The sequence below is a fragment of the Spermophilus citellus genome (assembly GCF_964194105.1).
Source record: "Spermophilus citellus genome assembly, chromosome: 12".
Taxonomy (NCBI): Eukaryota; Metazoa; Chordata; class Mammalia; order Rodentia; family Sciuridae; genus Spermophilus; species Spermophilus citellus.
The window spans coordinates 66,153,637-66,297,815 of NC_138198.1; positions in this window are offsets into that span (position 1 = coordinate 66,153,637).

The window sequence follows — 144,179 nt, forward strand, 5'->3', positions numbered from 1 at the left end:
TATCCCACTGTGTCCCTGGTTGTAGACATTAGAAAAGAGAATGCATCAATGGATGTGTCCTGTCTAGTAGAAAGCTTCCCAGCATTCATCCTGCCCAATTTATGAATGGACTGCGGCTTGCCTTATGGATGGGCAACACCTACTATCTTCCTAAGTTCCTGTTTTCTTTCTGAATTCTGGCCACTCTCCAGAATAGGCTCATGGTTTTGTGTCCAAGATATGTACCACCTCCAAGCTCAGTGACATGGCCATGTACTGGATAGTTGAAAGGAATGGTGAGCATCTCAGAAAACTCAGATATCAGTGTGACCAGGAAAGTCTCCCTGGAGAAACCCTGCTTTGGGCCTTTGGCTTACCTATCCTTCTGTGGCCCTGAATGTCAGGAAGGCCTTTGCCTCAGGGCACCCCTTTGTGAAGCCTGAAGAAAACAGTTTTCAAATGGAAATGAATGGGCATCACCTGTGGCTCTTTGCTTAATTGCTTTGCAAAGGGATGTGTCTGAATCAGCCTCTTGGCCCTGTGTGAGGCTGTGGCTTAGATTGTCAGCACCTGGTGGATCCAAAGAAAGATCCCATGTGTGCATCCAAAGCCAAATTGGCACAAAAGCAGTCATCCTGGATGAGGTCTCTCGCCTTCCTCTGTAAGGTTCCTGACCTCCATCAAGTGAGAATAGGGATCCTTTGTGTCAAATGAGTCCTTCAAAGCCATGCAGAGGCTAGCCCATAGGTGCTTGGGTTTTCTCATGACTCCAGTTCACACAAAGAATCTATACCCGGCAGTCAGTAGGCCTCCAATTGGAGAAGTAGAGCAGTATTAAAGGCAGGCCTATTTGATCACTCCAGGTCCACAGGAAGGGTGTCCAGTCCACCCTACATTAGGCAAATGAGAGGCAAGGGAGCTTATTGTGGACACTGTCTTGGGCTGTGCCCCTCATGGAAACCTCCAGCCAGAGGTTATGATGAGTGTCTATATGGAAGAAGATGAGGGCCATGTGGCAGTGTTTTGGTTTGAATTGTGGTGTGGCAGTGGGAAGAGATGACTGGGTCCACCTGGGCTTGAACTCTGGTGTGATTCCCCTTGGAGACTGAGTTCTGGAACTGACCTCAGAGAAGTATTGCCGTGAATAGTGTCAGGATGTTAGGAGGCCACGCATGAGAGTCGCCCTTGGAAACTGAGATCTAGGCCCAGGCTGGCTTTCCACAGAGCACTGGGAATCTCAGCCCGGATATCACATGATTTTATTCTTAAAGACCTGGCAGCCATCGTGGAGAGTCCAAACACACGTGGACCTCACATTGTAGACCTCAATGGGCCTGGCTTCCTGTGACCTTTTGGCCACTCTTTGGGAAGCCTTGTTTGTGAGAGTTCCCCAGAGCTTTCGTTGAAATGAGCTTCCTCACCATTGAATGGTTCCTGAAGGAATGGAAACCCACAGTGCCTCCAACTTCATCCTTTAAAAATGGCTAGCTAGATAAATACCATGACATTTTTTAAATTCCCATGACCAGGTGGCACTGGAGAACCTTTGGATGTCCTGTTGCTGATCATGAGTGTACCAGACAGTGCCTTGATTGACTGGGTTTCATGAAAATGGTGTAAAACAGAGATGCCAGTAAGTTGGGGCCTGCTGAGTAGTGGGCCTAGAGCAGTGGTGTGCAGGTGTGTGATAAAACATCTGTGGTGGGGCCATGTGGATCTGCCATTGGCTTCCAAATGGCTTGTGACTGACATGGTGCAGTGAGCAGACCCTTCTATGTAAAGGCATCTTGTTATATGGAGAGGTTTCAGGGCAATGTTCAGAATCAGGTTGCTATGGTCAAGGGGGCAAGCTCTGTGGGATAGAAGCCTGGCTGGTGCATTCTCCTAGGACCTTGACCCACCACACGTGGCAGAACTCCCTCCAGCACTGTGTCCCAGTTGAACTCCTTGTATTTCCTGAAGCAAATTCCAAACTCCCAGTGCAGCAGCAAGAAACACCACGAAAAGTGGAGGATGACCAAATGGCTTCACAGTCCACACACGGAGACACTTAGACCCCAGTGGCCACAGTTTACCTGCAAAGAGAGAATTCAGCACTTCTGCCTCATGTTCATTGGAAAATCAGAAACCATGTCCTCCAGGTCACATAGATGCAGACCTGGTTTGATAGTCTCACTACAAAGGAAGCTAAAGCTCCTGACAACAACATATATTTCAAGTGCCCAACCTCAGAAGCAGTTTCTCACAAAGTCTTTAGGCCAGCAGAGCTCCACGTTTGTGGAGTGTTTACCCTGTCCCTTACTCATGGAAACTAGTCTACCACCTCCAAGGTTGTGAACTCCTGAGCATTTTCCATTCCACATATGTATTCACAGCATTTCTAACTCTTCTCCTCAAATTGTGTCTTACTTATTGTGAAGGTAATGTCAAGGCAATGTTCTGGATGAGAGTGGGAAGATTTTTTTGTAGCACATATTGGCCTACACATTGGATTCATTTTCCTATTTTCCGTTCGAAATACTGAATCCCTGACACTAACCCATACCCTACTAGATTGTGACTACGAATACTAATGTGATGGAGAAAAATAACTCAAACAGAATAGAAATACAGGCAGTTCAGAGCAGGCCTGGTGTATAGTTGGACTGGCCTTTGGCATTATAAAGTGTAGGTGTTATAAATCTAGTCCAATTTAATAGAAATAGTTCTCCATGTGTTTTGAATGTTAACAAATATGTGAATTCCTGTCTCCCTTTCTCTGTAGCCTATTCAGCAACATGCATTTTTACATGCACATATAGAATCCTACCTCCTATCCCACGTCCATTCTTGTGAGGTGGCTGACTTGGCAGATACAAACTGTGAGAAGAGATCACTCCTCCTAAATGCTGTTGGAACTGAGAATTCAACCTCCAGGTGAGCTTCCCACTTGAACAACATGATACATAAATACATGTTCAGTAAAATAAATATTTTTGGATCTGTGGATGATAAATATTTCATGATGAATTTCGATTGGCATATATATTTCTACTCTTTAATGTCTGTGTTTGTGTGTGTGTTTTTCTTTTGTGTATATATATATATATATATATATATATATATATATATATATATATACACACACACACACACACACACACATACACACACTCTCCAGATTTTTCAAAATATGAAATGTATGTGTCATATTATATACTCCCTAAATTCATTCATGTTCATATATGTGGATTTATAATCAACTTTTCACAAGATTATTCTCAGAAATAGTCATCCACCTGAAATACATATTTGTTTCCTAGTGCTGAAATCCTAATATTTCTACAGTAACTGACCCAGTTTAACATGAATGCAAGTAGATTCCTATGGGACATGATGTGTATTTTGACGTTCATTTTTATTCAACACTGGTACATTACTATTTCTTCAGTTGATGCACATCATAGGATATGTATTTCATCCTCAAGTTCACAAATTTCTAGGCATTTATTTCCCTTTCAATCACTTCCTCCTTCAGAACACATGTATTCCTCCACGTTTCTTGACTGGTCTTTTCATGAGACTTCATTCCAAACACACTCTTTTCCATTTCCATAATCCCTTGTGAAGCAAAACTCACACCCCCTTCATGGTAAACCATAACCCCAATATCACCATTAGATGTATAACTGGTTAGAATGAATGGTTGTGTATCAATATTAGATTTCCTATATATTTTCAGATATCAATGGAATCCATTATTTAAATTGGAACCTGTTATACTATTTATTCACAGTATGGTCTATTCATGCATTATCTCTATATTCATAGACCCAGGGTACACCTATTTGTACCCCCAAAGGCTAATTTATATATCTTCAACATATTACTCCCAGAAATGGTGGAAGAAACACTCATGTCACCTGATCTACATATACATTTTATCACAGTGATATTCTGGACACAAAATGCAAAGGTCACACTTATGATTGCACCAAAGCCTCATTGGAAAGTGAGCATGGATTACTAAAAACATCCTTGTCCAGGTTGCCTAATGCTCTCAAATGTCAATGTTATTGGTGACTACACATTTGTTTCTTCCTAAGATGATATATTCAACCTCAACCCTGTTGAAAATGTCTAATCCACTCACTCACTTTATACTTTTCCTGATTTCCTAATGTCTCTATTGATATCTGCTTTCCTACATATGTTCCCCAGTTCATCATTGTGACTGACTCTTCACATGTGCTGACGTTTACATTCACTCTCTAACCGACACCCTATTGCTAAAGAACTTTTGGTCCAAATTGTATACTCACTCTTCTTCCAAAACTTGCCAACTATCTTCCTAATCCTACCTACGATCCCTTTTTGACTGGATGTTCTCTTCTACATTCAATCATCCAAGGTACAAGGTCCTATGCCATTGTATATCGATTTATCTGAGACATCTGTGCAGAAAGTCATTCAAAGCTAAGTATCCCAATCAAGGGCCCAATGCCCTTCTGGCCTTCAAATCTTACTTGGATTTCTGTTTTCATACATATATTTCACCTATATATTATTATAAATATCGCAGGTTCCCAATACCATTCTTCATCCAGCAGAGTGATTCCTAAGCCACATCAAACAGGTTCTTAACCCTAACCATACACTCTTCCCTCAATCTAACTTTACAGAAGAGCAGGGACAGAGTGGGTCTTACAATACAGGAATGTGGGGGATCTTCCACCTGCTGAGAACCTCAAAGGTCCATGCAGAAATGATCCCTGGAGAAGATGTAGGCAGCTATGAAGGACCTGAGAGAGCAGAAGTCATCTTCCATGGCAAACAACCTGGTCAGGATGAAGGGATGTGTCTGAATGAGCCTCTCTCTTCTTAATGTAGACAAGATGGACCAAAGCAGGCCTGTGTGGAGAGCTGTTCCTTGGTGCCTATGGTTGATATTCCATTCTAACGTGTGAAAGTGTCACAGGAAGGAGGGGCAGCCTCCATCTCATGGGAGCCTTGGAAGCAACTGTTAGGACACAGTGGTTGCCAAGGCAGTGACCTCATTCAGTTCCTGAAGGAAGTGACCTCACCTCACTTCCTTGGTGATGGAACTCTCTGAACTTGGGATCCAGGAAGCCAGGCACCCAGAGCCAGTCCCAGTCCCAGTCCCAGTGGGCTCACTTGTTTGGATTTACCAAGGACAGAGTCAGTCTTTCTTGGTACCCACTGAGGTGAGGATTGCCAAATGCCAGGAAAGCTCTGCAGAGGGGCCTTTCCTGAGAAAGCAGGTAGTGGCTCACCGCTGGCTCCTGACAACTTCACAGAGTTGGCCAAGGAGGCCAGACGTGAGACAGGACAGGCCCTTTCGGGGGAACATCATATGGCCCAGCAGTCAGACGACACTCCGGGTAGTCACAGACCAACTTGGAAGGAGGTGCCTTTGTGGGTGTGGGTGTGAGTTTGTGGTTTTGTCTCATGTTCTGAGAATAGGTAGGAAAGGCGGTTTGTTTGGTTTGGAGTGGACTGTTTCTAGTAAGGCTTTTGACAAGGCGAGTGTTTCTATGTTTGTGTATCCCACTGTGTCCCTGGTTGTAGACATTAGAAAAGAGAATGCATCAATGGATGTGTCCTGTCTAGTAGAAAGCTTCCCAGCATTCATCCTGCCCAATTTATGAATGGACTGCGGCTTGCCTTATGGATGGGCAACACCTACTATCTTCCTAAGTTCCTGTTTTCTTTCTGAATTCTGGCCACTCTCCAGAATAGGCTCATGGTTTTGTGTCCAAGATATGTACCACCTCCAAGCTCGGTGACATGGCCATGTACTGGATAGTTGAAAGGAATGGTGAGCATCTCAGAAAACTCAGATATCAGTGTGACCAGGAAAGTCTCCCTGGAGAAACCCTGCTTTGGGCCTTTGGCTTACCTATCCTTCTGTGGCCCTGAATGTCAGGAAGGCCTTTGCCTCAGGGCACCCCTTTGTGAAGCCTGAAGAAAACAGTTTTCAAATGGAAATGAATGGGCATCACCTGTGGCTCTTTGCTTAATTGCTTTGCAAAGGGATGTGTCTGAATCAGCCTCTTGGCCCTGTGTGAGGCTGTGGCTTAGATTGTCAGCACCTGGTGGATCCAAAGAAAGATCCCATGTGTGCATCCAAAGCCAAATTGGCACAAAAGCAGTCATCCTGGATGAGGTCTCTCGCCTTCCTCTGTAAGGTTCCTGACCTCCATCAAGTGAGAATAGGGATCCTTTGTGTCAAATGAGTCCTTCAAAGCCATGCAGAGGCTAGCCCATAGGTGCTTGGGTTTTCTCATGACTCCAGGTCACACAAAGAATCTATACCCGGCAGTCAGTAGGCCTCCAATTGGAGAAGTAGAGCAGTATTAAAGGCAGGCCTATTTGATCACTCCAGGTCCACAGGAAGGGTGTCCAGTCCACCCTACATTAGGCAAATGAGAGGCAAGGGAGCTTATTGTGGACACTGTCTTGGGCTGTGCCCCTCATGGAAACCTCCAGCCAGAGGTTATGATGAGTGTCTATATGGAAGAAGATGAGGGCCATGTGGCAGTGTTTTTGTTTGAATTGTGGTGTGGCAGTGGGAAGAGATGACTGGGTCCACCTGGGCTTGAACTCTGGTGTGATTCCCCTTGGAGACTGAGTTCTGGAACTGACCTCAGAGAAGTATTGCCGTGAATAGTGTCGGGATGTTAGGAGGCCACGCATGAGAGTCGCCCTTGGAAACTGAGATCTAGGCCCAGGCTGGCTTTCCACAGAGCACTGGGAATCTCAGCCCGGATATCACATGATTTTATTCTTAAAGACCTGGCAGCCATCGTGGAGAGTCCAAACACACGTGGACCTCACATTGTAGACCTCAATGGGCCTGGCTTCCTGTGACCTTTTGGCCACTCTTTGGGAAGCCTTGTTTGTGAGAGTTCCCCAGAGCTTTCGTTGAAATGAGCTTCCTCACCATTGAATGGTTCCTGAAGGAATGGAAACCCACAGTGCCTCCAACTTCATCCTTTAAAAATGGCTAGCTAGATAAATACCATGACATTTTTTAAATTCCCATGACCAGGTGGCACTGGAGAACCTTTGGATGTCCTGTTGCTGATCATGAGTGTACCAGACAGTGCCTTGATTGACTGGGTTTCATGAAAATGGTGTAAAACAGAGATGCCAGTAAGTTGGGGCCTGCTGAGTAGTGGGCCTAGAGCAGTGGTGTGCAGGTGTGTGATAAAACATCTGTGGTGGGGCCATGTGGATCTGCCATTGGCTTCCAAATGGCTTGTGACTGACATGGTGCAGTGAGCAGACCCTTCTATGTAAAGGCATCTTGTTATATGGAGAGGTTTCAGGGCAATGTTCAGAATCAGGTTGCTATGGTCAAGGGGGCAAGCTCTGTGGGATAGAAGCCTGGCTGGTGCATTCTCCTAGGACCTTGACCCACCACACGTGGCAGAACTCCCTCCAGCACTGTGTCCCAGTTGAACTCCTTGTATTTCCTGAAGCAAATTCCAAACTCCCAGTGCAGCAGCAAGAAACACCACGAAAAGTGGAGGATGACCAAATGGCTTCACAGTCCACACACGGAGACACTTAGACCCCAGTGGCCACAGTTTACCTGCAAAGAGAGAATTCAGCACTTCTGCCTCATCTTCATTGGAAAATCAGAAACCATGTCCTCCAGGTCACATAGATGCAGACCTGGTTTGATGGTCTCACTACAAAGGAAGCTAAAGCTCCTGACAACAACATATATTTCAAGTGCCCAACCTCAGAAGCAGTTTCTCACAAAGTCTTTAGGCCAGCAGAGCTCCACGTTTGTGGAGTGTTTACCCTGTCCCTTACTCATGGAAACTAGTCTACCACCTCCAAGGTTGTGAACTCCTGAGCATTTTCCATTCCACATATGTATTCACAGCATTTCTAACTCTTCTCCTCAAATTGTGTCTTACTTATTGTGAAGGTAATGTCAAGGCAATGTTCTGGATGAGAGTGGGAAGATTTTTTTGTAGCACATATTGGCCTACACATTGGATTCATTTTCCTATTTTCCGTTCGAAATACTGAATCCCTGACACTAACCCATACCCTACTAGATTGTGACTACGAATACTAATGTGATGGAGAAAAATAACTCAAACAGAATAGAAATACAGGCAGTTCAGAGCAGGCCTGGTGTATAGTTGGACTGGCCTTTGGCATTATAAAGTGTAGGTGTTATAAATCTAGTCCAATTTAATAGAAATAGTTCTCCATGTGTTTTGAATGTTAACAAATATGTGAATTCCTGTCTCCCTTTCTCTGTAGCCTATTCAGCAACATGCATTTTTACATGCACATATAGAATCCTACCTCCTATCCCACGTCCATTCTTGTGAGGTGGCTGACTTGGCAGATACAAACTGTGAGAAGAGATCACTCCTCCTAAACGCTGTTGGAACTGAGAATTCAACCTCCAGGTGAGCTTCCCACTTGAACAACATGATACATAAATACATGTTCAGTAAAATAAATATTTTTGGATCTGTGGATGATAAATATTTCATGATGAATTTCGATTGGCATATATATTTCTACTCTTTAATGTCTGTGTTTGTGTGTGTGTTTTTCTTTTGTGTATATATATATATATATATATATATATATATATATATATATATATACACACACACACACACACACACACACACATACACACACTCTCCAGATTTTTCAAAATATGAAATGTATGTGTCATATTATATACTCCCTAAATTCATTCATGTTCATATATGTGGATTTATAATCAACTTTTCACAAGATTATTCTCAGAAATAGTCATCCACCTGAAATACATATTTGTTTCCTAGTGCTGAAATCCTAATATTTCTACAGTAACTGACCCAGTTTAACATGAATGCAAGTAGATTCCTATGGGACATGATGTGTATTTTGACGTTCATTTTTATTCAACACTGGTACATTACTATTTCTTCAGTTGATGCACATCATAGGATATGTATTTCATCCTCAAGTTCACAAATTTCTAGGCATTTATTTCCCTTTCAATCACTTCCTCCTTCAGAACACATGTATTCCTCCACGTTTCTTGACTGGTCTTTTCATGAGACTTCATTCCAAACACACTCTTTTCCATTTCCATAATCCCTTGTGAAGCAAAACTCACACCCCCTTCATGGTAAACCATAACCCCAATATCACCATTAGATGTATAACTGGTTAGAATGAATGGTTGTGTATCAATATTAGATTTCCTATATATTTTCAGATATCAATGGAATCCATTATTTAAATTGGAACCTGTTATAATATTTATTCACAGTATGGTCTATTCATGCATTATCTCTATATTCATAGACCCAGGGTACACCTATTTGTACCCCCAAAGGCTAATTTATATATCTTCAACATATTACTCCCAGAAATGGTGGAAGAAACACTCATGTCACCTGATCTACATATACATTTTATCACAGTGATATTCTGGACACAAAATGCAAAGGTCACACTTATGATTGCACCAAAGCCTCATTGGAAAGTGAGCATGGATTACTAAAAACATCCTTGTCCAGGTTGCCTAATGCTCTCAAATGTCAATGTTATTGGTGACTACACATTTGTTTCTTCCTAAGATGATATATTCAACCTCAACCCTGTTGAAAATGTCTAATCCACTCACTCACTTTATACTTTTCCTGATTTCCTAATGTCTCTATTGATATCTGCTTTCCTACATATGTTCCCCAGTTCATCATTGTGACTGACTCTTCACATGTGCTGACGTTTACATTCACTCTCTAACCGACACCCTATTGCTAAAGAACTTTTGGTCCAAATTGTATACTCACTCTTCTTCCAAAACTTGCCAACTATCTTCCTAATCCTACCTACGATCCCTTTTTGACTGGATGTTCTCTTCTACATTCAATCATCCAAGGTACAAGGTCCTATGCCATTGTATATCGATTTATCTGAGACATCTGTGCAGAAAGTCATTCAAAGCTAAGTATCCCAATCAAGGGCCCAATGCCCTTCTGGCCTTCAAATCTTACTTGGATTTCTGTTTTCATACATATATTTCACCTATATATTATTATAAATATCGCAGGTTCCCAATACCATTCTTCATCCAGCAGAGTGATTCCTAAGCCACATCAAACAGGTTCTTAACCCTAACCATACACTCTTCCCTCAATCTAACTTTACAGAAGAGCAGGGACAGAGTGGGTCTTACAATACAGGAATGTGGGGGATCTTCCACCTGCTGAGAACCTCAAAGGTCCATGCAGAAATGATCCCTGGAGAAGATGTAGGCAGCTATGAAGGACCTGAGAGAGCAGAAGTCATCTTCCATGGCAAACAACCTGGTCAGGATGAAGGGATGTGTCTGAATGAGCCTCTCTCTTCTTAATGTAGACAAGATGGACCAAAGCAGGCCTGTGTGGAGAGCTGTTCCTTGGTGCCTATGGTTGATATTCCATTCTAACTTGTGAAAGTGTCACAGGAAGGAGGGGCAGCCTCCATCTCATGGGAGCCTTGGAAGCAACTGTTAGGACACAGTGGTTGCCAAGGCAGTGACCTCATTCAGTTCCTGAAGGAAGTGACCTCACCTCACTTCCTTGGTGATGGAACTCTCTGAACTTGGGATCCAGGAAGCCAGGCACCCAGAGCCAGTCCCAGTCCCAGTCCCAGTGGGCTCACTTGTTTGGATTTACCAAGGACAGAGTCAGTCTTTCTTGGTACCCACTGAGGTGAGGATTGCCAAATGCCAGGAAAGCTCTGCAGAGGGGCCTTTCCTGAGAAAGCAGGTAGTGGCTCACCGCTGGCTCCTGACAACTTCACAGAGTTGGCCAAGGAGGCCAGACGTGAGACAGGACAGGCCCTTTCGGGGGAACATCATATGGCCCAGCAGTCAGACGACACTCCGGGTAGTCACAGACCAACTTGGAAGGAGGTGCCTTTGTGGGTGTGGGTGTGAGTTTGTGGTTTTGTCTCATGTTCTGAGAATAGGTAGGAAAGGCGGTTTGTTTGGTTTGGAGTGGACTGTTTCTAGTAAGGCTTTTGACAAGGCGAGTGTTTCTATGTTTGTGTATCCCACTGTGTCCCTGGTTGTAGACATTAGAAAAGAGAATGCATCAATGGATGTGTCCTGTCTAGTAGAAAGCTTCCCAGCATTCATCCTGCCCAATTTATGAATGGACTGCGGCTTGCCTTATGGATGGGCAACACCTACTATCTTCCTAAGTTCCTGTTTTCTTTCTGAATTCTGGCCACTCTCCAGAATAGGCTCATGGTTTTGTGTCCAAGATATGTACCACCTCCAAGCTCGGTGACATGGCCATGTACTGGATAGTTGAAAGGAATGGTGAGCATCTCAGAAAACTCAGATATCAGTGTGACCAGGAAAGTCTCCCTGGAGAAACCCTGCTTTGGGCCTTTGGCTTACCTATCCTTCTGTGGCCCTGAATGTCAGGAAGGCCTTTGCCTCAGGGCACCCCTTTGTGAAGCCTGAAGAAAACAGTTTTCAAATGGAAATGAATGGGCATCACCTGTGGCTCTTTGCTTAATTGCTTTGCAAAGGGATGTGTCTGAATCAGCCTCTTGGCCCTGTGTGAGGCTGTGGCTTAGATTGTCAGCACCTGGTGGATCCAAAGAAAGATCCCATGTGTGCATCCAAAGCCAAATTGGCACAAAAGCAGTCATCCTGGATGAGGTCTCTCGCCTTCCTCTGTAAGGTTCCTGACCTCCATCAAGTGAGAATAGGGATCCTTTGTGTCAAATGAGTCCTTCAAAGCCATGCAGAGGCTAGCCCATAGGTGCTTGGGTTTTCTCATGACTCCAGGTCACACAAAGAATCTATACCCGGCAGTCAGTAGGCCTCCAATTGGAGAAGTAGAGCAGTATTAAAGGCAGGCCTATTTGATCACTCCAGGTCCACAGGAAGGGTGTCCAGTCCACCCTACATTAGGCAAATGAGAGGCAAGGGAGCTTATTGTGGACACTGTCTTGGGCTGTGCCCCTCATGGAAACCTCCAGCCAGAGGTTATGATGAGTGTCTATATGGAAGAAGATGAGGGCCATGTGGCAGTGTTTTTGTTTGAATTGTGGTGTGGCAGTGGGAAGAGATGACTGGGTCCACCTGGGCTTGAACTCTGGTGTGATTCCCCTTGGAGACTGAGTTCTGGAACTGACCTCAGAGAAGTATTGCCGTGAATAGTGTCGGGATGTTAGGAGGCCACGCATGAGAGTCGCCCTTGGAAACTGAGATCTAGGCCCAGGCTGGCTTTCCACAGAGCACTGGGAATCTCAGCCCGGATATCACATGATTTTATTCTTAAAGACCTGGCAGCCATCGTGGAGAGTCCAAACACACGTGGACCTCACATTGTAGACCTCAATGGGCCTGGCTTCCTGTGACCTTTTGGCCACTCTTTGGGAAGCCTTGTTTGTGAGAGTTCCCCAGAGCTTTCGTTGAAATGAGCTTCCTCACCATTGAATGGTTCCTGAAGGAATGGAAACCCACAGTGCCTCCAACTTCATCCTTTAAAAATGGCTAGCTAGATAAATACCATGACATTTTTTAAATTCCCATGACCAGGTGGCACTGGAGAACCTTTGGATGTCCTGTTGCTGATCATGAGTGTACCAGACAGTGCCTTGATTGACTGGGTTTCATGAAAATGGTGTAAAACAGAGATGCCAGTAAGTTGGGGCCTGCTGAGTAGTGGGCCTAGAGCAGTGGTGTGCAGGTGTGTGATAAAACATCTGTGGTGGGGCCATGTGGATCTGCCATTGGCTTCCAAATGGCTTGTGACTGACATGGTGCAGTGAGCAGACCCTTCTATGTAAAGGCATCTTGTTATATGGAGAGGTTTCAGGGCAATGTTCAGAATCAGGTTGCTATGGTCAAGGGGGCAAGCTCTGTGGGATAGAAGCCTGGCTGGTGCATTCTCCTAGGACCTTGACCCACCACACGTGGCAGAACTCCCTCCAGCACTGTGTCCCAGTTGAACTCCTTGTATTTCCTGAAGCAAATTCCAAACTCCCAGTGCAGCAGCAAGAAACACCACGAAAAGTGGAGGATGACCAAATGGCTTCACAGTCCACACACGGAGACACTTAGACCCCAGTGGCCACAGTTTACCTGCAAAGAGAGAATTCAGCACTTCTGCCTCATCTTCATTGGAAAATCAGAAACCATGTCCTCCAGGTCACATAGATGCAGACCTGGTTTGATGGTCTCACTACAAAGGAAGCTAAAGCTCCTGACAACAACATATATTTCAAGTGCCCAACCTCAGAAGCAGTTTCTCACAAAGTCTTTAGGCCAGCAGAGCTCCACGTTTGTGGAGTGTTTACCCTGTCCCTTACTCATGGAAACTAGTCTACCACCTCCAAGGTTGTGAACTCCTGAGCATTTTCCATTCCACATATGTATTCACAGCATTTCTAACTCTTCTCCTCAAATTGTGTCTTACTTATTGTGAAGGTAATGTCAAGGCAATGTTCTGGATGAGAGTGGGAAGATTTTTTTGTAGCACATATTGGCCTACACATTGGATTCATTTTCCTATTTTCCGTTCGAAATACTGAATCCCTGACACTAACCCATACCCTACTAGATTGTGACTACGAATACTAATGTGATGGAGAAAAATAACTCAAACAGAATAGAAATACAGGCAGTTCAGAGCAGGCCTGGTGTATAGTTGGACTGGCCTTTGGCATTATAAAGTGTAGGTGTTATAAATCTAGTCCAATTTAATAGAAATAGTTCTCCATGTGTTTTGAATGTTAACAAATATGTGAATTCCTGTCTCCCTTTCTCTGTAGCCTATTCAGCAACATGCATTTTTACATGCACATATAGAATCCTACCTCCTATCCCACGTCCATTCTTGTGAGGTGGCTGACTTGGCAGATACAAACTGTGAGAAGAGATCACTCCTCCTAAACGCTGTTGGAACTGAGAATTCAACCTCCAGGTGAGCTTCCCACTTGAACAACATGATACATAAATACATGTTCAGTAAAATAAATATTTTTGGATCTGTGGATGATAAATATTTCATGATGAATTTCGATTGGCATATATATTTCTACTCTTTAATGTCTGTGTTTGTGTGTGTGTTTTTCTTTTGTGTATATATATATATATATATATATATATATATATATATATATACACACACACACACACACACACACACACATACACACACTCTCCAGATTTTTCAAAATATGAAATGTATGTGTCATATTATATACTCCCTAAATTCATTCATGTTCATATATGTGGATTTATAATCAACTTTTCACAAGATTATTCTCAGAAATAGTCATCCACCTGAAATACATATTTGTTTCCTAGTGCTGAAATCCTAATATTTCTACAGTAACTGACCCAGTTTAACATGAATGCAAGTAGATTCCTATGGGACATGATGTGTATTTTGACGTTCATTTTTATTCAACACTGGTACATTACTATTTCTTCAGTTGATGCACATCATGGGATATGTATTTCATCCTCAAGTTCACAAATTTCTAGGCATTTATTTCCCTTTCAATCACTTCCTCCTTCAGAACACATGTATTCCTCCACGTTTCTTGACTGGTCTTTTCATGAGACTTCATTCCAAACACACTCTTTTCCATTTCCATAATCCCTTGTGAAGCAAAACTCACACCCCCTTCATGGTAAACCATAACCCCAATATCACCATTAGATGTATAACTGGTTAGAATGAATGGTTGTGTATCAATATTAGATTTCCTATATATTTTCAGATATCAATGGAATCCATTATTTAAATTGGAACCTGTTATAATATTTATTCACAGTATGGTCTATTCATGCATTATCTCTATATTCATAGACCCAGGGTACACCTATTTGTACCCCCAAAGGCTAATTTATATATCTTCAACATATTACTCCCAGAAATGGTGGAAGAAACACTCATGTCACCTGATCTACATATACATTTTATCACAGTGATATTCTGGACACAAAATGCAAAGGTCACACTTATGATTGCACCAAAGCCTCATTGGAAAGTGAGCATGGATTACTAAAAACATCCTTGTCCAGGTTGCCTAATGCTCTCAAATGTCAATGTTATTGGTGACTACACATTTGTTTCTTCCTAAGATGATATATTCAACCTCAACCCTGTTGAAAATGTCTAATCCACTCACTCACTTTATACTTTTCCTGATTTCCTAATGTCTCTATTGATATCTGCTTTCCTACATATGTTCCCCAGTTCATCATTGTGACTGACTCTTCACATGTGCTGACGTTTACATTCACTCTCTAACCGACACCCTATTGCTAAAGAACTTTTGGTCCAAATTGTATACTCACTCTTCTTCCAAAACTTGCCAACTATCTTCCTAATCCTACCTACGATCCCTTTTTGACTGGATGTTCTCTTCTACATTCAATCATCCAAGGTACAAGGTCCTATGCCATTGTATATCGATTTATCTGAGACATCTGTGCAGAAAGTCATTCAAAGCTAAGTATCCCAATCAAGGGCCCAATGCCCTTCTGGCCTTCAAATCTTACTTGGATTTCTGTTTTCATACATATATTTCACCTATATATTATTATAAATATCGCAGGTTCCCAATACCATTCTTCATCCAGCAGAGTGATTCCTAAGCCACATCAAACAGGTTCTTAACCCTAACCATACACTCTTCCCTCAATCTAACTTTACAGAAGAGCAGGGACAGAGTGGGTCTTACAATACAGGAATGTGGGGGATCTTCCACCTGCTGAGAACCTCAAAGGTCCATGCAGAAATGATCCCTGGAGAAGATGTAGGCAGCTATGAAGGACCTGAGAGAGCAGAAGTCATCTTCCATGGCAAACAACCTGGTCAGGATGAAGGGATGTGTCTGAATGAGCCTCTCTCTTCTTAATGTAGACAAGATGGACCAAAGCAGGCCTGTGTGGAGAGCTGTTCCTTGGTGCCTATGGTTGATATTCCATTCTAACTTGTGAAAGTGTCACAGGAAGGAGGGGCAGCCTCCATCTCATGGGAGCCTTGGAAGCAACTGTTAGGACACAGTGGTTGCCAAGGCAGTGACCTCATTCAGTTCCTGAAGGAAGTGACCTCACCTCACTTCCTTGGTGATGGAACTCTCTGAACTTGGGATCCAGGAAGCCAGGCACCCAGAGCCAGTCCCAGTCCCAGTCCCAGTGGGCTCACTTGTTTGGATTTACCAAGGACAGAGTCAGTCTTTCTTGGTACCCACTGAGGTGAGGATTGCCAAATGCCAGGAAAGCTCTGCAGAGGGGCCTTTCCTGAGAAAGCAGGTAGTGGCTCACCGCTGGCTCCTGACAACTTCACAGAGTTGGCCAAGGAGGCCAGACGTGAGACAGGACAGGCCCTTTCGGGGGAACATCATATGGCCCAGCAGTCAGACGACACTCCGGGTAGTCACAGACCAACTTGGAAGGAGGTGCCTTTGTGGGTGTGGGTGTGAGTTTGTGGTTTTGTCTCATGTTCTGAGAATAGGTAGGAAAGGCGGTTTGTTTGGTTTGGAGTGGACTGTTTCTAGTAAGGCTTTTGACAAGGCGAGTGTTTCTATGTTTGTGTATCCCACTGTGTCCCTGGTTGTAGACATTAGAAAAGAGAATGCATCAATGGATGTGTCCTGTCTAGTAGAAAGCTTCCCAGCATTCATCCTGCCCAATTTATGAATGGACTGCGGCTTGCCTTATGGATGGGCAACACCTACTATCTTCCTAAGTTCCTGTTTTCTTTCTGAATTCTGGCCACTCTCCAGAATAGGCTCATGGTTTTGTGTCCAAGATATGTACCACCTCCAAGCTCGGTGACATGGCCATGTACTGGATAGTTGAAAGGAATGGTGAGCATCTCAGAAAACTCAGATATCAGTGTGACCAGGAAAGTCTCCCTGGAGAAACCCTGCTTTGGGCCTTTGGCTTACCTATCCTTCTGTGGCCCTGAATGTCAGGAAGGCCTTTGCCTCAGGGCACCCCTTTGTGAAGCCTGAAGAAAACAGTTTTCAAATGGAAATGAATGGGCATCACCTGTGGCTCTTTGCTTAATTGCTTTGCAAAGGGATGTGTCTGAATCAGCCTCTTGGCCCTGTGTGAGGCTGTGGCTTAGATTGTCAGCACCTGGTGGATCCAAAGAAAGATCCCATGTGTGCATCCAAAGCCAAATTGGCACAAAAGCAGTCATCCTGGATGAGGTCTCTCGCCTTCCTCTGTAAGGTTCCTGACCTCCATCAAGTGAGAATAGGGATCCTTTGTGTCAAATGAGTCCTTCAAAGCCATGCAGAGGCTAGCCCATAGGTGCTTGGGTTTTCTCATGACTCCAGTTCACACAAAGAATCTATACCCGGCAGTCAGTAGGCCTCCAATTGGAGAAGTAGAGCAGTATTAAAGGCAGGCCTATTTGATCACTCCAGGTCCACAGGAAGGGTGTCCAGTCCACCCTACATTAGGCAAATGAGAGGCAAGGGAGCTTATTGTGGACACTGTCTTGGGCTGTGCCCCTCATGGAAACCTCCAGCCAGAGGTTATGATGAGTGTCTATATGGAAGAAGATGAGGGCCATGTGGCAGTGTTTTGGTTTGAATTGTGGTGTGGCAGTGGGAAGAGATGACTGGGTCCACCTGGGCTTGAACTCTGGTGTGATTCCCCTTGGAGACTGAGTTCTGGAACTGACCTCAGAGAAGTATTGCCGTGAATAGTGTCGGGATGTTAGGAGGCCACGCATGAGAGTCGCCCTTGGAAACTGAGATCTAGGCCCAGGCTGGCTTTCCACAGAGCACTGGGAATCTCAGCCCGGATATCACATGATTTTATTCTTAAAGACCTGGCAGCCATCGTGGAGAGTCCAAACACACGTGGACCTCACATTGTAGACCTCAATGGGCCTGGCTTCCTGTGACCTTTTGGCCACTCTTTGGGAAGCCTTGTTTGTGAGAGTTCCCCAGAGCTTTCGTTGAAATGAGCTTCCTCACCATTGAATGGTTCCTGAAGGAATGGAAACCCACAGTGCCTCCAACTTCATCCTTTAAAAATGGCTAGCTAGATAAATACCATGACATTTTTTAAATTCCCATGACCAGGTGGCACTGGAGAACCTTTGGATGTCCTGTTGCTGATCATGAGTGTACCAGACAGTGCCTTGATTGACTGGGTTTCATGAAAATGGTGTAAAACAGAGATGCCAGTAAGTTGGGGCCTGCTGAGTAGTGGGCCTAGAGCAGTGGTGTGCAGGTGTGTGATAAAACATCTGTGGTGGGGCCATGTGGATCTGCCATTGGCTTCCAAATGGCTTGTGACTGACATGGTGCAGTGAGCAGACCCTTCTATGTAAAGGCATCTTGTTATATGGAGAGGTTTCAGGGCAATGTTCAGAATCAGGTTGCTATGGTCAAGGGGGCAAGCTCTGTGGGATAGAAGCCTGGCTGGTGCATTCTCCTAGGACCTTGACCCACCACACGTGGCAGAACTCCCTCCAGCACTGTGTCCCAGTTGAACTCCTTGTATTTCCTGAAGCAAATTCCAAACTCCCAGTGCAGCAGCAAGAAACACCACGAAAAGTGGAGGATGACCAAATGGCTTCACAGTCCACACACGGAGACACTTAGACCCCAGTGGCCACAGTTTACCTGCAAAGAGAGAATTCAGCACTTCTGCCTCATCTTCATTGGAAAATCAGAAACCATGTCCTCCAGGTCACATAGATGCAGACCTGGTTTGATGGTCTCACTACAAAGGAAGCTAAAGCTCCTGACAACAACATATATTTCAAGTGCCCAACCTCAGAAGCAGTTTCTCACAAAGTCTTTAGGCCAGCAGAGCTCCACGTTTGTGGAGTGTTTACCCTGTCCCTTACTCATGGAAACTAGTCTACCACCTCCAAGGTTGTGAACTCCTGAGCATTTTCCATTCCACATATGTATTCACAGCATTTCTAACTCTTCTCCTCAAATTGTGTCTTACTTATTGTGAAGGTAATGTCAAGGCAATGTTCTGGATGAGAGTGGGAAGATTTTTTTGTAGCACATATTGGCCTACACATTGGATTCATTTTCCTATTTTCCGTTCGAAATACTGAATCCCTGACACTAACCCATACCCTACTAGATTGTGACTACGAATACTAATGTGATGGAGAAAAATAACTCAAACAGAATAGAAATACAGGCAGTTCAGAGCAGGCCTGGTGTATAGTTGGACTGGCCTTTGGCATTATAAAGTGTAGGTGTTATAAATCTAGTCCAATTTAATAGAAATAGTTCTCCATGTGTTTTGAATGTTAACAAATATGTGAATTCCTGTCTCCCTTTCTCTGTAGCCTATTCAGCAACATGCATTTTTACATGCACATATAGAATCCTACCTCCTATCCCACGTCCATTCTTGTGAGGTGGCTGACTTGGCAGATACAAACTGTGAGAAGAGATCACTCCTCCTAAACGCTGTTGGAACTGAGAATTCAACCTCCAGGTGAGCTTCCCACTTGAACAACATGATACATAAATACATGTTCAGTAAAATAAATATTTTTGGATCTGTGGATGATAAATATTTCATGATGAATTTCGATTGGCATATATATTTCTACTCTTTAATGTCTGTGTTTGTGTGTGTGTTTTTCTTTTGTGTATATATATATATATATATATATATATATATATATATATATATATACACACACACACACACACACACACACACATACACACACTCTCCAGATTTTTCAAAATATGAAATGTATGTGTCATATTATATACTCCCTAAATTCATTCATGTTCATATATGTGGATTTATAATCAACTTTTCACAAGATTATTCTCAGAAATAGTCATCCACCTGAAATACATATTTGTTTCCTAGTGCTGAAATCCTAATATTTCTACAGTAACTGACCCAGTTTAACATGAATGCAAGTAGATTCCTATGGGACATGATGTGTATTTTGACGTTCATTTTTATTCAACACTGGTACATTACTATTTCTTCAGTTGATGCACATCATGGGATATGTATTTCATCCTCAAGTTCACAAATTTCTAGGCATTTATTTCCCTTTCAATCACTTCCTGCTTCAGAACACATGTATTCCTCCACGTTTCTTGACTGGTCTTTTCATGAGACTTCTTTCCAAACACATTCTTTTCCATTTCCATAATCCCTTGTGAAGCAAAACTCACACCCCCTTCATGGTAAACCATAACCCCAATATCACCATTAGATGTATAACTGGTTAGAATGAATGGTTGTGTATCAATATTAGATTTCCTATATATTTTCAGATATCAATGGAATCCATTATTTAAATTGGAACCTGTTATAATATTTATTCACAGTATGGTCTATTCATGCATTATCTCTATATTCATAGACCCAGGGTACACCTATTTGTACCCCCAAAGGCTAATTTATATGTCTTCAACATATTACTCCCAGAAATGGTGGAAGAAACACTCATGTCACCTGATCTACATATACATTTTATCACAGTGATATTCTGGACACAAAATGCAAAGGTCACACTTATGATTGCACCAAAGCCTCATTGGAAAGTGAGCATGGATTACTAAAAACATCCTTGTCCAGGTTGCCTAATGCTCTCAAATGTCAATGTTATTGGTGACTACACATTTGTTTCTTCCTAAGATGATATATTCAACCTCAACCCTGTTGAAAATGTCTAATCCACTCACTCACTTTATACTTTTCCTGATTTCCTAATGTCTCTATTGATATCTGCTTTCCTACATATGTTCCCCAGTTCATCATTGTGACTGACTCTTCACATGTGCTGACGTTTACATTCACTCTCTAACCTACACCCTATTGCTAAAGAACTTTTGGTCCAAATTGCATACTCACTCTTCTTCCAAAACTTGCCAACTATCTTCCTAATCTTACCTACTATCCCTTTTTGACTGGATGTTCTCTTCTACATTCAATCATCCAAGGTACAAGGTCCTATGCCATTGTATATCGATTTATCTGAGACATCTGTGCAGAAAGTCATTCAAAGCTAAGTATCCCAATCAAGGGCCCAATGCCCTTCTGGCCTTCAAATCTTACTTGGATTTCTGTTTTCATACATATATTTCACCTATATATTATTATAAATATCGCAGGTTCCCAATACCATTCTTCATCCAGCAGAGTGATTCCTAAGCCACATCAAACAGGTTCTTAACCCTAACCATACACTCTTCCCTCAATCTAACTTTACAGAAGAGCAGGGACAGAGTGGGTCTTACAATACAGGAATGTGGGGGATCTTCCACCTGCTGAGAACCTCAAAGGTCCATGCAGAAATGATCCCTGGAGAAGATGTAGGCAGCTATGAAGGACCTGAGAGAGCAGAAGTCATCTTCCATGGCAAACAACCTGGTCAGGATGAAGGGATGTGTCTGAATGAGCCTCTCTCTTCTTAATGTAGACAAGATGGACCAAAGCAGGCCTGTGTGGAGAGCTGTTCCTTGGTGCCTATGGTTGATATTCCATTCTAACTTGTGAAGGTGTCACAGGAAGGAGGGGCAGCCTCCATCTCATGGGAGCCTTGGAAGCAACTGTTAGGACACAGTGGTTGCCAAGGCAGTGACCTCATTCAGTTCCTGAAGGAAGTGACCTCATCTCACTTCCTTGGTGATGGAACTCTCTGAACTTGGGATCCAGGAAGCCAGGCACCCAGAGCCAGTCCCAGTCCCAGTCCCAGTGGGCTCACTTGTTTGGATTTACCAAGGACAGAGTCAGTCTTTCTTGGTACCCACTGAGGTGAGGATTGCCAAATGCCAGGAAAGCTCTGCAGAGGGGCCTTTCCTGAGAAAGCAGGTAGTGGCTCACCGCTGGCTCCTGACAACTTCACAGAGTTGGCCAAGGAGGCCAGACGTGAGACAGGACAGGCCCTTTCGGGGGAACATCATATGGCCCAGCAGTCAGACGACACTCCGGGTAGTCACAGACCAACTTGGAAGGAGGTGCCTTTGTGGGTGTGGGTGTGAGTTTGTGGTTTTGTCTCATGTTCTGAGAATAGGTAGGAAAGGCGGTTTGTTTGGTTTGGAGTGGACTGTTTCTAGTAAGGCTTTTGACAAGGCGAGTGTTTCTATGTTTGTGTATCCCACTGTGTCCCTGGTTGTAGACATTAGAAAAGAGAATGCATCAATGGATGTGTCCTGTCTAGTAGAAAGCTTCCCAGCATTCATCCTGCCCAATTTATGAATGGACTGCGGCTTGCCTTATGGATGGGCAACACCTACTATCTTCCTAAGTTCCTGTTTTCTTTCTGAATTCTGGCCACTCTCCAGAATAGGCTCATGGTTTTGTGTCCAAGATATGTACCACCTCCAAGCTCGGTGACATGGCCATGTACTGGATAGTTGAAAGGAATGGTGAGCATCTCAGAAAACTCAGATATCAGTGTGACCAGGAAAGTCTCCCTGGAGAAACCCTGCTTTGGGCCTTTGGCTTACCTATCCTTCTGTGGCCCTGAATGTCAGGAAGGCCTTTGCCTCAGGGCACCCCTTTGTGAAGCCTGAAGAAAACAGTTTTCAAATGGAAATGAATGGGCATCACCTGTGGCTCTTTGCTTAATTGCTTTGCAAAGGGATGTGTCTGAATCAGCCTCTTGGCCCTGTGTGAGGCTGTGGCTTAGATTGTCAGCACCTGGTGGATCCAAAGAAAGATCCCATGTGTGCATCCAAAGCCAAATTGGCACAAAAGCAGTCATCCTGGATGAGGTCTCTCGCCTTCCTCTGTAAGGTTCCTGACCTCCATCAAGTGAGAATAGGGATCCTTTGTGTCAAATGAGTCCTTCAAAGCCATGCAGAGGCTAGCCCATAGGTGCTTGGGTTTTCTCATGACTCCAGGTCACACAAAGAATCTATACCCGGCAGTCAGTAGGCCTCCAATTGGAGAAGTAGAGCAGTATTAAAGGCAGGCCTATTTGATCACTCCAGGTCCACAGGAAGGGTGTCCAGTCCACCCTACATTAGGCAAATGAGAGGCAAGGGAGCTTATTGTGGACACTGTCTTGGGCTGTGCCCCTCATGGAAACCTCCAGCCAGAGGTTATGATGAGTGTCTATATGGAAGAAGATGAGGGCCATGTGGCAGTGTTTTGGTTTGAATTGTGGTGTGGCAGTGGGAAGAGATGACTGGGTCCACCTGGGCTTGAACTCTGGTGTGATTCCCCTTGGAGACTGAGTTCTGGAACTGACCTCAGAGAAGTATTGCCGTGAATAGTGTCGGGATGTTAGGAGGCCACGCATGAGAGTCGCCCTTGGAAACTGAGATCTAGGCCCAGGCTGGCTTTCCACAGAGCACTGGGAATCTCAGCCCGGATATCACATGATTTTATTCTTAAAGACCTGGCAGCCATCGTGGAGAGTCCAAACACACGTGGACCTCACATTGTAGACCTCAATGGGCCTGGCTTCCTGTGACCTTTTGGCCACTCTTTGGGAAGCCTTGTTTGTGAGAGTTCCCCAGAGCTTTCGTTGAAATGAGCTTCCTCACCATTGAATGGTTCCTGAAGGAATGGAAACCCACAGTGCCTCCAACTTCATCCTTTAAAAATGGCTAGCTAGATAAATACCATGACATTTTTTAAATTCCCATGACCAGGTGGCACTGGAGAACCTTTGGATGTCCTGTTGCTGATCATGAGTGTACCAGACAGTGCCTTGATTGACTGGGTTTCATGAAAATGGTGTAAAACAGAGATGCCAGTAAGTTGGGGCCTGCTGAGTAGTGGGCCTAGAGCAGTGGTGTGCAGGTGTGTGATAAAACATCTGTGGTGGGGCCATGTGGATCTGCCATTGGCTTCCAAATGGCTTGTGACTGACATGGTGCAGTGAGCAGACCCTTCTATGTAAAGGCATCTTGTTATATGGAGAGGTTTCAGGGCAATGTTCAGAATCAGGTTGCTATGGTCAAGGGGGCAAGCTCTGTGGGATAGAAGCCTGGCTGGTGCATTCTCCTAGGACCTTGACCCACCACACGTGGCAGAACTCCCTCCAGCACTGTGTCCCAGTTGAACTCCTTGTATTTCCTGAAGCAAATTCCAAACTCCCAGTGCAGCAGCAAGAAACACCACGAAAAGTGGAGGATGACCAAATGGCTTCACAGTCCACACACGGAGACACTTAGACCCCAGTGGCCACAGTTTACCTGCAAAGAGAGAATTCAGCACTTCTGCCTCATCTTCATTGGAAAATCAGAAACCATGTCCTCCAGGTCACATAGATGCAGACCTGGTTTGATGGTCTCACTACAAAGGAAGCTAAAGCTCCTGACAACAACATATATTTCAAGTGCCCAACCTCAGAAGCAGTTTCTCACGAAGTCTTTAGGCCAGCAGAGCTCCACGTTTGTGGAGTGTTTACCCTGTCCCTTACTCATGGAAACTAGTCTACCACCTCCAAGGTTGTGAACTCCTGAGCATTTTCCATTCCACATATGTATTCACAGCATTTCTAACTCTTCTCCTCAAATTGTGTCTTACTTATTGTGAAGGTAATGTCAAGGCAATGTTCTGGATGAGAGTGGGAAGATTTTTTTGTAGCACATATTGGCCTACACTTTGGATTCATTTTCCTATTTTCCGTTCGAAATACTGAATCCCTGACACTAACCCATACCCTACTAGATTGTGACTACGAATACTAATGTGATGGAGAAAAATAACTCAAACAGAATAGAAATACAGGCAGTTCAGAGCAGGCCTGGTGTATAGTTGGACTGGCCTTTGGCATTATAAAGTGTAGGTGTTATAAATCTAGTCCAATTTAATAGAAATAGTTCTCCATGTGTTTTGAATGTTAACAAATATGTGAATTCCTGTCTCCCTTTCTCTGTAGCCTATTCAGCAACATGCATTTTTACATGCACATATAGAATCCTACCTCCTATCCCACGTCCATTCTTGTGAGGTGGCTGACTTGGCAGATACAAACTGTGAGAAGAGATCACTCCTCCTAAACGCTGTTGGAACTGAGAATTCAACCTCCAGGTGAGCTTCCCACTTGAACAACATGATACATAAATACATGTTCAGTAAAATAAATATTTTTGGATCTGTGGATGATAAATATTTCATGATGAATTTCGATTGGCATATATATTTCTACTCTTTAATGTCTGTGTTTGTGTGTGTGTTTTTCTTTTGTGTATATATATATATATATATATATATATATATACACACACACACACACACACACATACACACACTCTCCAGATTTTTCAAAATATGAAATGTATGTGTCATATTATATACTCCCTAAATTCATTCATGTTCATATATGTGGATTTATAATCAACTTTTCACAAGATTATTCTCAGAAATAGTCATCCACCTGAAATACATATTTGTTTCCTAGTGCTGAAATCCTAATATTTCTACAGTAACTGACCCAGTTTAACATGAATGCAAGTAGATTCCTATGGGACATGATGTGTATTTTGACGTTCATTTTTATTCAACACTGGTACATTACTATTTCTTCAGTTGATGCACATCATGGGATATGTATTTCATCCTCAAGTTCACAAATTTCTAGGCATTTATTTCCCTTTCAATCACTTCCTGCTTCAGAACACATGTATTCCTCCACGTTTCTTGACTGGTCTTTTCATGAGACTTCTTTCCAAACACACTCTTTTCCATTTCCATAATCCCTTGTGAAGCAAAACTCACACCCCCTTCATGGTAAACCATAACCCCAATATCACCATTAGATGTATAACTGGTTAGAATGAATGGTTGTGTATCAATATTAGATTTCCTATATATTTTCAGATATCAATGGAATCCATTATTTAAATTGGAACCTGTTATAATATTTATTCACAGTATGGTCTATTCATGCATTATCTCTATATTCATAGACCCAGGGTACACCTATTTGTACCCCCAAAGGCTAATTTATATGTCTTCAACATATTACTCCCAGAAATGGTGGAAGAAACACTCATGTCACCTGATCTACATATACATTTTATCACAGTGATATTCTGGACACAAAATGCAAAGGTCACACTTATGATTGCACCAAAGCCTCATTGGAAAGTGAGCATGGATTACTAAAAACATCCTTGTCCAGGTTGCCTAATGCTCTCAAATGTCAATGTTATTGGTGACTACACATTTGTTTCTTCCTAAGATGATATATTCAACCTCAACCCTGTTGAAAATGTCTAATCCACTCACTCACTTTATACTTTTCCTGATTTCCTAATGTCTCTATTGATATCTGCTTTCCTACATATGTTCCCCAGTTCATCATTGTGACTGACTCTTCACATGTGCTGACGTTTACATTCACTCTCTAACCTACACCCTATTGCTAAAGAACTTTTGGTCCAAATTGCATACTCACTCTTCTTCCAAAACTTGCCAACTATCTTCCTAATCTTACCTACTATCCCTTTTTGACTGGATGTTCTCTTCTACATTCAATCATCCAAGGTACAAGGTCCTATGCCATTGTATATCGATTTATCTGAGACATCTGTGCAGAAAGTCATTCAAAGCTAAGTATCCCAATCAAGGGCCCAATGCCCTTCTGGCCTTCAAATCTTACTTGGATTTCTGTTTTCATACATATATTTCACCTATATATTATTATAAATATCGCAGGTTCCCAATACCATTCTTCATCCAGCAGAGTGATTCCTAAGCCACATCAAACAGGTTCTTAACCCTAACCATACACTCTTCCCTCAATCTAACTTTACAGAAGAGCAGGGACAGAGTGGGTCTTACAATACAGGAATGTGGGGGATCTTCCACCTGCTGAGAACCTCAAAGGTCCATGCAGAAATGATCCCTGGAGAAGATGTAGGCAGCTATGAAGGACCTGAGAGAGCAGAAGTCATCTTCCATGGCAAACAACCTGGTCAGGATGAAGGGATGTGTCTGAATGAGCCTCTCTCTTCTTAATGTAGACAAGATGGACCAAAGCAGGCCTGTGTGGAGAGCTGTTCCTTGGTGCCTATGGTTGATATTCCATTCTAACTTGTGAAGGTGTCACAGGAAGGAGGGGCAGCCTCCATCTCATGGGAGCCTTGGAAGCAACTGTTAGGACACAGTGGTTGCCAAGGCAGTGACCTCATTCAGTTCCTGAAGGAAGTGACCTCACCTCACTTCCTTGGTGATGGAACTCTCTGAACTTGGGATCCAGGAAGCCAGGCACCCAGAGCCAGTCCCAGTCCCAGTCCCAGTGGGCTCACTTGTTTGGATTTACCAAGGACAGAGTCAGTCTTTCTTGGTACCCACTGAGGTGAGGATTGCCAAATGCCAGGAAAGCTCTGCAGAGGGGCCTTTCCTGAGAAAGCAGGTAGTGGCTCACCGCTGGCTCCTGACAACTTCACAGAGTTGGCCAAGGAGGCCAGACGTGAGACAGGACAGGCCCTTTCGGGGGAACATCATATGGCCCAGCAGTCAGACGACACTCCGGGTAGTCACAGACCAACTTGGAAGGAGGTGCCTTTGTGGGTGTGGGTGTGAGTTTGTGGTTTTGTCTCATGTTCTGAGAATAGGTAGGAAAGGCGGTTTGTTTGGTTTGGAGTGGACTGTTTCTAGTAAGGCTTTTGACAAGGCGAGTGTTTCTATGTTTGTGTATCCCACTGTGTCCCTGGTTGTAGACATTAGAAAAGAGAATGCATCAATGGATGTGTCCTGTCTAGTAGAAAGCTTCCCAGCATTCATCCTGCCCAATTTATGAATGGACTGCGGCTTGCCTTATGGATGGGCAACACCTACTATCTTCCTAAGTTCCTGTTTTCTTTCTGAATTCTGGCCACTCTCCAGAATAGGCTCATGGTTTTGTGTCCAAGATATGTACCACCTCCAAGCTCGGTGACATGGCCATGTACTGGATAGTTGAAAGGAATGGTGAGCATCTCAGAAAACTCAGATATCAGTGTGACCAGGAAAGTCTCCCTGGAGAAACCCTGCTTTGGGCCTTTGGCTTACCTATCCTTCTGTGGCCCTGAATGTCAGGAAGGCCTTTGCCTCAGGGCACCCCTTTGTGAAGCCTGAAGAAAACAGTTTTCAAATGGAAATGAATGGGCATCACCTGTGGCTCTTTGCTTAATTGCTTTGCAAAGGGATGTGTCTGAATCAGCCTCTTGGCCCTGTGTGAGGCTGTGGCTTAGATTGTCAGCACCTGGTGGATCCAAAGAAAGATCCCATGTGTGCATCCAAAGCCAAATTGGCACAAAAGCAGTCATCCTGGATGAGGTCTCTCGCCTTCCTCTGTAAGGTTCCTGACCTCCATCAAGTGAGAATAGGGATCCTTTGTGTCAAATGAGTCCTTCAAAGCCATGCAGAGGCTAGCCCATAGGTGCTTGGGTTTTCTCATGACTCCAGTTCACACAAAGAATCTATACCCGGCAGTCAGTAGGCCTCCAATTGGAGAAGTAGAGCAGTATTAAAGGCAGGCCTATTTGATCACTCCAGGTCCACAGGAAGGGTGTCCAGTCCACCCTACATTAGGCAAATGAGAGGCAAGGGAGCTTATTGTGGACACTGTCTTGGGCTGTGCCCCTCATGGAAACCTCCAGCCAGAGGTTATGATGAGTGTCTATATGGAAGAAGATGAGGGCCATGTGGCAGTGTTTTGGTTTGAATTGTGGTGTGGCAGTGGGAAGAGATGACTGGGTCCACCTGGGCTTGAACTCTGGTGTGATTCCCCTTGGAGACTGAGTTCTGGAACTGACCTCAGAGAAGTATTGCCGTGAATAGTGTCGGGATGTTAGGAGGCCACGCATGAGAGTCGCCCTTGGAAACTGAGATCTAGGCCCAGGCTGGCTTTCCACAGAGCACTGGGAATCTCAGCCCGGATATCACATGATTTTATTCTTAAAGACCTGGCAGCCATCGTGGAGAGTCCAAACACACGTGGACCTCACATTGTAGACCTCAATGGGCCTGGCTTCCTGTGACCTTTTGGCCACTCTTTGGGAAGCCTTGTTTGTGAGAGTTCCCCAGAGCTTTCGTTGAAATGAGCTTCCTCACCATTGAATGGTTCCTGAAGGAATGGAAACCCACAGTGCCTCCAACTTCATCCTTTAAAAATGGCTAGCTAGATAAATACCATGGCATTTTTTAAATTCCCATGACCAGGTGGCACTGGAGAACCTTTGGATGTCCTGTTGCTGATCATGAGTGTACCAGACAGTGCCTTGATTGACTGGGTTTCATGAAAATGGTGTAAAACAGAGATGCCAGTAAGTTGGGGCCTGCTGAGTAGTGGGCCTAGAGCAGTGGTGTGCAGGTGTGTGATAAAACATCTGTGGTGGGGCCATGTGGATCTGCCATTGGCTTCCAAATGGCTTGTGACTGACATGGTGCAGTGAGCAGACCCTTCTATGTAAAGGCATCTTGTTATATGGAGAGGTTTCAGGGCAATGTTCAGAATCAGGTTGCTATGGTCAAGGGGGCAAGCTCTGTGGGATAGAAGCCTGGCTGGTGCATTCTCCTAGGACCTTGACCCACCACACGTGGCAGAACTCCCTCCAGCACTGTGTCCCAGTTGAACTCCTTGTATTTCCTGAAGCAAATTCCAAACTCCCAGTGCAGCAGCAAGAAACACCACGAAAAGTGGAGGATGACCAAATGGCTTCACAGTCCACACACGGAGACACTTAGACCCCAGTGGCCACAGTTTACCTGCAAAGAGAGAATTCAGCACTTCTGCCTCATGTTCATTGGAAAATCAGAAACCATGTCCTCCAGGTCACATAGATGCAGACCTGGTTTGATGGTCTCACTACAAAGGAAGCTAAAGCTCCTGACAACAACATATATTTCAAGTGCCCAACCTCAGAAGCAGTTTCTCACAAAGTCTTTAGGCCAGCAGAGCTCCACGTTTGTGGAGTGTTTACCCTGTCCCTTACTCATGGAAACTAGTCTACCACCTCCAAGGTTGTGAACTCCTGAGCATTTTCCATTCCACATATGTATTCACAGCATTTCTAACTCTTCTCCTCAAATTGTGTCTTACTTATTGTGAAGGTAATGTCAAGGCAATGTTCTGGATGAGAGTGGGAAGATTTTTTTGTAGCACATATTGGCCTACACTTTGGATTCATTTTCCTATTTTCCGTTCGAAATACTGAATCCCTGACACTAACCCATACCCTACTAGATTGTGACTACGAATACTAATGTGATGGAGAAAAATAACTCAAACAGAATAGAAATACAGGCAGTTCAGAGCAGGCCTGGTGTATAGTTGGACTGGCCTTTGGCATTATAAAGTGTAGGTGTTATAAATCTAGTCCAATTTAATAGAAATAGTTCTCCATGTGTTTTGAATGTTAACAAATATGTGAATTCCTGTCTCCCTTTCTCTGTAGCCTATTCAGCAACATGCATTTTTACATGCACATATAGAATCCTACCTCCTATCCCACGTCCATTCTTGTGAGGTGGCTGACTTGGCAGATACAAACTGTGAGAAGAGATCACTCCTCCTAAACGCTGTTGGAACTGAGAATTCAACCTCCAGGTGAGCTTCCCACTTGAACAACATGATACATAAATACATGTTCAGTAAAATAAATATTTTTGGATCTGTGGATGATAAATATTTCATGATGAATTTCGATTGGCATATATATTTCTACTCTTTAATGTCTGTGTTTGTGTGTGTGTTTTTCTTTTGTGTATATATATATATATATATATATATATATATACACACACACACACACACACACATACACACACTCTCCAGATTTTTCAAAATATGAAATGTATGTGTCATATTATATACTCCCTAAATTCATTCATGTTCATATATGTGGATTTATAATCAACTTTTCACAAGATTATTCTCAGAAATAGTCATCCACCTGAAATACATATTTGTTTCCTAGTGCTGAAATCCTAATATTTCTACAGTAACTGACCCAGTTTAACATGAATGCAAGTAGATTCCTATGGGACATGATGTGTATTTTGACGTTCATTTTTATTCAACACTGGTACATTACTATTTCTTCAGTTGATGCACATCATAGGATATGTATTTCATCCTCAAGTTCACAAATTTCTAGGAATTTATTTCCCTTTCAATCACTTCCTGCTTCAGAACACATGTATTCCTCCACGTTTCTTGACTGGTCTTTTCATGAGACTTCTTTCCAAACACATTCTTTTCCATTTCCATAATCCCTTGTGAAGCAAAACTCACACCCCCTTCATGGTAAACCATAACCCCAATATCACCATTAGATGTATAACTGGTTAGAATGAATGGTTGTGTATCAATATTAGATTTCCTATATATTTTCAGATATCAATGGAATCCATTATTTAAATTGGAACCTGTTATAATATTTATTCACAGTATGGTCTATTCATGCATTATCTCTATATTCATAGACCCAGGGTACACCTATTTGTACCCCCAAAGGCTAATTTATATGTCTTCAACATATTACTCCCAGAAATGGTGGAAGAAACACTCATGTCACCTGATCTACATATACATTTTATCAAAGTGATATTCTGGACACAAAATGCAAAGGTCACACTTATGATTGCACCAAAGCCTCATTGGAAAGTGAGCATGGATTACTAAAAACATCCTTGTCCAGGTTGCCTAATGCTCTCAAATGTCAATGTTATTGGTGACTACACATTTGTTTCTTCCTAAGATGATATATTCAACCTCAACCCTGTTGAAAATGTCTAATCCACTCACTCTCTTTATACTTTTCCTGATTTCCTAATGTCTCTATTGATATCTGCTTTCCTACATATGTTCCCCAGTTCATCATTGTGACTGACTCTTCACATGTGCTGACGTTTACATTCACTCTCTAACCTACACCCTATTGCTAAAGAACTTTTGGTCCAAATTGTATACTCACTCTTCTTCCAAAACTTGCCAACTATCTTCCTAATCCTACCTACTATCCCTTTTTGACTGGATGTTCTCTTCTACATTCAATCATCCAAGGTACAAGGTCCTATGCCATTGTATATCGATTTATCTGAGACATCTGTGCAGAAAGTCATTCAAAGCTAAGTATCCCAATCAAGGGCCCAATGCCCTTCTGGCCTTCAAATCTTACTTGGATTTCTGTTTTCATACATATATTTCACCTATATATTATTATAAATATCGCAGGTTCCCAATAGCATTCTTCATCCAGCAGAGTGATTCCTAAGCCACATCAAACAGGTTCTTAACCCTAACCATACACTCTTCCCTCAATCTAACTTTACAGAAGAGCAGGGACAGAGTGGGTCTTACAATACAGGAATGTGGGGGATCTTCCACCTGCTGAGAACCTCAAAGGTCCATGCAGAAATGATCCCTGGAGAAGATGTAGGCAGCTATGAAGGACCTGAGAGAGCAGAAGTCATCTTCCATGGCAAACAACCTGGTCAGGATGAAGGGATGTGTCTGAATGAGCCTCTCTCTTCTTAATGTAGACAAGATGGACCAAAGCAGGCCTGTGTGGAGAGCTGTTCCTTGGTGCCTATGGTTGATATTCCATTCTAACTTGTGAAGGTGTCACAGGAAGGAGGGGCAGCCTCCATCTCATGGGAGCCTTGGAAGCAACTGTTAGGACACAGTGGTTGCCAAGGCAGTGACCTCATTCAGTTCCTGAAGGAAGTGACCTCACCTCACTTCCTTGGTGATGGAACTCTCTGAACTTGGGATCCAGGAAGCCAGGCACCCAGAGCCAGTCCCAGTTCCAGTCCCAGTGGGCTCACTTGTTTGGATTTACCAAGGACAGAGTCAGTCTTTCTTGGTACCCACTGAGGTGAGGATTGCCAAATGCCAGGAAAGCTCTGCAGAGGGGCCTTTCCTGAGAAAGCAGGTAGTGGCTCACCGCTGGCTCCTGACAACTTCACAGAGTTGGCCAAGGAGGCCAGACGTGAGACAGGACAGGCCCTTTCGGGGGAACATCATATGGCCCAGCAGTCAGACGACACTCCGGGTAGTCACAGACCAACTTGGAAGGAGGTGCCTTTGTGGGTGTGGGTGTGAGTTTGTGGTTTTGTCTCATGTTCTGAGAATAGGTAGGAAAGGCGGTTTGTTTGGTTTGGAGTGGACTGTTTCTAGTAAGGCTTTTGACAAGGCGAGTGTTTCTATGTTTGTGTATCCCACTGTGTCCCTGGTTGTAGACATTAGAAAAGAGAATGCATCAATGGATGTGTCCTGTCTAGTAGAAAGCTTCCCAGCATTCATCCTGCCCAATTTATGAATGGACTGCGGCTTGCCTTATGGATGGGCAACACCTACTATCTTCCTAAGTTCCTGTTTTCTTTCTGAATTCTGGCCACTCTCCAGAATAGGCTCATGGTTTTGTGTCCAAGATATGTACCACCTCCAAGCTCGGTGACATGGCCATGTACTGGATAGTTGAAAGGAATGGTGAGCATCTCAGAAAACTCAGATATCAGTGTGACCAGGAAAGTCTCCCTGGAGAAACCCTGCTTTGGGCCTTTGGCTTACCTATCCTTCTGTGGCCCTGAATGTCAGGAAGGCCTTTGCCTCAGGGCACCCCTTTGTGAAGCCTGAAGAAAACAGTTTTCAAATGGAAATGAATGGGCATCACCTGTGGCTCTTTGCTTAATTGCTTTGCAAAGGGATGTGTCTGAATCAGCCTCTTGGCCCTGTGTGAGGCTGTGGCTTAGATTGTCAGCACCTGGTGGATCCAAAGAAAGATCCCATGTGTGCATCCAAAGCCAAATTGGCACAAAAGCAGTCATCCTGGATGAGGTCTCTCGCCTTCCTCTGTAAGGTTCCTGACCTCCATCAAGTGAGAATAGGGATCCTTTGTGTCAAATGAGTCCTTCAAAGCCATGCAGAGGCTAGCCCATAGGTGCTTGGGTTTTCTCATGACTCCAGGTCACACAAAGAATCTATACCCGGCAGTCAGTAGGCCTCCAATTGGAGAAGTAGAGCAGTATTAAAGGCAGGCCTATTTGATCCCTCCAGGTCCACAGGAAGGGTGTCCAGTCCACCCTACATTAGGCAAATGAGAGGCAAGGGAGCTTATTGTGGACACTGTCTTGGGCTGTGCCCCTCATGGAAACCTCCAGCCAGAGGTTATGATGAGTGTCTATATGGAAGAAGATGAGGGCCATGTGGCAGTGTTTTGGTTTGAATTGTGGTGTGGCAGTGGGAAGAGATGACTGGGTCCACCTGGGCTTGAACTCTGGTGTGAGTCCCCTTGGAGACTGAGTTCTGGAACTGACCTCAGAGAAGTATTGCCGTGAATAGTGTCGGGATGTTAGGAGGCCACGCATGAGAGTCGCCCTTGGAAACTGAGATCTAGGCCCAGGCTGGCTTTCCACAGAGCACTGGGAATCTCAGCCCGGATATCACATGATTTTATTCTTAAAGACCTGGCAGCCATCGTGGAGAGTCCAAACACACGTGGACCTCACATTGTAGACCTCAATGGGCCTGGCTTCCTGTGACCTTTTGGCCACTCTTTGGGAAGCCTTGTTTGTGAGAGTTCCCCAGAGCTTTCGTTGAAATGAGCTTCCTCACCATTGAATGGTTCCTGAAGGAATGGAAACCCACAGTGCCTCCAACTTCATCCTTTAAAAATGGCTAGCTAGATAAATACCATGACATTTTTTAAATTCCCATGACCAGGTGGCACTGGAGAACCTTTGGATGTCCTGTTGCTGATCATGAGTGTACCAGACCGTGCCTTGATTGACTGGGTTTCATGAAAATGGTGTAAAACAGAGATGCCAGTAAGTTGGGGCCTGCTGAGTAGTGGGCCTAGAGCAGTGGTGTGCAGGTGTGTGATAAAACATCTGTGGTGGGGCCATGTGGATCTGCCATTGGCTTCCAAATGGCTTGTGACTGACATGGTGCAGTGAGCAGACCCTTCTATGTAAAGGCATCTTGTTATATGGAGAGGTTTCAGGGCAATGTTCAGAATCAGGTTGCTATGGTCAAGGGGGCAAGCTCTGTGGGATAGAAGCCTGGCTGGTGCATTCTCCTAGGACCTTGACCCACCACACGTGGCAGAACTCCCTCCAGCACTGTGTCCCAGTTGAACTCCTTGTATTTCCTGAAGCAAATTCCAAACTCCCAGTGCAGCAGCAAGAAACACCACGAAAAGTGGAGGATGACCAAATGGCTTCACAGTCCACACACGGAGACACTTAGACCCCAGTGGCCACAGTTTACCTGCAAAGAGAGAATTCAGCACTTCTGCCTCATGTTCATTGGAAAATCAGAAACCATGTCCTCCAGGTCACATAGATGCAGACCTGGTTTGATGGTCTCACTACAAAGGAAGCTAAAGCTCCTGACAACAACATATATTTCAAGTGCCCAACCTCAGAAGCAGTTTCTCACAAAGTCTTTAGGCCAGCAGAGCTCCACGTTTGTGGAGTGTTTACCCTGTCCCTTACTCATGGAAACTAGTCTACCACCTCCAAGGTTGTGAACTCCTGAGCATTTTCCATTCCACATATGTATTCACAGCATTTCTAACTCTTCTCCTCAAATTGTGTCTTACTTATTGTGAAGGTAATGTCAAGGCAATGTTCTGGATGAGAGTGGGAAGATTTTTTTGTAGCACATATTGGCCTACACATTGGATTCATTTTCCTATTTTCCGTTCGAAATACTGAATCCCTGACACTAACCCATACCCTACTAGATTGTGACTACGAATACTAATGTGATGGAGAAAAATAACTCAAACAGAATAGAAATACAGGCAGTTCAGAGCAGGCCTGGTGTATAGTTGGACTGGCCTTTGGCATTATAAAGTGTAGGTGTTATAAATCTAGTCCAATTTAATAGAAATAGTTCTCCATGTGTTTTGAATGTTAACAAATATGTGAATTCCTGTCTCCCTTTCTCTGTAGCCTATTCAGCAACATGCATTTTTACATGCACATATAGAATCCTACCTCCTATCCCACGTCCATTCTTGTGAGGTGGCTGACTTGGCAGATACAAACTGTGAGAAGAGATCACTCCTCCTAAACGCTGTTGGAACTGAGAATTCAACCTCCAGGTGAGCTTCCCACTTGAACAACATGATACATAAATACATGTTCAGTAAAATAAATATTTTTGGATCTGTGGATGATAAATATTTCATGATGAATTTCGATTGGCATATATATTTCTACTCTTTAATGTCTGTGTTTGTGTGTGTGTTTTTCTTTTGTGTATATATATATATATATATATATATATATACACACACACACACACACACACACACATACACACACTCTCCAGATTTTTCAAAATATGAAATGTATGTGTCATATTATATACTCCCTAAATTCATTCATGTTCATATATGTGGATTTATAATCAACTTTTCACAAGATTATTCTCAGAAATAGTCATCCACCTGAAATACATATTTGTTTCCTAGTGCTGAAATCCTAATATTTCTACAGTAACTGACCCAGTTTAACATGAATGCAAGTAGATTCCTATGGGACATGATGTGTATTTTGACGTTCATTTTTATTCAACACTGGTACATTACTATTTCTTCAGTTGATGCACATCATAGGATATGTATTTCATCCTCAAGTTCACAAATTTCTAGGCATTTATTTCCCTTTCAATCACTTCCTCCTTCAGAACACATGTATTCCTCCACGTTTCTTGACTGGTCTTTTCATGAGACTTCATTCCAAACACACTCTTTTCCATTTCCATAATCCCTTGTGAAGCAAAACTCACACCCCCTTCATGGTAAACCATAACCCCAATATCACCATTAGATGTATAACTGGTTAGAATGAATGGTTGTGTATCAATATTAGATTTCCTATATATTTTCAGATATCAATGGAATCCATTATTTAAATTGGAACCTGTTATAATATTTATTCACAGTATGGTCTATTCATGCATTATCTCTATATTCATAGACCCAGGGTACACCTATTTGTACCCCCAAAGGCTAATTTATATATCTTCAACATATTACTCCCAGAAATGGTGGAAGAAACACTCATGTCACCTGATCTACATATACATTTTATCACAGTGATATTCTGGACACAAAATGCAAAGGTCACACTTATGATTGCACCAAAGCCTCATTGGAAAGTGAGCATGGATTACTAAAAACATCCTTGTCCAGGTTGCCTAATGCTCTCAAATGTCAATGTTATTGGTGACTACACATTTGTTTCTTCCTAAGATGATATATTCAACCTCAACCCTGTTGAAAATGTCTAATCCACTCACTCACTTTATACTTTTCCTGATTTCCTAATGTCTCTATTGATATCTGCTTTCCTACATATGTTCCCCAGTTCATCATTGTGACTGACTCTTCACATGTGCTGACGTTTACATTCACTCTCTAACCGACACCCTATTGCTAAAGAACTTTTGGTCCAAATTGTATACTCACTCTTCTTCCAAAACTTGCCAACTATCTTCCTAATCCTACCTACGATCCCTTTTTGACTGGATGTTCTCTTCTACATTCAATCATCCAAGGTACAAGGTCCTATGCCATTGTATATCGATTTATCTGAGACATCTGTGCAGAAAGTCATTCAAAGCTAAGTATCCCAATCAAGGGCCCAATGCCCTTCTGGCCTTCAAATCTTACTTGGATTTCTGTTTTCATACATATATTTCACCTATATATTATTATAAATATCGCAGGTTCCCAATACCATTCTTCATCCAGCAGAGTGATTCCTAAGCCACATCAAACAGGTTCTTAACCCTAACCATACACTCTTCCCTCAATCTAACTTTACAGAAGAGCAGGGACAGAGTGGGTCTTACAATACAGGAATGTGGGGGATCTTCCACCTGCTGAGAACCTCAAAGGTCCATGCAGAAATGATCCCTGGAGAAGATGTAGGCAGCTATGAAGGACCTGAGAGAGCAGAAGTCATCTTCCATGGCAAACAACCTGGTCAGGATGAAGGGATGTGTCTGAATGAGCCTCTCTCTTCTTAATGTAGACAAGATGGACCAAAGCAGGCTTGTGTGGAGAGCTGTTCCTTGGTGCCTATGGTTGATATTCCATTCTAACTTGTGAAGGTGTCACAGGAAGGAGGGGCAGCCTCCATCTCATGGGAGCCTTGGAAGCAACTGTTAGGACACAGTGGTTGCCAAGGCAGTGACCTCATTCAGTTCCTGAAGGAAGTGACCTCACCTCACTTCCTTGGTGATGGAACTCTCTGAACTTGGGATCCAGGAAGCCAGGCACCCAGAGCCAGTCCCAGTCCCAGTCCCAGTGGGCTCACTTGTTTGGATTTACCAAGGACAGAGTCAGTCTTTCTTGGTACCCACTGAGGTGAGGATTGCCAAATGCCAGGAAAGCTCTGCAGAGGGGCCTTTCCTGAGAAAGCAGGTAGTGGCTCACCGCTGGCTCCTGACAACTTCACAGAGTTGGCCAAGGAGGCCAGACGTGAGACAGGACAGGCCCTTTCGGGGGAACATCATATGGCCCAGCAGTCAGACGACACTCCGGGTAGTCACAGACCAACTTGGAAGGAGGTGCCTTTGTGGGTGTGGGTGTGAGTTTGTGGTTTTGTCTCATGTTCTGAGAATAGGTAGGAAAGGCGGTTTGTTTGGTTTGGAGTGGACTGTTTCTAGTAAGGCTTTTGACAAGGCGAGTGTTTCTATGTTTGTGTATCCCACTGTGTCCCTGGTTGTAGACATTAGAAAAGAGAATGCATCAATGGATGTGTCCTGTCTAGTAGAAAGCTTCCCAGCATTCATCCTGCCCAATTTATGAATGGACTGCGGCTTGCCTTATGGATGGGCAACACCTACTATCTTCCTAAGTTCCTGTTTTCTTTCTGAATTCTGGCCACTCTCCAGAATAGGCTCATGGTTTTGTGTCCAAGATATGTACCACCTCCAAGCTCGGTGACATGGCCATGTACTGGATAGTTGAAAGGAATGGTGAGCATCTCAGAAAACTCAGATATCAGTGTGACCAGGAAAGTCTCCCTGGAGAAACCCTGCTTTGGGCCTTTGGCTTACCTATCCTTCTGTGGCCCTGAATGTCAGGAAGGCCTTTGCCTCAGGGCACCCCTTTGTGAAGCCTGAAGAAAACAGTTTTCAAATGGAAATGAATGGGCATCACCTGTGGCTCTTTGCTTAATTGCTTTGCAAAGGGATGTGTCTGAATCAGCCTCTTGGCCCTGTGTGAGGCTGTGGCTTAGATTGTCAGCACCTGGTGGATCCAAAGAAAGATCCCATGTGTGCATCCAAAGCCAAATTGGCACAAAAGCAGTCATCCTGGATGAGGTCTCTCGCCTTCCTCTGTAAGGTTCCTGACCTCCATCAAGTGAGAATAGGGATCCTTTGTGTCAAATGAGTCCTTCAAAGCCATGCAGAGGCTAGCCCATAGGTGCTTGGGTTTTCTCATGACTCCAGGTCACACAAAGAATCTATACCCGGCAGTCAGTAGGCCTCCAATTGGAGAAGTAGAGCAGTATTAAAGGCAGGCCTATTTGATCACTCCAGGTCCACAGGAAGGGTGTCCAGTCCACCCTACATTAGGCAAATGAGAGGCAAGGGAGCTTATTGTGGACACTGTCTTGGGCTGTGCCCCTCATGGAAACCTCCAGCCAGAGGTTATGATGAGTGTCTATATGGAAGAAGATGAGGGCCATGTGGCAGTGTTTTGGTTTGAATTGTGGTGTGGCAGTGGGAAGAGATGACTGGGTCCACCTGGGCTTGAACTCTGGTGTGATTCCCCTTGGAGACTGAGTTCTGGAACTGACCTCAGAGAAGTATTGCCGTGAATAGTGTCGGGATGTTAGGAGGCCACGCATGAGAGTCGCCCTTGGAAACTGAGATCTAGGCCCAGGCTGGCTTTCCACAGAGCACTGGGAATCTCAGCCCGGATATCACATGATTTTATTCTTAAAGACCTGGCAGCCATCGTGGAGAGTCCAAACACACGTGGACCTCACATTGTAGACCTCAATGGGCCTGGCTTCCTGTGACCTTTTGGCCACTCTTTGGGAAGCCTTGTTTGTGAGAGTTCCCCAGAGCTTTCGTTGAAATGAGCTTCCTCACCATTGAATGGTTCCTGAAGGAATGGAAACCCACAGTGCCTCCAACTTCATCCTTTAAAAATGGCTAGCTAGATAAATACCATGGCATTTTTTAAATTCCCATGACCAGGTGGCACTGGAGAACCTTTGGATGTCCTGTTGCTGATCATGAGTGTACCAGACAGTGCCTTGATTGACTGGGTTTCATGAAAATGGTGTAAAACAGAGATGCCAGTAAGTTGGGGCCTGCTGAGTAGTGGGCCTAGAGCAGTGGTGTGCAGGTGTGTGATAAAACATCTGTGGTGGGGCCATGTGGATCTGCCATTGGCTTCCAAATGGCTTGTGACTGACATGGTGCAGTGAGCAGACCCTTCTATGTAAAGGCATCTTGTTATATGGAGAGGTTTCAGGGCAATGTTCAGAATCAGGTTGCTATGGTCAAGGGGGCAAGCTCTGTGGGATAGAAGCCTGGCTGGTGCATTCTCCTAGGACCTTGACCCACCACACGTGGCAGAACTCCCTCCAGCACTGTGTCCCAGTTGAACTCCTTGTATTTCCTGAAGCAAATTCCAAACTCCCAGTGCAGCAGCAAGAAACACCACGAAAAGTGGAGGATGACCAAATGGCTTCACAGTCCACACACGGAGACACTTAGACCCCAGTGGCCACAGTTTACCTGCAAAGAGAGAATTCAGCACTTCTGCCTCATGTTCATTGGAAAATCAGAAACCATGTCCTCCAGGTCACATAGATGCAGACCTGGTTTGATGGTCTCACTACAAAGGAAGCTAAAGCTCCTGACAACAACATATATTTCAAGTGCCCAACCTCAGAAGCAGTTTCTCACAAAGTCTTTAGGCCAGCAGAGCTCCACATTTGTGGAGTGTTTACCCTGTCCCTTACTCATGGAAACTAGTCTACCACCTCCAAGGTTGTGAACTCCTGAGCATTTTCCATTCCACATATGTATTCACAGCATTTCTAACTCTTCTCCTCAAATTGTGTCTTACTTATTGTGAAGGTAATGTCAAGGCAATGTTCTGGATGAGAGTGGGAAGATTTTTTTGTAGCACATATTGGCCTACACATTGGATTCATTTTCCTATTTTCCGTTCGAAATACTGAATCCCTGACACTAACCCATACCCTACTAGATTGTGACTACGAATACTAATGTGATGGAGAAAAATAACTCAAACAGAATAGAAATACAGGCAGTTCAGAGCAGGCCTGGTGTATAGTTGGACTGGCCTTTGGCATTATAAAGTGTAGGTGTTATAAATCTAGTCCAATTTAATAGAAATAGTTCTCCATGTGTTTTGAATGTTAACAAATATGTGAATTCCTGTCTCCCTTTCTCTGTAGCCTATTCAGCAACATGCATTTTTACATGCACATATAGAATCCTACCTCCTATCCCACGTCCATTCTTGTGAGGTGGCTGACTTGGCAGATACAAACTGTGAGAGAGATCACTCCTCCTAAACGCTGTTGGAACTGAGAATTCAACCTCCAGGTGAGCTTCCCACTTGAACAACATGATACATAAATACATGTTCAGTAAAATAAATATTTTTGGATCTGTGGATGATAAATATTTCATGATGAATTTCGATTGGCATATATATTTCTACTCTTTAATGTCTGTGTTTGTGTGTGTGTGTTGTTTTTTTTCTGTATATATATATACACACACACACACACATACACACACTCTCCAGATTTTTCAAAATATGAAATGTATGTGTCATATTATATACTCCCTAAATTCATTCATGTTCATATATGTGGATTTATAATCAACTTTTCACAAGATTATTCTCAGAAATAGTCATCCACCTGAAATACATATTTGTTTCCTAGTGCTGAAATCCTAATATTTCTACAGTAACTGACCCAGTTTAACATGAATGCAAGTAGATTCCTATGGGACATGATGTGTATTTTGACGTTCATTTTTATTCAACACTGGTACATTACTATTTCTTCAGTTGATGCACATCATAGGATATGTATTTCATCCTCAAGTTCACAAATTTCTAGGCATTTATTTCCCTTTCAATCACTTCCTGCTTCAGAACACATGTATTCCTCCACGTTTCTTGACTGGTCTTTTCATGAGACTTCTTTCCAAACACACTCTTTTCCATTTCCATAATCCCTTGTGAAGCAAAACTCACACCCCCTTCATGGTAAACCATAACCCCAATATCACCATTAGATGTATAACTGGTTAGAATGAATGGTTGTGTATCAATATTAGATTTCCTATATATTTTCAGATATCAATGGAATCCATTATTTAAATTGGAACCTGTTATAATATTTATTCACAGTATGGTCTATTCATGCATTATCTCTATATTCATAGACCCAGGGTACACCTATTTGTACCCCCAAAGGCTAATTTATATGTCTTCAACATATTACTCCCAGAAATGGTGGAAGAAACACTCATGTCACCTGATCTACATATACATTTTATCACAGTGATATTCTGGACACAAAATGCAAAGGTCACACTTATGATTGCACCAAAGCCTCATTGGAAAGTGAGCATGGATTACTAAAAACATCCTTGTCCAGGTTGCCTAATGCTCTCAAATGTCAATGTTATTGGTGACTACACATTTGTTTCTTCCTAAGATGATATATTCAACCTCAACCCTGTTGAAAATGTCTAATCCACTCACTCACTTTATACTTTTCCTGATTTCCTAATGTCTCTATTGATATCTGCTTTCCTACATATGTTCCCCAGTTCATCATTGTGACTGACTCTTCACATGTGCTGACGTTTACATTCACTCTCTAACCTACACCCTATTGCTAAAGAACTTTTGGTCCAAATTGTATACTCACTCTTCTTCCAAAACTTGCCAACTATCTTCCTAATCTTACCTACTATCCCTTTTTGACTGGATGTTCTCTTCTACATTCAATCATCCAAGGTACAAGGTCCTATGCCATTGTATATCGATTTATCTGAGACATCTGTGCAGAAAGTCATTCAAAGCTAAGTATCCCAATCAAGGGCCCAATGCCCTTCTGGCCTTCAAATCTTACTTGGATTTCTGTTTTCATACATATATTTCACCTATATATTATTATAAATATCGCAGGTTCCCAATACCATTCTTCATCCAGCAGAGTGATTCCTAAGCCACATCAAACAGGTTCTTAACCCTAACCATACACTCTTCCCTCAATCTAACTTTACAGAAGAGCAGGGACAGAGTGGGTCTTACAATACAGGAATGTGGGGGATCTTCCACCTGCTGAGAACCTCAAAGGTCCATGCAGAAATGATCCCTGGAGAAGATGTAGGCAGCTATGAAGGACCTGAGAGAGCAGAAGTCATCTTCCATGGCAAACAACCTGGTCAGGATGAAGGGATGTGTCTGAATGAGCCTCTCTCTTCTTAATGTAGACAAGATGGACCAAAGCAGGCCTGTGTGGAGAGCTGTTCCTTGGTGCCTATGGTTGATATTCCATTCTAACTTGTGAAAGTGTCACAGGAAGGAGGGGCAGCCTCCATCTCATGGGAGCCTTGGAAGCAACTGTTAGGACACAGTGGTTGCCAAGGCAGTGACCTCATTCAGTTCCTGAAGGAAGTGACCTCACCTCACTTCCTTGGTGATGGAACTCTCTGAACTTGGGATCCAGGAAGCCAGGCACCCAGAGCCAGTCCCAGTTCCAGTCCCAGTGGGCTCACTTGTTTGGATTTACCAAGGGCAGAGTCAGTCTTTCTTGGTACCCACTGAGGTGAGGATTGCCAAATGCCAGGAAAGCTCTGCAGAGGGGCCTTTCCTGAGAAAGCAGGTAGTGGCTCACCGCTGGCTCCTGACAACTTCACAGAGTTGGCCAAGGAGGCCAGACGTGAGACAGGACAGGCCCTTTCGGGGGAACATCATATGGCCCAGCAGTCAGACGACACTCCAGGTAGTCACAGACCAACTTGGAAGGAGGTGCCTTTGTGGGTGTGGGTGTGAGTTTGTGGTTTTGTCTCATGTTCTGAGAATAGGTAGGAAAGGCGGTTTGTTTGGTTTGGAGTGGACTGTTTCTAGTAAGGCTTTTGACAAGGCGAGTGTTTCTATGTTTGTGTATCCCACTGTGTCCCTGGTTGTAGACATTAGAAAAGAGAATGCATCAATGGATGTGTCCTGTCTAGTAGAAAGCTTCCCAGCATTCATCCTGCCCAATTTATGAATGGACTGCAGCTTGCCTTATGGATGGGCAACACCTACTATCTTCCTAAGTTCCTGTTTTCTTTCTGAATTCTGGCCACTCTCCAGAATAGGCTCATGGTTTTGTGTCCAAGATATGTACCACCTCCAAGCTCGGTGACATGGCCATGTACTGGATAGTTGAAAGGAATGGTGAGCATCTCAGAAAACTCAGATATCAGTGTGACCAGGAAAGTCTCCCTGGAGAAAGCCTGCTTTGGGCCTTTGGCTTACCTATCCTTCTGTGGCCCTGAATGTCAGGAAGGCCTTTGCCTCAGGGCACCCCTTTGTGAAGCCTGAAGAAAACAGTTTTCAAATGGAAATGAATGGGCATCACCTGTGGCTCTTTGCTTAATTGCTTTGCAAAGGGATGTGTCTGAATCAGCCTCTTGGCCCTGTGTGAGGCTGTGGCTTAGATTGTCAGCACCTGGTGGATCCAAAGAAAGATCCCATGTGTGCATCCAAAGCCAAATTGGCACAAAAGCAGTCATCCTGGATGAGGTCTCTCGCCTTCCTCTGTAAGGTTCCTGACCTCCATCAAGTGAGAATAGGGATCCTTTGTGTCAAATGAGTCCTTCAAAGCCATGCAGAGGCTAGCCCATAGGTGCTTGGGTTTTCTCATGACTCCAGGTCACACAAAGAATCTATACCCGGCAGTCAGTAGGCCTCCAATTGGAGAAGTAGAGCAGTATTAAAGGCAGGCCTATTTGATCACTCCAGGTCCACAGGAAGGGTGTCCAGTCCACCCTACATTAGGCAAATGAGAGGCAAGGGAGCTTATTGTGGACACTGTCTTGGGCTGTGCCCCTCATGGAAACCTCCAGCCAGAGGTTATGATGAGTGTCTATATGGAAGAAGATGAGGGCCATGTGGCAGTGTTTTGGTTTGAATTGTGGTGTGGCAGTGGGAAGAGATGACTGGGTCCACCTGGGCTTGAACTCTGGTGTGAGTCCCCTTGGAGACTGAGTTCTGGAACTGACCTCAGAGAAGTATTGCCGTGAATAGTGTCGGGATGTTAGGAGGCCACGCATGAGAGTCGCCCTTGGAAACTGAGATCTAGGCCCAGGCTGGCTTTCCACAGAGCACTGGGAATCTCAGCCCGGATATCACATGATTTTATTCTTAAAGACCTGGCAGCCATCGTGGAGAGTCCAAACACACGTGGACCTCACATTGTAGACCTCAATGGGCCTGGCTTCCTGTGACCTTTTGGCCACTCTTTGGGAAGCCTTGTTTGTGAGAGTTCCCCAGAGCTTTCGTTGAAATGAGCTTCCTCACCATTGAATGGTTCCTGAAGGAATGGAAACCCACAGTGCCTCCAACTTCATCCTTTAAAAATGGCTAGCTAGATAAATACCATGACATTTTTTAAATTCCCATGACCAGGTGGCACTGGAGAACCTTTGGATGTCCTGTTGCTGATCATGAGTGTACCAGACAGTGCCTTGATTGACTGGGTTTCATGAAAATGGTGTAAAACAGAGATGCCAGTAAGTTGGGGCCTGCTGAGTAGTGGGCCTAGAGCAGTGGTGTGCAGGTGTGTGATAAAACATCTGTGGTGGGGCCATGTGGATCTGCCATTGGCTTCCAAATGGCTTGTGACTGACATGGTGCAGTGAGCAGACCCTTCTATGTAAAGGCATCTTGTTATATGGAGAGGTTTCAGGGCAATGTTCAGAATCAGGTTGCTATGGTCAAGGGGGCAAGCTCTGTGGGATAGAAGCCTGGCTGGTGCATTCTCCTAGGACCTTGACCCACCACACGTGGCAGAACTCCCTCCAGCACTGTGTCCCAGTTGAACTCCTTGTATTTCCTGAAGCAAATTCCAAACTCCCAGTGCAGCAGCAAGAAACACCACGAAAAGTGGAGGATGACCAAATGGCTTCACAGTCCACACACGGAGACACTTAGACCCCAGTGGCCACAGTTTACCTGCAAAGAGAGAATTCAGCACTTCTGCCTCATGTTCATTGGAAAATCAGAAACCATGTCCTCCAGGTCACATAGATGCAGACCTGGTTTGATAGTCTCACTACAAAGGAAGCTAAAGCTCCTGACAACAACATATATTTCAAGTGCCCAACCTCAGAAGCAGTTTCTCACAAAGTCTTTAGGCCAGCAGAGCTCCACGTTTGTGGAGTGTTTACCCTGTCCCTTACTCATGGAAACTAGTCTACCACTTCCAAGGTTGTGAACTCCTGAGCATTTTCCATTCCACATATGTATTCACAGCATTTCTAACTCTTCTCCTCAAATTGTGTCTTACTTATTGTGAAGGTAATGTCAAGGCAATGTTCTGGATGAGAGTGGGAAGATTTTTTTGTAGCACATATTGGCCTACACATTGGATTCATTTTCCTATTTTCCGTTCGAAATACTGAATCCCTGACACTAACCCATACCCTACTAGATTGTGACTACGAATACTAATGTGATGGAGAAAAATAACTCAAACAGAATAGAAATACAGGCAGTTCAGAGTAGGCCTGGTGTATAGTTGGACTGGCCTTTGGCATTATAAAGTGTAGGTGTTATAAATCTAGTCCGATTTAATAGAAATAGTTCTCCATGTGTTTTGAATGTTAACAAATATGTGAATTCCTGTCTCCCTTTCTCTGTAGCCTATTCAGCAACATGCATTTTTACATGCACATATAGAATCCTACCTCCTATCCCACGTCCATTCTTGTGAGGTGGCTGACTTGGCAGATACAAACTGTGAGAAGAGATCACTCCTCCTAAACGCTGTTGGAACTGAGAATTCAACCTCCAGGTGAGCTTCCCACTTGAACAACATGATACATAAATACATGTTCAGTAAAATAAATATTTTTGGATCTGTGGATGATAAATATTTCATGATGAATTTCGATTGGCATATATATTTCTACTCTTTAATGTCTGTGTTTGTGTGTGTGTTTTTCTTTTGTGTGTATATATATATATATATATATATATATATATATATATATATATACACACACACACACACACACACACACATACACACACTCTCCAGATTTTTCAAAATATGAAATGTATGTGTCATATTATATACTCCCTAAATTCATTCATGTTCATATATGTGGATTTATAATCAACTTTTCACAAGATTATTCTCAGAAATAGTCATCCACCTGAAATACATATTTGTTTCCTAGTGCTGAAATCCTAATATTTCTACAGTAACTGACCCAGTTTAACATGAATGCAAGTAGATTCCTATGGGACATGATGTGTATTTTGACGTTCATTTTTATTCAACACTGGTACATTACTATTTCTTCAGTTGATGCACATCATAGGATATGTATTTCATCCTCAAGTTCACAAATTTCTAGGCATTTATTTCCCTTTCAATCACTTCCTGCTTCAGAACACATGTATTCCTCCACGTTTCTTGACTGGTCTTTTCATGAGACTTCTTTCCAAACACACTCTTTTCCATTTCCATAATCCCTTGTGAAGCAAAACTCACACCCCCTTCATGGTAAACCATAACCCCAATATCACCATTAGATGTATAACTGGTTAGAATGAATGGTTGTGTATCAATATTAGATTTCCTATATATTTTCAGATATCAATGGAATCCATTATTTAAATTGGAACCTGTTATAATATTTATTCACAGTATGGTCTATTCATGCATTATCTCTATATTCATAGACCCAGGGTACACCTATTTGTACCCCCAAAGGCTAATTTATATGTCTTCAACATATTACTCCCAGAAATGGTGGAAGAAACACTCATGTCACCTGATCTACATATACATTTTATCACAGTGATATTCTGGACACAAAATGCAAAGGTCACACTTATGATTGCACCAAAGCCTCATTGGAAAGTGAGCATGGATTACTAAAAACATCCTTGTCCAGGTTGCCTAATGCTCTCAAATGTCAATGTTATTGGTGACTACACATTTGTTTCTTCCTAAGATGATATATTCAACCTCAACCCTGTTGAAAATGTCTAATCCACTCACTCACTTTATACTTTTCCTGATTTCCTAATGTCTCTATTGATATCTGCTTTCCTACATATGTTCCCCAGTTCATCATTGTGACTGACTCTTCACATGTGCTGACGTTTACATTCACTCTCTAACCTACACCCTATTGCTAAAGAACTTTTGGTCCAAATTGTATACTCACTCTTCTTCCAAAACTTGCCAACTATCTTCCTAATCTTACCTACTATCCCTTTTTGACTGGATGTTCTCTTCTACATTCAATCATCCAAGGTACAAGGTCCTATGCCATTGTATATCGATTTATCTGAGACATCTGTGCAGAAAGTCATTCAAAGCTAAGTATCCCAATCAAGGGCCCAATGCCCTTCTGGCCTTCAAATCTTACTTGGATTTCTGTTTTCATACATATATTTCACCTATATATTATTATAAATATCGCAGGTTCCCAATACCATTCTTCATCCAGCAGAGTGATTCCTAAGCCACATCAAACAGGTTCTTAACCCTAACCATACACTCTTCCCTCAATCTAACTTTACAGAAGAGCAGGGACAGAGTGGGTCTTACAATACAGGAATGTGGGGGATCTTCCACCTGCTGAGAACCTCAAAGGTCCATGCAGAAATGATCCCTGGAGAAGATGTAGGCAGCTATGAAGGACCTGAGAGAGCAGAAGTCATCTTCCATGGCAAACAACCTGGTCAGGATGAAGGGATGTGTCTGAATGAGCCTCTCTCTTCTTAATGTAGACAAGATGGACCAAAGCAGGCCTGTGTGGAGAGCTGTTCCTTGGTGCCTATGGTTGATATTCCATTCTAACTTGTGAAAGTGTCACAGGAAGGAGGGGCAGCCTCCATCTCATGGGAGCCTTGGAAGCAACTGTTAGGACACAGTGGTTGCCAAGGCAGTGACCTCATTCAGTTCCTGAAGGAAGTGACCTCACCTCACTTCCTTGGTGATGGAACTCTCTGAACTTGGGATCCAGGAAGCCAGGCACCCAGAGCCAGTCCCAGTTCCAGTCCCAGTGGGCTCACTTGTTTGGATTTACCAAGGACAGAGTCAGTCTTTCTTGGTACCCACTGAGGTGAGGATTGCCAAATGCCAGGAAAGCTCTGCAGAGGGGCCTTTCCTGAGAAAGCAGGTAGTGGCTCACCGCTGGCTCCTGACAACTTCACTGAGTTGGCCAAGGAGGCCAGACGTGAGACAGGACAGGCCCTTTCGGGGGAACATCATATGGCCCAGCAGTCAGACGACACTCCGGGTAGTCACAGACCAACTTGGAAGGAGGTGCCTTTGTGGGTGTGGGTGTGAGTTTGTGGTTTTGTCTCATGTTCTGAGAATAGGTAGGAAAGGCGGTTTGTTTGGTTTGGAGTGGACTGTTTCTAGTAAGGCTTTTGACAAGGCGAGTGTTTCTATGTTTGTGTATCCCACTGTGTCCCTGGTTGTAGACATTAGAAAAGAGAATGCATCAATGGATGTGTCCTGTCTAGTAGAAAGCTTCCCAGCATTCATCCTGCCCAATTTATGAATGGACTGCAGCTTGCCTTATGGATGGGCAACACCTACTATCTTCCTAAGTTCCTCTTTTCTTTCTGAATTCTGGCCACTCTCCAGAATAGGCTCATGGTTTTGTGTCCAATATATGTACCACCTCCAAGCTCGGTGACATGGCCATGTACTGGATAGTTGAAAGGAATGGTGAGCATCTCAGAAAACTCAGATATCAGTGTGACCAGGAAAGTCTCCCTGGAGAAACCCTGCTTTGGGCCTTTGGCTTACCTATCCTTCTGTGGCCCTGAATGTCAGGAAGGCCTTTGCCTCAGGGCACCCCTTTGTGAAGCCTGAAGAAAACAGTTTTCAAATGGAAATGAATGGGCATCACCTGTGGCTCTTTGCTTAATTGCTTTGCAAAGGGATGTGTCTGAATCAGCCTCTTGGCCCTGTGTGAGGCTGTGGCTTAGATTGTCAGCACCTGGTGGATCCAAAGAAAGATCCCATGTGTGCATCCAAAGCCAAATTGGCACAAAAGCAGTCATCCTGGATGAGGTCTCTCGCCTTCCTCTGTAAGGTTCCTGACCTCCATCAAGTGAGAATAGGGATCCTTTGTGTCAAATGAGTCCTTCAAAGCCATGCAGAGGCTAGCCCATAGGTGCTTGGGTTTTCTCATGACTCCAGTTCACACAAAGAATCTATACCCGGCAGTCAGTAGGCCTCCAATTGGAGAAGTAGAGCAGTATTAAAGGCAGGCCTATTTGATCACTCCAGGTCCACAGGAAGGGTGTCCAGTCCACCCTACATTAGGCAAATGAGAGGCAAGGGAGCTTATTGTGGACACTGTCTTGGGCTGTGCCCCTCATGGAAACCTCCAGCCAGAGGTTATGATGAGTGTCTATATGGAAGAAGATGAGGGCCATGTGGCAGTGTTTTGGTTTGAATTGTGGTGTGGCAGTGGGAAGAGATGACTGGGTCCACCTGGGCTTGAACTCTGGTGTGAGTCCCCTTGGAGACTGAGTTCTGGAACTGACCTCAGAGAAGTATTGCCGTGAATAGTGTCGGGATGTTAGGAGGCCACGCATGAGAGTCGCCCTTGGAAACTGAGATCTAGGCCCAGGCTGGCTTTCCACAGAGCACTGGGAATCTCAGCCCGGATATCACATGATTTTATTCTTAAAGACCTGGCAGCCATCGTGGAGAGTCCAAACACACGTGGACCTCACATTGTAGACCTCAATGGGCCTGGCTTCCTGTGACCTTTTGGCCACTCTTTGGGAAGCCTTGTTTGTGAGAGTTCCCCAGAGCTTTCGTTGAAATGAGCTTCCTCACCATTGAATGGTTCCTGAAGGAATGGAAACCCACAGTGCCTCCAACTTCATCCTTTAAAAATGGCTAGCTAGATAAATACCATGACATTTTTGAAATTCCCATGACCAGGTGGCACTGGAGAACCTTTGGATGTCCTGTTGCTGATCATGAGTGTACCAGACAGTGCCTTGATTGACTGGGTTTCATGAAAATGGTGTAAAACAGAGATGCCAGTAAGTTGGGGCCTGCTGAGTAGTGGGCCTAGAGCAGTGGTGTGCAGGTGTGTGATAAAACATCTGTGGTGGGGCCATGTGGATCTGCCATTGGCTTCCAAATGGCTTGTGACTGACATGGTGCAGTGAGCAGACCCTTCTATGTAAAGGCATCTTGTTATATGGAGAGGTTTCAGGGCAATGTTCAGAATCAGGTTGCTATGGTCAAGGGGGCAAGCTCTGTGGGATAGAAGCCTGGCTGGTGCATTCTCCTAGGACCTTGACCCACCACACGTGGCAGAACTCCCTCCAGCACTGTGTCCCAGTTGAACTCCTTGTATTTCCTGAAGCAAATTCCAAACTCCCAGTGCAGCAGCAAGAAACACCACGAAAAGTGGAGGATGACCAAATGGCTTCACAGTCCACACACGGAGACACTTAGACCCCAGTGGCCACAGTTTACCTGCAAAGAGAGAATTCAGCACTTCTGCCTCATGTTCATTGGAAAATCAGAAACCATGTCCTCCAGGTCACATAGATGCAGACCTGGTTTGATGGTCTCACTACAAAGGAAGCTAAAGCTCCTGACAACAACATATATTTCAAGTGCCCAACCTCAGAAGCAGTTTCTCACAAAGTCTTTAGGCCAGCAGAGCTCCACGTTTGTGGAGTGTTTACCCTGTCCCTTACTCATGGAAACTAGTCTACCACCTCCAAGGTTGTGAACTCCTGAGCATTTTCCATTCCACATATGTATTCACAGCATTTCTAACTCTTCTCCTCAAATTGTGTCTTACTTATTGTGAAGGTAATGTCAAGGCAATGTTCTGGATGAGAGTGGGAAGATTTTTTTGTAGCACATATTGGCCTACACATTGGATTCATTTTCCTATTTTCCGTTCGAAATACTGAATCCCTGACACTAACCCATACCCTACTAGATTGTGACTACGAATACTAATGTGATGGAGAAAAATAACTCAAACAGAATAGAAATACAGGCAGTTCAGAGCAGGCCTGGTGTATAGTTGGACTGGCCTTTGGCATTATAAAGTGTAGGTGTTATAAATCTAGTCCAATTTAATAGAAATAGTTCTCCATGTGTTTTGAATGTTAACAAATATGTGAATTCCTGTCTCCCTTTCTCTGTAGCCTATTCAGCAACATGCATTTTTACATGCACATATAGAATCCTACCTCCTATCCCACGTCCATTCTTGTGAGGTGGCTGACTTGGCAGATACAAACTGTGAGAAGAGATCACTCCTCCTAAACGCTGTTGGAACTGAGAATTCAACCTCCAGGTGAGCTTCCCACTTGAACAACATGATACATAAATACATGTTCAGTAAAATAAATATTTTTGGATCTGTGGATGATAAATATTTCATGATGAATTTCGATTGGCATATATATTTCTACTCTTTAATGTCTGTGTTTGTGTGTGTGGTTTTCTTTTGTGTATATATATATATATATATATATATATATATATATATATACACACACACACACACACACACACACACACATACACACACTCTCCAGATTTTTCAAAATATGAAATGTATGTGTCATATTATATACTCCCTAAATTCATTCATGTTCATATATGTGGATTTATAATCAACTTTTCACAAGATTATTCTCAGAAATAGTCATCCACCTGAAATACATATTTGTTTCCTAGTGCTGAAATCCTAATATTTCTACAGTAACTGACCCAGTTTAACATGAATGCAAGTAGATTCCTATGGGACATGATGTGTATTTTGACGTTCATTTTTATTCAACACTGGTACATTACTATTTCTTCAGTTGATGCACATCATAGGATATGTATTTCATCCTCAAGTTCACAAATTTCTAGGCATTTATTTCCCTTTCAATCACTTCCTGCTTCAGAACACATGTATTCCTCCACGTTTCTTGACTGGTCTTTTCATGAGACTTCTTTCCAAACACACTCTTTTCCATTTCCATAATCCCTTGTGAAGCAAAACTCACACCCCCTTCATGGTAAACCATAACCCCAATATCACCATTAGATGTATAACTGGTTAGAATGAATGGTTGTGTATCAATATTAGATTTCCTATATATTTTCAGATATCAATGGAATCCATTATTTAAATTGGAACCTGTTATAATATTTATTCACAGTATGGTCTATTCATGCATTATCTCTATATTCATAGACCCAGGGTACACCTATTTGTACCCCCAAAGGCTAATTTATATGTCTTCAACATATTACTCCCAGAAATGGTGGAAGAAACACTCATGTCACCTGATCTACATATACATTTTATCAAAGTGATATTCTGGACACAAAATGCAAAGGTCACACTTATGATTGCACCAAAGCCTCATTGGAAAGTGAGCATGGATTACTAAAAACATCCTTGTCCAGGTTGCCTAATGCTCTCAAATGTCAATGTTATTGGTGACTACACATTTGTTTCTTCCTAAGATGATATATTCAACCTCAACCCTGTTGAAAATGTCTAATCCACTCACTCTCTTTATACTTTTCCTGATTTCCTAATGTCTCTATTGATATCTGCTTTCCTACATATGTTCCCCAGTTCATCATTGTGACTGACTCTTCACATGTGCTGACGTTTACATTCACTCTCTAACCTACACCCTATTGCTAAAGAACTTTTGGTCCAAATTGTATACTCACTCTTCTTCCAAAACTTGCCAACTATCTTCCTAATCCTACCTACTATCCCTTTTTGACTGGATGTTCTCTTCTACATTCAATCATCCAAGGTACAAGGTCCTATGCCATTGTATATCGATTTATCTGAGACATCTGTGCAGAAAGTCATTCAAAGCTAAGTATCCCAATCAAGGGCCCAATGCCCTTCTGGCCTTCAAATCTTACTTGGATTTCTGTTTTCATACATATATTTCACCTATATATTATTATAAATATCGCAGGTTCCCAATACCATTCTTCATCCAGCAGAGTGATTCCTAAGCCACATCAAACAGGTTCTTAACCCTAACCATACACTCTTCCCTCAATCTAACTTTACAGAAGAGCAGGGACAGAGTGGGTCTTACAATACAGGAATGTGGGGGATCTTCCACCTGCTGAGAACCTCAAAGGTCCATGCAGAAATGATCCCTGGAGAAGATGTAGGCAGCTATGAAGGACCTGAGAGAGCAGAAGTCATCTTCCATGGCAAACAACCTGGTCAGGATGAAGGGATGTGTCTGAATGAGCCTCTCTCTTCTTAATGTAGACAAGATGGACCAAAGCAGGCCTGTGTGGAGAGCTGTTCCTTGGTGCCTATGGTTGATATTCCATTCTAACTTGTGAAAGTGTCACAGGAAGGAGGGGCAGCCTCCATCTCATGGGAGCCTTGGAAGCAACTGTTAGGACACAGTGGTTGCCAAGGCAGTGACCTCATTCAGTTCCTGAAGGAAGTGACCTCACCTCACTTCCTTGGTGATGGAACTCTCTGAACTTGGGATCCAGGAAGCCAGGCACCCAGAGCCAGTCCCAGTCCCAGTCCCAGTGGGCTCACTTGTTTGGATTTACCAAGGGCAGAGTCAGTCTTTCTTGGTACCCACTGAGGTGAGGATTGCCAAATGCCAGGAAAGCTCTGCAGAGGGGCCTTTCCTGAGAAAGCAGGTAGTGGCTCACCGCTGGCTCCTGACAACTTCACAGAGTTGGCCAAGGAGGCCAGACGTGAGACAGGACAGGCCCTTTCGGGGGAACATCATATGGCCCAGCAGTCAGACGACACTCCGGGTAGTCACAGACCAACTTGGAAGGAGGTGCCTTTGTGGGTGTGGGTGTGAGTTTGTGGTTTTGTCTCATGTTCTGAGAATAGGTAGGAAAGGCGGTTTGTTTGGTTTGGAGTGGACTGTTTCTAGTAAGGCTTTTGACAAGGCGAGTGTTTCTATGTTTGTGTATCCCACTGTGTCCCTGGTTGTAGACATTAGAAAAGAGAATGCATCAATGGATGTGTCCTGTCTAGTAGAAAGCTTCCCAGCATTCATCCTGCCCAATTTATGAATGGACTGCGGCTTGCCTTATGGATGGGCAACACCTACTATCTTCCTAAGTTCCTGTTTTCTTTCTGAATTCTGGCCACTCTCCAGAATAGGCTCATGGTTTTGTGTCCAAGATATGTACCACCTCCAAGCTCGGTGACATGGCCATGTACTGGATAGTTGAAAGGAATGGTGAGCATCTCAGAAAACTCAGATATCAGTGTGACCAGGAAAGTCTCCCTGGAGAAACCCTGCTTTGGGCCTTTGGCTTACCTATCCTTCTGTGGCCCTGAATGTCAGGAAGGCCTTTGCCTCAGGGCACCCCTTTGTGAAGCCTGAAGAAAACAGTTTTCAAATGGAAATGAATGGGCATCACCTGTGGCTCTTTGCTTAATTGCTTTGCAAAGGGATGTGTCTGAATCAGCCTCTTGGCCCTGTGTGAGGCTGTGGCTTAGATTGTCAGCACCTGGTGGATCCAAAGAAAGATCCCATGTGTGCATCCAAAGCCAAATTGGCACAAAAGCAGTCATCCTGGATGAGGTCTCTCGCCTTCCTCTGTAAGGTTCCTGACCTCCATCAAGTGAGAATAGGGATCCTTTGTGTCAAATGAGTCCTTCAAAGCCATGCAGAGGCTAGCCCATAGGTGCTTGGGTTTTCTCATGACTCCAGTTCACACAAAGAATCTATACCCGGCAGTCAGTAGGCCTCCAATTGGAGAAGTAGAGCAGTATTAAAGGCAGGCCTATTTGATCACTCCAGGTCCACAGGAAGGGTGTCCAGTCCACCCTACATTAGGCAAATGAGAGGCAAGGGAGCTTATTGTGGACACTGTCTTGGGCTGTGCCCCTCATGGAAACCTCCAGCCAGAGGTTATGATGAGTGTCTATATGGAAGAAGATGAGGGCCATGTGGCAGTGTTTTGGTTTGAATTGTGGTGTGGCAGTGGGAAGAGATGACTGGGTCCACCTGGGCTTGAACTCTGGTGTGATTCCCCTTGGAGACTGAGTTCTGGAACTGACCTCAGAGAAGTATTGCCGTGAATAGTGTCGGGATGTTAGGAGGCCACGCATGAGAGTCGCCCTTGGAAACTGAGATCTAGGCCCAGGCTGGCTTTCCACAGAGCACTGGGAATCTCAGCCCGGATATCACATGATTTTATTCTTAAAGACCTGGCAGCCATCGTGGAGAGTCCAAACACACGTGGACCTCACATTGTAGACCTCAATGGGCCTGGCTTCCTGTGACCTTTTGGCCACTCTTTGGGAAGCCTTGTTTGTGAGAGTTCCCCAGAGCTTTCGTTGAAATGAGCTTCCTCACCATTGAATGGTTCCTGAAGGAATGGAAACCCACAGTGCCTCCAACTTCATCCTTTAAAAATGGCTAGCTAGATAAATACCATGACATTTTTGAAATTCCCATGACCAGGTGGCACTGGAGAACCTTTGGATGTCCTGTTGCTGATCATGAGTGTACCAGACAGTGCCTTGATTGACTGGGTTTCATGAAAATGGTGTAAAACAGAGATGCCAGTAAGTTGGGGCCTGCTGAGTAGTGGGCCTAGAGCAGTGGTGTGCAGGTGTGTGATAAAACATCTGTGGTGGGGCCATGTGGATCTGCCATTGGCTTCCAAATGGCTTGTGACTGACATGGTGCAGTGAGCAGACCCTTCTATGTAAAGGCATCTTGTTATATGGAGAGGTTTCAGGGCAATGTTCAGAATCAGGTTGCTATGGTCAAGGGGGCAAGCTCTGTGGGATAGAAGCCTGGCTGGTGCATTCTCCTAGGACCTTGACCCACCACACGTGGCAGAACTCCCTCCAGCACTGTGTCCCAGTTGAACTCCTTGTATTTCCTGAAGCAAATTCCAAACTCCCAGTGCAGCAGCAAGAAACACCACGAAAAGTGGAGGATGACCAAATGGCTTCACAGTCCACACACGGAGACACTTAGACCCCAGTGGCCACAGTTTACCTGCAAAGAGAGAATTCAGCACTTCTGCCTCATGTTCATTGGAAAATCAGAAACCATGTCCTCCAGGTCACATAGATGCAGACCTGGTTTGATAGTCTCACTACAAAGGAAGCTAAAGCTCCTGACAACAACATATATTTCAAGTGCCCAACCTCAGAAGCAGTTTCTCACAAAGTCTTTAGGCCAGCAGAGCTCCACATTTGTGGAGTGTTTACCCTGTCCCTTACTCATGGAAACTAGTCTACCACCTCCAAGGTTGTGAACTCCTGAGCATTTTCCATTCCACATATGTATTCACAGCATTTCTAACTCTTCTCCTCAAATTGTGTCTTACTTATTGTGAAGGTAATGTCAAGGCAATGTTCTGGATGAGAGTGGGAAGATTTTTTTGTAGCACATATTGGCCTACACATTGGATTCATTTTCCTATTTTCCGTTCGAAATACTGAATCCCTGACACTAACCCATACCCTACTAGATTGTGACTACGAATACTAATGTGATGGAGAAAAATAACTCAAACAGAATAGAAATACAGGCAGTTCAGAGCAGGCCTGGTGTATAGTTGGACTGGCCTTTGGCATTATAAAGTGTAGGTGTTATAAATCTAGTCCAATTTAATAGAAATAGTTCTCCATGTGTTTTGAATGTTAACAAATATGTGAATTCCTGTCTCCCTTTCTCTGTAGCCTATTCAGCAACATGCATTTTTACATGCACATATAGAATCCTACCTCCTATCCCACGTCCATTCTTGTGAGGTGGCTGACTTGGCAGATACAAACTGTGAGAAGAGATCACTCCTCCTAAACGCTGTTGGAACTGAGAATTCAACCTCCAGGTGAGCTTCCCACTTGAACAACATGATACATAAATACATGTTCAGTAAAATAAATATTTTTGGATCTGTGGATGATAAATATTTCATGATGAATTTCGATTGGCATATATATTTCTACTCTTTAATGTCTGTGTTTGTGTGTGTGTTTTTCTTTTGTGTGTATATATATATATATATATATATATATATATATATATATACACACACACACACACACACACACATACACACACTCTCCAGATTTTTCAAAATATGAAATGTATGTGTCATATTATATACTCCCTAAATTCATTCATGTTCATATATGTGGATTTATAATCAACTTTTCACAAGATTATTCTCAGAAATAGTCATCCACCTGAAATACATATTTGTTTCCTAGTGCTGAAATCCTAATATTTCTACAGTAACTGACCCAGTTTAACATGAATGCAAGTAGATTCCTATGGGACATGATGTGTATTTTGACGTTCATTTTTATTCAACACTGGTACATTACTATTTCTTCAGTTGATGCACATCATAGGATATGTATTTCATCCTCAAGTTCACAAATTTCTAGGCATTTATTTCCCTTTCAATCACTTCCTGCTTCAGAACACATGTATTCCTCCACGTTTCTTGACTGGTCTTTTCATGAGACTTCTTTCCAAACACATTCTTTTCCATTTCCATAATCCCTTGTGAAGCAAAACTCACACCCCCTTCATGGTAAACCATAACCCCAATATCACCATTAGATGTATAACTGGTTAGAATGAATGGTTGTGTATCAATATTAGATTTCCTATATATTTTCAGATATCAATGGAATCCATTATTTAAATTGGAACCTGTTATAATATTTATTCACAGTATGGTCTATTCATGCATTATCTCTATATTCATAGACCCAGGGTACACCTATTTGTACCCCCAAAGGCTAATTTATATGTCTTCAACATATTACTCCCAGAAATGGTGGAAGAAACACTCATGTCACCTGATCTACATATACATTTTATCAAAGTGATATTCTGGACACAAAATGCAAAGGTCACACTTATGATTGCACCAAAGCCTCATTGGAAAGTGAGCATGGATTACTAAAAACATCCTTGTCCAGGTTGCCTAATGCTCTCAAATGTCAATGTTATTGGTGACTACACATTTGTTTCTTCCTAAGATGATATATTCAACCTCAACCCTGTTGAAAATGTCTAATCCACTCACTCACTTTATACTTTTCCTGATTTCCTAATGTCTCTATTGATATCTGCTTTCCTACATATGTTCCCCAGTTCATCATTGTGACTGACTCTTCACATGTGCTGACGTTTACATTCACTCTCTAACCTACACCCTATTGCTAAAGAACTTTTGGTCCAAATTGTATACTCACTCTTCTTCCAAAACTTGCCAACTATCTTCCTAATCCTACCTACTATCCCTTTTTGACTGGATGTTCTCTTCTACATTCAATCATCCAAGGTACAAGGTCCTATGCCATTGTATATCGATTTATCTGAGACATCTGTGCAGAAAGTCATTCAAAGCTAAGTATCCCAATCAAGGGCCCAATGCCCTTCTGGCCTTCAAATCTTACTTGGATTTCTGTTTTCATACATATATTTCACCTATATATTATTATAAATATCGCAGGTTCCCAATACCATTCTTCATCCAGCAGAGTGATTCCTAAGCCACATCAAACAGGTTCTTAACCCTAACCATACACTCTTCCCTCAATCTAACTTTACAGAAGAGCAGGGACAGAGTGGGTCTTACAATACAGGAATGTGGGGGATCTTCCACCTGCTGAGAACCTCAAAGGTCCATGCAGAAATGATCCCTGGAGAAGATGTAGGCAGCTATGAAGGACCTGAGAGAGCAGAAGTCATCTTCCATGGCAAACAACCTGGTCAGGATGAAGGGATGTGTCTGAATGAGCCTCTCTCTTCTTAATGTAGACAAGATGGACCAAAGCAGGCCTGTGTGGAGAGCTGTTCCTTGGTGCCTATGGTTGATATTCCATTCTAACTTGTGAAAGTGTCACAGGAAGGAGGGGCAGCCTCCATCTCATGGGAGCCTTGGAAGCAACTGTTAGGACACAGTGGTTGCCAAGGCAGTGACCTCATTCAGTTCCTGAAGGAAGTGACCTCACCTCACTTCCTTGGTGATGGAACTCTCTGAACTTGGGATCCAGGAAGCCAGGCACCCAGAGCCAGTCCCAGTTCCAGTCCCAGTGGGCTCACTTGTTTGGATTTACCAAGGACAGAGTCAGTCTTTCTTGGTACCCACTGAGGTGAGGATTGCCAAATGCCAGGAAAGCTCTGCAGAGGGGCCTTTCCTGAGAAAGCAGGTAGTGGCTCACCGCTGGCTCCTGACAACTTCACAGAGTTGGCCAAGGAGGCCAGACGTGAGACAGGACAGGCCCTTTCGGGGGAACATCATATGGCCCAGCAGTCAGACGACACTCCGGGTAGTCACAGACCAACTTGGAAGGAGGTGCCTTTGTGGGTGTGGGTGTGAGTTTGTGGTTTTGTCTCATGTTCTGAGAATAGGTAGGAAAGGCGGTTTGTTTGGTTTGGAGTGGACTGTTTCTAGTAAGGCTTTTGACAAGGCGAGTGTTTCTATGTTTGTGTATCCCACTGTGTCCCTGGTTGTAGACATTAGAAAAGAGAATGCATCAATGGATGTGTCCTGTCTAGTAGAAAGCTTCCCAGCATTCATCCTGCCCAATTTATGAATGGACTGCGGCTTGCCTTATGGATGGGCAACACCTACTATCTTCCTAAGTTCCTGTTTTCTTTCTGAATTCTGGCCACTCTCCAGAATAGGCTCATGGTTTTGTGTCCAAGATATGTACCACCTCCAAGCTCGGTGACATGGCCATGTACTGGATAGTTGAAAGGAATGGTGAGCATCTCAGAAAACTCAGATATCAGTGTGACCAGGAAAGTCTCCCTGGAGAAACCCTGCTTTGGGCCTTTGGCTTACCTATCCTTCTGTGGCCCTGAATGTCAGGAAGGCCTTTGCCTCAGGGCACCCCTTTGTGAAGCCTGAAGAAAACAGTTTTCAAATGGAAATGAATGGGCATCACCTGTGGCTCTTTGCTTAATTGCTTTGCAAAGGGATGTGTCTGAATCAGCCTCTTGGCCCTGTGTGAGGCTGTGGCTTAGATTGTCAGCACCTGGTGGATCCAAAGAAAGATCCCATGTGTGCATCCAAAGCCAAATTGGCACAAAAGCAGTCATCCTGGATGAGGTCTCTCGCCTTCCTCTGTAAGGTTCCTGACCTCCATCAAGTGAGAATAGGGATCCTTTGTGTCAAATGAGTCCTTCAAAGCCATGCAGAGGCTAGCCCATAGGTGCTTGGGTTTTCTCATGACTCCAGGTCACACAAAGAATCTATACCCGGCAGTCAGTAGGCCTCCAATTGGAGAAGTAGAGCAGTATTAAAGGCAGGCCTATTTGATCACTCCAGGTCCACAGGAAGGGTGTCCAGTCCACCCTACATTAGGCAAATGAGAGGCAAGGGAGCTTATTGTGGACACTGTCTTGGGCTGTGCCCCTCATGGAAACCTCCAGCCAGAGGTTATGATGAGTGTCTATATGGAAGAAGATGAGGGCCATGTGGCAGTGTTTTGGTTTGAATTGTGGTGTGGCAGTGGGAAGAGATGACTGGGTCCACCTGGGCTTGAACTCTGGTGTGATTCCCCTTGGAGACTGAGTTCTGGAACTGACCTCAGAGAAGTATTGCCGTGAATAGTGTCGGGATGTTAGGAGGCCACGCATGAGAGTCGCCCTTGGAAACTGAGATCTAGGCCCAGGCTGGCTTTCCACAGAGCACTGGGAATCTCAGCCCGGATATCACATGATTTTATTCTTAAAGACCTGGCAGCCATCGTGGAGAGTCCAAACACACGTGGACCTCACATTGTAGACCTCAATGGGCCTGGCTTCCTGTGACCTTTTGGCCACTCTTTGGGAAGCCTTGTTTGTGAGAGTTCCCCAGAGCTTTCGTTGAAATGAGCTTCCTCACCATTGAATGGTTCCTGAAGGAATGGAAACCCACAGTGCCTCCAACTTCATCCTTTAAAAATGGCTAGCTAGATAAATACCATGGCATTTTTTAAATTCCCATGACCAGGTGGCACTGGAGAACCTTTGGATGTCCTGTTGCTGATCATGAGTGTACCAGACAGTGCCTTGATTGACTGGGTTTCATGAAAATGGTGTAAAACAGAGATGCCAGTAAGTTGGGGCCTGCTGAGTAGTGGGCCTAGAGCAGTGGTGTGCAGGTGTGTGATAAAACATCTGTGGTGGGGCCATGTGGATCTGCCATTGGCTTCCAAATGGCTTGTGACTGACATGGTGCAGTGAGCAGACCCTTCTATGTAAAGGCATCTTGTTATATGGAGAGGTTTCAGGGCAATGTTCAGAATCAGGTTGCTATGGTCAAGGGGGCAAGCTCTGTGGGATAGAAGCCTGGCTGGTGCATTCTCCTAGGACCTTGACCCACCACACGTGGCAGAACTCCCTCCAGCACTGTGTCCCAGTTGAACTCCTTGTATTTCCTGAAGCAAATTCCAAACTCCCAGTGCAGCAGCAAGAAACACCACGAAAAGTGGAGGATGACCAAATGGCTTCACAGTCCACACACGGAGACACTTAGACCCCAGTGGCCACAGTTTACCTGCAAAGAGAGAATTCAGCACTTCTGCCTCATGTTCATTGGAAAATCAGAAACCATGTCCTCCAGGTCACATAGATGCAGACCTGGTTTGATGGTCTCACTACAAAGGAAGCTAAAGCTCCTGACAACAACATATATTTCAAGTGCCCAACCTCAGAAGCAGTTTCTCACAAAGTCTTTAGGCCAGCAGAGCTCCACGTTTGTGGAGTGTTTACCCTGTCCCTTACTCATGGAAACTAGTCTACCACCTCCAAGGTTGTGAACTCCTGAGCATTTTCCATTCCACATATGTATTCACAGCATTTCTAACTCTTCTCCTCAAATTGTGTCTTACTTATTGTGAAGGTAATGTCAAGGCAATGTTCTGGATGAGAGTGGGAAGATTTTTTTGTAGCACATATTGGCCTACACTTTGGATTCATTTTCCTATTTTCCGTTCGAAATACTGAATCCCTGACACTAACCCATACCCTACTAGATTGTGACTACGAATACTAATGTGATGGAGAAAAATAACTCAAACAGAATAGAAATACAGGCAGTTCAGAGCAGGCCTGGTGTATAGTTGGACTGGCCTTTGGCATTATAAAGTGTAGGTGTTATAAATCTAGTCCAATTTAATAGAAATAGTTCTCCATGTGTTTTGAATGTTAACAAATATGTGAATTCCTGTCTCCCTTTCTCTGTAGCCTATTCAGCAACATGCATTTTTACATGCACATATAGAATCCTACCTCCTATCCCACGTCCATTCTTGTGAGGTGGCTGACTTGGCAGATACAAACTGTGAGAAGAGATCACTCCTCCTAAACGCTGTTGGAACTGAGAATTCAACCTCCAGGTGAGCTTCCCACTTGAACAACATGATACATAAATACATGTTCAGTAAAATAAATATTTTTGGATCTGTGGATGATAAATATTTCATGATGAATTTCGATTGGCATATATATTTCTACTCTTTAATGTCTGTGTTTGTGTGTGTGTTTTTCTTTTGTGTATATATATATATATATATATATATATATATACACACACACACACACACACACATACACACACTCTCCAGATTTTTCAAAATATGAAATGTATGTGTCATATTATATACTCCCTAAATTCATTCATGTTCATATATGTGGATTTATAATCAACTTTTCACAAGATTATTCTCAGAAATAGTCATCCACCTGAAATACATATTTGTTTCCTAGTGCTGAAATCCTAATATTTCTACAGTAACTGACCCAGTTTAACATGAATGCAAGTAGATTCCTATGGGACATGATGTGTATTTTGACGTTCATTTTTATTCAACACTGGTACATTACTATTTCTTCAGTTGATGCACATCATAGGATATGTATTTCATCCTCAAGTTCACAAATTTCTAGGCATTTATTTCCCTTTCAATCACTTCCTGCTTCAGAACACATGTATTCCTCCACGTTTCTTGACTGGTCTTTTCATGAGACTTCTTTCCAAACACATTCTTTTCCATTTCCATAATCCCTTGTGAAGCAAAACTCACACCCCCTTCATGGTAAACCATAACCCCAATATCACCATTAGATGTATAACTGGTTAGAATGAATGGTTGTGTATCAATATTAGATTTCCTATATATTTTCAGATATCAATGGAATCCATTATTTAAATTGGAACCTGTTATAATATTTATTCACAGTATGGTCTATTCATGCATTATCTCTATATTCATAGACCCAGGGTACACCTATTTGTACCCCCAAAGGCTAATTTATATGTCTTCAACATATTACTCCCAGAAATGGTGGAAGAAACACTCATGTCACCTGATCTACATATACATTTTATCAAAGTGATATTCTGGACACAAAATGCAAAGGTCACACTTATGATTGCACCAAAGCCTCATTGGAAAGTGAGCATGGATTACTAAAAACATCCTTGTCCAGGTTGCCTAATGCTCTCAAATGTCAATGTTATTGGTGACTACACATTTGTTTCTTCCTAAGATGATATATTCAACCTCAACCCTGTTGAAAATGTCTAATCCACTCACTCTCTTTATACTTTTCCTGATTTCCTAATGTCTCTATTGATATCTGCTTTCCTACATATGTTCCCCAGTTCATCATTGTGACTGACTCTTCACATGTGCTGACGTTTACATTCACTCTCTAACCTACACCCTATTGCTAAAGAACTTTTGGTCCAAATTGTATACTCACTCTTCTTCCAAAACTTGCCAACTATCTTCCTAATCCTACCTACTATCCCTTTTTGACTGGATGTTCTCTTCTACATTCAATCATCCAAGGTACAAGGTCCTATGCCATTGTATATCGATTTATCTGAGACATCTGTGCAGAAAGTCATTCAAAGCTAAGTATCCCAATCAAGGGCCCAATGCCCTTCTGGCCTTCAAATCTTACTTGGATTTCTGTTTTCATACATATATTTCACCTATATATTATTATAAATATCGCAGGTTCCCAATACCATTCTTCATCCAGCAGAGTGATTCCTAAGCCACATCAAACAGGTTCTTAACCCTAACCATACACTCTTCCCTCAATCTAACTTTACAGAAGAGCAGGGACAGAGTGGGTCTTACAATACAGGAATGTGGGGGATCTTCCACCTGCTGAGAACCTCAAAGGTCCATGCAGAAATGATCCCTGGAGAAGATGTAGGCAGCTATGAAGGACCTGAGAGAGCAGAAGTCATCTTCCATGGCAAACAACCTGGTCAGGATGAAGGGATGTGTCTGAATGAGCCTCTCTCTTCTTAATGTAGACAAGATGGACCAAAGCAGGCCTGTGTGGAGAGCTGTTCCTTGGTGCCTATGGTTGATATTCCATTCTAACTTGTGAAGGTGTCACAGGAAGGAGGGGCAGCCTCCATCTCATGGGAGCCTTGGAAGCAACTGTTAGGACACAGTGGTTGCCAAGGCAGTGACCTCATTCAGTTCCTGAAGGAAGTGACCTCACCTCACTTCCTTGGTGATGGAACTCTCTGAACTTGGGATCCAGGAAGCCAGGCACCCAGAGCCAGTCCCAGTTCCAGTCCCAGTGGGCTCACTTGTTTGGATTTACCAAGGACAGAGTCAGTCTTTCTTGGTACCCACTGAGGTGAGGATTGCCAAATGCCAGGAAAGCTCTGCAGAGGGGCCTTTCCTGAGAAAGCAGGTAGTGGCTCACCGCTGGCTCCTGACAACTTCACAGAGTTGGCCAAGGAGGCCAGACGTGAGACAGGACAGGCCCTTTCGGGGGAACATCATATGGCCCAGCAGTCAGACGACACTCCGGGTAGTCACAGACCAACTTGGAAGGAGGTGCCTTTGTGGGTGTGGGTGTGAGTTTGTGGTTTTGTCTCATGTTCTGAGAATAGGTAGGAAAGGCGGTTTGTTTGGTTTGGAGTGGACTGTTTCTAGTAAGGCTTTTGACAAGGCGAGTGTTTCTATGTTTGTGTATCCCACTGTGTCCCTGGTTGTAGACATTAGAAAAGAGAATGCATCAATGGATGTGTCCTGTCTAGTAGAAAGCTTCCCAGCATTCATCCTGCCCAATTTATGAATGGACTGCGGCTTGCCTTATGGATGGGCAACACCTACTATCTTCCTAAGTTCCTGTTTTCTTTCTGAATTCTGGCCACTCTCCAGAATAGGCTCATGGTTTTGTGTCCAAGATATGTACCACCTCCAAGCTCGGTGACATGGCCATGTACTGGATAGTTGAAAGGAATGGTGAGCATCTCAGAAAACTCAGATATCAGTGTGACCAGGAAAGTCTCCCTGGAGAAACCCTGCTTTGGGCCTTTGGCTTACCTATCCTTCTGTGGCCCTGAATGTCAGGAAGGCCTTTGCCTCAGGGCACCCCTTTGTGAAGCCTGAAGAAAACAGTTTTCAAATGGAAATGAATGGGCATCACCTGTGGCTCTTTGCTTAATTGCTTTGCAAAGGGATGTGTCTGAATCAGCCTCTTGGCCCTGTGTGAGGCTGTGGCTTAGATTGTCAGCACCTGGTGGATCCAAAGAAAGATCCCATGTGTGCATCCAAAGCCAAATTGGCACAAAAGCAGTCATCCTGGATGAGGTCTCTCGCCTTCCTCTGTAAGGTTCCTGACCTCCATCAAGTGAGAATAGGGATCCTTTGTGTCAAATGAGTCCTTCAAAGCCATGCAGAGGCTAGCCCATAGGTGCTTGGGTTTTCTCATGACTCCAGGTCACACAAAGAATCTATACCCGGCAGTCAGTAGGCCTCCAATTGGAGAAGTAGAGCAGTATTAAAGGCAGGCCTATTTGATCCCTCCAGGTCCACAGGAAGGGTGTCCAGTCCACCCTACATTAGGCAAATGAGAGGCAAGGGAGCTTATTGTGGACACTGTCTTGGGCTGTGCCCCTCATGGAAACCTCCAGCCAGAGGTTATGATGAGTGTCTATATGGAAGAAGATGAGGGCCATGTGGCAGTGTTTTGGTTTGAATTGTGGTGTGGCAGTGGGAAGAGATGACTGGGTCCACCTGGGCTTGAACTCTGGTGTGAGTCCCCTTGGAGACTGAGTTCTGGAACTGACCTCAGAGAAGTATTGCCGTGAATAGTGTCGGGATGTTAGGAGGCCACGCATGAGAGTCGCCCTTGGAAACTGAGATCTAGGCCCAGGCTGGCTTTCCACAGAGCACTGGGAATCTCAGCCCGGATATCACATGATTTTATTCTTAAAGACCTGGCAGCCATCGTGGAGAGTCCAAACACACGTGGACCTCACATTGTAGACCTCAATGGGCCTGGCTTCCTGTGACCTTTTGGCCACTCTTTGGGAAGCCTTGTTTGTGAGAGTTCCCCAGAGCTTTCGTTGAAATGAGCTTCCTCACCATTGAATGGTTCCTGAAGGAATGGAAACCCACAGTGCCTCCAACTTCATCCTTTAAAAATGGCTAGCTAGATAAATACCATGACATTTTTTAAATTCCCATGACCAGGTGGCACTGGAGAACCTTTGGATGTCCTGTTGCTGATCATGAGTGTACCAGACCGTGCCTTGATTGACTGGGTTTCATGAAAATGGTGTAAAACAGAGATGCCAGTAAGTTGGGGCCTGCTGAGTAGTGGGCCTAGAGCAGTGGTGTGCAGGTGTGTGATAAAACATCTGTGGTGGGGCCATGTGGATCTGCCATTGGCTTCCAAATGGCTTGTGACTGACATGGTGCAGTGAGCAGACCCTTCTATGTAAAGGCATCTTGTTATATGGAGAGGTTTCAGGGCAATGTTCAGAATCAGGTTGCTATGGTCAAGGGGGCAAGCTCTGTGGGATAGAAGCCTGGCTGGTGCATTCTCCTAGGACCTTGACCCACCACACGTGGCAGAACTCCCTCCAGCACTGTGTCCCAGTTGAACTCCTTGTATTTCCTGAAGCAAATTCCAAACTCCCAGTGCAGCAGCAAGAAACACCACGAAAAGTGGAGGATGACCAAATGGCTTCACAGTCCACACACGGAGACACTTAGACCCCAGTGGCCACAGTTTACCTGCAAAGAGAGAATTCAGCACTTCTGCCTCATGTTCATTGGAAAATCAGAAACCATGTCCTCCAGGTCACATAGATGCAGACCTGGTTTGATGGTCTCACTACAAAGGAAGCTAAAGCTCCTGACAACAACATATATTTCAAGTGCCCAACCTCAGAAGCAGTTTCTCACAAAGTCTTTAGGCCAGCAGAGCTCCACGTTTGTGGAGTGTTTACCCTGTCCCTTACTCATGGAAACTAGTCTACCACCTCCAAGGTTGTGAACTCCTGAGCATTTTCCATTCCACATATGTATTCACAGCATTTCTAACTCTTCTCCTCAAATTGTGTCTTACTTATTGTGAAGGTAATGTCAAGGCAATGTTCTGGATGAGAGTGGGAAGATTTTTTTGTAGCACATATTGGCCTACACATTGGATTCATTTTCCTATTTTCCGTTCGAAATACTGAATCCCTGACACTAACCCATACCCTACTAGATTGTGACTACGAATACTAATGTGATGGAGAAAAATAACTCAAACAGAATAGAAATACAGGCAGTTCAGAGCAGGCCTGGTGTATAGTTGGACTGGCCTTTGGCATTATAAAGTGTAGGTGTTATAAATCTAGTCCAATTTAATAGAAATAGTTCTCCATGTGTTTTGAATGTTAACAAATATGTGAATTCCTGTCTCCCTTTCTCTGTAGCCTATTCAGCAACATGCATTTTTACATGCACATATAGAATCCTACCTCCTATCCCACGTCCATTCTTGTGAGGTGGCTGACTTGGCAGATACAAACTGTGAGAAGAGATCACTCCTCCTAAACGCTGTTGGAACTGAGAATTCAACCTCCAGGTGAGCTTCCCACTTGAACAACATGATACATAAATACATGTTCAGTAAAATAAATATTTTTGGATCTGTGGATGATAAATATTTCATGATGAATTTCGATTGGCATATATATTTCTACTCTTTAATGTCTGTGTTTGTGTGTGTGTTTTTCTTTTGTGTATATATATATATATATATATATATATATATACACACACACACACACACACACACACATACACACACTCTCCAGATTTTTCAAAATATGAAATGTATGTGTCATATTATATACTCCCTAAATTCATTCATGTTCATATATGTGGATTTATAATCAACTTTTCACAAGATTATTCTCAGAAATAGTCATCCACCTGAAATACATATTTGTTTCCTAGTGCTGAAATCCTAATATTTCTACAGTAACTGACCCAGTTTAACATGAATGCAAGTAGATTCCTATGGGACATGATGTGTATTTTGACGTTCATTTTTATTCAACACTGGTACATTACTATTTCTTCAGTTGATGCACATCATAGGATATGTATTTCATCCTCAAGTTCACAAATTTCTAGGCATTTATTTCCCTTTCAATCACTTCCTCCTTCAGAACACATGTATTCCTCCACGTTTCTTGACTGGTCTTTTCATGAGACTTCATTCCAAACACACTCTTTTCCATTTCCATAATCCCTTGTGAAGCAAAACTCACACCCCCTTCATGGTAAACCATAACCCCAATATCACCATTAGATGTATAACTGGTTAGAATGAATGGTTGTGTATCAATATTAGATTTCCTATATATTTTCAGATATCAATGGAATCCATTATTTAAATTGGAACCTGTTATAATATTTATTCACAGTATGGTCTATTCATGCATTATCTCTATATTCATAGACCCAGGGTACACCTATTTGTACCCCCAAAGGCTAATTTATATATCTTCAACATATTACTCCCAGAAATGGTGGAAGAAACACTCATGTCACCTGATCTACATATACATTTTATCACAGTGATATTCTGGACACAAAATGCAAAGGTCACACTTATGATTGCACCAAAGCCTCATTGGAAAGTGAGCATGGATTACTAAAAACATCCTTGTCCAGGTTGCCTAATGCTCTCAAATGTCAATGTTATTGGTGACTACACATTTGTTTCTTCCTAAGATGATATATTCAACCTCAACCCTGTTGAAAATGTCTAATCCACTCACTCACTTTATACTTTTCCTGATTTCCTAATGTCTCTATTGATATCTGCTTTCCTACATATGTTCCCCAGTTCATCATTGTGACTGACTCTTCACATGTGCTGACGTTTACATTCACTCTCTAACCGACACCCTATTGCTAAAGAACTTTTGGTCCAAATTGTATACTCACTCTTCTTCCAAAACTTGCCAACTATCTTCCTAATCCTACCTACGATCCCTTTTTGACTGGATGTTCTCTTCTACATTCAATCATCCAAGGTACAAGGTCCTATGCCATTGTATATCGATTTATCTGAGACATCTGTGCAGAAAGTCATTCAAAGCTAAGTATCCCAATCAAGGGCCCAATGCCCTTCTGGCCTTCAAATCTTACTTGGATTTCTGTTTTCATACATATATTTCACCTATATATTATTATAAATATCGCAGGTTCCCAATACCATTCTTCATCCAGCAGAGTGATTCCTAAGCCACATCAAACAGGTTCTTAACCCTAACCATACACTCTTCCCTCAATCTAACTTTACAGAAGAGCAGGGACAGAGTGGGTCTTACAATACAGGAATGTGGGGGATCTTCCACCTGCTGAGAACCTCAAAGGTCCATGCAGAAATGATCCCTGGAGAAGATGTAGGCAGCTATGAAGGACCTGAGAGAGCAGAAGTCATCTTCCATGGCAAACAACCTGGTCAGGATGAAGGGATGTGTCTGAATGAGCCTCTCTCTTCTTAATGTAGACAAGATGGACCAAAGCAGGCTTGTGTGGAGAGCTGTTCCTTGGTGCCTATGGTTGATATTCCATTCTAACTTGTGAAAGTGTCACAGGAAGGAGGGGCAGCCTCCATCTCATGGGAGCCTTGGAAGCAACTGTTAGGACACAGTGGTTGCCAAGGCAGTGACCTCATTCAGTTCCTGAAGGAAGTGACCTCACCTCACTTCCTTGGTGATGGAACTCTCTGAACTTGGGATCCAGGAAGCCAGGCACCCAGAGCCAGTCCCAGTCCCAGTCCCAGTGGGCTCACTTGTTTGGATTTACCAAGGACAGAGTCAGTCTTTCTTGGTACCCACTGAGGTGAGGATTGCCAAATGCCAGGAAAGCTCTGCAGAGGGGCCTTTCCTGAGAAAGCAGGTAGTGGCTCACCGCTGGCTCCTGACAACTTCACAGAGTTGGCCAAGGAGGCCAGACGTGAGACAGGACAGGCCCTTTCGGGGGAACATCATATGGCCCAGCAGTCAGACGACACTCCGGGTAGTCACAGACCAACTTGGAAGGAGGTGCCTTTGTGGGTGTGGGTGTGAGTTTGTGGTTTTGTCTCATGTTCTGAGAATAGGTAGGAAAGGCGGTTTGTTTGGTTTGGAGTGGACTGTTTCTAGTAAGGCTTTTGACAAGGCGAGTGTTTCTATGTTTGTGTATCCCACTGTGTCCCTGGTTGTAGACATTAGAAAAGAGAATGCATCAATGGATGTGTCCTGTCTAGTAGAAAGCTTCCCAGCATTCATCCTGCCCAATTTATGAATGGACTGCGGCTTGCCTTATGGATGGGCAACACCTACTATCTTCCTAAGTTCCTGTTTTCTTTCTGAATTCTGGCCACTCTCCAGAATAGGCTCATGGTTTTGTGTCCAAGATATGTACCACCTCCAAGCTCGGTGACATGGCCATGTACTGGATAGTTGAAAGGAATGGTGAGCATCTCAGAAAACTCAGATATCAGTGTGACCAGGAAAGTCTCCCTGGAGAAACCCTGCTTTGGGCCTTTGGCTTACCTATCCTTCTGTGGCCCTGAATGTCAGGAAGGCCTTTGCCTCAGGGCACCCCTTTGTGAAGCCTGAAGAAAACAGTTTTCAAATGGAAATGAATGGGCATCACCTGTGGCTCTTTGCTTAATTGCTTTGCAAAGGGATGTGTCTGAATCAGCCTCTTGGCCCTGTGTGAGGCTGTGGCTTAGATTGTCAGCACCTGGTGGATCCAAAGAAAGATCCCATGTGTGCATCCAAAGCCAAATTGGCACAAAAGCAGTCATCCTGGATGAGGTCTCTCGCCTTCCTCTGTAAGGTTCCTGACCTCCATCAAGTGAGAATAGGGATCCTTTGTGTCAAATGAGTCCTTCAAAGCCATGCAGAGGCTAGCCCATAGGTGCTTGGGTTTTCTCATGACTCCAGTTCACACAAAGAATCTATACCCGGCAGTCAGTAGGCCTCCAATTGGAGAAGTAGAGCAGTATTAAAGGCAGGCCTATTTGATCACTCCAGGTCCACAGGAAGGGTGTCCAGTCCACCCTACATTAGGCAAATGAGAGGCAAGGGAGCTTATTGTGGACACTGTCTTGGGCTGTGCCCCTCATGGAAACCTCCAGCCAGAGGTTATGATGAGTGTCTATATGGAAGAAGATGAGGGCCATGTGGCAGTGTTTTGGTTTGAATTGTGGTGTGGCAGTGGGAAGAGATGACTGGGTCCACCTGGGCTTGAACTCTGGTGTGATTCCCCTTGGAGACTGAGTTCTGGAACTGACCTCAGAGAAGTATTGCCGTGAATAGTGTCGGGATGTTAGGAGGCCACGCATGAGAGTCGCCCTTGGAAACTGAGATCTAGGCCCAGGCTGGCTTTCCACAGAGCACTGGGAATCTCAGCCCAGATATCACATGATTTTATTCTTAAAGACCTGGCAGCCATCGTGGAGAGTCCAAACACACGTGGACCTCACATTGTAGACCTCAATGGGCCTGGCTTCCTGTGACCTTTTGGCCACTCTTTGGGAAGCCTTGTTTGTGAGAGTTCCCCAGAGCTTTCGTTGAAATGAGCTTCCTCACCATTGAATGGTTCCTGAAGGAATGGAAACCCACAGTGCCTCCAACTTCATCCTTTAAAAATGGCTAGCTAGATAAATACCATGACATTTTTGAAATTCCCATGACCAGGTGGCACTGGAGAACCTTTGGATGTCCTGTTGCTGATCATGAGTGTACCAGACAGTGCCTTGATTGACTGGGTTTCATGAAAATGGTGTAAAACAGAGATGCCAGTAAGTTGGGGCCTGCTGAGTAGTGGGCCTAGAGCAGTGGTGTGCAGGTGTGTGATAAAACATCTGTGGTGGGGCCATGTGGATCTGCCATTGGCTTCCAAATGGCTTGTGACTGACATGGTGCAGTGAGCAGACCCTTCTATGTAAAGGCATCTTGTTATATGGAGAGGTTTCAGGGCAATGTTCAGAATCAGGTTGCTATGGTCAAGGGGGCAAGCTCTGTGGGATAGAAGCCTGGCTGGTGCATTCTCCTAGGACCTTGACCCACCACACGTGGCAGAACTCCCTCCAGCACTGTGTCCCAGTTGAACTCCTTGTATTTCCTGAAGCAAATTCCAAACTCCCAGTGCAGCAGCAAGAAACACCACGAAAAGTGGAGGATGACCAAATGGCTTCACAGTCCACACACGGAGACACTTAGACCCCAGTGGCCACAGTTTACCTGCAAAGAGAGAATTCAGCACTTCTGCCTCATGTTCATTGGAAAATCAGAAACCATGTCCTCCAGGTCACATAGATGCAGACCTGGTTTGATGGTCTCACTACAAAGGAAGCTAAAGCTCCTGACAACAACATATATTTCAAGTGCCCAACCTCAGAAGCAGTTTCTCACAAAGTCTTTAGGCCAGCAGAGCTCCACGTTTGTGGAGTGTTTACCCTGTCCCTTACTCATGGAAACTAGTCTACCACCTCCAAGGTTGTGAACTCCTGAGCATTTTCCATTCCACATATGTATTCACAGCATTTCTAACTCTTCTCCTCAAATTGTGTCTTACTTATTGTGAAGGTAATGTCAAGGCAATGTTCTGGATGAGAGTGGGAAGATTTTTTTGTAGCACATATTGGCCTACACATTGGATTCATTTTCCTATTTTCCGTTCGAAATACTGAATCCCTGACACTAACCCATACCCTACTAGATTGTGACTACGAATACTAATGTGATGGAGAAAAATAACTCAAACAGAATAGAAATACAGGCAGTTCAGAGCAGGCCTGGTGTATAGTTGGACTGGCCTTTGGCATTATAAAGTGTAGGTGTTATAAATCTAGTCCAATTTAATAGAAATAGTTCTCCATGTGTTTTGAATGTTAACAAATATGTGAATTCCTGTCTCCCTTTCTCTGTAGCCTATTCAGCAACATGCATTTTTACATGCACATATAGAATCCTACCTCCTATCCCACGTCCATTCTTGTGAGGTGGCTGACTTGGCAGATACAAACTGTGAGAAGAGATCACTCCTCCTAAACGCTGTTGGAACTGAGAATTCAACCTCCAGGTGAGCTTCCCACTTGAACAACATGATACATAAATACATGTTCAGTAAAATAAATATTTTTGGATCTGTGGATGATAAATATTTCATGATGAATTTCGATTGGCATATATATTTCTACTCTTTAATGTCTGTGTTTGTGTGTGTGGTTTTCTTTTGTGTATATATATATATATATATATATATATATATATATATACACACACACACACACACACACACACACACACATACACACACTCTCCAGATTTTTCAAAATATGAAATGTATGTGTCATATTATATACTCCCTAAATTCATTCATGTTCATATATGTGGATTTATAATCAACTTTTCACAAGATTATTCTCAGAAATAGTCATCCACCTGAAATACATATTTGTTTCCTAGTGCTGAAATCCTAATATTTCTACAGTAACTGACCCAGTTTAACATGAATGCAAGTAGATTCCTATGGGACATGATGTGTATTTTGACGTTCATTTTTATTCAACACTGGTACATTACTATTTCTTCAGTTGATGCACATCATAGGATATGTATTTCATCCTCAAGTTCACAAATTTCTAGGCATTTATTTCCCTTTCAATCACTTCCTGCTTCAGAACACATGTATTCCTCCACGTTTCTTGACTGGTCTTTTCATGAGACTTCTTTCCAAACACACTCTTTTCCATTTCCATAATCCCTTGTGAAGCAAAACTCACACCCCCTTCATGGTAAACCATAACCCCAATATCACCATTAGATGTATAACTGGTTAGAATGAATGGTTGTGTATCAATATTAGATTTCCTATATATTTTCAGATATCAATGGAATCCATTATTTAAATTGGAACCTGTTATAATATTTATTCACAGTATGGTCTATTCATGCATTATCTCTATATTCATAGACCCAGGGTACACCTATTTGTACCCCCAAAGGCTAATTTATATGTCTTCAACATATTACTCCCAGAAATGGTGGAAGAAACACTCATGTCACCTGATCTACATATACATTTTATCAAAGTGATATTCTGGACACAAAATGCAAAGGTCACACTTATGATTGCACCAAAGCCTCATTGGAAAGTGAGCATGGATTACTAAAAACATCCTTGTCCAGGTTGCCTAATGCTCTCAAATGTCAATGTTATTGGTGACTACACATTTGTTTCTTCCTAAGATGATATATTCAACCTCAACCCTGTTGAAAATGTCTAATCCACTCACTCTCTTTATACTTTTCCTGATTTCCTAATGTCTCTATTGATATCTGCTTTCCTACATATGTTCCCCAGTTCATCATTGTGACTGACTCTTCACATGTGCTGACGTTTACATTCACTCTCTAACCTACACCCTATTGCTAAAGAACTTTTGGTCCAAATTGTATACTCACTCTTCTTCCAAAACTTGCCAACTATCTTCCTAATCCTACCTACTATCCCTTTTTGACTGGATGTTCTCTTCTACATTCAATCATCCAAGGTACAAGGTCCTATGCCATTGTATATCGATTTATCTGAGACATCTGTGCAGAAAGTCATTCAAAGCTAAGTATCCCAATCAAGGGCCCAATGCCCTTCTGGCCTTCAAATCTTACTTGGATTTCTGTTTTCATACATATATTTCACCTATATATTATTATAAATATCGCAGGTTCCCAATACCATTCTTCATCCAGCAGAGTGATTCCTAAGCCACATCAAACAGGTTCTTAACCCTAACCATACACTCTTCCCTCAATCTAACTTTACAGAAGAGCAGGGACAGAGTGGGTCTTACAATACAGGAATGTGGGGGATCTTCCACCTGCTGAGAACCTCAAAGGTCCATGCAGAAATGATCCCTGGAGAAGATGTAGGCAGCTATGAAGGACCTGAGAGAGCAGAAGTCATCTTCCATGGCAAACAACCTGGTCAGGATGAAGGGATGTGTCTGAATGAGCCTCTCTCTTCTTAATGTAGACAAGATGGACCAAAGCAGGCCTGTGTGGAGAGCTGTTCCTTGGTGCCTATGGTTGATATTCCATTCTAACTTGTGAAAGTGTCACAGGAAGGAGGGGCAGCCTCCATCTCATGGGAGCCTTGGAAGCAACTGTTAGGACACAGTGGTTGCCAAGGCAGTGACCTCATTCAGTTCCTGAAGGAAGTGACCTCACCTCACTTCCTTGGTGATGGAACTCTCTGAACTTGGGATCCAGGAAGCCAGGCACCCAGAGCCAGTCCCAGTCCCAGTCCCAGTGGGCTCACTTGTTTGGATTTACCAAGGGCAGAGTCAGTCTTTCTTGGTACCCACTGAGGTGAGGATTGCCAAATGCCAGGAAAGCTCTGCAGAGGGGCCTTTCCTGAGAAAGCAGGTAGTGGCTCACCGCTGGCTCCTGACAACTTCACAGAGTTGGCCAAGGAGGCCAGACGTGAGACAGGACAGGCCCTTTCGGGGGAACATCATATGGCCCAGCAGTCAGACGACACTCCGGGTAGTCACAGACCAACTTGGAAGGAGGTGCCTTTGTGGGTGTGGGTGTGAGTTTGTGGTTTTGTCTCATGTTCTGAGAATAGGTAGGAAAGGCGGTTTGTTTGGTTTGGAGTGGACTGTTTCTAGTAAGGCTTTTGACAAGGCGAGTGTTTCTATGTTTGTGTATCCCACTGTGTCCCTGGTTGTAGACATTAGAAAAGAGAATGCATCAATGGATGTGTCCTGTCTAGTAGAAAGCTTCCCAGCATTCATCCTGCCCAATTTATGAATGGACTGCGGCTTGCCTTATGGATGGGCAACACCTACTATCTTCCTAAGTTCCTGTTTTCTTTCTGAATTCTGGCCACTCTCCAGAATAGGCTCATGGTTTTGTGTCCAAGATATGTACCACCTCCAAGCTCGGTGACATGGCCATGTACTGGATAGTTGAAAGGAATGGTGAGCATCTCAGAAAACTCAGATATCAGTGTGACCAGGAAAGTCTCCCTGGAGAAACCCTGCTTTGGGCCTTTGGCTTACCTATCCTTCTGTGGCCCTGAATGTCAGGAAGGCCTTTGCCTCAGGGCACCCCTTTGTGAAGCCTGAAGAAAACAGTTTTCAAATGGAAATGAATGGGCATCACCTGTGGCTCTTTGCTTAATTGCTTTGCAAAGGGATGTGTCTGAATCAGCCTCTTGGCCCTGTGTGAGGCTGTGGCTTAGATTGTCAGCACCTGGTGGATCCAAAGAAAGATCCCATGTGTGCATCCAAAGCCAAATTGGCACAAAAGCAGTCATCCTGGATGAGGTCTCTCGCCTTCCTCTGTAAGGTTCCTGACCTCCATCAAGTGAGAATAGGGATCCTTTGTGTCAAATGAGTCCTTCAAAGCCATGCAGAGGCTAGCCCATAGGTGCTTGGGTTTTCTCATGACTCCAGTTCACACAAAGAATCTATACCCGGCAGTCAGTAGGCCTCCAATTGGAGAAGTAGAGCAGTATTAAAGGCAGGCCTATTTGATCACTCCAGGTCCACAGGAAGGGTGTCCAGTCCACCCTACATTAGGCAAATGAGAGGCAAGGGAGCTTATTGTGGACACTGTCTTGGGCTGTGCCCCTCATGGAAACCTCCAGCCAGAGGTTATGATGAGTGTCTATATGGAAGAAGATGAGGGCCATGTGGCAGTGTTTTGGTTTGAATTGTGGTGTGGCAGTGGGAAGAGATGACTGGGTCCACCTGGGCTTGAACTCTGGTGTGATTCCCCTTGGAGACTGAGTTCTGGAACTGACCTCAGAGAAGTATTGCCGTGAATAGTGTCGGGATGTTAGGAGGCCACGCATGAGAGTCGCCCTTGGAAACTGAGATCTAGGCCCAGGCTGGCTTTCCACAGAGCACTGGGAATCTCAGCCCGGATATCACATGATTTTATTCTTAAAGACCTGGCAGCCATCGTGGAGAGTCCAAACACACGTGGACCTCACATTGTAGACCTCAATGGGCCTGGCTTCCTGTGACCTTTTGGCCACTCTTTGGGAAGCCTTGTTTGTGAGAGTTCCCCAGAGCTTTCGTTGAAATGAGCTTCCTCACCATTGAATGGTTCCTGAAGGAATGGAAACCCACAGTGCCTCCAACTTCATCCTTTAAAAATGGCTAGCTAGATAAATACCATGACATTTTTGAAATTCCCATGACCAGGTGGCACTGGAGAACCTTTGGATGTCCTGTTGCTGATCATGAGTGTACCAGACAGTGCCTTGATTGACTGGGTTTCATGAAAATGGTGTAAAACAGAGATGCCAGTAAGTTGGGGCCTGCTGAGTAGTGGGCCTAGAGCAGTGGTGTGCAGGTGTGTGATAAAACATCTGTGGTGGGGCCATGTGGATCTGCCATTGGCTTCCAAATGGCTTGTGACTGACATGGTGCAGTGAGCAGACCCTTCTATGTAAAGGCATCTTGTTATATGGAGAGGTTTCAGGGCAATGTTCAGAATCAGGTTGCTATGGTCAAGGGGGCAAGCTCTGTGGGATAGAAGCCTGGCTGGTGCATTCTCCTAGGACCTTGACCCACCACACGTGGCAGAACTCCCTCCAGCACTGTGTCCCAGTTGAACTCCTTGTATTTCCTGAAGCAAATTCCAAACTCCCAGTGCAGCAGCAAGAAACACCACGAAAAGTGGAGGATGACCAAATGGCTTCACAGTCCACACACGGAGACACTTAGACCCCAGTGGCCACAGTTTACCTGCAAAGAGAGAATTCAGCACTTCTGCCTCATGTTCATTGGAAAATCAGAAACCATGTCCTCCAGGTCACATAGATGCAGACCTGGTTTGATAGTCTCACTACAAAGGAAGCTAAAGCTCCTGACAACAACATATATTTCAAGTGCCCAACCTCAGAAGCAGTTTCTCACAAAGTCTTTAGGCCAGCAGAGCTCCACATTTGTGGAGTGTTTACCCTGTCCCTTACTCATGGAAACTAGTCTACCACCTCCAAGGTTGTGAACTCCTGAGCATTTTCCATTCCACATATGTATTCACAGCATTTCTAACTCTTCTCCTCAAATTGTGTCTTACTTATTGTGAAGGTAATGTCAAGGCAATGTTCTGGATGAGAGTGGGAAGATTTTTTTGTAGCACATATTGGCCTACACATTGGATTCATTTTCCTATTTTCCGTTCGAAATACTGAATCCCTGACACTAACCCATACCCTACTAGATTGTGACTACGAATACTAATGTGATGGAGAAAAATAACTCAAACAGAATAGAAATACAGGCAGTTCAGAGCAGGCCTGGTGTATAGTTGGACTGGCCTTTGGCATTATAAAGTGTAGGTGTTATAAATCTAGTCCAATTTAATAGAAATAGTTCTCCATGTGTTTTGAATGTTAACAAATATGTGAATTCCTGTCTCCCTTTCTCTGTAGCCTATTCAGCAACATGCATTTTTACATGCACATATAGAATCCTACCTCCTATCCCACGTCCATTCTTGTGAGGTGGCTGACTTGGCAGATACAAACTGTGAGAAGAGATCACTCCTCCTAAACGCTGTTGGAACTGAGAATTCAACCTCCAGGTGAGCTTCCCACTTGAACAACATGATACATAAATACATGTTCAGTAAAATAAATATTTTTGGATCTGTGGATGATAAATATTTCATGATGAATTTCGATTGGCATATATATTTCTACTCTTTAATGTCTGTGTTTGTGTGTGTGTTTTTCTTTTGTGTGTATATATATATATATATATATATATATATATATATATATACACACACACACACACACACACACATACACACACTCTCCAGATTTTTCAAAATATGAAATGTATGTGTCATATTATATACTCCCTAAATTCATTCATGTTCATATATGTGGATTTATAATCAACTTTTCACAAGATTATTCTCAGAAATAGTCATCCACCTGAAATACATATTTGTTTCCTAGTGCTGAAATCCTAATATTTCTACAGTAACTGACCCAGTTTAACATGAATGCAAGTAGATTCCTATGGGACATGATGTGTATTTTGACGTTCATTTTTATTCAACACTGGTACATTACTATTTCTTCAGTTGATGCACATCATAGGATATGTATTTCATCCTCAAGTTCACAAATTTCTAGGCATTTATTTCCCTTTCAATCACTTCCTGCTTCAGAACACATGTATTCCTCCACGTTTCTTGACTGGTCTTTTCATGAGACTTCTTTCCAAACACATTCTTTTCCATTTCCATAATCCCTTGTGAAGCAAAACTCACACCCCCTTCATGGTAAACCATAACCCCAATATCACCATTAGATGTATAACTGGTTAGAATGAATGGTTGTGTATCAATATTAGATTTCCTATATATTTTCAGATATCAATGGAATCCATTATTTAAATTGGAACCTGTTATAATATTTATTCACAGTATGGTCTATTCATGCATTATCTCTATATTCATAGACCCAGGGTACACCTATTTGTACCCCCAAAGGCTAATTTATATGTCTTCAACATATTACTCCCAGAAATGGTGGAAGAAACACTCATGTCACCTGATCTACATATACATTTTATCAAAGTGATATTCTGGACACAAAATGCAAAGGTCACACTTATGATTGCACCAAAGCCTCATTGGAAAGTGAGCATGGATTACTAAAAACATCCTTGTCCAGGTTGCCTAATGCTCTCAAATGTCAATGTTATTGGTGACTACACATTTGTTTCTTCCTAAGATGATATATTCAACCTCAACCCTGTTGAAAATGTCTAATCCACTCACTCACTTTATACTTTTCCTGATTTCCTAATGTCTCTATTGATATCTGCTTTCCTACATATGTTCCCCAGTTCATCATTGTGACTGACTCTTCACATGTGCTGACGTTTACATTCACTCTCTAACCTACACCCTATTGCTAAAGAACTTTTGGTCCAAATTGTATACTCACTCTTCTTCCAAAACTTGCCAACTATCTTCCTAATCCTACCTACTATCCCTTTTTGACTGGATGTTCTCTTCTACATTCAATCATCCAAGGTACAAGGTCCTATGCCATTGTATATCGATTTATCTGAGACATCTGTGCAGAAAGTCATTCAAAGCTAAGTATCCCAATCAAGGGCCCAATGCCCTTCTGGCCTTCAAATCTTACTTGGATTTCTGTTTTCATACATATATTTCACCTATATATTATTATAAATATCGCAGGTTCCCAATACCATTCTTCATCCAGCAGAGTGATTCCTAAGCCACATCAAACAGGTTCTTAACCCTAACCATACACTCTTCCCTCAATCTAACTTTACAGAAGAGCAGGGACAGAGTGGGTCTTACAATACAGGAATGTGGGGGATCTTCCACCTGCTGAGAACCTCAAAGGTCCATGCAGAAATGATCCCTGGAGAAGATGTAGGCAGCTATGAAGGACCTGAGAGAGCAGAAGTCATCTTCCATGGCAAACAACCTGGTCAGGATGAAGGGATGTGTCTGAATGAGCCTCTCTCTTCTTAATGTAGACAAGATGGACCAAAGCAGGCCTGTGTGGAGAGCTGTTCCTTGGTGCCTATGGTTGATATTCCATTCTAACTTGTGAAAGTGTCACAGGAAGGAGGGGCAGCCTCCATCTCATGGGAGCCTTGGAAGCAACTGTTAGGACACAGTGGTTGCCAAGGCAGTGACCTCATTCAGTTCCTGAAGGAAGTGACCTCACCTCACTTCCTTGGTGATGGAACTCTCTGAACTTGGGATCCAGGAAGCCAGGCACCCAGAGCCAGTCCCAGTTCCAGTCCCAGTGGGCTCACTTGTTTGGATTTACCAAGGACAGAGTCAGTCTTTCTTGGTACCCACTGAGGTGAGGATTGCCAAATGCCAGGAAAGCTCTGCAGAGGGGCCTTTCCTGAGAAAGCAGGTAGTGGCTCACCGCTGGCTCCTGACAACTTCACAGAGTTGGCCAAGGAGGCCAGACGTGAGACAGGACAGGCCCTTTCGGGGGAACATCATATGGCCCAGCAGTCAGACGACACTCCGGGTAGTCACAGACCAACTTGGAAGGAGGTGCCTTTGTGGGTGTGGGTGTGAGTTTGTGGTTTTGTCTCATGTTCTGAGAATAGGTAGGAAAGGCGGTTTGTTTGGTTTGGAGTGGACTGTTTCTAGTAAGGCTTTTGACAAGGCGAGTGTTTCTATGTTTGTGTATCCCACTGTGTCCCTGGTTGTAGACATTAGAAAAGAGAATGCATCAATGGATGTGTCCTGTCTAGTAGAAAGCTTCCCAGCATTCATCCTGCCCAATTTATGAATGGACTGCGGCTTGCCTTATGGATGGGCAACACCTACTATCTTCCTAAGTTCCTGTTTTCTTTCTGAATTCTGGCCACTCTCCAGAATAGGCTCATGGTTTTGTGTCCAAGATATGTACCACCTCCAAGCTCGGTGACATGGCCATGTACTGGATAGTTGAAAGGAATGGTGAGCATCTCAGAAAACTCAGATATCAGTGTGACCAGGAAAGTCTCCCTGGAGAAACCCTGCTTTGGGCCTTTGGCTTACCTATCCTTCTGTGGCCCTGAATGTCAGGAAGGCCTTTGCCTCAGGGCACCCCTTTGTGAAGCCTGAAGAAAACAGTTTTCAAATGGAAATGAATGGGCATCACCTGTGGCTCTTTGCTTAATTGCTTTGCAAAGGGATGTGTCTGAATCAGCCTCTTGGCCCTGTGTGAGGCTGTGGCTTAGATTGTCAGCACCTGGTGGATCCAAAGAAAGATCCCATGTGTGCATCCAAAGCCAAATTGGCACAAAAGCAGTCATCCTGGATGAGGTCTCTCGCCTTCCTCTGTAAGGTTCCTGACCTCCATCAAGTGAGAATAGGGATCCTTTGTGTCAAATGAGTCCTTCAAAGCCATGCAGAGGCTAGCCCATAGGTGCTTGGGTTTTCTCATGACTCCAGGTCACACAAAGAATCTATACCCGGCAGTCAGTAGGCCTCCAATTGGAGAAGTAGAGCAGTATTAAAGGCAGGCCTATTTGATCACTCCAGGTCCACAGGAAGGGTGTCCAGTCCACCCTACATTAGGCAAATGAGAGGCAAGGGAGCTTATTGTGGACACTGTCTTGGGCTGTGCCCCTCATGGAAACCTCCAGCCAGAGGTTATGATGAGTGTCTATATGGAAGAAGATGAGGGCCATGTGGCAGTGTTTTGGTTTGAATTGTGGTGTGGCAGTGGGAAGAGATGACTGGGTCCACCTGGGCTTGAACTCTGGTGTGATTCCCCTTGGAGACTGAGTTCTGGAACTGACCTCAGAGAAGTATTGCCGTGAATAGTGTCGGGATGTTAGGAGGCCACGCATGAGAGTCGCCCTTGGAAACTGAGATCTAGGCCCAGGCTGGCTTTCCACAGAGCACTGGGAATCTCAGCCCGGATATCACATGATTTTATTCTTAAAGACCTGGCAGCCATCGTGGAGAGTCCAAACACACGTGGACCTCACATTGTAGACCTCAATGGGCCTGGCTTCCTGTGACCTTTTGGCCACTCTTTGGGAAGCCTTGTTTGTGAGAGTTCCCCAGAGCTTTCGTTGAAATGAGCTTCCTCACCATTGAATGGTTCCTGAAGGAATGGAAACCCACAGTGCCTCCAACTTCATCCTTTAAAAATGGCTAGCTAGATAAATACCATGGCATTTTTTAAATTCCCATGACCAGGTGGCACTGGAGAACCTTTGGATGTCCTGTTGCTGATCATGAGTGTACCAGACAGTGCCTTGATTGACTGGGTTTCATGAAAATGGTGTAAAACAGAGATGCCAGTAAGTTGGGGCCTGCTGAGTAGTGGGCCTAGAGCAGTGGTGTGCAGGTGTGTGATAAAACATCTGTGGTGGGGCCATGTGGATCTGCCATTGGCTTCCAAATGGCTTGTGACTGACATGGTGCAGTGAGCAGACCCTTCTATGTAAAGGCATCTTGTTATATGGAGAGGTTTCAGGGCAATGTTCAGAATCAGGTTGCTATGGTCAAGGGGGCAAGCTCTGTGGGATAGAAGCCTGGCTGGTGCATTCTCCTAGGACCTTGACCCACCACACGTGGCAGAACTCCCTCCAGCACTGTGTCCCAGTTGAACTCCTTGTATTTCCTGAAGCAAATTCCAAACTCCCAGTGCAGCAGCAAGAAACACCACGAAAAGTGGAGGATGACCAAATGGCTTCACAGTCCACACACGGAGACACTTAGACCCCAGTGGCCACAGTTTACCTGCAAAGAGAGAATTCAGCACTTCTGCCTCATGTTCATTGGAAAATCAGAAACCATGTCCTCCAGGTCACATAGATGCAGACCTGGTTTGATGGTCTCACTACAAAGGAAGCTAAAGCTCCTGACAACAACATATATTTCAAGTGCCCAACCTCAGAAGCAGTTTCTCACAAAGTCTTTAGGCCAGCAGAGCTCCACGTTTGTGGAGTGTTTACCCTGTCCCTTACTCATGGAAACTAGTCTACCACCTCCAAGGTTGTGAACTCCTGAGCATTTTCCATTCCACATATGTATTCACAGCATTTCTAACTCTTCTCCTCAAATTGTGTCTTACTTATTGTGAAGGTAATGTCAAGGCAATGTTCTGGATGAGAGTGGGAAGATTTTTTTGTAGCACATATTGGCCTACACTTTGGATTCATTTTCCTATTTTCCGTTCGAAATACTGAATCCCTGACACTAACCCATACCCTACTAGATTGTGACTACGAATACTAATGTGATGGAGAAAAATAACTCAAACAGAATAGAAATACAGGCAGTTCAGAGCAGGCCTGGTGTATAGTTGGACTGGCCTTTGGCATTATAAAGTGTAGGTGTTATAAATCTAGTCCAATTTAATAGAAATAGTTCTCCATGTGTTTTGAATGTTAACAAATATGTGAATTCCTGTCTCCCTTTCTCTGTAGCCTATTCAGCAACATGCATTTTTACATGCACATATAGAATCCTACCTCCTATCCCACGTCCATTCTTGTGAGGTGGCTGACTTGGCAGATACAAACTGTGAGAAGAGATCACTCCTCCTAAACGCTGTTGGAACTGAGAATTCAACCTCCAGGTGAGCTTCCCACTTGAACAACATGATACATAAATACATGTTCAGTAAAATAAATATTTTTGGATCTGTGGATGATAAATATTTCATGATGAATTTCGATTGGCATATATATTTCTACTCTTTAATGTCTGTGTTTGTGTGTGTGTTTTTCTTTTGTGTATATATATATATATATATATATATATATATACACACACACACACACACACACATACACACACTCTCCAGATTTTTCAAAATATGAAATGTATGTGTCATATTATATACTCCCTAAATTCATTCATGTTCATATATGTGGATTTATAATCAACTTTTCACAAGATTATTCTCAGAAATAGTCATCCACCTGAAATACATATTTGTTTCCTAGTGCTGAAATCCTAATATTTCTACAGTAACTGACCCAGTTTAACATGAATGCAAGTAGATTCCTATGGGACATGATGTGTATTTTGACGTTCATTTTTATTCAACACTGGTACATTACTATTTCTTCAGTTGATGCACATCATAGGATATGTATTTCATCCTCAAGTTCACAAATTTCTAGGCATTTATTTCCCTTTCAATCACTTCCTGCTTCAGAACACATGTATTCCTCCACGTTTCTTGACTGGTCTTTTCATGAGACTTCTTTCCAAACACATTCTTTTCCATTTCCATAATCCCTTGTGAAGCAAAACTCACACCCCCTTCATGGTAAACCATAACCCCAATATCACCATTAGATGTATAACTGGTTAGAATGAATGGTTGTGTATCAATATTAGATTTCCTATATATTTTCAGATATCAATGGAATCCATTATTTAAATTGGAACCTGTTATAATATTTATTCACAGTATGGTCTATTCATGCATTATCTCTATATTCATAGACCCAGGGTACACCTATTTGTACCCCCAAAGGCTAATTTATATGTCTTCAACATATTACTCCCAGAAATGGTGGAAGAAACACTCATGTCACCTGATCTACATATACATTTTATCAAAGTGATATTCTGGACACAAAATGCAAAGGTCACACTTATGATTGCACCAAAGCCTCATTGGAAAGTGAGCATGGATTACTAAAAACATCCTTGTCCAGGTTGCCTAATGCTCTCAAATGTCAATGTTATTGGTGACTACACATTTGTTTCTTCCTAAGATGATATATTCAACCTCAACCCTGTTGAAAATGTCTAATCCACTCACTCTCTTTATACTTTTCCTGATTTCCTAATGTCTCTATTGATATCTGCTTTCCTACATATGTTCCCCAGTTCATCATTGTGACTGACTCTTCACATGTGCTGACGTTTACATTCACTCTCTAACCTACACCCTATTGCTAAAGAACTTTTGGTCCAAATTGTATACTCACTCTTCTTCCAAAACTTGCCAACTATCTTCCTAATCCTACCTACTATCCCTTTTTGACTGGATGTTCTCTTCTACATTCAATCATCCAAGGTACAAGGTCCTATGCCATTGTATATCGATTTATCTGAGACATCTGTGCAGAAAGTCATTCAAAGCTAAGTATCCCAATCAAGGGCCCAATGCCCTTCTGGCCTTCAAATCTTACTTGGATTTCTGTTTTCATACATATATTTCACCTATATATTATTATAAATATCGCAGGTTCCCAATACCATTCTTCATCCAGCAGAGTGATTCCTAAGCCACATCAAACAGGTTCTTAACCCTAACCATACACTCTTCCCTCAATCTAACTTTACAGAAGAGCAGGGACAGAGTGGGTCTTACAATACAGGAATGTGGGGGATCTTCCACCTGCTGAGAACCTCAAAGGTCCATGCAGAAATGATCCCTGGAGAAGATGTAGGCAGCTATGAAGGACCTGAGAGAGCAGAAGTCATCTTCCATGGCAAACAACCTGGTCAGGATGAAGGGATGTGTCTGAATGAGCCTCTCTCTTCTTAATGTAGACAAGATGGACCAAAGCAGGCCTGTGTGGAGAGCTGTTCCTTGGTGCCTATGGTTGATATTCCATTCTAACTTGTGAAGGTGTCACAGGAAGGAGGGGCAGCCTCCATCTCATGGGAGCCTTGGAAGCAACTGTTAGGACACAGTGGTTGCCAAGGCAGTGACCTCATTCAGTTCCTGAAGGAAGTGACCTCACCTCACTTCCTTGGTGATGGAACTCTCTGAACTTGGGATCCAGGAAGCCAGGCACCCAGAGCCAGTCCCAGTTCCAGTCCCAGTGGGCTCACTTGTTTGGATTTACCAAGGACAGAGTCAGTCTTTCTTGGTACCCACTGAGGTGAGGATTGCCAAATGCCAGGAAAGCTCTGCAGAGGGGCCTTTCCTGAGAAAGCAGGTAGTGGCTCACCGCTGGCTCCTGACAACTTCACAGAGTTGGCCAAGGAGGCCAGACGTGAGACAGGACAGGCCCTTTCGGGGGAACATCATATGGCCCAGCAGTCAGACGACACTCCGGGTAGTCACAGACCAACTTGGAAGGAGGTGCCTTTGTGGGTGTGGGTGTGAGTTTGTGGTTTTGTCTCATGTTCTGAGAATAGGTAGGAAAGGCGGTTTGTTTGGTTTGGAGTGGACTGTTTCTAGTAAGGCTTTTGACAAGGCGAGTGTTTCTATGTTTGTGTATCCCACTGTGTCCCTGGTTGTAGACATTAGAAAAGAGAATGCATCAATGGATGTGTCCTGTCTAGTAGAAAGCTTCCCAGCATTCATCCTGCCCAATTTATGAATGGACTGCGGCTTGCCTTATGGATGGGCAACACCTACTATCTTCCTAAGTTCCTGTTTTCTTTCTGAATTCTGGCCACTCTCCAGAATAGGCTCATGGTTTTGTGTCCAAGATATGTACCACCTCCAAGCTCGGTGACATGGCCATGTACTGGATAGTTGAAAGGAATGGTGAGCATCTCAGAAAACTCAGATATCAGTGTGACCAGGAAAGTCTCCCTGGAGAAACCCTGCTTTGGGCCTTTGGCTTACCTATCCTTCTGTGGCCCTGAATGTCAGGAAGGCCTTTGCCTCAGGGCACCCCTTTGTGAAGCCTGAAGAAAACAGTTTTCAAATGGAAATGAATGGGCATCACCTGTGGCTCTTTGCTTAATTGCTTTGCAAAGGGATGTGTCTGAATCAGCCTCTTGGCCCTGTGTGAGGCTGTGGCTTAGATTGTCAGCACCTGGTGGATCCAAAGAAAGATCCCATGTGTGCATCCAAAGCCAAATTGGCACAAAAGCAGTCATCCTGGATGAGGTCTCTCGCCTTCCTCTGTAAGGTTCCTGACCTCCATCAAGTGAGAATAGGGATCCTTTGTGTCAAATGAGTCCTTCAAAGCCATGCAGAGGCTAGCCCATAGGTGCTTGGGTTTTCTCATGACTCCAGGTCACACAAAGAATCTATACCCGGCAGTCAGTAGGCCTCCAATTGGAGAAGTAGAGCAGTATTAAAGGCAGGCCTATTTGATCCCTCCAGGTCCACAGGAAGGGTGTCCAGTCCACCCTACATTAGGCAAATGAGAGGCAAGGGAGCTTATTGTGGACACTGTCTTGGGCTGTGCCCCTCATGGAAACCTCCAGCCAGAGGTTATGATGAGTGTCTATATGGAAGAAGATGAGGGCCATGTGGCAGTGTTTTGGTTTGAATTGTGGTGTGGCAGTGGGAAGAGATGACTGGGTCCACCTGGGCTTGAACTCTGGTGTGAGTCCCCTTGGAGACTGAGTTCTGGAACTGACCTCAGAGAAGTATTGCCGTGAATAGTGTCGGGATGTTAGGAGGCCACGCATGAGAGTCGCCCTTGGAAACTGAGATCTAGGCCCAGGCTGGCTTTCCACAGAGCACTGGGAATCTCAGCCCGGATATCACATGATTTTATTCTTAAAGACCTGGCAGCCATCGTGGAGAGTCCAAACACACGTGGACCTCACATTGTAGACCTCAATGGGCCTGGCTTCCTGTGACCTTTTGGCCACTCTTTGGGAAGCCTTGTTTGTGAGAGTTCCCCAGAGCTTTCGTTGAAATGAGCTTCCTCACCATTGAATGGTTCCTGAAGGAATGGAAACCCACAGTGCCTCCAACTTCATCCTTTAAAAATGGCTAGCTAGATAAATACCATGACATTTTTTAAATTCCCATGACCAGGTGGCACTGGAGAACCTTTGGATGTCCTGTTGCTGATCATGAGTGTACCAGACCGTGCCTTGATTGACTGGGTTTCATGAAAATGGTGTAAAACAGAGATGCCAGTAAGTTGGGGCCTGCTGAGTAGTGGGCCTAGAGCAGTGGTGTGCAGGTGTGTGATAAAACATCTGTGGTGGGGCCATGTGGATCTGCCATTGGCTTCCAAATGGCTTGTGACTGACATGGTGCAGTGAGCAGACCCTTCTATGTAAAGGCATCTTGTTATATGGAGAGGTTTCAGGGCAATGTTCAGAATCAGGTTGCTATGGTCAAGGGGGCAAGCTCTGTGGGATAGAAGCCTGGCTGGTGCATTCTCCTAGGACCTTGACCCACCACACGTGGCAGAACTCCCTCCAGCACTGTGTCCCAGTTGAACTCCTTGTATTTCCTGAAGCAAATTCCAAACTCCCAGTGCAGCAGCAAGAAACACCACGAAAAGTGGAGGATGACCAAATGGCTTCACAGTCCACACACGGAGACACTTAGACCCCAGTGGCCACAGTTTACCTGCAAAGAGAGAATTCAGCACTTCTGCCTCATGTTCATTGGAAAATCAGAAACCATGTCCTCCAGGTCACATAGATGCAGACCTGGTTTGATGGTCTCACTACAAAGGAAGCTAAAGCTCCTGACAACAACATATATTTCAAGTGCCCAACCTCAGAAGCAGTTTCTCACAAAGTCTTTAGGCCAGCAGAGCTCCACGTTTGTGGAGTGTTTACCCTGTCCCTTACTCATGGAAACTAGTCTACCACCTCCAAGGTTGTGAACTCCTGAGCATTTTCCATTCCACATATGTATTCACAGCATTTCTAACTCTTCTCCTCAAATTGTGTCTTACTTATTGTGAAGGTAATGTCAAGGCAATGTTCTGGATGAGAGTGGGAAGATTTTTTTGTAGCACATATTGGCCTACACATTGGATTCATTTTCCTATTTTCCGTTCGAAATACTGAATCCCTGACACTAACCCATACCCTACTAGATTGTGACTACGAATACTAATGTGATGGAGAAAAATAACTCAAACAGAATAGAAATACAGGCAGTTCAGAGCAGGCCTGGTGTATAGTTGGACTGGCCTTTGGCATTATAAAGTGTAGGTGTTATAAATCTAGTCCAATTTAATAGAAATAGTTCTCCATGTGTTTTGAATGTTAACAAATATGTGAATTCCTGTCTCCCTTTCTCTGTAGCCTATTCAGCAACATGCATTTTTACATGCACATATAGAATCCTACCTCCTATCCCACGTCCATTCTTGTGAGGTGGCTGACTTGGCAGATACAAACTGTGAGAAGAGATCACTCCTCCTAAACGCTGTTGGAACTGAGAATTCAACCTCCAGGTGAGCTTCCCACTTGAACAACATGATACATAAATACATGTTCAGTAAAATAAATATTTTTGGATCTGTGGATGATAAATATTTCATGATGAATTTCGATTGGCATATATATTTCTACTCTTTAATGTCTGTGTTTGTGTGTGTGTGTTGTTTTTTTTCTGTATATATATATACACACACACACACACATACACACACTCTCCAGATTTTTCAAAATATGAAATGTATGTGTCATATTATATACTCCCTAAATTCATTCATGTTCATATATGTGGATTTATAATCAACTTTTCACAAGATTATTCTCAGAAATAGTCATCCACCTGAAATACATATTTGTTTCCTAGTGCTGAAATCCTAATATTTCTACAGTAACTGACCCAGTTTAACATGAATGCAAGTAGATTCCTATGGGACATGATGTGTATTTTGACGTTCATTTTTATTCAACACTGGTACATTACTATTTCTTCAGTTGATGCACATCATAGGATATGTATTTCATCCTCAAGTTCACAAATTTCTAGGCATTTATTTCCCTTTCAATCACTTCCTCCTTCAGAACACATGTATTCCTCCACGTTTCTTGACTGGTCTTTTCATGAGACTTCATTCCAAACACACTCTTTTCCATTTCCATAATCCCTTGTGAAGCAAAACTCACACCCCCTTCATGGTAAACCATAACCCCAATATCACCATTAGATGTATAACTGGTTAGAATGAATGGTTGTGTATCAATATTAGATTTCCTATATATTTTCAGATATCAATGGAATCCATTATTTAAATTGGAACCTGTTATAATATTTATTCACAGTATGGTCTATTCATGCATTATCTCTATATTCATAGACCCAGGGTACACCTATTTGTACCCCCAAAGGCTAATTTATATATCTTCAACATATTACTCCCAGAAATGGTGGAAGAAACACTCATGTCACCTGATCTACATATACATTTTATCACAGTGATATTCTGGACACAAAATGCAAAGGTCACACTTATGATTGCACCAAAGCCTCATTGGAAAGTGAGCATGGATTACTAAAAACATCCTTGTCCAGGTTGCCTAATGCTCTCAAATGTCAATGTTATTGGTGACTACACATTTGTTTCTTCCTAAGATGATATATTCAACCTCAACCCTGTTGAAAATGTCTAATCCACTCACTCACTTTATACTTTTCCTGATTTCCTAATGTCTCTATTGATATCTGCTTTCCTACATATGTTCCCCAGTTCATCATTGTGACTGACTCTTCACATGTGCTGACGTTTACATTCACTCTCTAACCGACACCCTATTGCTAAAGAACTTTTGGTCCAAATTGTATACTCACTCTTCTTCCAAAACTTGCCAACTATCTTCCTAATCCTACCTACGATCCCTTTTTGACTGGATGTTCTCTTCTACATTCAATCATCCAAGGTACAAGGTCCTATGCCATTGTATATCGATTTATCTGAGACATCTGTGCAGAAAGTCATTCAAAGCTAAGTATCCCAATCAAGGGCCCAATGCCCTTCTGGCCTTCAAATCTTACTTGGATTTCTGTTTTCATACATATATTTCACCTATATATTATTATAAATATCGCAGGTTCCCAATACCATTCTTCATCCAGCAGAGTGATTCCTAAGCCACATCAAACAGGTTCTTAACCCTAACCATACACTCTTCCCTCAATCTAACTTTACAGAAGAGCAGGGACAGAGTGGGTCTTACAATACAGGAATGTGGGGGATCTTCCACCTGCTGAGAACCTCAAAGGTCCATGCAGAAATGATCCCTGGAGAAGATGTAGGCAGCTATGAAGGACCTGAGAGAGCAGAAGTCATCTTCCATGGCAAACAACCTGGTCAGGATGAAGGGATGTGTCTGAATGAGCCTCTCTCTTCTTAATGTAGACAAGATGGACCAAAGCAGGCTTGTGTGGAGAGCTGTTCCTTGGTGCCTATGGTTGATATTCCATTCTAACTTGTGAAAGTGTCACAGGAAGGAGGGGCAGCCTCCATCTCATGGGAGCCTTGGAAGCAACTGTTAGGACACAGTGGTTGCCAAGGCAGTGACCTCATTCAGTTCCTGAAGGAAGTGACCTCACCTCACTTCCTTGGTGATGGAACTCTCTGAACTTGGGATCCAGGAAGCCAGGCACCCAGAGCCAGTCCCAGTCCCAGTCCCAGTGGGCTCACTTGTTTGGATTTACCAAGGACAGAGTCAGTCTTTCTTGGTACCCACTGAGGTGAGGATTGCCAAATGCCAGGAAAGCTCTGCAGAGGGGCCTTTCCTGAGAAAGCAGGTAGTGGCTCACCGCTGGCTCCTGACAACTTCACAGAGTTGGCCAAGGAGGCCAGACGTGAGACAGGACAGGCCCTTTCGGGGGAACATCATATGGCCCAGCAGTCAGACGACACTCCGGGTAGTCACAGACCAACTTGGAAGGAGGTGCCTTTGTGGGTGTGGGTGTGAGTTTGTGGTTTTGTCTCATGTTCTGAGAATAGGTAGGAAAGGCGGTTTGTTTGGTTTGGAGTGGACTGTTTCTAGTAAGGCTTTTGACAAGGCGAGTGTTTCTATGTTTGTGTATCCCACTGTGTCCCTGGTTGTAGACATTAGAAAAGAGAATGCATCAATGGATGTGTCCTGTCTAGTAGAAAGCTTCCCAGCATTCATCCTGCCCAATTTATGAATGGACTGCGGCTTGCCTTATGGATGGGCAACACCTACTATCTTCCTAAGTTCCTGTTTTCTTTCTGAATTCTGGCCACTCTCCAGAATAGGCTCATGGTTTTGTGTCCAAGATATGTACCACCTCCAAGCTCGGTGACATGGCCATGTACTGGATAGTTGAAAGGAATGGTGAGCATCTCAGAAAACTCAGATATCAGTGTGACCAGGAAAGTCTCCCTGGAGAAACCCTGCTTTGGGCCTTTGGCTTACCTATCCTTCTGTGGCCCTGAATGTCAGGAAGGCCTTTGCCTCAGGGCACCCCTTTGTGAAGCCTGAAGAAAACAGTTTTCAAATGGAAATGAATGGGCATCACCTGTGGCTCTTTGCTTAATTGCTTTGCAAAGGGATGTGTCTGAATCAGCCTCTTGGCCCTGTGTGAGGCTGTGGCTTAGATTGTCAGCACCTGGTGGATCCAAAGAAAGATCCCATGTGTGCATCCAAAGCCAAATTGGCACAAAAGCAGTCATCCTGGATGAGGTCTCTCGCCTTCCTCTGTAAGGTTCCTGACCTCCATCAAGTGAGAATAGGGATCCTTTGTGTCAAATGAGTCCTTCAAAGCCATGCAGAGGCTAGCCCATAGGTGCTTGGGTTTTCTCATGACTCCAGTTCACACAAAGAATCTATACCCGGCAGTCAGTAGGCCTCCAATTGGAGAAGTAGAGCAGTATTAAAGGCAGGCCTATTTGATCACTCCAGGTCCACAGGAAGGGTGTCCAGTCCACCCTACATTAGGCAAATGAGAGGCAAGGGAGCTTATTGTGGACACTGTCTTGGGCTGTGCCCCTCATGGAAACCTCCAGCCAGAGGTTATGATGAGTGTCTATATGGAAGAAGATGAGGGCCATGTGGCAGTGTTTTGGTTTGAATTGTGGTGTGGCAGTGGGAAGAGATGACTGGGTCCACCTGGGCTTGAACTCTGGTGTGATTCCCCTTGGAGACTGAGTTCTGGAACTGACCTCAGAGAAGTATTGCCGTGAATAGTGTCGGGATGTTAGGAGGCCACGCATGAGAGTCGCCCTTGGAAACTGAGATCTAGGCCCAGGCTGGCTTTCCACAGAGCACTGGGAATCTCAGCCCAGATATCACATGATTTTATTCTTAAAGACCTGGCAGCCATCGTGGAGAGTCCAAACACACGTGGACCTCACATTGTAGACCTCAATGGGCCTGGCTTCCTGTGACCTTTTGGCCACTCTTTGGGAAGCCTTGTTTGTGAGAGTTCCCCAGAGCTTTCGTTGAAATGAGCTTCCTCACCATTGAATGGTTCCTGAAGGAATGGAAACCCACAGTGCCTCCAACTTCATCCTTTAAAAATGGCTAGCTAGATAAATACCATGACATTTTTGAAATTCCCATGACCAGGTGGCACTGGAGAACCTTTGGATGTCCTGTTGCTGATCATGAGTGTACCAGACAGTGCCTTGATTGACTGGGTTTCATGAAAATGGTGTAAAACAGAGATGCCAGTAAGTTGGGGCCTGCTGAGTAGTGGGCCTAGAGCAGTGGTGTGCAGGTGTGTGATAAAACATCTGTGGTGGGGCCATGTGGATCTGCCATTGGCTTCCAAATGGCTTGTGACTGACATGGTGCAGTGAGCAGACCCTTCTATGTAAAGGCATCTTGTTATATGGAGAGGTTTCAGGGCAATGTTCAGAATCAGGTTGCTATGGTCAAGGGGGCAAGCTCTGTGGGATAGAAGCCTGGCTGGTGCATTCTCCTAGGACCTTGACCCACCACACGTGGCAGAACTCCCTCCAGCACTGTGTCCCAGTTGAACTCCTTGTATTTCCTGAAGCAAATTCCAAACTCCCAGTGCAGCAGCAAGAAACACCACGAAAAGTGGAGGATGACCAAATGGCTTCACAGTCCACACACGGAGACACTTAGACCCCAGTGGCCACAGTTTACCTGCAAAGAGAGAATTCAGCACTTCTGCCTCATGTTCATTGGAAAATCAGAAACCATGTCCTCCAGGTCACATAGATGCAGACCTGGTTTGATGGTCTCACTACAAAGGAAGCTAAAGCTCCTGACAACAACATATATTTCAAGTGCCCAACCTCAGAAGCAGTTTCTCACAAAGTCTTTAGGCCAGCAGAGCTCCACATTTGTGGAGTGTTTACCCTGTCCCTTACTCATGGAAACTAGTCTACCACCTCCAAGGTTGTGAACTCCTGAGCATTTTCCATTCCACATATGTATTCACAGCATTTCTAACTCTTCTCCTCAAATTGTGTCTTACTTATTGTGAAGGTAATGTCAAGGCAATGTTCTGGATGAGAGTGGGAAGATTTTTTTGTAGCACATATTGGCCTACACATTGGATTCATTTTCCTATTTTCCGTTCGAAATACTGAATCCCTGACACTAACCCATACCCTACTAGATTGTGACTACGAATACTAATGTGATGGAGAAAAATAACTCAAACAGAATAGAAATACAGGCAGTTCAGAGCAGGCCTGGTGTATAGTTGGACTGGCCTTTGGCATTATAAAGTGTAGGTGTTATAAATCTAGTCCAATTTAATAGAAATAGTTCTCCATGTGTTTTGAATGTTAACAAATATGTGAATTCCTGTCTCCCTTTCTCTGTAGCCTATTCAGCAACATGCATTTTTACATGCACATATAGAATCCTACCTCCTATCCCACGTCCATTCTTGTGAGGTGGCTGACTTGGCAGATACAAACTGTGAGAGAGATCACTCCTCCTAAACGCTGTTGGAACTGAGAATTCAACCTCCAGGTGAGCTTCCCACTTGAACAACATGATACATAAATACATGTTCAGTAAAATAAATATTTTTGGATCTGTGGATGATAAATATTTCATGATGAATTTCGATTGGCATATATATTTCTACTCTTTAATGTCTGTGTTTGTGTGTGTGTGTTGTTTTTTTTCTGTATATATATATACACACACACACACACATACACACACTCTCCAGATTTTTCAAAATATGAAATGTATGTGTCATATTATATACTCCCTAAATTCATTCATGTTCATATATGTGGATTTATAATCAACTTTTCACAAGATTATTCTCAGAAATAGTCATCCACCTGAAATACATATTTGTTTCCTAGTGCTGAAATCCTAATATTTCTACAGTAACTGACCCAGTTTAACATGAATGCAAGTAGATTCCTATGGGACATGATGTGTATTTTGACGTTCATTTTTATTCAACACTGGTACATTACTATTTCTTCAGTTGATGCACATCATAGGATATGTATTTCATCCTCAAGTTCACAAATTTCTAGGCATTTATTTCCCTTTCAATCACTTCCTGCTTCAGAACACATGTATTCCTCCACGTTTCTTGACTGGTCTTTTCATGAGACTTCTTTCCAAACACACTCTTTTCCATTTCCATAATCCCTTGTGAAGCAAAACTCACACCCCCTTCATGGTAAACCATAACCCCAATATCACCATTAGATGTATAACTGGTTAGAATGAATGGTTGTGTATCAATATTAGATTTCCTATATATTTTCAGATATCAATGGAATCCATTATTTAAATTGGAACCTGTTATAATATTTATTCACAGTATGGTCTATTCATGCATTATCTCTATATTCATAGACCCAGGGTACACCTATTTGTACCCCCAAAGGCTAATTTATATGTCTTCAACATATTACTCCCAGAAATGGTGGAAGAAACACTCATGTCACCTGATCTACATATACATTTTATCACAGTGATATTCTGGACACAAAATGCAAAGGTCACACTTATGATTGCACCAAAGCCTCATTGGAAAGTGAGCATGGATTACTAAAAACATCCTTGTCCAGGTTGCCTAATGCTCTCAAATGTCAATGTTATTGGTGACTACACATTTGTTTCTTCCTAAGATGATATATTCAACCTCAACCCTGTTGAAAATGTCTAATCCACTCACTCACTTTATACTTTTCCTGATTTCCTAATGTCTCTATTGATATCTGCTTTCCTACATATGTTCCCCAGTTCATCATTGTGACTGACTCTTCACATGTGCTGACGTTTACATTCACTCTCTAACCTACACCCTATTGCTAAAGAACTTTTGGTCCAAATTGTATACTCACTCTTCTTCCAAAACTTGCCAACTATCTTCCTAATCTTACCTACTATCCCTTTTTGACTGGATGTTCTCTTCTACATTCAATCATCCAAGGTACAAGGTCCTATGCCATTGTATATCGATTTATCTGAGACATCTGTGCAGAAAGTCATTCAAAGCTAAGTATCCCAATCAAGGGCCCAATGCCCTTCTGGCCTTCAAATCTTACTTGGATTTCTGTTTTCATACATATATTTCACCTATATATTATTATAAATATCGCAGGTTCCCAATACCATTCTTCATCCAGCAGAGTGATTCCTAAGCCACATCAAACAGGTTCTTAACCCTAACCATACACTCTTCCCTCAATCTAACTTTACAGAAGAGCAGGGACAGAGTGGGTCTTACAATACAGGAATGTGGGGGATCTTCCACCTGCTGAGAACCTCAAAGGTCCATGCAGAAATGATCCCTGGAGAAGATGTAGGCAGCTATGAAGGACCTGAGAGAGCAGAAGTCATCTTCCATGGCAAACAACCTGGTCAGGATGAAGGGATGTGTCTGAATGAGCCTCTCTCTTCTTAATGTAGACAAGATGGACCAAAGCAGGCCTGTGTGGAGAGCTGTTCCTTGGTGCCTATGGTTGATATTCCATTCTAACTTGTGAAAGTGTCACAGGAAGGAGGGGCAGCCTCCATCTCATGGGAGCCTTGGAAGCAACTGTTAGGACACAGTGGTTGCCAAGGCAGTGACCTCATTCAGTTCCTGAAGGAAGTGACCTCACCTCACTTCCTTGGTGATGGAACTCTCTGAACTTGGGATCCAGGAAGCCAGGCACCCAGAGCCAGTCCCAGTTCCAGTCCCAGTGGGCTCACTTGTTTGGATTTACCAAGGGCAGAGTCAGTCTTTCTTGGTACCCACTGAGGTGAGGATTGCCAAATGCCAGGAAAGCTCTGCAGAGGGGCCTTTCCTGAGAAAGCAGGTAGTGGCTCACCGCTGGCTCCTGACAACTTCACAGAGTTGGCCAAGGAGGCCAGACGTGAGACAGGACAGGCCCTTTCGGGGGAACATCATATGGCCCAGCAGTCAGACGACACTCCAGGTAGTCACAGACCAACTTGGAAGGAGGTGCCTTTGTGGGTGTGGGTGTGAGTTTGTGGTTTTGTCTCATGTTCTGAGAATAGGTAGGAAAGGCGGTTTGTTTGGTTTGGAGTGGACTGTTTCTAGTAAGGCTTTTGACAAGGCGAGTGTTTCTATGTTTGTGTATCCCACTGTGTCCCTGGTTGTAGACATTAGAAAAGAGAATGCATCAATGGATGTGTCCTGTCTAGTAGAAAGCTTCCCAGCATTCATCCTGCCCAATTTATGAATGGACTGCAGCTTGCCTTATGGATGGGCAACACCTACTATCTTCCTAAGTTCCTGTTTTCTTTCTGAATTCTGGCCACTCTCCAGAATAGGCTCATGGTTTTGTGTCCAAGATATGTACCACCTCCAAGCTCGGTGACATGGCCATGTACTGGATAGTTGAAAGGAATGGTGAGCATCTCAGAAAACTCAGATATCAGTGTGACCAGGAAAGTCTCCCTGGAGAAAGCCTGCTTTGGGCCTTTGGCTTACCTATCCTTCTGTGGCCCTGAATGTCAGGAAGGCCTTTGCCTCAGGGCACCCCTTTGTGAAGCCTGAAGAAAACAGTTTTCAAATGGAAATGAATGGGCATCACCTGTGGCTCTTTGCTTAATTGCTTTGCAAAGGGATGTGTCTGAATCAGCCTCTTGGCCCTGTGTGAGGCTGTGGCTTAGATTGTCAGCACCTGGTGGATCCAAAGAAAGATCCCATGTGTGCATCCAAAGCCAAATTGGCACAAAAGCAGTCATCCTGGATGAGGTCTCTCGCCTTCCTCTGTAAGGTTCCTGACCTCCATCAAGTGAGAATAGGGATCCTTTGTGTCAAATGAGTCCTTCAAAGCCATGCAGAGGCTAGCCCATAGGTGCTTGGGTTTTCTCATGACTCCAGGTCACACAAAGAATCTATACCCGGCAGTCAGTAGGCCTCCAATTGGAGAAGTAGAGCAGTATTAAAGGCAGGCCTATTTGATCACTCCAGGTCCACAGGAAGGGTGTCCAGTCCACCCTACATTAGGCAAATGAGAGGCAAGGGAGCTTATTGTGGACACTGTCTTGGGCTGTGCCCCTCATGGAAACCTCCAGCCAGAGGTTATGATGAGTGTCTATATGGAAGAAGATGAGGGCCATGTGGCAGTGTTTTGGTTTGAATTGTGGTGTGGCAGTGGGAAGAGATGACTGGGTCCACCTGGGCTTGAACTCTGGTGTGAGTCCCCTTGGAGACTGAGTTCTGGAACTGACCTCAGAGAAGTATTGCCGTGAATAGTGTCGGGATGTTAGGAGGCCACGCATGAGAGTCGCCCTTGGAAACTGAGATCTAGGCCCAGGCTGGCTTTCCACAGAGCACTGGGAATCTCAGCCCGGATATCACATGATTTTATTCTTAAAGACCTGGCAGCCATCGTGGAGAGTCCAAACACACGTGGACCTCACATTGTAGACCTCAATGGGCCTGGCTTCCTGTGACCTTTTGGCCACTCTTTGGGAAGCCTTGTTTGTGAGAGTTCCCCAGAGCTTTCGTTGAAATGAGCTTCCTCACCATTGAATGGTTCCTGAAGGAATGGAAACCCACAGTGCCTCCAACTTCATCCTTTAAAAATGGCTAGCTAGATAAATACCATGACATTTTTTAAATTCCCATGACCAGGTGGCACTGGAGAACCTTTGGATGTCCTGTTGCTGATCATGAGTGTACCAGACAGTGCCTTGATTGACTGGGTTTCATGAAAATGGTGTAAAACAGAGATGCCAGTAAGTTGGGGCCTGCTGAGTAGTGGGCCTAGAGCAGTGGTGTGCAGGTGTGTGATAAAACATCTGTGGTGGGGCCATGTGGATCTGCCATTGGCTTCCAAATGGCTTGTGACTGACATGGTGCAGTGAGCAGACCCTTCTATGTAAAGGCATCTTGTTATATGGAGAGGTTTCAGGGCAATGTTCAGAATCAGGTTGCTATGGTCAAGGGGGCAAGCTCTGTGGGATAGAAGCCTGGCTGGTGCATTCTCCTAGGACCTTGACCCACCACACGTGGCAGAACTCCCTCCAGCACTGTGTCCCAGTTGAACTCCTTGTATTTCCTGAAGCAAATTCCAAACTCCCAGTGCAGCAGCAAGAAACACCACGAAAAGTGGAGGATGACCAAATGGCTTCACAGTCCACACACGGAGACACTTAGACCCCAGTGGCCACAGTTTACCTGCAAAGAGAGAATTCAGCACTTCTGCCTCATGTTCATTGGAAAATCAGAAACCATGTCCTCCAGGTCACATAGATGCAGACCTGGTTTGATAGTCTCACTACAAAGGAAGCTAAAGCTCCTGACAACAACATATATTTCAAGTGCCCAACCTCAGAAGCAGTTTCTCACAAAGTCTTTAGGCCAGCAGAGCTCCACGTTTGTGGAGTGTTTACCCTGTCCCTTACTCATGGAAACTAGTCTACCACCTCCAAGGTTGTGAACTCCTGAGCATTTTCCATTCCACATATGTATTCACAGCATTTCTAACTCTTCTCCTCAAATTGTGTCTTACTTATTGTGAAGGTAATGTCAAGGCAATGTTCTGGATGAGAGTGGGAAGATTTTTTTGTAGCACATATTGGCCTACACATTGGATTCATTTTCCTATTTTCCGTTCGAAATACTGAATCCCTGACACTAACCCATACCCTACTAGATTGTGACTACGAATACTAATGTGATGGAGAAAAATAACTCAAACAGAATAGAAATACAGGCAGTTCAGAGCAGGCCTGGTGTATAGTTGGACTGGCCTTTGGCATTATAAAGTGTAGGTGTTATAAATCTAGTCCGATTTAATAGAAATAGTTCTCCATGTGTTTTGAATGTTAACAAATATGTGAATTCCTGTCTCCCTTTCTCTGTAGCCTATTCAGCAACATGCATTTTTACATGCACATATAGAATCCTACCTCCTATCCCACGTCCATTCTTGTGAGGTGGCTGACTTGGCAGATACAAACTGTGAGAAGAGATCACTCCTCCTAAACGCTGTTGGAACTGAGAATTCAACCTCCAGGTGAGCTTCCCACTTGAACAACATGATACATAAATACATGTTCAGTAAAATAAATATTTTTGGATCTGTGGATGATAAATATTTCATGATGAATTTCGATTGGCATATATATTTCTACTCTTTAATGTCTGTGTTTGTGTGTGTGTTTTTCTTTTGTGTGTATATATATATATATATATATATATATATATATATATATACACACACACACACACACACACACATACACACACTCTCCAGATTTTTCAAAATATGAAATGTATGTGTCATATTATATACTCCCTAAATTCATTCATGTTCATATATGTGGATTTATAATCAACTTTTCACAAGATTATTCTCAGAAATAGTCATCCACCTGAAATACATATTTGTTTCCTAGTGCTGAAATCCTAATATTTCTACAGTAACTGACCCAGTTTAACATGAATGCAAGTAGATTCCTATGGGACATGATGTGTATTTTGACGTTCATTTTTATTCAACACTGGTACATTACTATTTCTTCAGTTGATGCACATCATAGGATATGTATTTCATCCTCAAGTTCACAAATTTCTAGGCATTTATTTCCCTTTCAATCACTTCCTGCTTCAGAACACATGTATTCCTCCACGTTTCTTGACTGGTCTTTTCATGAGACTTCTTTCCAAACACACTCTTTTCCATTTCCATAATCCCTTGTGAAGCAAAACTCACACCCCCTTCATGGTAAACCATAACCCCAATATCACCATTAGATGTATAACTGGTTAGAATGAATGGTTGTGTATCAATATTAGATTTCCTATATATTTTCAGATATCAATGGAATCCATTATTTAAATTGGAACCTGTTATAATATTTATTCACAGTATGGTCTATTCATGCATTATCTCTATATTCATAGACCCAGGGTACACCTATTTGTACCCCCAAAGGCTAATTTATATGTCTTCAACATATTACTCCCAGAAATGGTGGAAGAAACACTCATGTCACCTGATCTACATATACATTTTATCACAGTGATATTCTGGACACAAAATGCAAAGGTCACACTTATGATTGCACCAAAGCCTCATTGGAAAGTGAGCATGGATTACTAAAAACATCCTTGTCCAGGTTGCCTAATGCTCTCAAATGTCAATGTTATTGGTGACTACACATTTGTTTCTTCCTAAGATGATATATTCAACCTCAACCCTGTTGAAAATGTCTAATCCACTCACTCACTTTATACTTTTCCTGATTTCCTAATGTCTCTATTGATATCTGCTTTCCTACATATGTTCCCCAGTTCATCATTGTGACTGACTCTTCACATGTGCTGACGTTTACATTCACTCTCTAACCTACACCCTATTGCTAAAGAACTTTTGGTCCAAATTGTATACTCACTCTTCTTCCAAAACTTGCCAACTATCTTCCTAATCTTACCTACTATCCCTTTTTGACTGGATGTTCTCTTCTACATTCAATCATCCAAGGTACAAGGTCCTATGCCATTGTATATCGATTTATCTGAGACATCTGTGCAGAAAGTCATTCAAAGCTAAGTATCCCAATCAAGGGCCCAATGCCCTTCTGGCCTTCAAATCTTACTTGGATTTCTGTTTTCATACATATATTTCACCTATATATTATTATAAATATCGCAGGTTCCCAATACCATTCTTCATCCAGCAGAGTGATTCCTAAGCCACATCAAACAGGTTCTTAACCCTAACCATACACTCTTCCCTCAATCTAACTTTACAGAAGAGCAGGGACAGAGTGGGTCTTACAATACAGGAATGTGGGGGATCTTCCACCTGCTGAGAACCTCAAAGGTCCATGCAGAAATGATCCCTGGAGAAGATGTAGGCAGCTATGAAGGACCTGAGAGAGCAGAAGTCATCTTCCATGGCAAACAACCTGGTCAGGATGAAGGGATGTGTCTGAATGAGCCTCTCTCTTCTTAATGTAGACAAGATGGACCAAAGCAGGCCTGTGTGGAGAGCTGTTCCTTGGTGCCTATGGTTGATATTCCATTCTAACTTGTGAAAGTGTCACAGGAAGGAGGGGCAGCCTCCATCTCATGGGAGCCTTGGAAGCAACTGTTAGGACACAGTGGTTGCCAAGGCAGTGACCTCATTCAGTTCCTGAAGGAAGTGACCTCACCTCACTTCCTTGGTGATGGAACTCTCTGAACTTGGGATCCAGGAAGCCAGGCACCCAGAGCCAGTCCCAGTTCCAGTCCCAGTGGGCTCACTTGTTTGGATTTACCAAGGACAGAGTCAGTCTTTCTTGGTACCCACTGAGGTGAGGATTGCCAAATGCCAGGAAAGCTCTGCAGAGGGGCCTTTCCTGAGAAAGCAGGTAGTGGCTCACCGCTGGCTCCTGACAACTTCACTGAGTTGGCCAAGGAGGCCAGACGTGAGACAGGACAGGCCCTTTCGGGGGAACATCATATGGCCCAGCAGTCAGACGACACTCCGGGTAGTCACAGACCAACTTGGAAGGAGGTGCCTTTGTGGGTGTGGGTGTGAGTTTGTGGTTTTGTCTCATGTTCTGAGAATAGGTAGGAAAGGCGGTTTGTTTGGTTTGGAGTGGACTGTTTCTAGTAAGGCTTTTGACAAGGCGAGTGTTTCTATGTTTGTGTATCCCACTGTGTCCCTGGTTGTAGACATTAGAAAAGAGAATGCATCAATGGATGTGTCCTGTCTAGTAGAAAGCTTCCCAGCATTCATCCTGCCCAATTTATGAATGGACTGCAGCTTGCCTTATGGATGGGCAACACCTACTATCTTCCTAAGTTCCTCTTTTCTTTCTGAATTCTGGCCACTCTCCAGAATAGGCTCATGGTTTTGTGTCCAATATATGTACCACCTCCAAGCTCGGTGACATGGCCATGTACTGGATAGTTGAAAGGAATGGTGAGCATCTCAGAAAACTCAGATATCAGTGTGACCAGGAAAGTCTCCCTGGAGAAACCCTGCTTTGGGCCTTTGGCTTACCTATCCTTCTGTGGCCCTGAATGTCAGGAAGGCCTTTGCCTCAGGGCACCCCTTTGTGAAGCCTGAAGAAAACAGTTTTCAAATGGAAATGAATGGGCATCACCTGTGGCTCTTTGCTTAATTGCTTTGCAAAGGGATGTGTCTGAATCAGCCTCTTGGCCCTGTGTGAGGCTGTGGCTTAGATTGTCAGCACCTGGTGGATCCAAAGAAAGATCCCATGTGTGCATCCAAAGCCAAATTGGCACAAAAGCAGTCATCCTGGATGAGGTCTCTCGCCTTCCTCTGTAAGGTTCCTGACCTCCATCAAGTGAGAATAGGGATCCTTTGTGTCAAATGAGTCCTTCAAAGCCATGCAGAGGCTAGCCCATAGGTGCTTGGGTTTTCTCATGACTCCAGTTCACACAAAGAATCTATACCCGGCAGTCAGTAGGCCTCCAATTGGAGAAGTAGAGCAGTATTAAAGGCAGGCCTATTTGATCACTCCAGGTCCACAGGAAGGGTGTCCAGTCCACCCTACATTAGGCAAATGAGAGGCAAGGGAGCTTATTGTGGACACTGTCTTGGGCTGTGCCCCTCATGGAAACCTCCAGCCAGAGGTTATGATGAGTGTCTATATGGAAGAAGATGAGGGCCATGTGGCAGTGTTTTGGTTTGAATTGTGGTGTGGCAGTGGGAAGAGATGACTGGGTCCACCTGGGCTTGAACTCTGGTGTGAGTCCCCTTGGAGACTGAGTTCTGGAACTGACCTCAGAGAAGTATTGCCGTGAATAGTGTCGGGATGTTAGGAGGCCACGCATGAGAGTCGCCCTTGGAAACTGAGATCTAGGCCCAGGCTGGCTTTCCACAGAGCACTGGGAATCTCAGCCCGGATATCACATGATTTTATTCTTAAAGACCTGGCAGCCATCGTGGAGAGTCCAAACACACGTGGACCTCACATTGTAGACCTCAATGGGCCTGGCTTCCTGTGACCTTTTGGCCACTCTTTGGGAAGCCTTGTTTGTGAGAGTTCCCCAGAGCTTTCGTTGAAATGAGCTTCCTCACCATTGAATGGTTCCTGAAGGAATGGAAACCCACAGTGCCTCCAACTTCATCCTTTAAAAATGGCTAGCTAGATAAATACCATGACATTTTTGAAATTCCCATGACCAGGTGGCACTGGAGAACCTTTGGATGTCCTGTTGCTGATCATGAGTGTACCAGACAGTGCCTTGATTGACTGGGTTTCATGAAAATGGTGTAAAACAGAGATGCCAGTAAGTTGGGGCCTGCTGAGTAGTGGGCCTAGAGCAGTGGTGTGCAGGTGTGTGATAAAACATCTGTGGTGGGGCCATGTGGATCTGCCATTGGCTTCCAAATGGCTTGTGACTGACATGGTGCAGTGAGCAGACCCTTCTATGTAAAGGCATCTTGTTATATGGAGAGGTTTCAGGGCAATGTTCAGAATCAGGTTGCTATGGTCAAGGGGGCAAGCTCTGTGGGATAGAAGCCTGGCTGGTGCATTCTCCTAGGACCTTGACCCACCACACGTGGCAGAACTCCCTCCAGCACTGTGTCCCAGTTGAACTCCTTGTATTTCCTGAAGCAAATTCCAAACTCCCAGTGCAGCAGCAAGAAACACCACGAAAAGTGGAGGATGACCAAATGGCTTCACAGTCCACACACGGAGACACTTAGACCCCAGTGGCCACAGTTTACCTGCAAAGAGAGAATTCAGCACTTCTGCCTCATGTTCATTGGAAAATCAGAAACCATGTCCTCCAGGTCACATAGATGCAGACCTGGTTTGATGGTCTCACTACAAAGGAAGCTAAAGCTCCTGACAACAACATATATTTCAAGTGCCCAACCTCAGAAGCAGTTTCTCACAAAGTCTTTAGGCCAGCAGAGCTCCACGTTTGTGGAGTGTTTACCCTGTCCCTTACTCATGGAAACTAGTCTACCACCTCCAAGGTTGTGAACTCCTGAGCATTTTCCATTCCACATATGTATTCACAGCATTTCTAACTCTTCTCCTCAAATTGTGTCTTACTTATTGTGAAGGTAATGTCAAGGCAATGTTCTGGATGAGAGTGGGAAGATTTTTTTGTAGCACATATTGGCCTACACATTGGATTCATTTTCCTATTTTCCGTTCGAAATACTGAATCCCTGACACTAACCCATACCCTACTAGATTGTGACTACGAATACTAATGTGATGGAGAAAAATAACTCAAACAGAATAGAAATACAGGCAGTTCAGAGCAGGCCTGGTGTATAGTTGGACTGGCCTTTGGCATTATAAAGTGTAGGTGTTATAAATCTAGTCCAATTTAATAGAAATAGTTCTCCATGTGTTTTGAATGTTAACAAATATGTGAATTCCTGTCTCCCTTTCTCTGTAGCCTATTCAGCAACATGCATTTTTACATGCACATATAGAATCCTACCTCCTATCCCACGTCCATTCTTGTGAGGTGGCTGACTTGGCAGATACAAACTGTGAGAAGAGATCACTCCTCCTAAACGCTGTTGGAACTGAGAATTCAACCTCCAGGTGAGCTTCCCACTTGAACAACATGATACATAAATACATGTTCAGTAAAATAAATATTTTTGGATCTGTGGATGATAAATATTTCATGATGAATTTCGATTGGCATATATATTTCTACTCTTTAATGTCTGTGTTTGTGTGTGTGGTTTTCTTTTGTGTATATATATATATATATATATATATATATATATATATATATACACACACACACACACACACACACACACACACATACACACACTCTCCAGATTTTTCAAAATATGAAATGTATGTGTCATATTATATACTCCCTAAATTCATTCATGTTCATATATGTGGATTTATAATCAACTTTTCACAAGATTATTCTCAGAAATAGTCATCCACCTGAAATACATATTTGTTTCCTAGTGCTGAAATCCTAATATTTCTACAGTAACTGACCCAGTTTAACATGAATGCAAGTAGATTCCTATGGGACATGATGTGTATTTTGACGTTCATTTTTATTCAACACTGGTACATTACTATTTCTTCAGTTGATGCACATCATAGGATATGTATTTCATCCTCAAGTTCACAAATTTCTAGGCATTTATTTCCCTTTCAATCACTTCCTGCTTCAGAACACATGTATTCCTCCACGTTTCTTGACTGGTCTTTTCATGAGACTTCTTTCCAAACACACTCTTTTCCATTTCCATAATCCCTTGTGAAGCAAAACTCACACCCCCTTCATGGTAAACCATAACCCCAATATCACCATTAGATGTATAACTGGTTAGAATGAATGGTTGTGTATCAATATTAGATTTCCTATATATTTTCAGATATCAATGGAATCCATTATTTAAATTGGAACCTGTTATAATATTTATTCACAGTATGGTCTATTCATGCATTATCTCTATATTCATAGACCCAGGGTACACCTATTTGTACCCCCAAAGGCTAATTTATATGTCTTCAACATATTACTCCCAGAAATGGTGGAAGAAACACTCATGTCACCTGATCTACATATACATTTTATCAAAGTGATATTCTGGACACAAAATGCAAAGGTCACACTTATGATTGCACCAAAGCCTCATTGGAAAGTGAGCATGGATTACTAAAAACATCCTTGTCCAGGTTGCCTAATGCTCTCAAATGTCAATGTTATTGGTGACTACACATTTGTTTCTTCCTAAGATGATATATTCAACCTCAACCCTGTTGAAAATGTCTAATCCACTCACTCTCTTTATACTTTTCCTGATTTCCTAATGTCTCTATTGATATCTGCTTTCCTACATATGTTCCCCAGTTCATCATTGTGACTGACTCTTCACATGTGCTGACGTTTACATTCACTCTCTAACCTACACCCTATTGCTAAAGAACTTTTGGTCCAAATTGTATACTCACTCTTCTTCCAAAACTTGCCAACTATCTTCCTAATCCTACCTACTATCCCTTTTTGACTGGATGTTCTCTTCTACATTCAATCATCCAAGGTACAAGGTCCTATGCCATTGTATATCGATTTATCTGAGACATCTGTGCAGAAAGTCATTCAAAGCTAAGTATCCCAATCAAGGGCCCAATGCCCTTCTGGCCTTCAAATCTTACTTGGATTTCTGTTTTCATACATATATTTCACCTATATATTATTATAAATATCGCAGGTTCCCAATACCATTCTTCATCCAGCAGAGTGATTCCTAAGCCACATCAAACAGGTTCTTAACCCTAACCATACACTCTTCCCTCAATCTAACTTTACAGAAGAGCAGGGACAGAGTGGGTCTTACAATACAGGAATGTGGGGGATCTTCCACCTGCTGAGAACCTCAAAGGTCCATGCAGAAATGATCCCTGGAGAAGATGTAGGCAGCTATGAAGGACCTGAGAGAGCAGAAGTCATCTTCCATGGCAAACAACCTGGTCAGGATGAAGGGATGTGTCTGAATGAGCCTCTCTCTTCTTAATGTAGACAAGATGGACCAAAGCAGGCCTGTGTGGAGAGCTGTTCCTTGGTGCCTATGGTTGATATTCCATTCTAACTTGTGAAAGTGTCACAGGAAGGAGGGGCAGCCTCCATCTCATGGGAGCCTTGGAAGCAACTGTTAGGACACAGTGGTTGCCAAGGCAGTGACCTCATTCAGTTCCTGAAGGAAGTGACCTCACCTCACTTCCTTGGTGATGGAACTCTCTGAACTTGGGATCCAGGAAGCCAGGCACCCAGAGCCAGTCCCAGTCCCAGTCCCAGTGGGCTCACTTGTTTGGATTTACCAAGGGCAGAGTCAGTCTTTCTTGGTACCCACTGAGGTGAGGATTGCCAAATGCCAGGAAAGCTCTGCAGAGGGGCCTTTCCTGAGAAAGCAGGTAGTGGCTCACCGCTGGCTCCTGACAACTTCACAGAGTTGGCCAAGGAGGCCAGACGTGAGACAGGACAGGCCCTTTCGGGGGAACATCATATGGCCCAGCAGTCAGACGACACTCCGGGTAGTCACAGACCAACTTGGAAGGAGGTGCCTTTGTGGGTGTGGGTGTGAGTTTGTGGTTTTGTCTCATGTTCTGAGAATAGGTAGGAAAGGCGGTTTGTTTGGTTTGGAGTGGACTGTTTCTAGTAAGGCTTTTGACAAGGCGAGTGTTTCTATGTTTGTGTATCCCACTGTGTCCCTGGTTGTAGACATTAGAAAAGAGAATGCATCAATGGATGTGTCCTGTCTAGTAGAAAGCTTCCCAGCATTCATCCTGCCCAATTTATGAATGGACTGCGGCTTGCCTTATGGATGGGCAACACCTACTATCTTCCTAAGTTCCTGTTTTCTTTCTGAATTCTGGCCACTCTCCAGAATAGGCTCATGGTTTTGTGTCCAAGATATGTACCACCTCCAAGCTCGGTGACATGGCCATGTACTGGATAGTTGAAAGGAATGGTGAGCATCTCAGAAAACTCAGATATCAGTGTGACCAGGAAAGTCTCCCTGGAGAAACCCTGCTTTGGGCCTTTGGCTTACCTATCCTTCTGTGGCCCTGAATGTCAGGAAGGCCTTTGCCTCAGGGCACCCCTTTGTGAAGCCTGAAGAAAACAGTTTTCAAATGGAAATGAATGGGCATCACCTGTGGCTCTTTGCTTAATTGCTTTGCAAAGGGATGTGTCTGAATCAGCCTCTTGGCCCTGTGTGAGGCTGTGGCTTAGATTGTCAGCACCTGGTGGATCCAAAGAAAGATCCCATGTGTGCATCCAAAGCCAAATTGGCACAAAAGCAGTCATCCTGGATGAGGTCTCTCGCCTTCCTCTGTAAGGTTCCTGACCTCCATCAAGTGAGAATAGGGATCCTTTGTGTCAAATGAGTCCTTCAAAGCCATGCAGAGGCTAGCCCATAGGTGCTTGGGTTTTCTCATGACTCCAGGTCACACAAAGAATCTATACCCGGCAGTCAGTAGGCCTCCAATTGGAGAAGTAGAGCAGTATTAAAGGCAGGCCTATTTGATCACTCCAGGTCCACAGGAAGGGTGTCCAGTCCACCCTACATTAGGCAAATGAGAGGCAAGGGAGCTTATTGTGGACACTGTCTTGGGCTGTGCCCCTCATGGAAACCTCCAGCCAGAGGTTATGATGAGTGTCTATATGGAAGAAGATGAGGGCCATGTGGCAGTGTTTTGGTTTGAATTGTGGTGTGGCAGTGGGAAGAGATGACTGGGTCCACCTGGGCTTGAACTCTGGTGTGATTCCCCTTGGAGACTGAGTTCTGGAACTGACCTCAGAGAAGTATTGCCGTGAATAGTGTCGGGATGTTAGGAGGCCACGCATGAGAGTCGCCCTTGGAAACTGAGATCTAGGCCCAGGCTGGCTTTCCACAGAGCACTGGGAATCTCAGCCCGGATATCACATGATTTTATTCTTAAAGACCTGGCAGCCATCGTGGAGAGTCCAAACACACGTGGACCTCACATTGTAGACCTCAATGGGCCTGGCTTCCTGTGACCTTTTGGCCACTCTTTGGGAAGCCTTGTTTGTGAGAGTTCCCCAGAGCTTTCGTTGAAATGAGCTTCCTCACCATTGAATGGTTCCTGAAGGAATGGAAACCCACAGTGCCTCCAACTTCATCCTTTAAAAATGGCTAGCTAGATAAATACCATGACATTTTTGAAATTCCCATGACCAGGTGGCACTGGAGAACCTTTGGATGTCCTGTTGCTGATCATGAGTGTACCAGACAGTGCCTTGATTGACTGGGTTTCATGAAAATGGTGTAAAACAGAGATGCCAGTAAGTTGGGGCCTGCTGAGTAGTGGGCCTAGAGCAGTGGTGTGCAGGTGTGTGATAAAACATCTGTGGTGGGGCCATGTGGATCTGCCATTGGCTTCCAAATGGCTTGTGACTGACATGGTGCAGTGAGCAGACCCTTCTATGTAAAGGCATCTTGTTATATGGAGAGGTTTCAGGGCAATGTTCAGAATCAGGTTGCTATGGTCAAGGGGGCAAGCTCTGTGGGATAGAAGCCTGGCTGGTGCATTCTCCTAGGACCTTGACCCACCACACGTGGCAGAACTCCCTCCAGCACTGTGTCCCAGTTGAACTCCTTGTATTTCCTGAAGCAAATTCCAAACTCCCAGTGCAGCAGCAAGAAACACCACGAAAAGTGGAGGATGACCAAATGGCTTCACAGTCCACACACGGAGACACTTAGACCCCAGTGGCCACAGTTTACCTGCAAAGAGAGAATTCAGCACTTCTGCCTCATGTTCATTGGAAAATCAGAAACCATGTCCTCCAGGTCACATAGATGCAGACCTGGTTTGATAGTCTCACTACAAAGGAAGCTAAAGCTCCTGACAACAACATATATTTCAAGTGCCCAACCTCAGAAGCAGTTTCTCACAAAGTCTTTAGGCCAGCAGAGCTCCACATTTGTGGAGTGTTTACCCTGTCCCTTACTCATGGAAACTAGTCTACCACCTCCAAGGTTGTGAACTCCTGAGCATTTTCCATTCCACATATGTATTCACAGCATTTCTAACTCTTCTCCTCAAATTGTGTCTTACTTATTGTGAAGGTAATGTCAAGGCAATGTTCTGGATGAGAGTGGGAAGATTTTTTTGTAGCACATATTGGCCTACACATTGGATTCATTTTCCTATTTTCCGTTCGAAATACTGAATCCCTGACACTAACCCATACCCTACTAGATTGTGACTACGAATACTAATGTGATGGAGAAAAATAACTCAAACAGAATAGAAATACAGGCAGTTCAGAGCAGGCCTGGTGTATAGTTGGACTGGCCTTTGGCATTATAAAGTGTAGGTGTTATAAATCTAGTCCAATTTAATAGAAATAGTTCTCCATGTGTTTTGAATGTTAACAAATATGTGAATTCCTGTCTCCCTTTCTCTGTAGCCTATTCAGCAACATGCATTTTTACATGCACATATAGAATCCTACCTCCTATCCCACGTCCATTCTTGTGAGGTGGCTGACTTGGCAGATACAAACTGTGAGAAGAGATCACTCCTCCTAAACGCTGTTGGAACTGAGAATTCAACCTCCAGGTGAGCTTCCCACTTGAACAACATGATACATAAATACATGTTCAGTAAAATAAATATTTTTGGATCTGTGGATGATAAATATTTCATGATGAATTTCGATTGGCATATATATTTCTACTCTTTAATGTCTGTGTTTGTGTGTGTGTTTTTCTTTTGTGTATATATATATATATATATATATATATATACACACACACACACACACACACACATACACACACTCTCCAGATTTTTCAAAATATGAAATGTATGTGTCATATTATATACTCCCTAAATTCATTCATGTTCATATATGTGGATTTATAATCAACTTTTCACAAGATTATTCTCAGAAATAGTCATCCACCTGAAATACATATTTGTTTCCTAGTGCTGAAATCCTAATATTTCTACAGTAACTGACCCAGTTTAACATGAATGCAAGTAGATTCCTATGGGACATGATGTGTATTTTGACGTTCATTTTTATTCAACACTGGTACATTACTATTTCTTCAGTTGATGCACATCATAGGATATGTATTTCATCCTCAAGTTCACAAATTTCTAGGCATTTATTTCCCTTTCAATCACTTCCTGCTTCAGAACACATGTATTCCTCCACGTTTCTTGACTGGTCTTTTCATGAGACTTCTTTCCAAACACATTCTTTTCCATTTCCATAATCCCTTGTGAAGCAAAACTCACACCCCCTTCATGGTAAACCATAACCCCAATATCACCATTAGATGTATAACTGGTTAGAATGAATGGTTGTGTATCAATATTAGATTTCCTATATATTTTCAGATATCAATGGAATCCATTATTTAAATTGGAACCTGTTATAATATTTATTCACAGTATGGTCTATTCATGCATTATCTCTATATTCATAGACCCAGGGTACACCTATTTGTACCCCCAAAGGCTAATTTATATGTCTTCAACATATTACTCCCAGAAATGGTGGAAGAAACACTCATGTCACCTGATCTACATATACATTTTATCAAAGTGATATTCTGGACACAAAATGCAAAGGTCACACTTATGATTGCACCAAAGCCTCATTGGAAAGTGAGCATGGATTACTAAAAACATCCTTGTCCAGGTTGCCTAATGCTCTCAAATGTCAATGTTATTGGTGACTACACATTTGTTTCTTCCTAAGATGATATATTCAACCTCAACCCTGTTGAAAATGTCTAATCCACTCACTCACTTTATACTTTTCCTGATTTCCTAATGTCTCTATTGATATCTGCTTTCCTACATATGTTCCCCAGTTCATCATTGTGACTGACTCTTCACATGTGCTGACGTTTACATTCACTCTCTAACCGACACCCTATTGCTAAAGAACTTTTGGTCCAAATTGTATACTCACTCTTCTTCCAAAACTTGCCAACTATCTTCCTAATCCTACCTACGATCCCTTTTTGACTGGATGTTCTCTTCTACATTCAATCATCCAAGGTACAAGGTCCTATGCCATTGTATATCGATTTATCTGAGACATCTGTGCAGAAAGTCATTCAAAGCTAAGTATCCCAATCAAGGGCCCAATGCCCTTCTGGCCTTCAAATCTTACTTGGATTTCTGTTTTCATACATATATTTCACCTATATATTATTATAAATATCGCAGGTTCCCAATACCATTCTTCATCCAGCAGAGTGATTCCTAAGCCACATCAAACAGGTTCTTAACCCTAACCATACACTCTTCCCTCAATCTAACTTTACAGAAGAGCAGGGACAGAGTGGGTCTTACAATACAGGAATGTGGGGGATCTTCCACCTGCTGAGAACCTCAAAGGTCCATGCAGAAATGATCCCTGGAGAAGATGTAGGCAGCTATGAAGGACCTGAGAGAGCAGAAGTCATCTTCCATGGCAAACAACCTGGTCAGGATGAAGGGATGTGTCTGAATGAGCCTCTCTCTTCTTAATGTAGACAAGATGGACCAAAGCAGGCCTGTGTGGAGAGCTGTTCCTTGGTGCCTATGGTTGATATTCCATTCTAACTTGTGAAAGTGTCACAGGAAGGAGGGGCAGCCTCCATCTCATGGGAGCCTTGGAAGCAACTGTTAGGACACAGTGGTTGCCAAGGCAGTGACCTCATTCAGTTCCTGAAGGAAGTGACCTCACCTCACTTCCTTGGTGATGGAACTCTCTGAACTTGGGATCCAGGAAGCCAGGCACCCAGAGCCAGTCCCAGTTCCAGTCCCAGTGGGCTCACTTGTTTGGATTTACCAAGGACAGAGTCAGTCTTTCTTGGTACCCACTGAGGTGAGGATTGCCAAATGCCAGGAAAGCTCTGCAGAGGGGCCTTTCCTGAGAAAGCAGGTAGTGGCTCACCGCTGGCTCCTGACAACTTCACAGAGTTGGCCAAGGAGGCCAGACGTGAGACAGGACAGGCCCTTTCGGGGGAACATCATATGGCCCAGCAGTCAGACGACACTCCGGGTAGTCACAGACCAACTTGGAAGGAGGTGCCTTTGTGGGTGTGGGTGTGAGTTTGTGGTTTTGTCTCATGTTCTGAGAATAGGTAGGAAAGGCGGTTTGTTTGGTTTGGAGTGGACTGTTTCTAGTAAGGCTTTTGACAAGGCGAGTGTTTCTATGTTTGTGTATCCCACTGTGTCCCTGGTTGTAGACATTAGAAAAGAGAATGCATCAATGGATGTGTCCTGTCTAGTAGAAAGCTTCCCAGCATTCATCCTGCCCAATTTATGAATGGACTGCGGCTTGCCTTATGGATGGGCAACACCTACTATCTTCCTAAGTTCCTGTTTTCTTTCTGAATTCTGGCCACTCTCCAGAATAGGCTCATGGTTTTGTGTCCAAGATATGTACCACCTCCAAGCTCGGTGACATGGCCATGTACTGGATAGTTGAAAGGAATGGTGAGCATCTCAGAAAACTCAGATATCAGTGTGACCAGGAAAGTCTCCCTGGAGAAACCCTGCTTTGGGCCTTTGGCTTACCTATCCTTCTGTGGCCCTGAATGTCAGGAAGGCCTTTGCCTCAGGGCACCCCTTTGTGAAGCCTGAAGAAAACAGTTTTCAAATGGAAATGAATGGGCATCACCTGTGGCTCTTTGCTTAATTGCTTTGCAAAGGGATGTGTCTGAATCAGCCTCTTGGCCCTGTGTGAGGCTGTGGCTTAGATTGTCAGCACCTGGTGGATCCAAAGAAAGATCCCATGTGTGCATCCAAAGCCAAATTGGCACAAAAGCAGTCATCCTGGATGAGGTCTCTCGCCTTCCTCTGTAAGGTTCCTGACCTCCATCAAGTGAGAATAGGGATCCTTTGTGTCAAATGAGTCCTTCAAAGCCATGCAGAGGCTAGCCCATAGGTGCTTGGGTTTTCTCATGACTCCAGGTCACACAAAGAATCTATACCCGGCAGTCAGTAGGCCTCCAATTGGAGAAGTAGAGCAGTATTAAAGGCAGGCCTATTTGATCACTCCAGGTCCACAGGAAGGGTGTCCAGTCCACCCTACATTAGGCAAATGAGAGGCAAGGGAGCTTATTGTGGACACTGTCTTGGGCTGTGCCCCTCATGGAAACCTCCAGCCAGAGGTTATGATGAGTGTCTATATGGAAGAAGATGAGGGCCATGTGGCAGTGTTTTGGTTTGAATTGTGGTGTGGCAGTGGGAAGAGATGACTGGGTCCACCTGGGCTTGAACTCTGGTGTGATTCCCCTTGGAGACTGAGTTCTGGAACTGACCTCAGAGAAGTATTGCCGTGAATAGTGTCGGGATGTTAGGAGGCCACGCATGAGAGTCGCCCTTGGAAACTGAGATCTAGGCCCAGGCTGGCTTTCCACAGAGCACTGGGAATCTCAGCCCGGATATCACATGATTTTATTCTTAAAGACCTGGCAGCCATCGTGGAGAGTCCAAACACACGTGGACCTCACATTGTAGACCTCAATGGGCCTGGCTTCCTGTGACCTTTTGGCCACTCTTTGGGAAGCCTTGTTTGTGAGAGTTCCCCAGAGCTTTCGTTGAAATGAGCTTCCTCACCATTGAATGGTTCCTGAAGGAATGGAAACCCACAGTGCCTCCAACTTCATCCTTTAAAAATGGCTAGCTAGATAAATACCATGGCATTTTTTAAATTCCCATGACCAGGTGGCACTGGAGAACCTTTGGATGTCCTGTTGCTGATCATGAGTGTACCAGACAGTGCCTTGATTGACTGGGTTTCATGAAAATGGTGTAAAACAGAGATGCCAGTAAGTTGGGGCCTGCTGAGTAGTGGGCCTAGAGCAGTGGTGTGCAGGTGTGTGATAAAACATCTGTGGTGGGGCCATGTGGATCTGCCATTGGCTTCCAAATGGCTTGTGACTGACATGGTGCAGTGAGCAGACCCTTCTATGTAAAGGCATCTTGTTATATGGAGAGGTTTCAGGGCAATGTTCAGAATCAGGTTGCTATGGTCAAGGGGGCAAGCTCTGTGGGATAGAAGCCTGGCTGGTGCATTCTCCTAGGACCTTGACCCACCACACGTGGCAGAACTCCCTCCAGCACTGTGTCCCAGTTGAACTCCTTGTATTTCCTGAAGCAAATTCCAAACTCCCAGTGCAGCAGCAAGAAACACCACGAAAAGTGGAGGATGACCAAATGGCTTCACAGTCCACACACGGAGACACTTAGACCCCAGTGGCCACAGTTTACCTGCAAAGAGAGAATTCAGCACTTCTGCCTCATGTTCATTGGAAAATCAGAAACCATGTCCTCCAGGTCACATAGATGCAGACCTGGTTTGATAGTCTCACTACAAAGGAAGCTAAAGCTCCTGACAACAACATATATTTCAAGTGCCCAACCTCAGAAGCAGTTTCTCACAAAGTCTTTAGGCCAGCAGAGCTCCACGTTTGTGGAGTGTTTACCCTGTCCCTTACTCATGGAAACTAGTCTACCACCTCCAAGGTTGTGAACTCCTGAGCATTTTCCATTCCACATATGTATTCACAGCATTTCTAACTCTTCTCCTCAAATTGTGTCTTACTTATTGTGAAGGTAATGTCAAGGCAATGTTCTGGATGAGAGTGGGAAGATTTTTTTGTAGCACATATTGGCCTACACATTGGATTCATTTTCCTATTTTCCGTTCGAAATACTGAATCCCTGACACTAACCCATACCCTACTAGATTGTGACTACGAATACTAATGTGATGGAGAAAAATAACTCAAACAGAATAGAAATACAGGCAGTTCAGAGCAGGCCTGGTGTATAGTTGGACTGGCCTTTGGCATTATAAAGTGTAGGTGTTATAAATCTAGTCCAATTTAATAGAAATAGTTCTCCATGTGTTTTGAATGTTAACAAATATGTGAATTCCTGTCTCCCTTTCTCTGTAGCCTATTCAGCAACATGCATTTTTACATGCACATATAGAATCCTACCTCCTATCCCACGTCCATTCTTGTGAGGTGGCTGACTTGGCAGATACAAACTGTGAGAAGAGATCACTCCTCCTAAACGCTGTTGGAACTGAGAATTCAACCTCCAGGTGAGCTTCCCACTTGAACAACATGATACATAAATACATGTTCAGTAAAATAAATATTTTTGGATCTGTGGATGATAAATATTTCATGATGAATTTCGATTGGCATATATATTTCTACTCTTTAATGTCTGTGTTTGTGTGTGTGTTTTTCTTTTGTGTATATATATATATATATATATATATATATATACACACACACACACACACACACACACACATACACACACTCTCCAGATTTTTCAAAATATGAAATGTATGTGTCATATTATATACTCCCTAAATTCATTCATGTTCATATATGTGGATTTATAATCAACTTTTCACAAGATTATTCTCAGAAATAGTCATCCACCTGAAATACATATTTGTTTCCTAGTGCTGAAATCCTAATATTTCTACAGTAACTGACCCAGTTTAACATGAATGCAAGTAGATTCCTATGGGACATGATGTGTATTTTGACGTTCATTTTTATTCAACACTGGTACATTACTATTTCTTCAGTTGATGCACATCATAGGATATGTATTTCATCCTCAAGTTCACAAATTTCTAGGCATTTATTTCCCTTTCAATCACTTCCTCCTTCAGAACACATGTATTCCTCCACGTTTCTTGACTGGTCTTTTCATGAGACTTCATTCCAAACACACTCTTTTCCATTTCCATAATCCCTTGTGAAGCAAAACTCACACCCCCTTCATGGTAAACCATAACCCCAATATCACCATTAGATGTATAACTGGTTAGAATGAATGGTTGTGTATCAATATTAGATTTCCTATATATTTTCAGATATCAATGGAATCCATTATTTAAATTGGAACCTGTTATAATATTTATTCACAGTATGGTCTATTCATGCATTATCTCTATATTCATAGACCCAGGGTACACCTATTTGTACCCCCAAAGGCTAATTTATATATCTTCAACATATTACTCCCAGAAATGGTGGAAGAAACACTCATGTCACCTGATCTACATATACATTTTATCACAGTGATATTCTGGACACAAAATGCAAAGGTCACACTTATGATTGCACCAAAGCCTCATTGGAAAGTGAGCATGGATTACTAAAAACATCCTTGTCCAGGTTGCCTAATGCTCTCAAATGTCAATGTTATTGGTGACTACACATTTGTTTCTTCCTAAGATGATATATTCAACCTCAACCCTGTTGAAAATGTCTAATCCACTCACTCACTTTATACTTTTCCTGATTTCCTAATGTCTCTATTGATATCTGCTTTCCTACATATGTTCCCCAGTTCATCATTGTGACTGACTCTTCACATGTGCTGACGTTTACATTCACTCTCTAACCGACACCCTATTGCTAAAGAACTTTTGGTCCAAATTGTATACTCACTCTTCTTCCAAAACTTGCCAACTATCTTCCTAATCCTACCTACGATCCCTTTTTGACTGGATGTTCTCTTCTACATTCAATCATCCAAGGTACAAGGTCCTATGCCATTGTATATCGATTTATCTGAGACATCTGTGCAGAAAGTCATTCAAAGCTAAGTATCCCAATCAAGGGCCCAATGCCCTTCTGGCCTTCAAATCTTACTTGGATTTCTGTTTTCATACATATATTTCACCTATATATTATTATAAATATCGCAGGTTCCCAATACCATTCTTCATCCAGCAGAGTGATTCCTAAGCCACATCAAACAGGTTCTTAACCCTAACCATACACTCTTCCCTCAATCTAACTTTACAGAAGAGCAGGGACAGAGTGGGTCTTACAATACAGGAATGTGGGGGATCTTCCACCTGCTGAGAACCTCAAAGGTCCATGCAGAAATGATCCCTGGAGAAGATGTAGGCAGCTATGAAGGACCTGAGAGAGCAGAAGTCATCTTCCATGGCAAACAACCTGGTCAGGATGAAGGGATGTGTCTGAATGAGCCTCTCTCTTCTTAATGTAGACAAGATGGACCAAAGCAGGCTTGTGTGGAGAGCTGTTCCTTGGTGCCTATGGTTGATATTCCATTCTAACTTGTGAAAGTGTCACAGGAAGGAGGGGCAGCCTCCATCTCATGGGAGCCTTGGAAGCAACTGTTAGGACACAGTGGTTGCCAAGGCAGTGACCTCATTCAGTTCCTGAAGGAAGTGACCTCACCTCACTTCCTTGGTGATGGAACTCTCTGAACTTGGGATCCAGGAAGCCAGGCACCCAGAGCCAGTCCCAGTCCCAGTCCCAGTGGGCTCACTTGTTTGGATTTACCAAGGGCAGAGTCAGTCTTTCTTGGTACCCACTGAGGTGAGGATTGCCAAATGCCAGGAAAGCTCTGCAGAGGGGCCTTTCCTGAGAAAGCAGGTAGTGGCTCACCGCTGGCTCCTGACAACTTCACAGAGTTGGCCAAGGAGGCCAGACGTGAGACAGGACAGGCCCTTTCGGGGGAACATCATATGGCCCAGCAGTCAGACGACACTCCGGGTAGTCACAGACCAACTTGGAAGGAGGTGCCTTTGTGGGTGTGGGTGTGAGTTTGTGGTTTTGTCTCATGTTCTGAGAATAGGTAGGAAAGGCGGTTTGTTTGGTTTGGAGTGGACTGTTTCTAGTAAGGCTTTTGACAAGGCGAGTGTTTCTATGTTTGTGTATCCCACTGTGTCCCTGGTTGTAGACATTAGAAAAGAGAATGCATCAATGGATGTGTCCTGTCTAGTAGAAAGCTTCCCAGCATTCATCCTGCCCAATTTATGAATGGACTGCGGCTTGCCTTATGGATGGGCAACACCTACTATCTTCCTAAGTTCCTGTTTTCTTTCTGAATTCTGGCCACTCTCCAGAATAGGCTCATGGTTTTGTGTCCAAGATATGTACCACCTCCAAGCTCGGTGACATGGCCATGTACTGGATAGTTGAAAGGAATGGTGAGCATCTCAGAAAACTCAGATATCAGTGTGACCAGGAAAGTCTCCCTGGAGAAACCCTGCTTTGGGCCTTTGGCTTACCTATCCTTCTGTGGCCCTGAATGTCAGGAAGGCCTTTGCCTCAGGGCACCCCTTTGTGAAGCCTGAAGAAAACAGTTTTCAAATGGAAATGAATGGGCATCACCTGTGGCTCTTTGCTTAATTGCTTTGCAAAGGGATGTGTCTGAATCAGCCTCTTGGCCCTGTGTGAGGCTGTGGCTTAGATTGTCAGCACCTGGTGGATCCAAAGAAAGATCCCATGTGTGCATCCAAAGCCAAATTGGCACAAAAGCAGTCATCCTGGATGAGGTCTCTCGCCTTCCTCTGTAAGGTTCCTGACCTCCATCAAGTGAGAATAGGGATCCTTTGTGTCAAATGAGTCCTTCAAAGCCATGCAGAGGCTAGCCCATAGGTGCTTGGGTTTTCTCATGACTCCAGTTCACACAAAGAATCTATACCCGGCAGTCAGTAGGCCTCCAATTGGAGAAGTAGAGCAGTATTAAAGGCAGGCCTATTTGATCACTCCAGGTCCACAGGAAGGGTGTCCAGTCCACCCTACATTAGGCAAATGAGAGGCAAGGGAGCTTATTGTGGACACTGTCTTGGGCTGTGCCCCTCATGGAAACCTCCAGCCAGAGGTTATGATGAGTGTCTATATGGAAGAAGATGAGGGCCATGTGGCAGTGTTTTGGTTTGAATTGTGGTGTGGCAGTGGGAAGAGATGACTGGGTCCACCTGGGCTTGAACTCTGGTGTGATTCCCCTTGGAGACTGAGTTCTGGAACTGACCTCAGAGAAGTATTGCCGTGAATAGTGTCGGGATGTTAGGAGGCCACGCATGAGAGTCGCCCTTGGAAACTGAGATCTAGGCCCAGGCTGGCTTTCCACAGAGCACTGGGAATCTCAGCCCGGATATCACATGATTTTATTCTTAAAGACCTGGCAGCCATCGTGGAGAGTCCAAACACACGTGGACCTCACATTGTAGACCTCAATGGGCCTGGCTTCCTGTGACCTTTTGGCCACTCTTTGGGAAGCCTTGTTTGTGAGAGTTCCCCAGAGCTTTCGTTGAAATGAGCTTCCTCACCATTGAATGGTTCCTGAAGGAATGGAAACCCACAGTGCCTCCAACTTCATCCTTTAAAAATGGCTAGCTAGATAAATACCATGACATTTTTTAAATTCCCATGACCAGGTGGCACTGGAGAACCTTTGGATGTCCTGTTGCTGATCATGAGTGTACCAGACAGTGCCTTGATTGACTGGGTTTCATGAAAATGGTGTAAAACAGAGATGCCAGTAAGTTGGGGCCTGCTGAGTAGTGGGCCTAGAGCAGTGGTGTGCAGGTGTGTGATAAAACATCTGTGGTGGGGCCATGTGGATCTGCCATTGGCTTCCAAATGGCTTGTGACTGACATGGTGCAGTGAGCAGACCCTTCTATGTAAAGGCATCTTGTTATATGGAGAGGTTTCAGGGCAATGTTCAGAATCAGGTTGCTATGGTCAAGGGGGCAAGCTCTGTGGGATAGAAGCCTGGCTGGTGCATTCTCCTAGGACCTTGACCCACCACACGTGGCAGAACTCCCTCCAGCACTGTGTCCCAGTTGAACTCCTTGTATTTCCTGAAGCAAATTCCAAATTCCCAGTGCAGCAGCAAGAAACACCACGAAAAGTGGAGGATGACCAAATGGCTTCACAGTCCACACACGGAGACACTTAGACCCCAGTGGCCACAGTTTACCTGCAAAGAGAGAATTCAGCACTTCTGCCTCATGTTCATTGGAAAATCAGAAACCATGTCCTCCAGGTCACATAGATGCAGACCTGGTTTGATGGTCTCACTACAAAGGAAGCTAAAGCTCCTGACAACAACATATATTTCAAGTGCCCAACCTCAGAAGCAGTTTCTCACAAAGTCTTTAGGCCAGCAGAGCTCCACGTTTGTGGAGTGTTTACCCTGTCCCTTACTCATGGAAACTAGTCTACCACCTCCAAGGTTGTGAACTCCTGAGCATTTTCCATTCCACATATGTATTCACAGCATTTCTAACTCTTCTCCTCAAATTGTGTCTTACTTATTGTGAAGGTAATGTCAAGGCAATGTTCTGGATGAGAGTGGGAAGATTTTTTTGTAGCACATATTGGCCTACACTTTGGATTCATTTTCCTATTTTCCGTTCGAAATACTGAATCCCTGACACTAACCCATACCCTACTAGATTGTGACTACGAATACTAATGTGATGGAGAAAAATAACTCAAACAGAATAGAAATACAGGCAGTTCAGAGCAGGCCTGGTGTATAGTTGGACTGGCCTTTGGCATTATAAAGTGTAGGTGTTATAAATCTAGTCCAATTTAATAGAAATAGTTCTCCATGTGTTTTGAATGTTAACAAATATGTGAATTCCTGTCTCCCTTTCTCTGTAGCCTATTCAGCAACATGCATTTTTACATGCACATATAGAATCCTACCTCCTATCCCACGTCCATTCTTGTGAGGTGGCTGACTTGGCAGATACAAACTGTGAGAAGAGATCACTCCTCCTAAACGCTGTTGGAACTGAGAATTCAACCTCCAGGTGAGCTTCCCACTTGAACAACATGATACATAAATACATGTTCAGTAAAATAAATATTTTTGGATCTGTGGATGATAAATATTTCATGATGAATTTCGATTGGCATATATATTTCTACTCTTTAATGTCTGTGTTTGTGTGTGTGTTTTTCTTTTGTGTGTATATATATATATATATATATATATATATATATACACACACACACACACACACACACACATACACACACTCTCCAGATTTTTCAAAATATGAAATGTATGTGTCATATTATATACTCCCTAAATTCATTCATGTTCATATATGTGGATTTATAATCAACTTTTCACAAGATTATTCTCAGAAATAGTCATCCACCTGAAATACATATTTGTTTCCTAGTGCTGAAATCCTAATATTTCTACAGTAACTGACCCAGTTTAACATGAATGCAAGTAGATTCCTATGGGACATGATGTGTATTTTGACGTTCATTTTTATTCAACACTGGTACATTACTATTTCTTCAGTTGATGCACATCATAGGATATGTATTTCATCCTCAAGTTCACAAATTTCTAGGCATTTATTTCCCTTTCAATCACTTCCTCCTTCAGAACACATGTATTCCTCCACGTTTCTTGACTGGTCTTTTCATGAGACTTCATTCCAAACACACTCTTTTCCATTTCCATAATCCCTTGTGAAGCAAAACTCACACCCCCTTCATGGTAAACCATAACCCCAATATCACCATTAGATGTATAACTGGTTAGAATGAATGGTTGTGTATCAATATTAGATTTCCTATATATTTTCAGATATCAATGGAATCCATTATTTAAATTGGAACCTGTTATACTATTTATTCACAGTATGGTCTATTCATGCATTATCTCTATATTCATAGACCCAGGGTACACCTATTTGTACCCCCAAAGGCTAATTTATATATCTTCAACATATTACTCCCAGAAATGGTGGAAGAAACACTCATGTCACCTGATCTACATATACATTTTATCACAGTGATATTCTGGACACAAAATGCAAAGGTCACACTTATGATTGCACCAAAGCCTCATTGGAAAGTGAGCATGGATTACTAAAAACATCCTTGTCCAGGTTGCCTAATGCTCTCAAATGTCAATGTTATTGGTGACTACACATTTGTTTCTTCCTAAGATGATATATTCAACCTCAACCCTGTTGAAAATGTCTAATCCACTCACTCACTTTATACTTTTCCTGATTTCCTAATGTCTCTATTGATATCTGCTTTCCTACATATGTTCCCCAGTTCATCATTGTGACTGACTCTTCACATGTGCTGACGTTTACATTCACTCTCTAACCGACACCCTATTGCTAAAGAACTTTTGGTCCAAATTGTATACTCACTCTTCTTCCAAAACTTGCCAACTATCTTCCTAATCCTACCTACGATCCCTTTTTGACTGGATGTTCTCTTCTACATTCAATCATCCAAGGTACAAGGTCCTATGCCATTGTATATCGATTTATCTGAGACATCTGTGCAGAAAGTCATTCAAAGCTAAGTATCCCAATCAAGGGCCCAATGCCCTTCTGGCCTTCAAATCTTACTTGGATTTCTGTTTTCATACATATATTTCACCTATATATTATTATAAATATCGCAGGTTCCCAATACCATTCTTCATCCAGCAGAGTGATTCCTAAGCCACATCAAACAGGTTCTTAACCCTAACCATACACTCTTCCCTCAATCTAACTTTACAGAAGAGCAGGGACAGAGTGGGTCTTACAATACAGGAATGTGGGGGATCTTCCACCTGCTGAGAACCTCAAAGGTCCATGCAGAAATGATCCCTGGAGAAGATGTAGGCAGCTATGAAGGACCTGAGAGAGCAGAAGTCATCTTCCATGGCAAACAACCTGGTCAGGATGAAGGGATGTGTCTGAATGAGCCTCTCTCTTCTTAATGTAGACAAGATGGACCAAAGCAGGCCTGTGTGGAGAGCTGTTCCTTGGTGCCTATGGTTGATATTCCATTCTAACTTGTGAAAGTGTCACAGGAAGGAGGGGCAGCCTCCATCTCATGGGAGCCTTGGAAGCAACTGTTAGGACACAGTGGTTGCCAAGGCAGTGACCTCATTCAGTTCCTGAAGGAAGTGACCTCACCTCACTTCCTTGGTGATGGAACTCTCTGAACTTGGGATCCAGGAAGCCAGGCACCCAGAGCCAGTCCCAGTTCCAGTCCCAGTGGGCTCACTTGTTTGGATTTACCAAGGACAGAGTCAGTCTTTCTTGGTACCCACTGAGGTGAGGATTGCCAAATGCCAGGAAAGCTCTGCAGAGGGGCCTTTCCTGAGAAAGCAGGTAGTGGCTCACCGCTGGCTCCTGACAACTTCACAGAGTTGGCCAAGGAGGCCAGACGTGAGACAGGACAGGCCCTTTCGGGGGAACATCATATGGCCCAGCAGTCAGACGACACTCCAGGTAGTCACAGACCAACTTGGAAGGAGGTGCCTTTGTGGGTGTGGGTGTGAGTTTGTGGTTTTGTCTCATGTTCTGAGAATAGGTAGGAAAGGCGGTTTGTTTGGTTTGGAGTGGACTGTTTCTAGTAAGGCTTTTGACAAGGCGAGTGTTTCTATGTTTGTGTATCCCACTATGTCCCTGGTTGTAGACATTAGAAAAGAGAATGCATCAATGGATGTGTCCTGTCTAGTAGAAAGCTTCCCAGCATTCATCCTGCCCAATTTATGAATGGACTGCAGCTTGCCTTATGGATGGGCAACACCTACTATCTTCCTAAGTTCCTCTTTTCTTTCTGAATTCTGGCCACTCTCCAGAATAGGCTCATGGTTTTGTGTCCAATATATGTACCACCTCCAAGCTCGGTGACATGGCCATGTACTGGATAGTTGAAAGGAATGGTGAGCATCTCAGAAAACTCAGATATCAGTGTGACCAGGAAAGTCTCCCTGGAGAAACCCTGCTTTGGGCCTTTGGCTTACCTATCCTTCTGTGGCCCTGAATGTCAGGAAGGCCTTTGCCTCAGGGCACCCCTTTGTGAAGCCTGAAGAAAACAGTTTTCAAATGGAAATGAATGGGCATCACCTGTGGCTCTTTGCTTAATTGCTTTGCAAAGGGATGTGTCTGAATCAGCCTCTTGGCCCTGTGTGAGGCTGTGGCTTAGATTGTCAGCACCTGGTGGATCCAAAGAAAGATCCCATGTGTGCATCCAAAGCCAAATTGGCACAAAAGCAGTCATCCTGGATGAGGTCTCTCGCCTTCCTCTGTAAGGTTCCTGACCTCCATCAAGTGAGAATAGGGATCCTTTGTGTCAAATGAGTCCTTCAAAGCCATGCAGAGGCTAGCCCATAGGTGCTTGGGTTTTCTCATGACTCCAGGTCACACAAAGAATCTATACCCGGCAGTCAGTAGGCCTCCAATTGGAGAAGTAGAGCAGTATTAAAGGCAGGCCTATTTGATCACTCCAGGTCCACAGGAAGGGTGTCCAGTCCACCCTACATTAGGCAAATGAGAGGCAAGGGAGCTTATTGTGGACACTGTCTTGGGCTGTGCCCCTCATGGAAACCTCCAGCCAGAGGTTATGATGAGTGTCTATATGGAAGAAGATGAGGGCCATGTGGCAGTGTTTTGGTTTGAATTGTGGTGTGGCAGTGGGAAGAGATGACTGGGTCCACCTGGGCTTGAACTCTGGTGTGAGTCCCCTTGGAGACTGAGTTCTGGAACTGACCTCAGAGAAGTATTGCCATGAATAGTGTCGGGATGTTAGGAGGCCACGCATGAGAGTCGCCCTTGGAAACTGAGATCTAGGCCCAGGCTGGCTTTCCACAGAGCACTGGGAATCTCAGCCCGGATATCACATGATTTTATTCTTAAAGACCTGGCAGCCATCGTGGAGAGTCCAAACACACGTGGACCTCACATTGTAGACCTCAATGGGCCTGGCTTCCTGTGACCTTTTGGCCTCTCTTTGGGAAGCCTTGTTTGTGAGAGTTCCCCAGAGCTTTCGTTGAAATGAGCTTCCTCACCATTGAATGGTTCCTGAAGGAATGGAAACCCACAGTGCCTCCAACTTCATCCTTTAAAAATGGCTAGCTAGATAAATACCATGACATTTTTGAAATTCCCATGACCAGGTGGCACTGGAGAACCTTTGGATGTCCTGTTGCTGATCATGAGTGTACCAGACAGTGCCTTGATTGACTGGGTTTCATGAAAATGGTGTAAAACAGAGATGCCAGTAAGTTGGGGCCTGCTGAGTAGTGGGCCTAGAGCAGTGGTGTGCAGGTGTGTGATAAAACATCTGTGGTGGGGCCATGTGGATCTGCCATTGGCTTCCAAATGGCTTGTGACTGACATGGTGCAGTGAGCAGACCCTTCTATGTAAAGGCATCTTGTTATATGGAGAGGTTTCAGGGCAATGTTCAGAATCAGGTTGCTATGGTCAAGGGGGCAAGCTCTGTGGGATAGAAGCCTGGCTGGTGCATTCTCCTAGGACCTTGACCCACCACACGTGGCAGAACTCCCTCCAGCACTGTGTCCCAGTTGAACTCCTTGTATTTCCTGAAGCAAATTCCAAATTCCCAGTGCAGCAGCAAGAAACACCACGAAAAGTGGAGGATGACCAAATGGCTTCACAGTCCACACACGGAGACACTTAGACCCCAGTGGCCACAGTTTACCTGCAAAGAGAGAATTCAGCACTTCTGCCTCATGTTCATTGGAAAATCAGAAACCATGTCCTCCAGGTCACATAGATGCAGACCTGGTTTGATGGTCTCACTACAAAGGAAGCTAAAGCTCCTGACAACAACATATATTTCAAGTGCCCAACCTCAGAAGCAGTTTCTCACAAAGTCTTTAGGCCAGCAGAGCTCCACGTTTGTGGAGTGTTTACCCTGTCCCTTACTCATGGAAACTAGTCTACCACCTCCAAGGTTGTGAACTCCTGAGCATTTTCCATTCCACATATGTATTCACAGCATTTCTAACTCTTCTCCTCAAATTGTGTCTTACTTATTGTGAAGGTAATGTCAAGGCAATGTTCTGGATGAGAGTGGGAAGATTTTTTTGTAGCACATATTGGCCTACACATTGGATTCATTTTCCTATTTTCCGTTCGAAATACTGAATCCCTGACACTAACCCATACCCTACTAGATTGTGACTACGAATACTAATGTGATGGAGAAAAATAACTCAAACAGAATAGAAATACAGGCAGTTCAGAGCAGGCCTGGTGTATAGTTGGACTGGCCTTTGGCATTATAAAGTGTAGGTGTTATAAATCTAGTCCAATTTAATAGAAATAGTTCTCCATGTGTTTTGAATGTTAACAAATATGTGAATTCCTGTCTCCCTTTCTCTGTAGCCTATTCAGCAACATGCATTTTTACATGCACATATAGAATCCTACCTCCTATCCCACGTCCATTCTTGTGAGGTGGCTGACTTGGCAGATACAAACTGTGAGAAGAGATCACTCCTCCTAAACGCTGTTGGAACTGAGAATTCAACCTCCAGGTGAGCTTCCCACTTGAACAACATGATACATAAATACATGTTCAGTAAAATAAATATTTTTGGATCTGTGGATGATAAATATTTCATGATGAATTTCGATTGGCATATATATTTCTACTCTTTAATGTCTGTGTTTGTGTGTGTGTTTTTCTTTTGTGTATATATATATATATATATATATATATATACACACACACACACACACACACACACACACATACACACACTCTCCAGATTTTTCAAAATATGAAATGTATGTGTCATATTATATACTCCCTAAATTCATTCATGTTCATATATGTGGATTTATAATCAACTTTTCACAAGATTATTCTCAGAAATAGTCATCCACCTGAAATACATATTTGTTTCCTAGTGCTGAAATCCTAATATTTCTACAGTAACTGACCCAGTTTAACATGAATGCAAGTAGATTCCTATGGGACATGATGTGTATTTTGACGTTCATTTTTATTCAACACTGGTACATTACTATTTCTTCAGTTGATGCACATCATAGGATATGTATTTCATCCTCAAGTTCACAAATTTCTAGGCATTTATTTCCCTTTCAATCACTTCCTCCTTCAGAACACATGTATTCCTCCACGTTTCTTGACTGGTCTTTTCATGAGACTTCATTCCAAACACACTCTTTTCCATTTCCATAATCCCTTGTGAAGCAAAACTCACACCCCCTTCATGGTAAACCATAACCCCAATATCACCATTAGATGTATAACTGGTTAGAATGAATGGTTGTGTATCAATATTAGATTTCCTATATATTTTCAGATATCAATGGAATCCATTATTTAAATTGGAACCTGTTATAATATTTATTCACAGTATGGTCTATTCATGCATTATCTCTATATTCATAGACCCAGGGTACACCTATTTGTACCCCCAAAGGCTAATTTATATATCTTCAACATATTACTCCCAGAAATGGTGGAAGAAACACTCATGTCACCTGATCTACATATACATTTTATCACAGTGATATTCTGGACACAAAATGCAAAGGTCACACTTATGATTGCACCAAAGCCTCATTGGAAAGTGAGCATGGATTACTAAAAACATCCTTGTCCAGGTTGCCTAATGCTCTCAAATGTCAATGTTATTGGTGACTACACATTTGTTTCTTCCTAAGATGATATATTCAACCTCAACCCTGTTGAAAATGTCTAATCCACTCACTCACTTTATACTTTTCCTGATTTCCTAATGTCTCTATTGATATCTGCTTTCCTACATATGTTCCCCAGTTCATCATTGTGACTGACTCTTCACATGTGCTGACGTTTACATTCACTCTCTAACCGACACCCTATTGCTAAAGAACTTTTGGTCCAAATTGTATACTCACTCTTCTTCCAAAACTTGCCAACTATCTTCCTAATCCTACCTACGATCCCTTTTTGACTGGATGTTCTCTTCTACATTCAATCATCCAAGGTACAAGGTCCTATGCCATTGTATATCGATTTATCTGAGACATCTGTGCAGAAAGTCATTCAAAGCTAAGTATCCCAATCAAGGGCCCAATGCCCTTCTGGCCTTCAAATCTTACTTGGATTTCTGTTTTCATACATATATTTCACCTATATATTATTATAAATATCGCAGGTTCCCAATACCATTCTTCATCCAGCAGAGTGATTCCTAAGCCACATCAAACAGGTTCTTAACCCTAACCATACACTCTTCCCTCAATCTAACTTTACAGAAGAGCAGGGACAGAGTGGGTCTTACAATACAGGAATGTGGGGGATCTTCCACCTGCTGAGAACCTCAAAGGTCCATGCAGAAATGATCCCTGGAGAAGATGTAGGCAGCTATGAAGGACCTGAGAGAGCAGAAGTCATCTTCCATGGCAAACAACCTGGTCAGGATGAAGGGATGTGTCTGAATGAGCCTCTCTCTTCTTAATGTAGACAAGATGGACCAAAGCAGGCTTGTGTGGAGAGCTGTTCCTTGGTGCCTATGGTTGATATTCCATTCTAACTTGTGAAAGTGTCACAGGAAGGAGGGGCAGCCTCCATCTCATGGGAGCCTTGGAAGCAACTGTTAGGACACAGTGGTTGCCAAGGCAGTGACCTCATTCAGTTCCTGAAGGAAGTGACCTCACCTCACTTCCTTGGTGATGGAACTCTCTGAACTTGGGATCCAGGAAGCCAGGCACCCAGAGCCAGTCCCAGTCCCAGTCCCAGTGGGCTCACTTGTTTGGATTTACCAAGGACAGAGTCAGTCTTTCTTGGTACCCACTGAGGTGAGGATTGCCAAATGCCAGGAAAGCTCTGCAGAGGGGCCTTTCCTGAGAAAGCAGGTAGTGGCTCACCGCTGGCTCCTGACAACTTCACAGAGTTGGCCAAGGAGGCCAGACGTGAGACAGGACAGGCCCTTTCGGGGGAACATCATATGGCCCAGCAGTCAGACGACACTCCGGGTAGTCACAGACCAACTTGGAAGGAGGTGCCTTTGTGGGTGTGGGTGTGAGTTTGTGGTTTTGTCTCATGTTCTGAGAATAGGTAGGAAAGGCGGTTTGTTTGGTTTGGAGTGGACTGTTTCTAGTAAGGCTTTTGACAAGGCGAGTGTTTCTATGTTTGTGTATCCCACTGTGTCCCTGGTTGTAGACATTAGAAAAGAGAATGCATCAATGGATGTGTCCTGTCTAGTAGAAAGCTTCCCAGCATTCATCCTGCCCAATTTTTGAATGGACTGCGGCTTGCCTTATGGATGGGCAACACCTACTATCTTCCTAAGTTCCTGTTTTCTTTCTGAATTCTGGCCACTCTCCAGAATAGGCTCATGGTTTTGTGTCCAAGATATGTACCACCTCCAAGCTCGGTGACATGGCCATGTACTGGATAGTTGAAAGGAATGGTGAGCATCTCAGAAAACTCAGATATCAGTGTGACCAGGAAAGTCTCCCTGGAGAAACCCTGCTTTGGGCCTTTGGCTTACCTATCCTTCTGTGGCCCTGAATGTCAGGAAGGCCTTTGCCTCAGGGCACCCCTTTGTGAAGCCTGAAGAAAACAGTTTTCAAATGGAAATGAATGGGCATCACCTGTGGCTCTTTGCTTAATTGCTTTGCAAAGGGATGTGTCTGAATCAGCCTCTTGGCCCTGTGTGAGGCTGTGGCTTAGATTGTCAGCACCTGGTGGATCCAAAGAAAGATCCCATGTGTGCATCCAAAGCCAAATTGGCACAAAAGCAGTCATCCTGGATGAGGTCTCTCGCCTTCCTCTGTAAGGTTCCTGACCTCCATCAAGTGAGAATAGGGATCCTTTGTGTCAAATGAGTCCTTCAAAGCCATGCAGAGGCTAGCCCATAGGTGCTTGGGTTTTCTCATGACTCCAGGTCACACAAAGAATCTATACCCGGCAGTCAGTAGGCCTCCAATTGGAGAAGTAGAGCAGTATTAAAGGCAGGCCTATTTGATCACTCCAGGTCCACAGGAAGGGTGTCCAGTCCACCCTACATTAGGCAAATGAGAGGCAAGGGAGCTTATTGTGGACACTGTCTTGGGCTGTGCCCCTCATGGAAACCTCCAGCCAGAGGTTATGATGAGTGTCTATATGGAAGAAGATGAGGGCCATGTGGCAGTGTTTTGGTTTGAATTGTGGTGTGGCAGTGGGAAGAGATGACTGGGTCCACCTGGGCTTGAACTCTGGTGTGATTCCCCTTGGAGACTGAGTTCTGGAACTGACCTCAGAGAAGTATTGCCGTGAATAGTGTCGGGATGTTAGGAGGCCACGCATGAGAGTCGCCCTTGGAAACTGAGATCTAGGCCCAGGCTGGCTTTCCACAGAGCACTGGGAATCTCAGCCCGGATATCACATGATTTTATTCTTAAAGACCTGGCAGCCATCGTGGAGAGTCCAAACACACGTGGACCTCACATTGTAGACCTCAATGGGCCTGGCTTCCTGTGACCTTTTGGCCACTCTTTGGGAAGCCTTGTTTGTGAGAGTTCCCCAGAGCTTTCGTTGAAATGAGCTTCCTCACCATTGAATGGTTCCTGAAGGAATGGAAACCCACAGTGCCTCCAACTTCATCCTTTAAAAATGGCTAGCTAGATAAATACCATGGCATTTTTTAAATTCCCATGACCAGGTGACACTGGAGAACCTTTGGATGTCCTGTTGCTGATCATGAGTGTACCAGACAGTGCCTTGATTGACTGGGTTTCATGAAAATGGTGTAAAACAGAGATGCCAGTAAGTTGGGGCCTGCTGAGTAGTGGGCCTAGAGCAGTGGTGTGCAGGTGTGTGATAAAACATCTGTGGTGGGGCCATGTGGATCTGCCATTGGCTTCCAAATGGCTTGTGACTGACATGGTGCAGTGAGCAGACCCTTCTATGTAAAGGCATCTTGTTATATGGAGAGGTTTCAGGGCAATGTTCAGAATCAGGTTGCTATGGTCAAGGGGGCAAGCTCTGTGGGATAGAAGCCTGGCTGGTGCATTCTCCTAGGACCTTGACCCACCACACGTGGCAGAACTCCCTCCAGCACTGTGTCCCAGTTGAACTCCTTGTATTTCCTGAAGCAAATTCCAAACTCCCAGTGCAGCAGCAAGAAACACCACGAAAAGTGGAGGATGACCAAATGGCTTCACAGTCCACACACGGAGACACTTAGACCCCAGTGGCCACAGTTTACCTGCAAAGAGAGAATTCAGCACTTCTGCCTCATGTTCATTGGAAAATCAGAAACCATGTCCTCCAGGTCACATAGATGCAGACCTGGTTTGATGGTCTCACTACAAAGGAAGCTAAAGCTCCTGACAACAACATATATTTCAAGTGCCCAACCTCAGAAGCAGTTTCTCACAAAGACTTTAGGCCAGCAGAGCTCCACATTTGTGGAGTGTTTACCCTGTCCCTTACTCATGGAAACTAGTCTACCACCTCCAAGGTTGTGAACTCCTGAGCATTTTCCATTCCACATATGTATTCACAGCATTTCTAACTCTTCTCCTCAAATTGTGTCTTACTTATTGTGAAGGTAATGTCAAGGCAATGTTCTGGATGAGAGTGGGAAGATTTTTTTGTAGCACATATTGGCCTACACTTTGGATTCATTTTCCTATTTTCCGTTCGAAATACTGAATCCCTGACACTAACCCATACCCTACTAGATTGTGACTACGAATACTAATGTGATGGAGAAAAATAACTCAAACAGAATAGAAATACAGGCAGTTCAGAGCAGGCCTGGTGTATAGTTGGACTGGCCTTTGGCATTATAAAGTGTAGGTGTTATAAATCTAGTCCAATTTAATAGAAATAGTTCTCCATGTGTTTTGAATGTTAACAAATATGTGAATTCCTGTCTCCCTTTCTCTGTAGCCTATTCAGCAACATGCATTTTTACATGCACATATAGAATCCTACCTCCTATCCCACGTCCATTCTTGTGAGGTGGCTGACTTGGCAGATACAAACTGTGAGAGAGATCACTCCTCCTAAACGCTGTTGGAACTGAGAATTCAACCTCCAGGTGAGCTTCCCACTTGAACAACATGATACATAAATACATGTTCAGTAAAATAAATATTTTTGGATCTGTGGATGATAAATATTTCATGATGAATTTCGATTGGCATATATATTTCTACTCTTTAATGTCTGTGTTTGTGTGTGTGGGTTGTTTTTTTTGTGTATATATATATACACACACACACACACATACACACACTCTCCAGATTTTTCAAAATATGAAATGTATGTGTCATATTATATACTCCCTAAATTCATTCATGTTCATATATGTGGATTTATAATCAACTTTTCACAAGATTATTCTCAGAAATAGTCATCCACCTGAAATACATATTTGTTTCCTAGTGCTGAAATCCTAATATTTCTACAGTAACTGACCCAGTTTAACATGAATGCAAGTAGATTCCTATGGGACATGATGTGTATTTTGACGTTCATTTTTATTCAACACTGGTACATTACTATTTCTTCAGTTGATGCACATCATAGGATATGTATTTCATCCTCAAGTTCACAAATTTCTAGGCATTTATTTCCCTTTCAATCACTTCCTGCTTCAGAACACATGTATTCCTCCACGTTTCTTGACTGGTCTTTTCATGAGACTTCTTTCCAAACACACTCTTTTCCATTTCCATAATCCCTTGTGAAGCAAAACTCACACCCCCTTCATGGTAAACCATAACCCCAATATCACCATTAGATGTATAACTGGTTAGAATGAATGGTTGTGTATCAATATTAGATTTCCTATATATTTTCAGATATCAATGGAATCCATTATTTAAATTGGAACCTGTTATAATATTTATTCACAGTATGGTCTATTCATGCATTATCTCTATATTCATAGACCCAGGGTACACCTATTTGTACCCCCAAAGGCTAATTTATATGTCTTCAACATATTACTCCCAGAAATGGTGGAAGAAACACTCATGTCACCTGATCTACATATACATTTTATCACAGTGATATTCTGGACACAAAATGCAAAGGTCACACTTATGATTGCACCAAAGCCTCATTGGAAAGTGAGCATGGATTACTAAAAACATCCTTGTCCAGGTTGCCTAATGCTCTCAAATGTCAATGTTATTGGTGACTACACATTTGTTTCTTCCTAAGATGATATATTCAACCTCAACCCTGTTGAAAATGTCTAATCCACTCACTCACTTTATACTTTTCCTGATTTCCTAATGTCTCTATTGATATCTGCTTTCCTACATATGTTCCCCAGTTCATCATTGTGACTGACTCTTCACATGTGCTGACGTTTACATTCACTCTCTAACCTACACCCTATTGCTAAAGAACTTTTGGTCCAAATTGTATACTCACTCTTCTTCCAAAACTTGCCAACTATCTTCCTAATCTTACCTACTATCCCTTTTTGACTGGATGTTCTCTTCTACATTCAATCATCCAAGGTACAAGGTCCTATGCCATTGTATATCGATTTATCTGAGACATCTGTGCAGAAAGTCATTCAAAGCTAAGTATCCCAATCAAGGGCCCAATGCCCTTCTGGCCTTCAAATCTTACTTGGATTTCTGTTTTCATACATATATTTCACCTATATATTATTATAAATATCGCAGGTTCCCAATACCATTCTTCATCCAGCAGAGTGATTCCTAAGCCACATCAAACAGGTTCTTAACCCTAACCATACACTCTTCCCTCAATCTAACTTTACAGAAGAGCAGGGACAGAGTGGGTCTTACAATACAGGAATGTGGGGGATCTTCCACCTGCTGAGAACCTCAAAGGTCCATGCAGAAATGATCCCTGGAGAAGATGTAGGCAGCTATGAAGGACCTGAGAGAGCAGAAGTCATCTTCCATGGCAAACAACCTGGTCAGGATGAAGGGATGTGTCTGAATGAGCCTCTCTCTTCTTAATGTAGACAAGATGGACCAAAGCAGGCCTGTGTGGAGAGCTGTTCCTTGGTGCCTATGGTTGATATTCCATTCTAACTTGTGAAAGTGTCACAGGAAGGAGGGGCAGCCTCCATCTCATGGGAGCCTTGGAAGCAACTGTTAGGACACAGTGGTTGCCAAGGCAGTGACCTCATTCAGTTCCTGAAGGAAGTGACCTCACCTCACTTCCTTGGTGATGGAACTCTCTGAACTTGGGATCCAGGAAGCCAGGCACCCAGAGCCAGTCCCAGTTCCAGTCCCAGTGGGCTCACTTGTTTGGATTTACCAAGGACAGAGTCAGTCTTTCTTGGTACCCACTGAGGTGAGGATTGCCAAATGCCAGGAAAGCTCTGCAGAGGGGCCTTTCCTGAGAAAGCAGGTAGTGGCTCACCGCTGGCTCCTGACAACTTCACAGAGTTGGCCAAGGAGGCCAGACGTGAGACAGGACAGGCCCTTTCGGGGGAACATCATATGGCCCAGCAGTCAGACGACACTCCAGGTAGTCACAGACCAACTTGGAAGGAGGTGCCTTTGTGGGTGTGGGTGTGAGTTTGTGGTTTTGTCTCATGTTCTGAGAATAGGTAGGAAAGGCGGTTTGTTTGGTTTGGAGTGGACTGTTTCTAGTAAGGCTTTTGACAAGGCGAGTGTTTCTATGTTTGTGTATCCCACTGTGTCCCTGGTTGTAGACATTAGAAAAGAGAATGCATCAATGGATGTGTCCTGTCTAGTAGAAAGCTTCCCAGCATTCATCCTGCCCAATTTATGAATGGACTGCAGCTTGCCTTATGGATGGGCAACACCTACTATCTTCCTAAGTTCCTCTTTTCTTTCTGAATTCTGGCCACTCTCCAGAATAGGCTCATGGTTTTGTGTCCAATATATGTACCACCTCCAAGCTCGGTGACATGGCCATGTACTGGATAGTTGAAAGGAATGGTGAGCATCTCAGAAAACTCAGATATCAGTGTGACCAGGAAAGTCTCCCTGGAGAAACCCTGCTTTGGGCCTTTGGCTTACCTATCCTTCTGTGGCCCTGAATGTCAGGAAGGCCTTTGCCTCAGGGCACCCCTTTGTGAAGCCTGAAGAAAACAGTTTTCAAATGGAAATGAATGGGCATCACCTGTGGCTCTTTGCTTAATTGCTTTGCAAAGGGATGTGTCTGAATCAGCCTCTTGGCCCTGTGTGAGGCTGTGGCTTAGATTGTCAGCACCTGGTGGATCCAAAGAAAGATCCCATGTGTGCATCCAAAGCCAAATTGGCACAAAAGCAGTCATCCTGGATGAGGTCTCTCGCCTTCCTCTGTAAGGTTCCTGACCTCCATCAAGTGAGAATAGGGATCCTTTGTGTCAAATGAGTCCTTCAAAGCCATGCAGAGGCTAGCCCATAGGTGCTTGGGTTTTCTCATGACTCCAGGTCACACAAAGAATCTATACCCGGCAGTCAGTAGGCCTCCAATTGGAGAAGTAGAGCAGTATTAAAGGCAGGCCTATTTGATCACTCCAGGTCCACAGGAAGGGTGTCCAGTCCACCCTACATTAGGCAAATGAGAGGCAAGGGAGCTTATTGTGGACACTGTCTTGGGCTGTGCCCCTCATGGAAACCTCCAGCCAGAGGTTATGATGAGTGTCTATATGGAAGAAGATGAGGGCCATGTGGCAGTGTTTTGGTTTGAATTGTGGTGTGGCAGTGGGAAGAGATGACTGGGTCCACCTGGGCTTGAACTCTGGTGTGAGTCCCCTTGGAGACTGAGTTCTGGAACTGACCTCAGAGAAGTATTGCCGTGAATAGTGTCGGGATGTTAGGAGGCCACGCATGAGAGTCGCCCTTGGAAACTGAGATCTAGGCCCAGGCTGGCTTTCCACAGAGCACTGGGAATCTCAGCCCGGATATCACATGATTTTATTCTTAAAGACCTGGCAGCCATCGTGGAGAGTCCAAACACACGTGGACCTCACATTGTAGACCTCAATGGGCCTGGCTTCCTGTGACCTTTTGGCCACTCTTTGGGAAGCCTTGTTTGTGAGAGTTCCCCAGAGCTTTCGTTGAAATGAGCTTCCTCACCATTGAATGGTTCCTGAAGGAATGGAAACCCACAGTGCCTCCAACTTCATCCTTTAAAAATGGCTAGCTAGATAAATACCATGACATTTTTGAAATTCCCATGACCAGGTGGCACTGGAGAACCTTTGGATGTCCTGTTGCTGATCATGAGTGTACCAGACAGTGCCTTGATTGACTGGGTTTCATGAAAATGGTGTAAAACAGAGATGCCAGTAAGTTGGGGCCTGCTGAGTAGTGGGCCTAGAGCAGTGGTGTGCAGGTGTGTGATAAAACATCTGTGGTGGGGCCATGTGGATCTGCCATTGGCTTCCAAATGGCTTGTGACTGACATGGTGCAGTGAGCAGACCCTTCTATGTAAAGGCATCTTGTTATATGGAGAGGTTTCAGGGCAATGTTCAGAATCAGGTTGCTATGGTCAAGGGGGCAAGCTCTGTGGGATAGAAGCCTGGCTGGTGCATTCTCCTAGGACCTTGACCCACCACACGTGGCAGAACTCCCTCCAGCACTGTGTCCCAGTTGAACTCCTTGTATTTCCTGAAGCAAATTCCAAACTCCCAGTGCAGCAGCAAGAAACACCACGAAAAGTGGAGGATGACCAAATGGCTTCACAGTCCACACACGGAGACACTTAGACCCCAGTGGCCACAGTTTACCTGCAAAGAGAGAATTCAGCACTTCTGCCTCATGTTCATTGGAAAATCAGAAACCATGTCCTCCAGGTCACATAGATGCAGACCTGGTTTGATAGTCTCACTACAAAGGAAGCTAAAGCTCCTGACAACAACATATATTTCAAGTGCCCAACCTCAGAAGCAGTTTCTCACAAAGTCTTTAGGCCAGCAGAGCTCCACGTTTGTGGAGTGTTTACCCTGTCCCTTACTCATGGAAACTAGTCTACCACCTCCAAGGTTGTGAACTCCTGAGCATTTTCCATTCCACATATGTATTCACAGCATTTCTAACTCTTCTCCTCAAATTGTGTCTTACTTATTGTGAAGGTAATGTCAAGGCAATGTTCTGGATGAGAGTGGGAAGATTTTTTTGTAGCACATATTGGCCTACACATTGGATTCATTTTCCTATTTTCCGTTCGAAATACTGAATCCCTGACACTAACCCATACCCTACTAGATTGTGACTACGAATACTAATGTGATGGAGAAAAATAACTCAAACAGAATAGAAATACAGGCAGTTCAGAGCAGGCCTGGTGTATAGTTGGACTGGCCTTTGGCATTATAAAGTGTAGGTGTTATAAATCTAGTCCAATTTAATAGAAATAGTTCTCCATGTGTTTTGAATGTTAACAAATATGTGAATTCCTGTCTCCCTTTCTCTGTAGCCTATTCAGCAACATGCATTTTTACATGCACATATAGAATCCTACCTCCTATCCCACGTCCATTCTTGTGAGGTGGCTGACTTGGCAGATACAAACTGTGAGAAGAGATCACTCCTCCTAAACGCTGTTGGAACTGAGAATTCAACCTCCAGGTGAGCTTCCCACTTGAACAACATGATACATAAATACATGTTCAGTAAAATAAATATTTTTGGATCTGTGGATGATAAATATTTCATGATGAATTTCGATTGGCATATATATTTCTACTCTTTAATGTCTGTGTTTGTGTGTGTGTTTTTCTTTTGTGTGTATATATATATATATATACACACACACACACACACACACACATACACACACTCTCCAGATTTTTCAAAATATGAAATGTATGTGTCATATTATATACTCCCTAAATTCATTCATGTTCATATATGTGGATTTATAATCAACTTTTCACAAGATTATTCTCAGAAATAGTCATCCACCTGAAATACATATTTGTTTCCTAGTGCTGAAATCCTAATATTTCTACAGTAACTGACCCAGTTTAACATGAATGCAAGTAGATTCCTATGGGACATGATGTGTATTTTGACGTTCATTTTTATTCAACACTGGTACATTACTATTTCTTCAGTTGATGCACATCATAGGATATGTATTTCATCCTCAAGTTCACAAATTTCTAGGCATTTATTTCCCTTTCAATCACTTCCTCCTTCAGAACACATGTATTCCTCCACGTTTCTTGACTGGTCTTTTCATGAGACTTCTTTCCAAACACACTCTTTTCCATTTCCATAATCCCTTGTGAAGCAAAACTCACACCCCCTTCATGGTAAACCATAACCCCAATATCACCATTAGATGTATAACTGGTTAGAATGAATGGTTGTGTATCAATATTAGATTTCCTATATATTTTCAGATATCAATGGAATCCATTATTTAAATTGGAACCTGTTATAATATTTATTCACAGTATGGTCTATTCATGCATTATCTCTATATTCATAGACCCAGGGTACACCTATTTGGACCCCCAAAGGCTAATTTATATATCTTCAACATATTACTCCCAGAAATGGTGGAAGAAACACTCATGTCACCTGATCTACATATACATTTTATCACAGTGATATTCTGGACACAAAATGCAAAGGTCACACTTATGATTGCACCAAAGCCTCATTGGAAAGTGAGCATGGATTACTAAAAACATCCTTGTCCAGGTTGCCTAATGCTCTCAAATGTCAATGTTATTGGTGACTACACATTTGTTTCTTCCTAAGATGATATATTCAACCTCAACCCTGTTGAAAATGTCTAATCCACTCACTCACTTTATACTTTTCCTGATTTCCTAATGTCTCTATTGATATCTGCTTTCCTACATATGTTCCCCAGTTCATCATTGTGACTGACTCTTCACATGTGCTGACGTTTACATTCACTCTCTAACCGACACCCTATTGCTAAAGAACTTTTGGTCCAAATTGTATACTCACTCTTCTTCCAAAACTTGCCAACTATCTTCCTAATCCTACCTACTATCCCTTTTTGACTGGATGTTCTCTTCTACATTCAATCATCCAAGGTACAAGGTCCTATGCCATTGTATATCGATTTATCTGAGACATCTGTGCAGAAAGTCATTCAAAGCTAAGTATCCCAATCAAGGGCCCAATGCCCTTCTGGCCTTCAAATCTTACTTGGATTTCTGTTTTCATACATATATTTCACCTATATATTATTATAAATATCGCAGGTTCCCAATACCATTCTTCATCCAGCAGAGTGATTCCTAAGCCACATCAAACAGGTTCTTAACCCTAACCATACACTCTTCCCTCAATCTAACTTTACAGAAGAGCAGGGACAGAGTGGGTCTTACAATACAGGAATGTGGGGGATCTTCCACCTGCTGAGAACCTCAAAGGTCCATGCAGAAATGATCCCTGGAGAAGATGTAGGCAGCTATGAAGGACCTGAGAGAGCAGAAGTCATCTTCCATGGCAAACAACCTGGTCAGGATGAAGGGATGTGTCTGAATGAGCCTCTCTCTTCTTAATGTAGACAAGATGGACCAAAGCAGGCCTGTGTGGAGAGCTGTTCCTTGGTGCCTATGGTTGATATTCCATTCTAACTTGTGAAAGTGTCACAGGAAGGAGGGGCAGCCTCCATCTCATGGGAGCCTTGGAAGCAACTGTTAGGACACAGTGGTTGCCAAGGCAGTGACCTCATTCAGTTCCTGAAGGAAGTGACCTCACCTCACTTCCTTGGTGATGGAACTCTCTGAACTTGGGATCCAGGAAGCCAGGCACCCAGAGCCAGTCCCAGTTCCAGTCCCAGTGGGCTCACTTGTTTGGATTTACCAAGGACAGAGTCAGTCTTTCTTGGTACCCACTGAGGTGAGGATTGCCAAATGCCAGGAAAGCTCTGCAGAGGGGCCTTTCCTGAGAAAGCAGGTAGTGGCTCACCGCTGGCTCCTGACAACTTCACAGAGTTGGCCAAGGAGGCCAGACGTGAGACAGGACAGGCCCTTTCGGGGGAACATCATATGGCCCAGCAGTCAGACGACACTCCAGGTAGTCACAGACCAACTTGGAAGGAGGTGCCTTTGTGGGTGTGGGTGTGAGTTTGTGGTTTTGTCTCATGTTCTGAGAATAGGTAGGAAAGGCGGTTTGTTTGGTTTGGAGTGGACTGTTTCTAGTAAGGCTTTTGACAAGGCGAGTGTTTCTATGTTTGTGTATCCCACTGTGTCCCTGGTTGTAGACATTAGAAAAGAGAATGCATCAATGGATGTGTCCTGTCTAGTAGAAAGCTTCCCAGCATTCATCCTGCCCAATTTATGAATGGACTGCGGCTTGCCTTATGGATGGGCAACACCTACTATCTTCCTAAGTTCCTCTTTTCTTTCTGAATTCTGGCCACTCTCCAGAATAGGCTCATGGTTTTGTGTCCAATATATGTACCACCTCCAAGCTCGGTGACATGGCCATGTACTGGATAGTTGAAAGGAATGGTGAGCATCTCAGAAAACTCAGATATCAGTGTGACCAGGAAAGTCTCCCTGGAGAAACCCTGCTTTGGGCCTTTGGCTTACCTATCCTTCTGTGGCCCTGAATGTCAGGAAGGCCTTTGCCTCAGGGCACCCCTTTGTGAAGCCTGAAGAAAACAGTTTTCAAATGGAAATGAATGGGCATCACCTGTGGCTCTTTGCTTAATTGCTTTGCAAAGGGATGTGTCTGAATCAGCCTCTTGGCCCTGTGTGAGGCTGTGGCTTAGATTGTCAGCACCTGGTGGATCCAAAGAAAGATCCCATGTGTGCATCCAAAGCCAAATTGGCACAAAAGCAGTCATCCTGGATGAGGTCTCTCGCCTTCCTCTGTAAGGTTCCTGACCTCCATCAAGTGAGAATAGGGATCCTTTGTGTCAAATGAGTCCTTCAAAGCCATGCAGAGGCTAGCCCATAGGTGCTTGGGTTTTCTCATGACTCCAGGTCACACAAAGAATCTATACCCGGCAGTCAGTAGGCCTCCAATTGGAGAAGTAGAGCAGTATTAAAGGCAGGCCTATTTGATCACTCCAGGTCCACAGGAAGGGTGTCCAGTCCACCCTACATTAGGCAAATGAGAGGCAAGGGAGCTTATTGTGGACACTGTCTTGGGCTG